The sequence below is a fragment of the Spermophilus citellus genome, assembly GCF_964194105.1.
Source record: "Spermophilus citellus genome assembly, chromosome: 7".
Classification (NCBI taxonomy): Eukaryota; Metazoa; Chordata; class Mammalia; order Rodentia; family Sciuridae; genus Spermophilus; species Spermophilus citellus.
The window spans coordinates 72,582,676-72,726,854 of record NC_138188.1 but is presented as its reverse complement, the minus strand read 5'-3'; positions in this window follow the sequence as shown (position 1 = coordinate 72,726,854).

The following is a 144,179-nucleotide window of genomic DNA, read 5'->3' as shown; positions in this document are numbered from 1 at the left end:
AGAAGAAATTAGACACAGAAAACTTTTGAAGCCAAACAAGCAAATAATTGTCATCCCAATTATTTCATTATGGCTGACAACAGAATGACACAAAAGACTAAGTGGCTCCCCGGATGGCACGACAATCATAAAAGACTCAAGACATAAAGAGTATTTCTAAGAGGCAGCAGAATTCATCCAATATGCAATGTACAGGGGAACCTTGTTATTCTGATCACAGGTCTTTTTCCCCCAAGTAGTATGTCATTCAAAACAATTCCCATTCCTCAACTGCCTACACTGTCTTATTGTTACTTTATTAAAATACAAGCTTATTTTAACCAGGCTAATTCAAAGTCAAATTTTGCCAGTCCCTTTACATGGTAACCAGCAAGATTTTACTTCAACTCTATTTCATCTCCTGGGCTCTCACTGCTCCCAAATTAGTTTCACAAATGCAAGTGTTCCGAGCAAAAGAGAATCACACACAGAATGTAATAACATATGTGGAAAAATATATGTTGATAATCTGCTCTTTTGCAATATTCTGAATCCTCTCTTTCCTTTTTTAAAATTTCCCTTATGTTTAGACACCAAACTACAATCGGAACCCATTCAACGTATATGATTTATAGAGAGGAAGAAGGGGAGGGGAGAAAGAGAAATTTTCAATTTTTCACTGCTAACCAAGTCCATCAACTTCTAAGAATAACATCTCATGTAATAATCCAACTTATTAGCACTACTACATACAAAAACTTTAAATATATTATAGAGTCCTCACAGTAATTATGAATTCGCTATTATCAATCTCATTGTAATTAATTGGTAGAGAAAGAAAGGCACAGAAATCTTAAGCAACTTGCCCCAGACCATGAAGTTATTAAGTATCCAGAAAATGGACTCCACCTAAACAAGAATTTAGGCCTCTGTTTAGGAGGCCAAAGATGAAACTGGCCAAGCCTAGACTCTGAACTCCGTCGTTGCTCCCGCCTCCATGTTATTCTCCCAGCACCATCGCAGTTCATGGAAAAACTGAACCTCTATATTGCCTCTCCCTCTTCCATTTCCCCTTCCCCGAAACATTAGAGAATTACCAAATCCCAAAACAATAAGTCTCCCTTTAGCAGCTAAGCAAATTCCATGAGGGTTTTTTAGACAACACCTCAAGAACAGGAGAGAAAGATGCAAGTCCCCCTGAGTCCTCAGGCCCTCACTGCCAGTGCCCAGGGAATTTGTATCCAATCAGGGACTGGCTGATTCCAGCTACTGAGTCTGCTCTGAAGCCTGCTTGCTTAGAACCACAACAGGTCCCCATCCCCCTTTTCCACAGCATGATTTTGATCAGACACAAACTCTCAACAACATGCCGCTGGGCTATTCCATGAACATAACGAATGATCTGGTATCTGCCCATGTTCAGGTTGATGTACCTAGCCCCAGCTTCTGGGCTGTTGGATGCAAAAGACACACAGCTATGCACAATTTAAGAGAATTGCCTTCTGCCCAGTTGGAGCTGCCTCACCTTGGAAGGTCAGTGGCTCATGAATGACTATCTCGGGCACAAGAGCTGGCCCTGTGTTTTAAGGGACAGCCATCTCTACGGTGCAACTGCCTGCCCAGTGTACCTCATAAGTCCAAGCTGAAGCTTAGCTCCTGCAGAAAGCACATCCTTCTTTGCTTGGTTCCCTGCCTGCTGTGTCCCTTTCCTCAAGGACACCTCCTTAAAACATCAGATCCTCTGGAATCCTTGTCTCAGGCTCTGCTTCCACAAACCAAGACAACGATCTTAGCTGCTCCCCAGACTCAGATCTCTTCACCTGCCCCTATCCTATCCTCCCCCTCCAGAATATCCTTTCTCAAACAATTTTCACTTTACTCCTCAATATCCTACCACATCTACCTCCTGTCGAGAAACTCAACTTTTATACAAGGTATATTTTAAGTCACTCTATAGTTTTTCCTATCAATAAAAATAGAAAACATTCATAACTTAGGATCATTTTCCTGAGCAAGTGATGCCAAAAATATCGGAGATTTTGCTCTGCCAATGTAACTTCGAGCTGGTGCACTAGGAAGAATGAATCTTCATTTGGGTTAGAAGCCTCCTGGATCACTTCATCTTCTTGATGCATTGAAGAGCAGACCTTCCCCCTGGTTTGCATCTAATAAGATTGCCTGGACCAGGTCAATTGCCCGGAAAGGATTAGTAAGATTACCTTCCAGGTTAGGCTGGGTAAAATTTTGTCAGGTCATAAGCCTCACCCACATTCTCAGCCCTGAGACCAGGGCAACCCTCTGATTGTAGGAACATGGATACTCCACACTTCTTTCAGAGGTTAACTGTAGCTGCACAAGCACATCTGTACATAGCCATATCTGCTCACACATACACGCTTTTCTGGCTGTTACATAAACAAGTAACTCAGCTTGAGAAGGGATAAATGTTAGCAAGGGTTAGATGGCTTGAACACCAGAGAATTTTATATATATACACACATACATACATACATACAATAGAGAGAGAGAGAGAGAGAGAGAGAGAGAGAGAGAGAGAGAGAGAAGTGGAAAGAAATGTGTTTGTTATCTAAGTAAAGTTTGGGTATCACACTGATTGGGATTTAGAAGTTTATCCAGGCATGGTGACACACACTGTGGAGGCTGAGGCAGGAGGAGTGCATGTCTGAGGGCAACCTGGGCAACTTAGTGAAACTCTCAAAACAAAGAAAGAGGAAAACAAAAAAGGCCTAGGGATGTATCTCAGTTGTAGAGCACCCCTGGGTTCAATCCCCAGTATTGAAAAAAAAAAAAGAAAAAAGAAAAAGTTTATGTGAAGTCCATTGATCAGCTTCTGACTCTTGCTGAATAAAAGCACCATAATATTGTCACTAAAAGACTCCTGAAAGGATATTGGCCCCCATATGAGAATGACCCTAAAATAGCAGATTTGGGATTCTCACTCTGCCTTCCTTGTTTTGCCGATCCCGTTTCAGGGTGCACACACTACCCACTTCCCTTTGGAAGGGAATAGCAAGGCACCGTCTTGCTATCTCCTTATTAAACCAAAAGAAGGCTGATGTGGAATCAGGAAATACAAAAGCTTGTATGTGGCCTGGCCCAAGTCATTCTGTCTCCCTTGGTTTCATTGATCCTCATGAGAAAGAAGACATTAAACTGGGTTGACCTAAGGTCCTCTTCTAATGCCCTCTCAGCAGAAGCACAAGCCCGTGGACTTGAGTATAGACTGTGGAGGTGAACTGATTCAAACTGCAGATGTCCAGCTTACTGTTTACATCTTTGGGTAAATTTCTTGTTAAGCCTCACTTTCACCATTTGTAAAATGAGGATTTAAGAACATAATGTATAGATTGTGCCTAGCATTGTGCCTGATCCACAGGGAATATTCTAAAAATGTTAGCTATTGTTTTCCATCCTCACTTACATACCACTTCCCCATAAGGATTTATCACATTGATTTCTCCCACTAGAGGACCTTGAACCTTGTTGACTCCAAACATAATTAACTCTTATTTGTTAAAAACCATGGGCTAAGCACTGTTGAAAAAAATTATATAAACTATCCCATTATAGATTATACAAATTATCTCATCCAAACCACCCGAGGCCAGATATTTTCCCTCCATTTCAGAGACAAGGAAACAGGAATAAAGACACTTAGCAAGTTGCTGAGAGCCACATAGAATACATGTTTGGGGTGGGGTGAGTTTGTGGCATATACCTTTATCTTTGGTGCTTGCTGTAAATACCTCCACTGGGATGATTCCAAGCTACCAGAGGAGCAGCACTGAACGCAGAGTTGGGAAGGGTTGAGCATGAGCAGCTCTCTGTGTTCGCTCCCCTGGAGTACAGTGAGAATATTGTCAAATTAGCAGCCATCTCCAGGGTAACTCAGTTCACAGCACATACCTGTCTTTCTCCTGCTTCTCAACACTACTCTAGAATGCCAAGCAAATGATAAACATACTCCTTAGAATAGCACCTAATCTAAAAATTAAAAAGTCAGATGTTGTGTTCCAGTGTGTACAAGTGTGAACTTTCTTTCTTCCTTTCTTTTTTTCTTTCTTTCTTTTTTTTTTTTTTTTTTTTTTTGTTGTTGTTGTTGTTGTTGGTACTGAGGATTGAATCCAAGGGTGGATTCAACCACTGAGCCACATAATCAACGCTTTTTTTTTTTTTAATTTTGGGACAGGGAATTGAGTTTGCTCAGGGCCTTGCTAAGTTGCTGAGGCTGGCTTTGAACTGGTGATCCTCTAGCCTCAGCCTCCCAAGCCACTGGTATTATAGGCATGTTCTACTGTGCCCAGCTCCACTTTCTTTTCATCAGAGGAAAAGAACAATTGTTTCACTTCAAAGAACTTAGAACTGATTTATTTCTGCTCTCTGCTTCTGTGTGTGCTACAGTTAATAGTATAATTTATTTGTAAGCTGTATGAGACATAATGCCTTAAAATATTCTGGATTTTTCTTTTTGTTTACAAATTTAATCTAACCTTCAACAGTGTATAAATTTCCTGGTTAGTTGGTAAGTTTAAAAGTGTTTAGAGAAAGGTAGCAGAATACAACAATTACTAATAGGGCATTATGTAAAATTGTGGATGTGTAACCGACGTGATTCTGCAATCTGCATTTGGGGTAAAATTGGGGGTTCATAACCCACTTCAATCTAATGTATGAAATATGATATGTCAAGAGCTTTGTAATGTTGTGAACAACCAATAAAAAAAGTGTTTAGATAGCAAAATTGGTATATGTGATGAAAAATAGATATTATGCATTCTTACTTATTGAGTATATTTTATGCAAAGTACGTTTCTCAATTGAAATTGTTGATTCATTTCTGCTAGCTTATTAATAACACATTACCAGATTTTCTAAATCTCCCCTTACAATTCCAGTTCTTGATTGAGCCTGACATACAGAATTTCACCCTGAGAGCCTTTTCTTTCTATTCTTAATTTAGAATATGCATTGACTTAGCATTTTTAAATTTACTGTAAGAATAAATAAGCAAGAAGACTCTCAATTTCTAATCCCTTCTGGTGGCTAAAAGACCATTTTGTGCACCATAAAGCAGCTATTTGAATTTATTCACAGATCACACGTTGGTAGCAAGCAAGCAGTAAAAGTGGACTGTGAGAGGCGTATTCTGCCTCTGGGGCCTGCTGAGCTTCAGAAGCTCCAGTGTGCTCTCAGCTGCATGGTGTTGGCTAAGGTCTGAGTCAGAGAGCACCCGCGTTCAGCAGTCTGTCAGCATGAAGCCAGGCCAAGTCCAGGCCCCAGGATGTCTCTGGTGCCCTCCTTGTCCCATTCTCAGCTCTGCAAGTCCAAGGCAAAATTGAAATAGTAGTAAAGATTGACTTGGGCGCTTTCTTCTTCTGTATTCCTTTGGCACCGAATACTTGCCTCAGATCCTTGGCTAAACTAATTCAGGCCTGAGTGCTAATATGTTAATCACTTGATGTTATCCCTGACTCCAGTGCCAAATGTCTTCATGTTGAATGAGAACTGCACAGAGAGGGCCATGAATGGTCCAAAGAAGAATTTGTCCAAGGGGCTTTAAGGACACTCACACCAGAATGGTTTTGATACAAAGACATTTCCCCTGGTCTTTGAAGGCACACCGCAGGTGCAGCCCGCTTAACATACCAACCCCAGCCAATTCCTCCCCTCTCCTCCTACCCTTGGTCTGCACCTCCACAAAATACCCAAATGGCAATTCTTTAGGCATCTATGGTCACCCAACTTTCTTCCTTCAGTGGGGAATAATGTCAGTGTGTTTTATAAACCATCATATTTTGAGAAGAAAGCTATTCCAAATATATTAATTAAAGGAAGGTTTTTTTCATTTTGTTTTGTTTCTGTTTAAATACCTCCTTTTTTTTTCCTACCACTAAAATTAAGTTATATTTAGTGGTAATCACTGTGGGTTGGACTAATTTTGACTTTACATACATCAAGTGATCTTGTACCCACTCTACCCTTATGAGTTAAGTACAGTCATCCCCTTTTTATATGAAAAGAAACTGAGGCACAGGTCGGGCAAGTCACTAACTGGTGCCCACAGTTGACTCATGGCCAGGCTCTAGCAGTCTGGCTTCCACCATGCCACCCTGCCCTTTGCCAGAGGCATATGATGTTAGTCCCTGAACCACTCCTCATTTTTAAACAGTGGGAATGGATTGGTCCCCCTAAGCCCCTTGCCTCTCTGATGCTGCATCCCTGATTTGAGTTTGTCACATGACCATCTTCATTATCAACAGCAGAAACTTTCGTTGTAACCATCAGCCTTCCTTGTGCCCACATGACATAAATGTAGATTTTTCCACCATTGGTGAAAACAGTTGAGTATTTTTCACAACGCCTTCTTGTTTTTCAAAACAAAAACAAATTGGAAGAAGGTGTTTGGGGCTTAGCTTCATTATGGATCTAGGTTGCATCCAGAGACCTGTACTTATTGCGCCTGAATGGTTCTTTCTCTGGGGTTGCAAAAGGGCCTCGCTCTTCCTGAGGCTGAGTTCTCTCCCAGTGGAAAATTCAGGCAGAAGCAACCAGCTTCAAGAAATTCTAAGGAGATGACGGACAGCTAGTTTTATTCATTTCATAGTCACTACTTGTCATTTTTTTCTTACTATTCATATAAATACAAAGGTAACATGTAAGAAAGATACAGCCGGACAACCTATTTAGAGAAGATAACATGAAGAAACATGGGCTGGGATTGTGGCTCAATCAATGGTAGAGTGCTTGCCTGGCATGTGTGAGGTTCTGGGTTTGATTCTCAGCACCATATATAAATAAATGACTAAAGGTCCGTCAACAACTAATAAAAATTTTAAAAAATAAAATAAAATAAAGGTCTATTGATAACTAAAAAATAAAATAAATTAAAAATGAAGAAACTATCTGATTTTTCAGATCATTCAACTTTTGAAACAATAATTTATAAATATAGATGACTATAGTAAGATTCATTTTTTTCATCAACAAGTACTTAAAAATGATTACTGAGCTACTTAATATACCAGTTTCCAATTCTGTTGTTTAACAAACATAATAAGAACAAAAGAATGAGTAGGTGCTGCATGTTCCAATTGTACATGTTGCAACATTTACTGAACTCTGATTTTGTGCTAGGCACAAGTGGTAAGCACTGTTACATAGATTATCTTATTTAATTTTCACAAGCAAACTTCTGAGATAAATCCAACTATCATTTCCATTTTACAGATGATAATTCACCTTGTGTTAGGTAATGCACCCAGTTAATAAAGCCAACATTTATTCCAGATTTTTTTTCAGTGTTTTGATTGAACTAGAAGTCACACAGATGCTAGTCAAGTGCTTTACTGCCGAGCTATATTCTCAATCCCAAATTCTTACTCATTGTGTCTTGCTATCCTCCAGAAAAGAAGTAAAGAAAGATAAATGAGAGGACATCCTACTCTCAAAGAGCCTACTGGTTAATAGAGAGATTTTAATACATATTCAGAAATGACTCAAATGCAAGACAAAGTGTAATCCATCAACCAAGAGGAGAAGATACTGGCCTTTAAGAGAGTTTGGAAGAGAGAAAGAATGCTTCCTGCTGGAGGGTTCACAGCCAGCTTCACAGAAGAAGTAGTATTCTAACTGAGTCTTACGGGATTTCAATCAAGAGACTTGAAGAAAAAGTATTGTAGCCAGAAGGATTGGTGAGTATCAAGGTTCAGAGGCACAGAAGCCCAGAGGGAGCGTCTCTAAGTTTGACTCAAGAACCTTAGAAAAACAGCACTAAACAAGACTCAGTAGTGCATACCACTGTCTGCAGTATTATAATAGGTGCTCAAAAATATGCAAAAATAATGCATTGATTTGAGAATGATTTTAGAAGCCCTTGAATGTTACAACAAGAGACTGGATATTTTTTTTCACAATGCAAAACTATCAAGATGGACCCAACTGAGCTTTACATTAATAGGAAGTTAATCCAAGGGCAGACCAGCTTTCAGGTCAGGGCCCAATAAATAGTACTGGCAAGAAAAGTGAAGGTCCAGACAAAGGCGGTGGCCTTTGAGATGGGAAGAAAGGATGGATTGCCAAGGGATGCCCCAGATGAAATACTTTCCCTTCCTTTATAACCCCAACTTTCCTACCTCACATGGAGACAATAGAAAAGTCCTATAGAGGTTCCAATCCCACTGGATGTAAATAGTGCCTCTACAGAAGATTAAAAAATTAATTAGTCATCCTAACACTTTTTTTATATGATTAACCAGTGTATAATCCCAAACATCTGCCTAGACGTTCCCAACATTCACCTGTTTGGCAATAAAAACCGAATATCCCAATAGTGGACCAGGCTTTTTGCTAAGAGCTTTGTGGTCTGATCAAGGCCAAGATCTCCATCTTCAAATTACTACCAAAGTAGCTTTTCATAGGTCAGTGGCCATCGATTCCAACTTTCTACCCTAACCATGTTCACCTACCCGGGAGTCTAAATTTAAGAGTGTTGGTCACAGTGTCTGTGGATTTCACAGGAGTGGAAAATGTCTTATAGGGCCTGACATTGTACCCCACAGTTTCATAGTTAGGAAGTTCTTCACTGTATGCAGTACCCCAATCCAAATTGAAAGAATGAAATCTCAGCAAAACATTGCATTATATAGATAGGTTAGTAGTAACAGCGATGTGACTAAGTACTGGGGTTAGTAAGAGAACCCCTTGTCCTGTTCTTCCTGGAAAGAATCCAGAAGATCATGAACCACGTGTCCCGTTCCTTCTCCTAGGCTCACCACTTCAATATCACCCCTCCAAAAAAAGTTCACCTTCTGGGGAGCAAAAGCTCTCTGTCAATGGATATGCCCTCAGACCTAACTTAGATAAGCACTTACTGATAGGAATTGTGTCCATACCACATCACTAAATCAAGACTATTTCAAAGCAGTACTGGGAGAGAGAAGTATATCCCACCCCAAAGGGTTGACAGTGCTTAACTCTCATAAACTGAAATTCTGAGTGTTTCTCATCTTCTTTTTTCTTTACCTGTACTTTCTAACATGTATAATTTAAAAGAGGAACAAAAAAAATGCTTTTTCAGCAACAAAAAAAAAAGCAATTTTAATTTTAAAAACCACAAAAATTACAATGAAAAACATGTTGACACAGCTGGACATCCTCAAGGCTTCAGGGCACAGTACTTTTATGACAAGGCCATAGTTTACCAAAAGGCAATGCCAAGCCACAGCTGGGTTTGTGACATGCTTCCACAGGTCCAAGGCCCCCAACTCCCAATGACAGCATTCTTCACCACTGTCATTGCCCACAAATATGATACATGGATCCTCAACAGACATCCCATTTTCCCTTAGCTGTAATAGCCAGAAAGAGGGAGAGATGGTCTCCATCCTCCCGTCTCCCCTTAAGTTTGTCTTCTTCCAGCCAGACTTTGTGGAGACCATTCACCATTCACCACATAACCCCATCAGAACCATGCCCAGCTGGTGACCACAGAGGCCACCTCCCCAGTACAGAGAGACCTAAAGTCTCTTCCCTGACTGAGTTGCAAGGTTCCTTGTAGGTGAACTTACCTAACCATGTACTGATCTTTCTCCCAATGATAAGTCTGAATTTCCCCCCCTCATATCATGTATTAGGGCTATAGACAAGATGAAGGCACTTAAACCTACAAGAAATGCCCACCCTTCAACTACCTGCCTTTTCTGCACCTCCTCTCCCCCACCCCATCTCAACTGTAAAGGACTGAATAAAAAAAAAAAAAAAACTGTGAGTTTCTTTCAAGGCCCTGTGTCCTTTGACACCAAGTCAAAGGGATGCATCTCAAATTTAATTTTCTGATGACATGCATTAGGATAAGATCAGAATGGGATTTTTCAAAATGTTAAATCATTTTGACCATTTTCCTACTAAAACCTCTTTTTAGGCTGTAGGTCCACTTAAAACTATTTCTTCAATAGCGAGGGTAATTACTGTAACTTAAATAAAAAGTAGAATATTGGCCGATAAGTCTTTTTCTCATAATAGTCCATTTCTAAAAGAGATCAAAGTGATTTGTATGTCAGGCAGAAAGAAAGTGTACATTTTAGTTTTGAAATAGAGCTGTAGAAACAAAACAGAAGCCCAGCATATCTATTCCACTGATCCTTCTCTTTGTCTTCTTTCTTTGTACTGGGAGGGGGTGAGTGTGGAGCAGCTAGGCATCATGTCTAGATAAGCCCCTGTTCAAGATGGGACGAGGAGAACTAAAGCCACAACAAGAAGTTCCAGGGTACCCTTGACATGACTGCAACAGACACCCATCCAGAATACTGTGTTCAGTTTCATCTTCTCTAAACCTGTAGCATTTATTTCTCTCTGTGGTTTTGACTTTCATCAACAGTTAGGAAGCTTCACCACCCTCGCAAACAGCCATCAGCCGTATGTTCTTTTTTTTTTCTTTTTGTACCAAGAATTGAACCCAGGAGTGCTTAACCACTGAGTTACATTCCAACCCTTTTTATTTTTTTATTTTGAGACAGGGTCTCACTACATTGCTGAGACTGGCTTTGAACTTGCATACCTCCTGTTTCAACCTTCTGAGCAGCTGGGATTATAGGCATGCACCAACTTGTCTGGCTTTCCCTTTATGTAATTATTTCTTAAAGAAAGAAAAACAATTAAAAAGTAGCACTTCCTGCCAAGCTTGACAAGAAGCACAATAGTGGATTCTCTCACTTTCAGTATGAACACATGAGGCATAAATATTATTTTATGAATGGCAATCACCATCATGGAAAGAACAACTGGCAGAGACAGAAGGCATAGACTGCTACCTACCTCAAATGCCTACAGGAAAATCAGCAGGTAACTAGTGAGGCAAACTGACAGTGGACCATAGGGAGGAACATCACAGAGTGACTAAGACTAGGAGCTACCTTCAAAAAAATACAATGGGTGATTGTCGCACAGTGTGAACGGTGCCGTGCTGTCAAATCTTCAGAATTCTCCTTAACTGGAAAGACTGTCATCTTTCTTATTTGCTTAATGATAAGGATCAGATTAACATGGAGGTTCCCAGATTTTGGAACAAGGATTCAATTGAAGAGTCCACGCCCAGAAACCAGAGTTGAATGCTTGGAAGTGCTGGAAGAGGCAGCTCCAAAGATAATACAATATCCCGAAATTTCTATTTCTGCATGTTATCACGAAGGGATGAGTTTCAGAAAATATTTCAGGGTAAGAGTATTTTGCTATTCCTGAGCTTGGTGGTAACTATCTACACTGCTGTTCTAGGACCCAACTTAAATATGGTTCACTTGTCTCCTCTTAGGCAATGTACCAGCTACAACAGCTTAAAAAGGATACCCCAAATATTCAGGGAAACAGGGATTTCCATGTTTAAAAAATTTTTCTTTTACACATCTCTTTGATTCTAGACAGGCTCCAACTGAAAAGGGCCTCAATATAGGCATTGTATAAACTCCTTGGTTTGCATTACTGACACTACGGTCAATTCCTGCCAGATCTCCACTCCCTCTTCTGTTAGGTACGTCCAGCTACCCTGCCACTAAACCATTAAAATGGTTGATAAGAAGGATGATCCAATCAGACCTTTCCTTCTGGGATGATGATGGGATTCTTGATACCCCAGACCAGAAGTCATATAAAGTATTATTTCAGAAACGTTGATCGAGTTCCTTCTATGTATCAGGAAGAGACACTGGACACTAGAAAAACAAGGACAGACAGGAAAAAGTCCTTGTTCCTTATGAAGACCAGTCTGAGCAGGTATCAGTCATGTAAACTAGCCAACTGACCACGGGAGAACAAGCATGTATATGAACAAAATGCAATGGTAATGCAGGCACAGGAATCCCTAATGCTATCTGGGAAGTAGAGAAAGGGACATTTGAGCTGTCACAGAGTGACATATAGGATGATAGTGAAATATAGGAAGGGTTGCTCCAATACATGATACTTTGTCTAGAATTTCATACATATAAAACCCAATATCTGGTTACTAAATGACTACCAAGTACATTTTTTTTTTCAGTTTGGTCTGATCTTGGGTTTTCTTTTTGTTTTGTTTAGACTACATTTTATGAAAAAAAAAATTACACATTCTCTTTTACTAAGTCCTATGTTGCCCTTGAGTTTATTTGGGGTAAATTATAAACGTTTCTCATCTCTTTCTCTAGCTACTAACTGTCTTTAAATAGGATCCCATAAAGTGACACAATGACATTTAATAACAAACTCCATGCATAAAACTGCTGAAGTGTTTGAAAAATATAAAAGCTTTATGATAATATGTATCAAATGATACATAGTATGAAAAATCCTGGAACATTAGTGGGATTGGCTAGAAATATAAACCATCATAAATTAAACTCAGATTTCTACAAGTGAAAAATGGCAAATATAAAGAATCAAATGTTCCCCAAACCAATACTTTAATGTGATTAGATTGATATGCAAACATCATGGATGATTCCTTGTCATTTGAGAACTAAACCAAGCCTATTCATTTTTGAGACCTTAATCACGGCACTTCCCCAAGAAATGAACTATGGGTAAAAATTCATGAGCTTTTTGTAACAAGCCAATCAGCCAAAAATAAATAAATAAATAAATAAATCGTAAAAAGCTGAGACAATAAAAATGAGAAAATGTATCATGTGTCTTTAGATTTATCATACCACATGCCTTTAAGATAATTATCATTCGTCATTTAGGTTTATACATGAAAAATCTGATAAAAGATAGGTAAAATTAAATCAAATGCTGTTAGCAGGCACTAAATGAATTCCCCCTACTAATGTTTACATTGCCAGGTTATCTATTTTGTAGATCATCTGTCATTTGTTTCCAAAGGGTTCTGTCTTCTGATATGATACTTAGAGTACATTATAAATCAACTAATTATACAATAACCTTTACCAGAAGCAAAACCAGAATTACATGGATTTTGGAATAGTTATTTCTAATCCTCATCTTAAATTACACGTATCTCTTATGTCAGGAGAAGAAGAGAGAGGCAGTCAGTAAATAAGCTACCTGCAGCCAAAACCAGTTGATAGGTTTTGTTTTGTTTGGGCAATAAGTTAATGAGAGCTGCAAATCAGGAGATTTATGTGTTCTTAAGCTGAATGCCACATACCCCACATCATTATCCTTCCTAGTTAAGGGTACAACTCGGCTCAGGCATATAGTCTTTACCCAGCAAGTCCCTAATGACATAGAGAATTCTAATGTGTTTCAGAATACTCTTAAGTGAAAGGGACAGACAGGTACATATGAATAAATATGTCCCTGCTTCAATTTTTTTGCCCTGTTCAACTGGGTAAGATTTTTTTTTAAAAAAATATTTCATTGAACAGTGGTCTTTGCAATTGGAGGTATTCTGCCTTGGCTTATTCTGTGAACTTTGGTAAAATATGTTAGATGATAAAATGTCCTCTCTCTGCTCCTTTCCTCTCCCCCTCTTCTCTAGCATGCTACCATTACAATGTTGAGCTCATTCATGATTCCCAGAACATCAGAGAAATGTAGGTCAGTTGATGGCGACAAAAAGGGGGAGGGCTGGGACAAACGGCTTCCTTCTTCCCATCACTCGTTAGCATATGGGGGAAAATGTACTTTCTAAGCTTTGGTGGACAGGCCATGTGGGTTGGCCCACATGTCGGTTTGTGAACTGATTGTTCCCATCAGATGAGTCAGTAGCGATGGGAATGTTAGTTAATTTCCTTAGGGGATATTTGTCAATGTGATTCTGAAAAGAAGGGTGCAGGGCTCTTTGCCAACAAGCTGGTTGAGAAGGAAAGCACTCACTGTGATCTTCCTGAGGGCTGCCTGGCTCCTCACTGTCACCCAACTGTATCACCCGACACAATGTGTACATGAGTGCTAACAATTCAGTGGACGCCAGTCAAATACATCCATATGCCCCATCTCCTTGGAAGAGGCGTTGAGGTGCAGAGATCTATTCTGGACTTGGTCCTTACTTTCTTCTCTGCGGTTCTGTCACATCTTTCACTCAGTCACCTTCTCAGCACAGAGCATGCAGTGATAACAAGCCACACCCACAGATGCCACAAGCCTCATTCAAGGAAAGAGAAACACCTTTTTTTTTTTAAGCCCCTTCTGATCCTTCTTTCAATCTGATTTATTTCCCTTGATTTAAGGAGAAAAAAAATGAAGTTTATTTTCTTTATATTTAGCAACCAGATTGCTAAACAGATTAGCTATCAGATCCCCTAATTGCCAACAAATTCTTAAGGGATGAACCAACTATTTGCAAAGTGGGAGGCAGGAACAAATCCCTGGGTCTTTGATCACTAGGTAAGCCATAGATGATACCCTCCAAGGAAGAGTCAACCCAGAGGAGAGAAGAACCAGCCTTTGGTTATGTCAAGAGCCTCAGGGAACACTTTGGTTCTCTAACTACCTCTACAGCTCATTTTCTTTCTCTTCAGAGCCAAGTTTCTGAAAGGCCATTTCCACCTTTGCTCTCTTCACCTTTCCATTCACACTAAGGCCTCTTTCTGAATTTCTTGTATCTTCATCTTCACGGTCTCCCTACAACCCTCTCCCCAAATCCAACAGGGGCTTTTGGGTCCCTGTTTAGAAGTTGCTCTTTCTGTGAGTTGTCTTTGCCAATCCCCCACCCCCGATGTGAGCGCGCTGACAAACCCTTGTCATAGCATTCATGACAGCCCTTTGCCATCACCTACCTCCAGACACAGCATTCGACACTAAGAATTTTGTGCAGACTAGAGTCTGGCTCTCAGCCCTAGACAGCTTGACAACAGATCAGGAGTGGACTCATCTTTTAATGGCAAGCTCACAGAGACCAAGCTCACAGAGACCAATGTATACATCAGAAAGTCAATTCATTAATTTTCAATTTAAAAAACCCCTACTTTTTGCACAGAGGATGGTGTATGCTACATATATGAGAACTCAGATCTCATTCAGAAAGCTGCCTGGAGGGTGGGGAGCCAGAGGGTGGGGGGTACGGGGGGGGGGTGGTTCTACAATTCAAATATTTCAGATTCCCATTAAACTGGCTTTTACCTCTACCAAAATCATGGACCAGAGTAAGACCCAAGGACCCCAAGTCTTCTGGATAATGTTTGCTCCCTGGATGGTGTTTAGACAGCCACTGCCAACATTTGTCTCTAGATTCTGCCTTGTATTTTCTATATTTTACCAATAGCCCTTCTAAGTAATAGCTCTTCTTTAGAAATTTCAGTATGGAGAGTTAGACCAGGCAAATTTTACTGAGCTGACCTTAGACCTATTCTCTTCTGCATACCTTTGATCCATTTTGTGTTGCTCTTAATCCATCTGTTCCCAAATTCTGGTCATTGTTCCCCATTACCTCCTATAATGATTGCATGCTCCCTGGTCCCTTCTGCTTAATTTAAGCCTCACATCGGAATGCACTCATGGTCTAGAGGAAATGAAAGAATTCTGGCTTGACATGTTTGAGACTCAGTATCTAGTCAACTTGCTGTTAATCCAGAGCTCTGTGCCCAATTCTAAAAGCAAAGCCCTAGACTCAGCTGCCCATGTCAGTATCTGGGGATCTGACTCATTCCTAAGTCCCTGCCTTGAGTACAGATCTTTTGGGACTGGAGTCTTGCTGGTTCTTTTTATAGGTTCCTGCTCCTTGCAGCACACCTGTCCTCTCCCACCTCAGCTTATGTGTTATCTGCCTCTCTCCTACCTATAAACCCATCTCAGGTACAAACTTGCTCTGACAAGTCATCTGATCTGCACATCTGAGCCTCCTTCTCCCTCCTCATCTTCCGCTCAGCCCAACTTTCCCTGATGCTCATACCTGACAGCTATGGAAACACAAGAGATGAATTAACTTTACATTTTTCAACCTCTCATGTTGACATTAGGTAGTCACATAATAAAGAAGGAAACATCAAGATCTCACTTAGAAATTCATCTCTTTTCCTTTGAAATACACTGAAATGACATAAACTCATCCTTGGAAATAATGCTTAAATGAAATGAACTCAATCTACATTCATAGGCATTCCCAGATTCTAACACGGGAAAGAATACAGGTTTAAGAGGCAGAAAATATGACCTACTTAATAAATGTCTGCCATCAACAGAACACGTGCCTTTACCCTCTAGATCCCCAACATAAAATGATAGGGTTCAGGCCTGGGAATTTTGCTCAGTGGTAGAGTGCTTGTGTAGTAAGCACACAAGGCCCTGGGTGAGAATGCACGTGCGTGCACAGGCACACACACACACACATACACACACACACACACATACACACACACACACACACACACAGGGCTTAACTTGGTGATTTCTAAAGTCTTCTCCAATTTTGAAAATTCTATGACCACAAAAAGGATTAATTTTCTAGGTGCTAGGATGTGCCTTTATTTGTATGTTTACAGCTCTCTATATTTTCTCTGGCAAAGGAAAGGGGATTCTACAACCATTTATGAATGATTAATGATGTGGCTTGTGAACTTGAACCAGAGACTGTTCACCAGAAGCATTTAGTTTGAGAAATTCCTATGATTATGGCCAAAACCAATGCTATGAAACAAAAGAAATTAGATAGTGCCTCTCCCTGCAGCCTGCTGACCTGCAGCCCCAGGCTGAGGTTAGGCCTGGACCCCCAGGAAAGGGCACAGCTGGGACCTGCTGGGATAGCACAAGCCACATCTCACCAGCTCATGTTGCAGCTGATTCAAGGCTGCCCAGCAGCAATTTGGCTGCCCCCCAACTAGATTATAAATTCCTCAAGGGCAGGGAACACATCCTTTATACTTTTCCTGTATCCATATGGTGCAGAGAGAGAGAGAGAGAAAAAAAAAGATTTTTGGGCTGCTAGCCCAGCCAGAAGCTGAAAAATGTTATCCACCCCCAGCCCCAGTCAGCCTCCTCCCTTATAATCACAAGAGGAAGACATTCGAGAATAGCTTTTGGGAAGTGCCTCCCTCCTTCAGGCTCAAGAAGATATTCAAGTCTTCCCTGCTCTCCCCCACTGGAAGGAGAGACAGCAGCCCATTGATATATTGAATGAGACATTCCTGAGTCACAAGGATAATAGGGCCGCCAAAGCATTCTGTTGTGTCCTCATCCCTATTCAGTGATCTGCTGAGCTGGTGGCCTCTCCCATGTAAGGCCAGACCAGACACAGACCTGTCCAAGCACAACTGTGTGGACAGAATCTGTGTGGTGAGCATCATCCCAGGCAGAATCAACAGGGCCTTTCCTGGACACATTTATGGCTGGGCTGCCACAAGGGTGGCAGGTGACAGCTCAGCCAATATCTCTGGGTGTGTTTCTGAGCAATCCACTCAGGGCTTCAGAAAGAAAAGGATTTACTGAGGGATGAAAATACTGTATATCATACTCAACTTGCCCTCATACTTAATTTAGTCCCCCCTCAGGCACATTACCCAGCTGGGAGAATTACTTGTCACTGAGCAATTGTTAAATCATTCTAGCTTCCTTTGATTAGCTAGAAACAAGGTTTCAACATACATGCTATTCTCTTCCTTTCCAATTTATTGCTGCCTTCATCATCATCATTGTTCTCACTACTAAAGTAACACCTGCTCGAAGTAAAAACAAATGCTAGCAGTATACAAGAAGAAAGTTTAAAGTCCCATTTTCTTATTCTCTTCTATCCTTTCCTAAGCCTGACCCTCGCTGACCTCCTAGAAGAAATTGCTTCTCATGTATCTATGATCACTTCTAAAAATGTTATATATATATATATATATATATATATATAATATATAAATATATATAATATATATATTATATATAAATATACATATTTATATATACATATTTACTTATAAATATATAATATCTAAATGTGTATAAATACACACATGTTCACACACGTACCCATGCACTTTTTCATCTTTTTTCACAAATGGATCACAGTAGACTGTCTAGAACGTAGTGTTTTCACTTCAGATATACCTGTCATTCATACAAAACAATCTAAATATTCTTTTCAATTGCTTCATAGTATTCTATTATGCAGCTGTGCCATAACCTATTCCGTGTTTCTCTCTGCACCATCTTTTCTCTGAAGTCCATGTTTATAATAGTTACTTCCAAATTTATTTAAGCTCAGTTTCCAATGTATCCACTGATAACTCTAGTTGTTCTGACACCACCGTTCACTGGTGATATTCTTACGTATTTCATCTGTATCTCTTGATCTCTGTGCTTTGTATATTGCTTCATACTGCTGGGTCGGTCCCCTCCCCAACCCCATACACACACCTGATGTCCTCCCAAGGCAATTCATGCCTCCTTTGATGGTCTCTTGAACTCTGTGCACTGCATCCACCTGTGCTGGGCTCTTTCTAGAGAAATGCACCATCTCCTGAGCCTTACTGACCTGTGGCATTCCCTTCCCATGACATTCTTGGTTTAGACTCTTCTGGCTACATTTTGTCTTTGGCCATCTGTCCCTAAGAGATGGGTCTCAGGTCTTAGACATTCTCTAGGGAACTATGCCCAGGCTGTACAGCTACAAAAACTTATGACCTTATAAGTTACAACCTTCTAGTCCAAATGAGCACATCTGCTGGGCCCCAAATGGCCTCATTCTATCATATTTCTCCCAACATCTCGGCTTCTCCGGAATCATCATGTTCCAAAAGAAAGTAATCATCTTGACCTAAGTTTCTGAGTACAAAATTTCTAGACAAAGAGTCACTAAGGAGAATCTCATTCTACCTGCAACCCTTTTACTCAGAAATAGAAGTCTCTTATAAAAAAAAAACATTATTGTTGTCTCATACTGTGGGCGTAAGAAAGAAAAGAAATTATTCTAATGCAAGAAACATAGCTTCTCCTCAAACTGCTGCAATCCTACCAGAAAAGCCCCCTCAGGGTTCTAAATTTAACTAGCACCTTCCTACCATAGCATAGTTGAATTACACCAGACCCAAACACAAGAGCATCTCTTTCTTTTCTTTTAACTCTTTTTTTTGTTCTTTTTAGTATTATACATGACAATAGAGTATATTTTGACACATTTATACAGACATGGAATATATCTTACTCTAATTAGGATCCCAGTCTTGCACAAGAGCATCTTTAAAGAGCAGGCAACAACAGAATAGTTTTTGTCTTCCACAGGCAACTGGGAAGTTTGGTAGAACTGAATACAAAGTGCCTCTTCCGCACCTCTGTTACAGCTGTGCGGCATATCATAATGACTTCACAAAGGAAAAAAAAAAAAAAGCATGCAAGGTCTCCAAGAAGATGTCAATCACAGGGTGAAAAAAATCAATCTGTAAAGCTCTTGACTAACCAAGAAATCCTTTCCTTGTTCCTTAAAGGCCCCAGATCCCTTTCTCCTGAGTGGGGCGCCCCTTGTTTAGACACAGCTTGATGGCTGCAAGGATCCAGCTGTTTAAGTGAAGCCAGCCAACATCTATCAGGATGTTAGCCGATTGCCAGGAAAACGCCTCGACACGAGCTCATTTTTCATCTAAGAATTCGATTGAAATGCTATCTCCATCACCCATGCAGTTTAATTTAATCGATAGAACATCACACTATGTCACATTTAGTATTAAAAATAAATGATACAGACCAGATATTTGAAAACTGGGCATTTGTTTTTGCAGGCATTTTTGACTTTCCAGTGGCAAACATCCCAGCTTGCAATGCTGGGAAAGCCAAACACAGAAAAGTGTCACTTCACATTAAGCAGTGATGGCTTTACATTTGCTGGGGTTTAGTCCCAGACTTGCCTCAGACTTGCAGTCCCTTCCAACCCAACCAAAGTTCTCATTAATGATAGACCTACAGAGAAACAAGAACGCTTGAGGGAGCAGCCTTTCTTCCCATTTAGGGATTGCCATTAGGAAGGAGTTGGACATGACAGATGTCTTGGGTAGAAAAGAAATATTTGCCACTGATTATATCACCAGTGTTCATTCAAGTAAATTGAAGCGGCACCACAGCTCATCATTTCAAACTGCAGTCGTTATTTCAACTTATTAGTGGACTTCTGAGTGATGATTTGTTGTCACAGGCAATAATCCCCAAGCATGAATCTAAATATAGGCTCAACTCATGGTTACATAATGGATAATCTTTCCCTCCTCTCACCCCAACAAACAAAGCCCTGTTTGTTTTCATTTAAAAGAGAAGCAGAGAATTTCTGGGTTAGAAGGAAATTTAGGACTATTTTAACCAAACTGTTAAATCCCTCCTCTTTTTTTTTTTTTTTTTTAATGAGGAAAGAATGTGAGACCATACAGTCCTTGTGCCTTGCTCAGGGTCATGTGCTATGTGGCAAAGCCATCACTCAAAATCAGTTCTGACTGGTTTGGATGGAAAGGTCATCTCTCGATGGTCTCTGAAACAGCATCTACTTTCCACCTGCTCAGGAACCCTGAGCCAACCTTGACTTTGAGTTCAAGTCTGGGCTTTCTCACAGACTTTCATTCTGTGTCCTTCATCTCTAGTCCTGCTTTTGATCTGCAAAAGCTTGGTGTGTCCTGTCTTCTCCCTGGTTCTCCAGTCCTGGCCCAGGCTGATGTCTGTACAGCTAGAGGCAGCATCCCTCCCTGGGCCTGAGATGCTGTGTCACCACGCTTGCTGCCACGACACAGGTTGTAGGCTTCCCAGAAATTGCCTCCCCTCTTCCACTCTTCTCCCTAAACCTGCCAACCCCAGCCCTACATAGCTACACTTTCAGAAAATTTTAAACTAACCCTCCGCTGACACACCCAAGTTCCAGTAATGCGAGGCCTTCATGGGAAACTTCAGGGATGCAGGGTTTTATCTTGATTTTTTTATGTGGTTTTTAGGCTTTTAAAATGATGATTTTTTGATACGTGTATAACACTTATTCATAGCACGCATTCAGAGAAATGGGAATTGTCATATGCCACTGGTGGGAATATAAATTATTACAACTTTGTAATTTAATCTGAATGTCTCCTTATGCCTGCGATTCGACAACCAGGAATCTATCCAAGGAAGTCATCAGGGATGCACACAAGGACATTCCTGTGGCAGTTTCTGTGGATGCAAAATAATGGGAACCATATAAATGTCCAAAAATAAGAGCGGTCACATAAATTATAATATATCCTACCATCCCTAAAAGCATGATAGCACAAGAATGTGTGATATGGAAAAATATTCACAATATGATAGCATTTTTAAAACAGATTAGAAGATAGTATGTGTCATCTTATACCATTTCTCTTCTCTCTCTCTTTAAATCTATGATCACACATCTGGAATAAAGCTCTCTACCACACATATCAAAATGTTTGAAACGGTTTCCCTAGTAGTTGAATGATAAGTGATTTTGCTCTCTTCCTTTCATCTAAAATTTCTATGATTAACTTATCGCATTGTAAACAAAATTGTAAATATCTTAAAGGGTTACCCTGGAACAATGTCATTAAAGCTGTAATCTATTCATTTATTTATACCAATAATGTGTTAAGTACTGCTAGACACTCCCGTACATTTATTATTTATACAAAGATAAATAAGAATGAAGTCTCTGATCCCAAGCAGTTCCCAATCCAATAGGAAAGATACACATGCAAAACAAATCATGAGCATTCAGCGTGGTGAGTGCATCAGGCAGGAGCCGAGAAGGGGGACAGGAGAGTTCTGGAGGGCAAGGGGGTGATGGGAAGACCTTATCAGAGAAAAGTGTGGTCAGAGAGGCTCCCAGGGTCAGCAGGGTGACAGCAGCCTGGCAAAACATGACCCTCAAACTTCTGAACCTTTTGAAACCTGTCTATCATCATGTCAAAGACCATCACTGAAGATGAGGGCTACAGATAACCTTTGTTTTTGTGATGACTAGAAATGTTCATAGTCACAGATCAAACCCCTCAACCTTGGTCATCTAAAGAACTGCAGAGAAAACCCCAACTCCTAAGACTGAAAGGCAGTCAGTGTTCAGCCAAGTAAGCCCACCTGTTCACAATCACCACCAATTCCCCGTCCCTTTCACCTCTGCCTTGGCAGGAATACAACACATTGTAGTGAGCATTTTGAATCTTCCAACTGCCTGCGATTATCCAGCTGTTTTCTTTGTTTCTAGAGTAGGGGAGGGGATGAAGGAGAGAAGGGGAAGTTTCTTTATTAGAACAATTAAAGCTTTCTTTGCCACCACATATTTGAGCAAATATCTATGCCCCATGGGGAGAAGAGGCAGAAACCTAAAAATGCTGCCTTCCTCTCAACTTCAAACTGAAATTTCCTCCTAAGCCAGTGCTCCTTGGAAGCATCCTCCTCCTTCCAGATGGTTCCCGATGAGCCCTGAGAATAATCGTGACCATGGTGCGAGGGCCTCCACGGCCCTGTCATGGGAAGTGTGGAGGCCCCTCAGGTGCGATGGGGCAAGGCCAAGCCACCACCAACCCAGGAGGCCGTCACGGATCCCTGACAAGAACCTCGCCAGGGCTCAGCAGAAGTGAAGAACTTGAAGATCTCTACAAAATGCAAAAAAAGCTTTGAAATGCCTGAGACATTTCCAGTAAAGCTATTAACAGGGTCCAAGCTAGAAAGTAGCAAATTCCGTTGCTCTATTATAAGTTCAAAGCTTTTTTTTTTTTTTTTTTTTTTACTATGGGAATTAGCTTCCTCAACCACTTTATGTAAAAGTTCTAGTCTCATTTAAGCTTTTTTCCTCTAAAATTTAAAAATAACCTCTTTCCAGTTATTATCATTCCTTGCCATCACTGGTAAATGTCAGCAAAGGGCTGGGGCAACTTGCTTGATTCGTACTCACAGTGAAACATGATGTTCTCAGGGTTGTTTATAATAGAAGGAAAACTTAGAATTAGGTAATGTTCGTGATTTATCAGTCCCCTGTGTTGCAAATACAGACAGACACTGAAGCTCACAATGTAACCTTTGAGTACACATGAAAAATACATGATAAAATTGGAAGTGCTGGCGCTGTATTTTCCATAGACATCATCAGCATTCAAATCTGATGATGCTTTTATGCCTTTTGAGCACAGAAAAATATAAGGAATGGTTTTGTTTAATCTTTTAAAAAAAGCATCTAATAAAGGGAAAGCTTGCTAATAATTAACGGGAGCCTCTGGACTTCTCTGGAGGTACTTTTAACTCTTTCAAAACTACCTAACAGCCGGGTGCAGTGGTACACACTTGTAATCTCAGTGGCTCGGGAGGCTGAGCCAGGAGGATGGTGAGTCCAAAGCCAGCCTCAGCAACTTAGCAAGACCCTAAGTGACTTAGTGAGACTCTGTCTCAAAATAAAATACAAAAAGGGCTGGGGAAGTGGCTCAGGGGTTAAGTGCCCCAGAGTTTAATCCCTGGTTAAAAAAAAAATCAAAACTACCTAACAGAATGGACATATGATGGTTTTATAGGGCACAAGGGATATATTTAGCATGATATAATTCAAAAAAAGAATAATGGAATAGCCCAGATAAGTATTCTTTCCAATACGTCAAAACTTTATAACAGAATTTATCTATAAATATGTTTCACAAGACTAGACAATTTTCATGTATTTTCCCCTGTTATTTGTTTATTTTAATTACTAGTGGGTTGATACAACCTGCTGGTATCATCAGGCACCACCAGAGTTCTAGAAGGTTAATGGATGAACTGGCAACTTAAGTTAATACAAAATGAATATTTCCTATGCTACCTATTGTTGAATTTACACAGCTATGTTTTCAAAATGGACCTTGAAAAAATCATGTTAATAGTCCATAAAATATTGAGACTTTACAATAGAGTGTCTTCTTTTTCCTTTCCATCCTTTGACTTCCAGAAAGTTAAAAACATGTCATTATCTTAGAGTTCATGAAAATTTTGCCTCCAAAAAAGCCCTTCAGTTTGAACTTGCAAATTCTTCAAAATAAATTCCCCTGACAATAAAAATAATTGCTTCATATGTGATTAATGTCATTTCATGATATAATCAAATTGGCATTTTTTAAAAAATGATTGAAATGATATAAACCAGCACATATTTACAGGTTATTGAAGCCTGTAAAAGAGGTGGCTAAAGTTTTCTTCAAAAACTCACATGGCTGGATCCAGTGGCACATGCCTATAATCCTAGTGACTGGAGATTGTAAATTCAAAGCCAGCCTCAGCAATTTAGTGAGGTCCTAAGCAAAATGGCAAGACCGTGTCTCAAAATAAAAGGGGTGCTTAGTGGTTAAGCACCCCTGGGTTCCAACCCTGTACAAGAAGAAAGACAACTCACGTGAGATTTTTAGATACTCCATCCCATTAATAGATCTGCATGCATTGTTATTGCTGGGGTTGGAGCTGGTACAATTAGCAGTGGATTCTTAGCTCCTCACCCACTCTTACGCTCAAAAGATAAAAAGTTAATGTGACTGCTACTTTAATGGGTACATATTAATATAAGATCACTTTAAAATAAGCAAAACTCTCTATGATAAAGTGTATCACCCTCAAGAATTTTGAAGGTTGTTACAGGTACCCATTTGCCTACATGAATAAGACTTTGTGCTATGCTTTAAAATAAGCCAAGATCATACCCAAAAAGACATTCTCATTTGGTTCTATGTTAATCAGATAGGACATTAAAATTTGAGGAAAACCTTTGACTTTTCCACACGTAATCTGCTGCTCTTCCTTTATGCCAAGCCTCAGTAAAATTAATCTTTATGGCTTCCCTTTTCCCCCAGCAGAGTGCATCTCATGTCAGTGCCAGGCCAACTCCACACTGAACAGGACTACCGAGTCTGGAGTGAGAAGGGCTCACATTTGGACAGGTTCTATCTACACGATACAGAGCCAATTAGTCATCACATCTAAATCTTGATTTCTCCTCCAGCAAAAGGGGGCTTCACCTGCTCTACATGCCTAAAAGAGGCTTGGAAAGGTCAAATAAGAAAAGTTTTGTCTGGTTGTTTTATAAGTGAATATTATCCTATGTCAGTCAGTTCAAGTTAAGTTCAGCTGATGTGATAGACACACAAAGTGATCGCAGCTTAAACAAGTTAAAACTTCATTCTTTCCCAAATGAAGGAAATATGAAGGGAAGCATTCCAGGATTAGTGAGATGGCTAAAGCTTGCAGGGACCTGACTTCTTTCTGCTTGAATGTGTTTTTCCCTTCCGATGTTTCGCAGCTCTTAGCGCCTCATTTCCTAGTCAGGATGCGGGTTTGCTGCTTGAGCCCAGGCATCGTGTCCTCATCCCAGACAGCAGGAAAGAGGAATGGAGGGGACATTCTCCCTCTCACTTCAGGAAGTTCACTCAACACTCCAGATGACATTAATCAGCAGAGCTCAGTTAAATGATCACCTCTGACTGCAAGGGAGATGCAGCAAACATGTACCCAGATGAAAACCAGGCATTCTGTCAAAAAGAAAGATAATGATTGGTACTGGAAATTGCTGTTGTTTGAACACTTGTGCCCCCTCAAAAATACATATTAAACTCAGTTGAGAATATGATAGTATTGAGAGATGGGACCCTTAGGAGGTGATTAAGTTTTGGAGGCAGATCCCTTGTGGACAGATTAGGGCTTTTTCAAGAGAATTTGAGGGAGTGGGTGCGTTTCTCTCCATCTTTTCTGCATTGGAAGGATACAGCATTCATTCCTGGAAGAGATGCCACCTGGGAAGGAGAGAGGGGCCTTCACTAGTACCCAAACCTTCCAACACCTTGATCTTGGATTTTTCAGCCTCCAGAACTATGAGAAATAGGTTTTTATTATTTATACATTATCTAGCCTCAGGTATTTTGCTACAGCACCACAAACTAAAACAGGGATCACCTAGTAATCTCTAACAGAGACCACTTTTCTAACTTCCCTAAGACTCTATACTCCCATCTCACTTTGAAACCCTGTTAAAATGTTCCATGCCCAATGGAATATTACTCAGCCATAAAAAAGAATGACTTTATGACTTTTGCTGGTAAATGGATGGATCTAGAGACTATCATGCTAAGTGAAATAAACCAATATGAAAAAAAAAACCCAAAGACTGACATTCTCTCTAATTGTGGATTCTGACACACAATAAGGAGAGGGAGGAAAGAATAGAAGTTCAATGGATTAAACAAAGGGGAATCAAAGGAAGGGAGAGGGATGAGAATAGGAAAGACAGTAGAATGAATTGTACATAACTTTCCTATGTTCATGTATGGATACACAGCCAATATAACTCCACACCATGTACAACCACAAGAATGGGATCCTAATTAGAATGTTATGCTCCATTATTTATAATATGTCAAAATATACTCTATTATCATGTGTATCTAAAAAGAACAAGTAAAATGTTACATATCCAAGGTTACATTTCTTTCTTTCTTTCTTTTTTAGAGAGAGAGAGAGAGAGAGAGAGAGAGAGAGAGAAGAATTTTATAATATTTATTTATTTATTTGTTTATTTATTTATTTATTTTAGTTTTCAGCAGACACAACATCTTTGTTTGTATGTGGTACTGAGGATTGAACCCAGGCCGCACGCATGCCAGGCGAGCGCGCTACCGCTTGAGCCACATCCCCAGCCCCTCCAAGGTTACATTTCTATTGAAATGTTTTTAGGTGGCACTGACCATAATTACATTAGGAATTTAAGAGCAGATAATGGTTTATTGTTACCAAAATCTCTCCAATGATCCACCTTTACAAATTGTTCCGTCATAATCTATACATCTTATTAACATCAGAATTTCAAATTTATCCCTATAAATCATAAATTTAATTATGGAATTCCCTTGCCAAAAATCTTCAGTAGCACCCTATGGTTAAGGGAGACCATATGTTCCAACTTGCCCAAGACAGTCTTGGTTGACACCCCTTATCCCACTGTCCAATCTTATTTAGCATTTGTCCTGGGTTTTTATGTTTTAAAAAGTAATATTTTTGATATTTTTATTAAAACAAACCATGATGTATTTAATGGAATTCCGCTTTAAGTTTCCAGTTCCTACATGGTCTCTTCTATGGCTGTGTGAGAAGCATGTTCAATGAATGGACTCCTTATTTTGACATTTGATTAAACCATCAGATGTGATGACTAATTTGCTTTCCACTGGAACTCAAATATCTTTTCTCAACTCCTTCAAGATTCAGCTTAAGTTACACTGCCCTTCCAAGGACAGCTGGGGCTCTTCGTTCATAATTCAGTCTTAAAGTGAAGTGTACTTGGATAAGGTGGGAGGGGTCAACTGACTCCTGTCCAGCAGCTCTGCCTGTAAGGTGCAGGAAGCCTGACAGTTAATGAGTTAGGTAGAAGCATGAAAATTATAAGTCAAATATAAGTAAAACCTGTGCAGGATATAGAGACTGACCAATCCTGTCAGTATGCATAGAGAACAGTCTGAATGTTCTTACTACAAAAATGTATCATTTGTGTGCAGTGTAAATCTATGTTTATATTTTTGTTCATTAATGCATTTTGGTTTGTAATAATCTTTTCATCAGCAATGAGCTAAAAAATTCAAGTTTAATAAAAAATTAAGACTAACTTTCCATTTCTCAAGGAACTTGATGATGAAAAGTTATTGCAAAGCAAGTATTTCTTGAGACTCACTATCTACCAATTGAGCCACAAATACTACTGGCCAGGTGAAAACCAGCAGACACTGATTTCCTGAAGGAACTCCTCTAAGGAGTTTTCAGAAACCCTTCTAAAAGTTTACAGAAAACTTTGCCCAAACATGGGGTGGGGGCGGGTCTAACACATGCAGCTATAGAAGGTAAGTCTCTATATCATGCACACGTGAAAAATGTGACTTTCATTAAATCAGATGGCTCTTCTAAACGAACATTGCTCATTTTCTTATTCCAAGTTTTCTTGAAGTACGGAACTACAGTGATGATTGTCAAGGTGCTGTCTCCATTAACAGAACTTTTCAGTTAAATGGGGCAAGATTTTACATCAGTCTTCAGCTTCAAAGAGAAAATCAGCTCATTATGAAAATTGCTAGACTATTTTCATCTGAAATAAGAAAATAGTTCATTCTGGCAGAGTTAAACCTCTGACATTTTGTTATTGTGAATTTAGCTCACAATGCTCAATATTGAAAGTCACTAGGTTCTTTTCGTATGTGTGATAAAGCAGAAAAGTTAATAGAGCCTTCTATCATGGTAGAGACAAAAACTTAATAAAATTAAGAAAAATAGGAACTATGGAACAGAAATGTACTTGGAATCGGTTGTGGTACACATGTGAAATTCCAGAGTTTGTCTAACAAGCTGTGATATTCTACTATTCAAAGTAAAAGCTGTAGTTCTCAAATTTTAAATATACACGTACACTGAGACACAGAATGATTTAACAACAAAGTGTGTATGGAAGACAAAAATTTATTCATTCTAGTTATACGTACATTCTCCTTTTGCTGCCTGTGATCAGTTGAATGTGAGTCTTTGAAGAATTTTTTTTTTAATTATCAACATAAGTATCCCACACTGGAATTTACTATTTTTGAATAAACAAATCCTCTAACACTTCATTGTATTTTGTTCAAAATTAGTTCCAAGTCTTCAATCAAAAATCAATGAAGAAATTGTTTTTTTAAAAAACTTTCTTTTGAAGTTTTTAATATATTTTGATTACAAAAACAGGTTTTACAACAACAAAGTCATGGAAACTTATCCCTCCGAAAACCAAGGAGGAACTGAACAAATTCAATTAAATGAAAGAACTTAAGGGCATGTAACTTTTAATGTCCACATTCTATAATTGTCTTTCAGTATATATAACTTAAGAGAAGCATTTGATAGTGCTACTATTTAAATTGAATGAATTTATATTATATTATGAAATGAAATGAAGAAATTCTATTATTTTATAATTCTTTTATTTGGCAAAAAAATCACAATAAAACAATTTATTTAATGAGTTTTATCTTATTAAAATATTTGTGGGAAGAAGGGACACCGAATAAACTGGAAAATGGCCTGAGATGTTTACACATTCCAAAATGAAAAAAAGAAAATTTTACCAAGAATATTCTCCATTTAGCAGAATTTGTTTTGTACCTTCTTCTGACCCTGCAGGGAGTGTATTTTTTCAATTAAGAAAAAAAAATAAGAATTAATTGCAGCTATCAAATATTATATTCTATGTATTATAAAATAGACCTTTGAATATTACCCAGTAATATTATTATAACAATATTGAAAATATACATTGTTCTTCAGAAAAACACTAATAGCATGATATTAGAGATAGTATACAACAAGCAAGTCAAAATGTGACTACATAACAAGAGTATCATTTTGCTCGGGCTATTTTTATTATTCACATAATAAAGAGGGCTTTTTAATTTTTTTCCAATGTATAAGATAATTTTGTTTGGTTTTCAGTCCTAGTGATCAAATTCAGGGTTGCTTTACCACTGAGCTACATCCCCAATCCTTTTGTTCTTTATTTTGAGCCAGGGTCTCACTGAATGGCTGAGGCTGGCCTCAAACAGTTCATCCTTCTGTCTCAGCCTCCCAAATTGCTGGGATTACAGGCCTCTGCTACTGTACCTGGCTCAAGATAAATGTTTTCATATTTTGAGAAAAAAAAATCACTTTCAAAATGTTTTTAACAGAATCAACTTGATGACCAATAAATATTCAAAAAATTAAATTCCAATTTTTTGGACATTTCCTTTTATCTTCAAAAGTGTCCCATTTAGGACAATAAATCTCACAGTCACCCTAACAATGGCCAATAGAATAATGCCAACTTCCTGATGGTGTGGCACTCTGTTCCTTTCCTGCCTCATCTTCCACGCCTCCACCTTATCCCTGCTGTCCAAAGCCTCAGGGCCTTCTCACTGCCTGGGAGCAGAGTCGTCCTTGCTGCCCAATCCCACTCTCCCCTCTGGCTACAGTGACCTGTGCCCTCATAAACCTGGTGACTTCTTTTTCTTGCTTTTTATCCTCCCATTGTAAAAAAAAAAAAAGGGGTTTTGGTCAATTCACATGGCATTCGATCAAGAATGTTAAAAAGAAGACAACAAAAGCACTATCCCCACTCAACTTGGCCAGTGAAGTCCCTGAGGTGGTGCTGGCTGGCCAGAGTGAGGTTAGGGACACACCACACTCTCATACCATTTGCGTGCAAGCTACAGCCAACAAAACAAGGCATCTTCCCTGTGGTCCCAAGCGGAGGCCTCAGACTGTTTCACTCAGGTGCCTTTCCTTTGCCTTCCTATATTTCAGAGGCTGGAGAACTAAAGACCAGAATTTATACACTTCCTTTCAGCTAAGCTTCCTGATCTAAAACAATTCCCACCATTGTGTGTAAACTGCATGAGACTGAAAGGTGGGCATGAGATGGCAAGTTGGGGAATGGCCAGCTTTCCACCATTAGGGCGGTTTTCTGCTGGTAAGCAAGGTTGTGCAGTTACAAGGCTTCTCCAAAGCAATGGTTATTCCCCAGTCTGTTCCTCAGCTTCCTGGATGTTGAGAGGAGATTGCTGCACAGTTGGAGGTTGGGCTTCACAGATCGTGCCCATTGACCAGTTAGTGGATTTGGGGAGCAGCTGTGGTGACGCCAGTAGCAATCACAAATTAGTTCCTGGAGTGACCTCAGGTTGGGGATTCTGCAGCATTATGGGAGTCAATCCCAAAGACCCAGTACTTCCAGTGGCTGTATAAATACCCAATTCCCTGTATTACATCCATTTTTGCTTAACATACCTAGAGTAGTTTTGGACTTCTACATTGATATGCTGCATACATACTAGTGCGGTACAAGAGATGATTTTAGGTAAACATGTCATAGTACTTAATTTAATACATATCATAAAAATCGTATATTCTTATATTTGGATGTATAATTAGACCAGAAAAATTTGTGATTTCACAGATGTTAAATCTTCAGTTGTCTAAGATATACTAACTAAATAATATTATTGGTCTTTGTGGATATGGCAAAAATCAGAGCACTCATTCACAAATCCTGAATATAGGATAACTCAGCTATAATGACGAAGGGCTCTTGCTTTACTAGTTGGAGGGATAGGGTATACAGTGCGTTTATGAGGACAGCCCCAAATATTTGGGGGAGCAAGGACTTCTGGCTGAAGTCAGAAATAACTCCAGGACAGAGTTGAAGAAGGAAAGAGAACTTGCTTTCTGTTATGTAGACATTGTACATGTTATCCCACTGAATCTCATACCTATCTCTGATATTGATATTTCTACCTTCATTTTTCAGATAAGTAAACTCAGGCCTTAGAGATGGCGTTTACCTTGCTAAAAGTCCCACAGCTACTAAGTGTCCAAGTCAGGTAAACCTGGTGACTTCAAACCCAGCCACTAAGTTCAATCCACACATATTACAGCTTTTCTAGCCTTCCCTCCCCCTCCCCCACACCCCACTTGAGTTACGTACATATGGATGTCCCCTAGGCTTTGCATGCAATGCTGATTGTATTATTGCTCCACTGTTTTATCTCCTGTGCTCATCTCTGATTTGAATCAGAGAGCTGAGAAATCACGGACTTTGACTTCTTCACCTTTGCACACCTAGGGCCTGACGCATTACCTGACACATAGTGGTCATTAGATAAATATTTGTCTAATGAAATGTGTTATATTGCAAAGGTGGCCTTTCAGAATCTCCTAGCACGTACTGCCCACACATCTCCCAAATCTAAGGATAGAGCCCTCCAGGTCTGAATCCACTAACTGTGGAGCCCAGCCCAGTGTTCTCTGGGGGGGAGTGATAGGTTACAATCATCTATTGGCATGCTTTTGCTGAGGCTCTAAGGTGAACAGATAATTAACCTCTGCTGCCCAGTGAATCATTTAGCTTCACAGAATCTGAGATGGTGATTGTGTGAGTGTGTGCGTTATGCGTGCTTGTATGTGTTTAAAACTAACACTGGCTTATTCAAAATAGACCACAAACAATTCCCAGTGCCTATATCCACAGCTTAGTAAAACTAACTTCCAGAAAGGTCATTGAGTAAATCTTACCTTATCCCAATTCCCCAAAGCTGGCCACAGACTCCTGTTTACAAAGCAACAGACCCTTAAGTAAGAAAATGCTCCAGCAAAGTGAGCCCATGGCATACAAAAAGGTGAGGGTCCCTGTTGCACTGCCTCATTCAAGTACAGCTATCTTTCATTATGGATATAAGTTAGAAGTTCCTATATACCTACACATATATTTATATTATAACCCTTTTGAACAGATAACAGATGCTATCTACCCAGATGTCCATTGTTATCCATAATGCTGAGAATTTTATAAGAGACCATAGAAAGACCTGGAAATTACATAGATCTGTCATAGAAGTTTGATTTCATTTTTCCTTGAATCTCAGTTTCCTTATCAAGAAAATATGGATACTGCCTCCCAGTCAGAGTTGATGAAAGGATTAAGGAGGAGGGCAGGACTAAATACTTAAGTAGTAATATTATTATATTTTTTATTACAGGGTCCATGAGTGTTGGATTACCATGGAACTTGCCAACATGGCACAAACCTCAATTCTTCTAAAGTCAGGTAGAGCCAGTCACCCTGTCCCCATGCTGCCAAATTCTATTTATAGAGGTGCTTTGAGAACAACCAGCCTCCCCACACCTGCTGGAAATTGCCAGGCCCAGGGGCTCCTCTACTACCTCTCAGGAGGCAGCTCCCTCAAGAAAGTAAGAGGTGAGCAGGTTTTAGTAGAGATGTGCCTTCAGCCTGGTGACATCTGTCGAGTTGCTGAACGAATTGAAAATATTGCTAAAAGTCACACAGCTAATTGCCAAGGAACTTCGCAATTCCCAGCAGGTGGATGCAGAAATGGCAGAATCATTTTCCTCGAATTCATGACAACAGGTATTTGTGACCACAAGGATAAAGGCATATTGGAAAGCATGATAGCCATATTTTCTTCATTCTTCAAAACCGACACCAAAACAGCATGTCATTTCATCACTTTCAAATGCATACAAATGCACAGAGGGAGAAAACTACAACAGATACTTCACAACCCTTTTTAGTGTGAATAGTAAATTAACTTGTATGAAACTAATAGAACTGATGAATGATTACATTACTCATTGATTCCTTCACTTTAGACCTAATTTAGATCTTTCAAAAGACATTTCCTTTTCCTTATCAACTCAGCTGATTGCTTTATCTCTGTGCTATTTGGGGGTGGGGGCAATTTTCTTATATTTATCTTCCAGTTTATTATATTTATTCCAGTTTGTTATATTTATCTTCCAGCTTTAGCCCTCTTTAACCAGATGATTAAACTATGCAATGGATTTCAATTTTAATGACTGTATTATGCAAGTCTCTAAGTTATTTTTGGATGTTTTTTAGTGTTCCATTTAAGTTTCTGTTTGGGCTACATCCATTTGTTTACTTTTCTCGTGGCTGTCTTAGGGATAACAGAAGATATGCCTTTTATAGTTTATATAAATGTAGTATTCTACCACTATAAGCAAAATATAGAGGTCCTAGAAACAGAGGTCCCATCACGTCCTCCTCTTTATGGTACAGCTGTCATAACTTATATCTACATACATTAAAATTCCACCAAAGGTGTAATTTTAACTCCAGACAATCATATATATTTGAAAGAACTTATATGGAGAAAGCTAGTTTCTATTTACGCAGATATTTACCATTTTTATTGTTCTTTCTTCATCCTTGAAGTGCCAATTTCCTTTCAGTATCATTTTCTTTCAGCCTAAATAATTCCCTTTAGCATTTCTTTTAGCAGGTCAGCTGACTATAAATCCTCTTAGTTTTTTCTCCCTCCTAAATGATGTTTTTACTGAACATATAATTCTGGGTTGACTGAATATTTTTTCTGTCAGCAAGTGAAACATGTAGTCCCACTGTCTTCTGACCTCCATGATTCCAGTACAGAAATTTTACATGACTTAAATTGTTCCCCTTCAGTAAGGCATTATTTTTTTTTCTGGCTCTTTTAAGATTTTTTTCTCTTTATTCTTAGTTTTTAGCAGTCTGATTATGACATGTCTGGGCTTAGTTTTGAGTTTATCCTGTTTTGGTTTTGCGAAGCTTCTTAAACCTATAAAATTGTCTCTAAGTTTGGTGAGTTTTCAGTTATTTCTTTAAATATGTCTTATTCTTTCTTATTTTGGAATTCAAATAACAAAATATTAGATAGGTTGCTATTGTCTCCAGATTCTGTGAGACTCTTTTTATTTTTAAACTTTTCCCCCCACTATTCAAATTGGATAATGAATATTAATCTGTCCTCATGTTCACTAACTCTCTCCTGATTCTTCTGCACTCTGCTACTGAGCCCATTCAGGATTTATTTATTTATTTATTTATTTATTTATTTATTTATTTATTTATTTATTGGGTTTTTCAGTTCTCAAATTTCTACTTGGTTCTTTTTTACATTTTTCATTTCTTTGTAAGGAATTCCTATATTTACATTCATTTCCAGTGTTTTTATCTTTCCATGGAGCATCATTATAACGGTTGATCTAAATTCTTTGATAATTTCAAAATTGGGTCATCTTAGGGTCACTATGTATTGTCTTTTCCTTTCAGAAGCATTCACATTTTCCTAGTGGCTTTGTTTTTCTGTTTGTTTTTGTTATGTTCTATAATTTTTAACTACATCTGGATCAGTTTGAGTCTTATGTTATGAGACCCTATGACCTATTAAAGTCTTCTGGGAAGTTTTAGATTTTGTTGCTGGTGGTGTCTGTAAGCAACACACCATAGTCGGATCTAGAATGCAAGTTCTGTCTCACTTCTAGGAGGCAGTGATTCCAGTATCATCAGTTGAGTTTTCAAGGACTTTGTTATACTGCTTTTGAGTCAGTCCCATGCTTGCATGTGTGCAGATGAGACAGAAATTGTTCTAGTGCAAACACTAGACCCCTTCGTTAGCTCTCCCCTCTTCTATTGTCCACCTGCTCCCTGGTGACACTTCCTCTGATCTAGTAGACAGAAAGACAAGGCTGATCTTTGAGCTTCAAATGTCTGCACAGTCACTACAGCTTCAGTCTGCAGCTGAGGCCTAACCTCAAGAAAAGCCAGGGAATTTAAAAGGGGAGGGGAGCAGTGTATAGAACTCACTTCTGTGTAGATCATTTCTTTAAAATTTTACTTTCTTACCCAGTATTCTTGCTTTTGCTAAATCTTACTTACTTTCTGTATCTTGTCCAGGATATTAGTTATAACCATGCAGAGAGATAGGCTACCCATCTTGATCAATGGCAGAATATTTGGTGGTACTTTCAAATCTTCCTATACATTTTTCATTTTCTCTTATTATTATTATATATTGCTTCAATTTATTCTTTTACCTTACTAATTATTCTAAGCAATTAGAAATGTGATTGTCTCTATTACAGTATCTTATGATCTCAAGTTCTTAATCATGGTAAATTTCCACTTCATGGGTTCTACAGTTTTGTATTGTGAACTCATCTTCTGTTGATATCTCCTAGAATCTTTTGTAACCTGGACTGTGAATGTAGATCCAAAGTGGCTTTGAATTTGCTTCTCTAGAGGTCAGTGGTAATTTACTTACCAGAAGTCTGTTTATACGTAAATGTATCAGTATTGTGATTCCTGAACCACACAAAGGGTATAATTTGGACTCAATATATGTGTGATATGTCAGGAGAGCACTTTAGGTTTTGTCCCTAGCAAGAATTAAATCAAAAACAAGCTTTCTTGTGGTCTCCCTGGAGTATGGACTAGTTTGTCTAATTTCCCTTTTACAAAGGATATTAATTAATAGAACAATGAAAGGTTAGAGAATGGATATGGAAGAAAGCAAATGAATGACCAATACTTTCTCTAACCCATAACAATTGCAACTAAATTATCTTTATTCTTTTAAGCAGGGTTCCGAAATTCATCTTTTCTTATTATCCTTCTGGATCTGCCACTACCAACCTATCACATGGGGTCTTGTCCCTCACACCAGCCATAGGGTAAATTTTCTCTTCCATCAATAAATAATTATCTACTCTACTTCACAAAGGCATTGTGAATGACACTGCTCAGAGTCTCAGTATAAGCATCAGAGTAGCCATCAGATCCCCAAGGCAATATTGAAAGCAGACAGACTTGAACTAAACGGAAATTGAATGTTTTAAGATGTTGTCTTTTCTACCCTAGTGATGGAGACCATCCTGAAGTACAGAGAGAAAAAAAAAATGTGTAAATCACCCTGTGGGACACATATGCATCTACCGTCCTTGAAGTACCCAGAGGTCATTGACCCTTGATCACTGACCAAACTATAATAGTTGTTTTGCAATTTCTTTGAATCCTCTGATATTGGGGTTATTGTTGATAGACAAATTTCCATGGGTCTCTTAATATTTCTGCCTATCTTGTAAGCAGATATACTGACCCTTGCTCTGAACTATCTTTTCAAGGATATTTATACAGCAAACAGCCTTGAAATATAGACATTGTATGTCTCTCAGAGCAAAGGGCAGGCATCTTATCTAGTATAAGAAAAAAATATGCCCCCCCCTCAACACACACTCTGAAGCAAAGGTTAAGAATGCTTACTGTATATTATACAGGATTCAGGTTCCCTAAGTTCAGGGTTTTTCTATTGATACAAACTTACTAAACCTGGTCCCTTTTTTGATATCTGGTACGAACTGGGGTTTGGGACTATACTATTCTTTTTTACCCAGAAGTCCCATGTCTCCTAACCTTGAAACTGTGGGAGGATAGTGTGTCAGCGTGCAAGGACCCTCAGAGATCTGGGCAGTTCCATAATGCCTTTCTATGCCTGCCCAACTCTCTCATAGTATTTCTTTCTCCTTTAACAGTGAGACAGATGCCATGTATTTGCATAGAATCTGGGCATGTGCCAGTTTACCAGATCCTCTCAGGATTCTACCCCAGAACTTTATTAATACACTCACACAGATGCCAAAAGTGATCACTAGCTTCTTTGTTTCTTCCTCTTTCTCTTTGTAAATTTTTCTCTTTGGTATGTACATACTGTATCATATATTTCAACAGCTGCAAGCATAAGCAAACACACATCAGATGATTATATTCTATGGCCACCATATGCCTCTTTGTTAAGCCTGTACAAATGTGTTTAAAAAACTTGAGATTAAGGATGTAAAAAGCCCTGTGTAAGACCATTTATAAATATAAAGTTTTATTATTATGGGTTCCTATAATACAGGAGCTATGGTTGACCACCCCTGAGCTACCTATTAGAATTTCCTCATTCCTAAATAGAGGAACATTAGCCAAGATTACATTAGCAAGCACTCAGCTAAGACATTTGTAAGAAGCTAGTAAAACAAAAATTTCCTTTGTCAAAATCTGAAAGAGACCAGGGGTCATGTACTGTCTATTAATATAAAGTATCATAATCCCTCTAAATTTTGCTTACATTTTATTGACAATCTAGCTACTAAATGATTAGATGCAGAATAAACTCCTGAGTAAATACTTGATCTTAGCCACACATATTAACGAACAAGAAATTAGTCACAAACATTTTCTGGCCATCTTATTCTTTGTATTATTTACTTGGTATCAAAATATGCTGTGGCCACTATGGACATATATCATATTACCCCAAAACTCAGTGGCATAAAATAGCACTGTGTCATGCTCACTGACTCTGATTTGCACAATGGGGCACAAGCTTGTCTCTGATCCATAGTATCTGGGGTCTCAAATGGAAGAGTTAAAGACTGAATATAGACTCATCTGAGACCTTCATTCATGTGTAATGTTTGATGACGGTTGGTCAGCTGAAGGCCTTGGGGCCTCTCCACATTGGCCTTCCACATCAGTTAGTTTGAACTTCCTCACAGCCTGGTAACTTACTTCAATGTGCACGTGTCCTAAGAGGGAACAGATGGAAGTTCTACCGTTTTTATGACCTAGCCTTAGAAGTCACAAGGCATAGTAGGGGATAGGAAAGGTAGCAGAATACAACAGTCACTAATATGGCAGTATGTAAAAATGTGGATGTGTAACCGACGTGATTCTGCAATCTGCATTTGGGGTAAAATTGGGAGTTCATAACCCACTTTAATCTAATGTATGAAATATGATATGTCAAGAGCTTTGTAATGTTGTGAACAACCAATAAAAAAATAAATAAAAAAAAAGAAGTCACAAGGCATGGCTTCTGCCACATGTGTGGGTCAGAGAAGTCACGAGTCTCTGCCCAGACCCAGAGAACATGTAAACTTCAAGTTATTAGTAGGATAAGGAGAGGGAAATTTACTGCCATTTGAGAAATGCATGTGGCCCTAGCATCTGTATGCTGGTGTAGCCGTCTTTGGAAAATACAGTCTGCCACAAAATGCTTTCATGTTGAATTCATCATCCTCATATTACAGGTATAAATTAGAATTCAAACATGTTAGGCAACCTGGCCAAGGAAATGCAGCCATTGGTGAACCCAATGGCCATGCTTCATGCACACCATGCCTAAATACTGAATTGGAAGAACAGCCATTGATAAACTCATCCAGATTTGAGCATTGTTTATACAGAGTCTCTCCCACAACCAAAGGGGATTTCATCTTCCACTCTAAGTCACTGTTTTCTGCATGTGATCTGGTTCTCATTGATGAAGTGTCACTGTCTACCATCTGCCACACAACTTAAGACTGACCCTTTTAAAATGTCTCATTTCCTTTGCTTCTGGGATTGAATGGGAAGCGGGAGCATAGGGGTGCTCAGATAATACAGCCGTGACATGCAGAAGCTCTCGAGGCAGGTAAATGTGGCTTGAAATCCTGGCTCTCACAGTTCTTGTTTTGATTCGTAAACATGTTTTTTTTTAAACTTTGCTAGTGAAATGAGGACAACAATTTGCTTCCAGAAACCTGGTACAAAAGGGGCATATTAACAGAAACAAAACATCACTGACTCCTGTCCCCAGATCCTTAGGCAACCCCCTAGGAACTTTCCTCTAATTGTAACTACAGGTTCTCAGGTGGTATCTCAGGCACCCTACAAATGAAACGCATGTGATGCTCCAAGTTGGCCTCTTCTTTTGATACAGACCCCTACAAAGGCAGAAGATCTCAGAACGTCACCCAAGTGTAGTGCCTTGGCTACAGATGTTCCCCCAGGAAAATCCTGTCTCCTGAAGAAACAACAGCAATCCTTCGTGATGCTGGAGAGATGTAACATTCATGGGAAGAATAACCCATGCACCATTTCATTTGGGTCATGTAGAAAAGCAGGGTTTTTTTTTTCTGCTTTTTCTAGCAATTTCTTTCTCTCGAAGACTTTTCCATTGGTCCTTGGAGCCAGGAGCTAACATACCCTCTGCACCCACTAAGGCTCCCATGACCATTCCTCCTCGCTCAAATTTGCCTTTATTTCTTTATCCAAAAGCAAAGCACAATGCAACTTCTGTGAGTCCCTTCTTTTCAAATCTGTCCATACAGATTGACAGACACTCCTAGACCTTTATCATCATACCATCCTGCATGTGCCCACTTTTCTGCACTTCCTCCTTACCCTCTCATCTTATGTCCCAGTCAGCCCCTCTCCTCTCCTGCCTTTCCCATTTTCCTTTGCTTTTATAAATCAGGATGCATCTGGGAGGGAATTAGCTTCACTCAACTGCTCTAAGAGGTACTGTTACCCAGTTTGCCCACTCTCAGCACCCCAACTTTATTTTTTAGCTCCTCCTAGTGAAAATAAATATATGTGACATCATCAGGAGGAGTCTTAACTGCTGACTTCATAAGAGAAAAATAAAGAATGCATTGAGAATAACTCAAACCCCATTGTGGAAAGAAAACCACATGCGATTTGCATGCCAACAACTGAAGCTGAATTAAATGCACAACAAACTGCAAACAGCATTCGGTGTTGAGCTGAGGACAATTTATCATCCCTCATTACTGAGAAGTTTAAAAAAAATTGGTGAGAGGTGGCTCAGGGGAGTATCTCTGCCCCAGTCCTAATTAGATGTCCTTCCTCCATCCTTCAGATCCAGCTCTACCCTTGCCTTCTGCTGAGTCCCCCTCTGTCTGGGTCTTACATCATCTGGATTGAAGGGGTCACTCTCTTGTGTCAAGACTTTTAATGCCAATTATTCCATGCCATTTCTTCATCTGTAATTACTCAGAGATCACTTTTAATTCAAATTCCTCATCAATTCCATTTGTCAGGAGGCTGCTTTCTCCAAATATGCTCTGCAAACTGTCTCTCTGGCTGCTTGCTGCCATAAATAGAACTCAGTCTCTATATCCTGTGCCATTGCAAAGAGACGTGTTGTATAGCCCCAGGCTTTTTGGTGGGAAGACAGCTACTTCCAGTGTGGCTACTATAAGAAAAGCTTCCCTTGTTGCCCAGATCTCTGATACTTCCTGTGTTTCCATGGCAAACTTCCCTCTTGGACACAGCTGCGTGGGGGCAGAGAGAGAACTGTTTAACCATTTCCCTACAATCGCATACACTTGGTAACTTATTTCTATTCCCCCCCCCCACCCCACACACAAGCTATGACCTTCTTTGCTACCTTTTAAGCACCCTCCCCCACCTCCATATTCAAACAACACACATCTTTTCAGTTATTTCTACATACCCCACCCCCCAGCATGAAAATACTAGGTTCATGTTTGTGCCACTAGAAAAACATTTTTTTTAATTATTCCATTTCTCGCCTCTCTTGGTCCCAGCACAATGAGTAGGTCCTTGAACCCCAAAGCCAGGAATGTTGGTTACCCCAGGAAGTTTTTCACCTGCTACTGTAAAAACAAATGCATATAATGAGACGGTGTTTCTGGTCTTTCAAATAAATATATTTTCATTTCCATCTTAAATCATGTTCCTTTGCAGCCTCGATATCCAAGCTTAGCCAAAAGGAGCAAGTGACCATCGAATGTCTTCAAGTCATAAATTTGACTTTTACAAGTCCACATCAAAACAATTTTCATGAAAGCCAAACTTTGGGTAGACAGAAAAAGACACTCCAAGCCTCCTTAGCCTCTATTTCCCACAGTAGGAGCCAAGCCTGGAAGGCAGATGGCGTCTTGGGGAGGAGGAAGCCAGGAGAAAGCAGAGAACAAGCTGCCTTTTCAGCCCCATTGCACTTCAGGAAGAAAAGGGGCAGCAGGTGAAACCAAGCCTCATGGCCTCCTCCCTGCCCTGCCCCAACCCAGAAAATTAGGCCATCTTTCTAGAACGAAGATTATGTAGGTTTAGAGGAAATGAAAATACATTTATTCAAAACACCAGAAATACCGTCTCATTAAATGCATTGGTTTTTACAGAAATAGGTGACTTCCTGGGGTAACAGAAAGAAAGAGGGACTTTTTCCTCATTTCCCATTTAAGACTCAGCAAAGGCTGGGGACTAGCCGAGTTAGAGGTCATGCAAGGTCACCCTGCAGAGGGAGGGCCTAAATTTAGCCCCTCCCCCTGCCCCCAGAGGCTCCCTTGGCCTTTAAGCTTCAAAAATATCTGAAAATTTCCATAAACCAGAAAGGAGACTGGCTATGTCTGGGGGTTCTAAGTCAAGAGCTTACCAGAGTCTCCTGGTAGGGGACCTGCAGGGCTAGAGGGTCAGATGGGAGGAACTGCCTATTCTCAGGAATGGACATGACATCCAATCAGCAGAGACAATAACCAAACCCAGGTTAGCGAGGACATTGCAGAGCACAAGTTCACCAGATGCCAACTTGAGCTACCAAGCCACAGGGCAAGCAGGAAGCTGCACACAGAGGCCATCATGGCAGGGAGCAGAGGAGGCAGGGAGCACAGGCAGGGTCTGAGGACTACCTTTCCCACTGTCACAAGGTCCAGCCACAGAGAAACCATCTGAGAAAAGGAGAAGGAAGTCTGGATTTTGTTTTTTTTTTTAATTTTGTAAGAAAAACTACATACATTTAATATGTACAATTCAGTGAGTTTGAGGATAAGTTGCACCCATGAAACCATCAGTACCCTCAAGGCCATAAATGTAGTCATTGCCTCCCAAAGTCTTCTCCCACTCACTTTGTTGTTACTTGTGTGATAAGAAGGCTTAATGTAGGCTCCACCCACTTAGCAAATGTTAAGTGTACAGTACAGCATCACTAGCTACGGGAACCATGCTGCATAATAGGTCTCCAGTACAATTTATCTTGCAAAACTGGAACTCCATGTCATTTAACCATCACTTTCCCATCCCCCTACCACCCTCCCACAGTCGGCACCTGAAGACCACCATTCTATTTTCTGCTTCTATGAGTTTGACTATTTTAGATTCCACATGTAATTTTGAGATCATAATGACTACCCAAAAAGATCCTCTCATCCATATTTGCCAAATTGGGTTAAATTTAGTCTTTTTCTTCCACCAGCTTCCAGAGATCTCTACTTCTGGTGTTTGTGCCCTTGTGTAATTGCTCCCCTCGAGGGTGGCTGGACACAGTGGCTTGCTTCTAACCGATAAAAGACAACAAATGTCCTGATGGGACTTGGGAGATTAGGTTTGAAGAAGACAGGATTCCAATTTACTTCCCTCTCTTCATCTCTCATTCACTTTCATAAAACAAGCTACCATGCTCTGAGCTGCCTGCAGACAGGTCCACGTGACAAGAAACTGAGGGAGGCTTCCAGCTAATAGTCACAGACAAATTGAAGCAAGTGATGAGCATCAGAACCTTGCTATGTGACACAAATGAGCTTGGAAGAGGATTGTCCTTCAGTCTGGAATTCAGATGATACACAGCCAAGAGAACTAATTCATGCCAGCTTGCCCCAGCCTTTCCCAGAGTTAGCTCGGAAAGCCCGACATCCTTTAAAACAACTCAGTCTTGAGCAATCTCTGACAGCTGGTCACCCTAGACCCAACCCAAATGGTAACTTGAATGTGGCCTTCTGGGAGACCCTGAGCCTGAGAGCCTACTGAAGCCACACCTAGATTTCTAATCTGCAGAAATCATGAGATAATAAATGTTAACCTGCTCAACGGTGGGGTAATTTGTTATCACCAATTGATACCTAATGTACTCTTCATTACCCAGTGGAGTGAAAATTCAAGGGAACAATCAGATCAGTTACAGAAAAGTAAAGAAGCTGCATTTTCTCTGTGCATCTGCATGTATTATGAGTTCAGTTAACAAACTGTGAATGCGCCACTCCTAAACAGCTGATTCCAGAAAACATCACTTTCAGTAAGAACGAAGAATTGGGTATGTCTCGTATCTTTGAAGAGTTTCAAATCATATCACGATACCCAGACACAATCACCTGACAGATCTAGGGACTCTTGACCAGGGTTCCAAAGTTGCTGTCAAACTTTATCTCTCATCTGGAGAATGTCTACACAGCCAGATTTTCCAACTTACATAGTGAATCCTGAAAGTATGACTATAACTAAGATTTCTCTTTACCTCAGGAAGCAAATATATCATCAAGCCATAACAGAAAATGTGAACAGGAACTCTTTATTATTTCTCCTGTTGCAGGAAATCTGGCTTACTTTAACCAGCTTACTACACAGAGGTCAGCTCCATACCATGCAGATGGGCTCTTAATAAATGCTAGTTCATATTATGAGGCCTAGAATAGAGCATATTAAAATCCCGAATATTTCCAGTGATAAGCTTCCCTCTGTCATAGGCAGTGGCTGAATTATTAGTTACAGGCATGGAAAAATATGCCATAAAGGTCAATACAAATGTTCCAGTCTCAACTAAGACAAAAATAGCCCCCATAAATACTTGTACGGTGTTTTATGGCTCAGGAACACTTGCACACACTTTATGTCAGAGATTTTTACACTTCAATCTGAAAGGTATTTAAGGCTGGAAAAATTCTTGTCATTCTCCTTTGATAAATGAAAACAAATTGGGGGCTGGGGCAATAGCTCAGGTAAAGCACTTGTCTTGCATGAGTGAGGTACTGGGTTCCATCCTTAGTACCACATAAAAATAAATAAAGATACTGTGTATTCATCTACAACTAAAAAAATTATTAAAATAAGTAAATAAATGAAAACAAATTGAAAACTTAAAGATTTAAATGATTTTTTCTGAGGTTTCAACACTGGGATCCCAACTCAGACATCCCCCAGCATCTAGTGCTACTTGATTTCCTCCCCATCAATGGAAAGTGAAAATCTTTATGAATATCCAGCTTTCTACTTTCACTAGGAATTATGTTGGAAGTCCTGTGGAAGACAGAGAAAATCTATAATGCATGTTTAAAGAAACAATAGGAAGGGGCTGGGGATGTGGCTCAAGCGGTAGCGCGCTCGCCTGGCATGCGTGCGGCCCGGGTTCGATCCTCAGCACCACATACCAACAAAGATGCTGTGTCCGCCGAGAACTAAAAAATAAATATTAAAAAAATTCTCTCTCTCTCTCCTCTCTCACTCTCTCTTAAAAAAAAAAGAAACAATAGGAATATTATATATTTTTTGTGGGAATTTCCTCCCCACATCCTGGAGTTCCTGAAACGTTGCTCTAGTAATGATTAAAATTTGTGTTCAGACTTAGAAATAACATTTAGTTAAAGTGTCATATTCAAGAAAATTCAGAATTACTAAGAACAAAGTACACTAGAGAGTTAAAAACACATGCAGAAGTACACCTTGTGGCAAGTACCCTGAAGAATGGTAACATTCAAATTCAAATCAGCATAAGATGATTGAGCCTGCCCCAGGCTAGGCACATAGCAATATTCTAGATCTGTGCATCAAACATGGTAGCCAATAGCCACATGTATCTATTTAAATATATTAAATATCCTGTTCCTGGTTACACTAGTCACATATTAAGGTACCCTATAGCCACCTGAGGCTAGTAGTTAGATATAAAATAATTTCACTATCATAGAGAGTTCTAATAAACAATATTGTACTACTAGACTATCGCGAATAAGTAACCAACTACCTCCAAAATGGCTCCCATTCTTCTGGAGAAAACACTGTACTTCACTTTAAAAATTCAGAAGCATAACTCTGACCATAATCTATAACAAGGTGTTATGAAAGGAAACATACAATAATTTTTAGAATCATTCTGATTAGACACAAGCAAATTTGAAGTTTTGCCTCATCTTTTGAATGCGTTATGACCTATATTATAATGCCATGTTGTCCATTTTCCTTGTCTTGCCAGTATTTCATTGTGACCACCATGCTGGAGTTGATACCAAGAACTGGAGTGTCCACACTGTAGAGATGTGCTTTCTGGCCACGCCCATCCCAGAGGATGCCCCAGTGGGCACAGAAACCAAAGGACAGGCTGCCTTTTATACCCTATGAAAGGCCTGACAGATACACAGAGCTTGACCGTGGACCTGGTCATGGCTGGACACACCTGAGACAGGAAGGGGAGCAGGAGGTGGAAGACAAGTGAGAACATGACTAGGGAGCTGGCTACCTGACTTGCTGCGAGTCACAGCAATGAGCTCTCAGGACCCACCCTTCCTAACTCAGCAACCTGGCGATGAGCAAGTCTGTTTGGCTCTCACAGAGAGAGGAGGAGCAACCTCTCAAGAAGCTCAAAGAGTTCTTTCTCCAGCCACTCTCCCTGTTCTACAGATCCCTGTCCTGATTATCATTGTCTTAGTGTCCAGTAGGAAGAAGAAAGGAAAAAAGAAAGAAGCATTGAGATCACCTATCCCTTACCTTGAACCTTATAAATAAGGAGATCTAAAGGACGGAGAAGGGGGAGTGAAAGGCACCAGGTCACAGGGCACACTGGTCACAGCACCTGTTTCCATGTCTGAAATGCTAGTCACTCTTCACTGAAAACACATCAACAGCCTACGTGAGGTCTAAATCCCCTCGAGACCAATTCAATTTGGGGAATAAGGACAAAACTCATCCCTCCAAATGTTATAACTCCAACAAACAATGCTGTCACCATAAATCTTGATTCATCCACACCATCCTGTCATTATCATTTCATTTTTCAGGGTCTTAAAACACTTTCTAAATTTTAGTTGGACATGTTTCAGATATAAATAGCTTAGGAATCTCTCTACGCCTTAAGAAGTGTTAGGGTATTGCCACTCAGTTAAGAAAGGGATACCAGGTAAACTGATGATTTAGAAGAAAAAAAAAATTCCTATGGGTGAAAAGAGCCCTTCAAGGGGAAATATAAAGGCCAAGGATCAAACTCAACCTGCATTGAAATTTTGTGTAGGGCAGTTCTCAGATCTAATGGTGAAAAGATGCAGTGTTTTCAATAGGTCACTGGCTCTTTAAATTGCAGTCCTGAAACCTCAACCACTGAATTAGGTTATGGATCTGTGGGTGCAGCACAGTGAAATGTTTAATCAGAAAACAGAAGACTTTCTGGAACAAATAAGCCAAATGAATGCCTAGAAGTGGAAATGTTAACTAGCAACATAAGATCAGAGTACAGCTGTGTCTAAATGTACCAGGCTTCTAGCCCAGTGAGCAAAGTCTGTGAAAGATTAAAGAGAGAGAGAGAGAGAGAGAGAGAGAGAGAGAGAGAGAGAGAGAGAGAGAACTATATTGCTTTTCCTAAATTCAAATAGTGAACTTTTGCCACATGAATTCAGATTTTCTGGGATGAGACATGAGAAATGAAGAAAGCAAACTGGGATGATTTTAAGGTAAATATTTCCCAGGTTATTGTGTTGAGAGGTGGCTGTTTCTCCTTCCTCTGGCAGAGAGACAAGCAGCCTGTAACATCTTTCCAGAGAAATACCTCGGATTTGTTTCAGTGACCTTACAGTCTGGGTATGATGGCACCGGCACACACAAGAGTTTATTGGTTAATAATGAATGAATCACATTTTATTTGTATGTTTTAGGACAATTTATAAGCTCTTGTGGTTGATTCAGGCTGTAAGACACCACCTAACAAAATATGGTTTCAGTGTCTGCATGGGCTGCTCTTCCTTCAAGGTGGAAGCAGGGTTCCAAAAAGCAGGCGAGGTATGACTGCCGGCCAAACTCATAACCCCAATTACCCAGCACTGCGACCAAGGCCTCCAAGGATCAGGCATCACTTCTGGTTGCTTTGGTATGCTTTGGGTAGAAGACAAATCAATTTCAACAGTCTGTGATTGACATTATTATTATTATTATTATTATTATTATTATTATTATTATTACTATTATTATGAACCATAACATCCTGAAACATTTATCAGGCATATAATGTTTCGAGTATTTTTCTCTTTATATTCTTTAACAAAGATACTATTATTTCACCCATTTTATATTTGAGGTTTAGGCCGTTTTTTTGTTTCATTTTGTTTTTTAATTTGCCCAGAATTAGACATCTGATATAACAGAGCTGGGGCCTTCAGTAGAGACTCTGGAACACCTTTGTTAAAAACGTGAAATACTCCATCTATATATGATGTATCAAAGTGCATTCTGCTGTCATGTATAACTAATTAGAACAAATTTAAAAAATCTGTGAAACTATACTTTAGTCTTTCTTAATTGAATTAAGCAGGAAAGATTTACCAAGCTAAATAATCAGCAAATGGTTCCAAACGGTATGCAATCAAATGCTGAATAGTGAAAAGCAGATTCTGAAGACCTAGAGAGGGTCAGCAGAAAGGAAATCCAGTGGGAAAGGCCCAGGGAAGGCTTGCAGGAGAAGACGCAGTGTGAGGCAGTCTTTGAAGTGACCTTCACTGTGCAGAGAGAGCAACGAAAGCAAAGACAGCAGGCTGGAAGAGATTTGGAGGTATGGGGGCCAATGAAGGGGCCAGCCTGAGCAGGAAAGAAATAGTTGTCCCCTTTCAGGTTTATTCCTCCAGGTTTCAAGTTCACAAAGAACTCAATGAGACATACAGATCAACCCAGGTACTATGCAATGGCACACCCGACAGGCAATGGGGCTGGAAGCTGCCCTTGAACTACCATGAAGAAAGCATGCTCTGTAATCCTGTAATCAACATAACACAGACTGAGCACCCACCACGTGTGCTACTAATGCTAAATGTCGGGAATAGAAGGGAGAAGCAGATGCAGTTCTGCTCCCCAGGGCACTTAGAACTGCATAAGCACATAAGTGTTCATGGGACCAGTGAGTCTGGGGACGAGTATGACAATAAGGACAAACTAAGTATAAAGGAACAAAGGAAGGGGTATTCCATCTCTCTCGAGGCAGAAAGTCTTTTCAATAGTAACACTTGATGTGGGCCTTCAAATCATGAAGCTGGAGAAAGGAATGGAGTTGCAGGCAGAAGAGATGGCAGGAGAAATTGCCTGTAAGGGAACCCCCATGTGCTTGTAAGGAAAGCAGCCCAACAGAGCTGGGTAGAGAAAACACCCAAGGTGCCTGAGGTGAGGTGGCAGAGCCAGTCAGGGGACACTTGGGGTAAGGAATAAGACAAGAAGGAATTTGAACACAGTGGGGAGCCACAGAAGAACTTGATCATAGCAATGAGATTATTTGGCCTCTGATATAAGATGAAAATCTGGCAATGGTAAAGGATGTATGCATAAGGGATGAACTAAAAGGCTCCTTCGATATTCAAAGATGAAGATGATGTCATCAAGGGAGCCTGAATTCAAGTGATGGTAATGGACAGGAAAAGAAGGATTCCCAAGGCATGAGAGAAGATCAGGCACACTTAGTATCTAAATGATAATGACGACTTCCGATTTTAGTGACTTTGGGATAATGGTGTCACGAAATAGGACGCGGACAAGACCAAAAGCAATCAGGAATAAGTGCTACTTAAACTAGAAAAATACTCCTAATGCTGAACACATGCTGGTACAGTCTCAAACAAAACTGGGTGATGCTATTTTCTTTAATGACTGTGTAGTCTGCCGTGGCAGGTGGCCCAGAGGAGTGATAACAGGGACAGAGGACCCCCCCGCCCCAGGTCACTGGTTCAAAGTCATAGTTCTCAAGTGTCTGAAACTTGTTCTCCTATCTGACAGCTGTTCAATGGCTCATGTGAGAGGAATTAGAGGTCTTAGTTGAGGTTCTAGCAAAACAGGTGCTCCTCTTTATAACTGACACCTTTGTTGATGGAGGAGCGATTTTTTTCAAGAAACTAAAGCAATTCTAGTCCTTAGGTTGCCTGCTGAGGCGTTTTTGGACTAACCAGAGTCATTTTTTTTTTCCCAAGAGCATTCAACCATGGCACAGCTGATTTGTTTGAAATGTTTAAGATTTTTAAAAATCAAGAGTAGGCGTTGACTGAGAGTGCTAAAGCAACCATTTAATAGAGCTTTTCTGCTTCCATCTGTCCTTTACTCTTTTGAGGTCACTTCCCTAAAGAGATTTGTCATATAACAGTTCTCTATTTCTTTCATTTCCTTATCAACATCTGGATCTAAGGAAAGCATTCAGCCTGAAATAGTGGATCTCCCTCCCTTTGGAAAATAACACTATATGTTTTTGACACTATAGGTTTTTCAAATATATATAATACATATATATATATATAAAACGTATATATGTATATACATATATTTAATACATACATATATATAATTTATATAAACATATATAATTTTTAAAAATATTTTATTCCCATCAAACTAGAATTCCAAGTGGGAGGATGTTTGTCCTGAGCATTAGGTAGGACACACAGGTCATTCCCAAAGACCTCCACAGCAGAGGAGTCCTTGTGCTCCACAACCATGTTTGCTTACCCTGCACCAGTGTGTGGACCGGCCTGTGGCAAACCACTGTAAAAGAACGAAGTCTCATAAGAATTGTGCTTGAGTCTGTACATTCCTTGGTGTCAACTAAAGCCACAGGAACTTTGGCAGTATTTTCAAGTTACACCCATTCCCCCATTGCAATGCAGGTCTGTGAACTAAAGTCTCAGCTCTGCCAAAAACCACAGTGATTATCAACAGTATAAGTAATCAAGTAAAAGCATTTTTTTCCACAGCCCACTGGCCAGATTGTCATGAAAGCAAAAAGTAGCAGCAAAAATTGATTGCCGTCTGCAAAGATAATTTCTATCTGAATTCTATTATTGTATTGCAACGGTGATACATAATGTGTGCCTGGCATCTTTGCCATAAACATTTTAGGTTTAATTTAGAAATCTCTGAGTCATTAGAAAAGTTCTTTCTCATGATAATGAAGAGGGCACTGTGAACTCAGCACTACCACAGTCTGAAAAGGGAAAGGAAATAACAGGCAAGATACCCACGTGAGAAGTAGAAAAAATGACCAGTGGGCCAAATAATAGGAAGAAATTCAAAATATACATAGCTGCTTACTATTGAATAATTAATACATGCCTCGCTGTTTTTCATTATAAAGCAGCTTGAGTATTTTCAATGTTCCAATAAAATGTGCTCTGGTTGTTGATTTGTTGTTGTCGTTTTGAATGCTTCATTTCTGGGAGGAAATTGAGACTCAGATTCGAGAAAATAAGACCTAATAGATCAACTCAACTAGACCTGCCTGCCCCTCACAAGACAATCCATGCTGCTTGGTCAATAATCACTAGCATTGGTATTCAATAGCTGGCAGGCAAGACGTTTTTAGGACAACTCTTCAACCCTATACCACTGGAAAATCTTATCTAAATTGAATTTTTCATTATTCAATGATTAATTTCAAAGCCAAAAAGATGGCTGGTGAAAAGCATCAGACCCTACTGGAAATTAATGGAGTGCAAATATAATAAACTTGAGCCTTAGGCCTCCTTCAAGATTAGTAGGTGTGAATCAGTGGTTTGAAACCTGGTTGCATATTAGAGTGACCCAAGGGGACTTTTTAAAGTACTAATGTTGAGCAAGCCCCTCCAGGGACCATTTAATAAAATATCAGGAGCAGGTAGGGCCAAGCATCAGTCTGGCTAAGCCTGTCTCTCCCCGCAGGTGATTTTGATATACACCCTGCTTTTGAGAATCATCCTTTCACATTCTGCCCTGCCTGTGAGGAGAGATAATTTTGTATTTGCCTACAAATACTCGCAACTGTTTCTGCTAAGAGCAAGTGATGCATAAACTTGGATGTGCACGGGAAACCACTGGAGTATTTTAAAACTGATACCTGGGTCTTACTCCTCTAGAATTCTGAGTTTTCAGTGACTGGACAATCACGTCCAGGTGGTTCCAAAGTGTGAACAAGTTTGAGAACCACTGCTCTATGAAATTGATGAGGACTTCACTTGCTCACTCACCTCAAAGCCTGAAAAGTCTGTGATGAGTATAATCAACCCTCTCTATCTGTGGGTTCCACATCCTCAGAATAAACCAACCTTGGATCACCTACATGCTAAACATGAGCTGGATTTTTGAAAATTATTATTCTCTTAAAAAATAAAGTATAACAACTATTTACAAAGCATTTACACTGTTGTATAGGTAATCTAGAGATGATTTAAAGCATATAGAAAGATGTGCTTGATTATTTGCAAATACCATGACATTTCATACAAGAAACTTGAACATCTCTATAGGGAGTTCTGGACCCAATCCCCCTCAGGCACCAAGGGACAACTGTATTTACAGGTTAGCACTCCATGTAACCAATAAATAGCCTGCTAAAATAAAAGAAATTCCTCCTCTTTTCAGAACTATCAGATGCTCAAGTCTAGACTGCACAAATAACCACATAAATGAGTGTTTATTTTGAGTAATAAGACAGAGTTGTATCCATAGAAACAACTGACTAATAATTATAACAGCTAATTAGGTAAGTGATTTCCAAAATCTATTTTAATGATAACTAATGCAATAAACTTCAAACTTCTTGTTCAGTGACATATTTTCCATAGTTCTCTTAGCAGTTTGTCAAGGCCTGGCAGTAGGTCAACAAAAGCCAAAATTTTCAGCCCCAGCCATGTTGATTTATCCCTCAAAACTACTCAGTGAGAATTAAAGTAGCATTCAACAATAAGCGTGGGTTTGGGAGTCAAATAGACCATAATCAGAATCTCCTTTTCTCCATTCAGAAGCAACCAGCCTCAGGAGCAGGTCTGAAGCTCCCTGCCCATTTTCTCACCAGCAAGATGAAGCAGTGTCGTCTATTCCACAGCGTTGTTGTGAAGACTGGAGATAAATAACTTCCCTATTAGAATGCTTTGCACATAGCTATTACTAGAAAAATTATTGTAACTACTATTTACTTATTGCCCCCAATTGGGGGCTATTCAGGATTAACATAGTACCAGAATTTAATCACTCTGGAGAAGATGCCAGGTATAAAGATCAAATCATTCTGCCTTTCTGCCATCTCATCTGTGTCTGGCAATAACTCAGCCTAACCACTCTATTCTGCCCTATTTTCCAGTTCATTTTGAGGTTTTTGTTTTGTTTTGGTTTTGGACAATGAACACAATATTTGGTGGTTTCTCTGGTGTTATTGCCCTTCTAGGTCATACTTGTTTCCTTCAATTATTCTTTGGGGCAAGGATGACTAGATAATCCTTGATATTCTCTCATTCCTCTCCCATTTCTGCTTCCATGTAATGACCAAATCCATCTCTCACAAGCAAGTTACTGAAGCTTCATAAAAACAGAGAACTTTGCCATCAATGGTATTTGCTCAGCTAAGCAAACAAGCCCGTTTGATAAGCCCAGAAACTTCTGTCCCTTTCCCTCCTTGCCAGAGTCCCAGTGTCCTAGAGTTTGGACCAGCCCAAAATTCATCGCTCAGATCCCCTGGTCTTCCATAGAACTTCATCACAGTAACTAACTTCAGAAGAACAATTCTGACAATGTACTTTTGCACACTCAAAATGGATTTCAACCCGCACTAGAAGAGAGGTACGGTTATACATGAGTAAACAGAGGGCCAAAGAATGGGTAACCTTCCTGCAAGTACACAGCTGGAGGAAAACTAAGTAAGGCCTGCCGACTCCCAGTTTGGTATTTAGTTTGTGAGACACATTTTGCTGCTTTCCAGGTTTTTCTGACATCTGTACATAGCACTAAAGTGAAAGTGTCCTCCAATTTCAGCACAGGGAAGAGTGATATTAATTTTTCCCTGAGAGACTTTCTACTGGATGAATGTTTTATGGCCAAATGCATGACTGACAGCATTCAGCAGTCTAGCCAGGTCCCACACTAGAAAGAAAAATCAAATGGTTTTAAGAGGTTCCCAGATCTCCAGAACACTGACACTGCAAATTATGTTACAGAGGAGTTCTGTGAACTGCTCCCGGAAAAGCCCACTCCACTTCTATTGTCTCTACAAGCCTGAGGCACCTGATCCATAAGCTGGGGAGCCCTCTGCAGTACTGGAGGAGGAGACCGTCTCCCAGTGAGCAACCATTTGCCTTAGGATAGCTACATCAAAAAGAAATATTTCAAGCCAGTCAGAATTTACCAAAGGCAAAAAGAGCACTAGTGAATAGCAACTGGTTAGTAGCTTGTTAGTTCTACCACTGTAAAGGAGATACTACAGGGGAAAAATAAAAAAGGAAAATACATGAACATTCTACAGAAGTTATGAACACAATAGTAAGAGCATCCACAATATCCCTTGTTCATGGAGACTATGGAGTCAGAGAAGAAGCTCAGCATTGGAACAATGCAGTATGAATAGATTATTGACATCTTGTCATCCTTAAAACACATTAGGGAAATTCCTTCCCCAATGCAGGAATTGCTATAACAATATTCCTACCAAGAGATAGCACAGTCAAAAAGACCCCTCTTGGCCCAGCCGGAAGAAGGCAGCCTAGTAGAGTTTCCTAAAATGCAATACACATCCTCTAGTGTAGTAAGTATTTTTGAAAGCTTAAGAACCGAATCTCTTTTTAAATTACTCAGGTTTAAAAAAAAATCACACATTAGAAAAAAAGCATAACTAGCACCATAAGCTCATGTCCATTATCACTTAGGATGAAGACAATGTATTTAAATGGGAAAAAAACAAGTTAGCTAAAGGAAAATTTTTAAACAAGTGGACCTGGCCTTGGATAAAACAGTGAAGTTGGTACCAAAACAACTGAACTTTGGGAAATATTAGCTACTGGTTAAAGATGTCACCCATGGACTTCGGATTTAGATTTCAGTTAGAATCCTGAATCTACTCCCCTGTCACTGCATGAGATTTAAGTCAGTTTTCTCACTTATAAGTGAGGAGGATTACAGTGTCAACCTCAAAGGATAATAGCAAAGATTCAGTTAAATGAGATACTGTAGGTAAAGAGGCTGGCATAAGTGATAAGTGGCCATTATTATAACTTCCTGGATTTAATAGATGAAATAAAACCAGACCTATTATGTAAACTTAGTTTATACCACTTAGAAACGCACAGGATCAGACACCAGTCTAGAGAGGTCAGTTCAGCCTGTAACGGGCTTGTTATCCTGCCACAGCCCCAGGACCATCACCAACTTCCCGAGGGTTGCAGCTGCTCACAGCTATCCTGAAGTTTGCCAGTTGGTGGGCACCATGACTGTCACATCGAGGTGCTAATGAGCTCCAGATGTGGGTGCCGAGACTCAGCAAACTTGTCTTCTTGAACAGCATAGGGACCTCTCTACATACTTGGATTCTGAGCACACAGCTGACAGCTCTGCTCCGTTAGTAGGCCAACAGGGACAGCCTGCATCCTGACCACAGTGGGGAACACAAGAAGTCTCAATGGGGGCTGTCATGGGCTGTCCTGTCTTACCTTTCACATACTGCAATCCTGGGAGGATTCCTTCAACAACCTGCACTGGCAGAGAACTAGGTAAATTGAAGCAGCCTTTATTCCCTGCAAGAAAGTTTCTTCGCAGGACCATGAAGCGCAGGGTTGCCTTCCACTCAGAAGGCTTAGCTTTAAGGCTGGTTATTTCTGAGAGATGAAACCAAGAACACCCAATCTCACCAAGACGATTCAGGGGACGTGCTTATTATCATTCTTCTTAGCACAAACATCACATGTACCCAATTTTAAAGATTTAAAAGATAGAAAAAAATGTATATTAAAAAATTCCAAAATATCACAACCCAACAAAAAATGTTAACATTTGACATTTCCTTCTGATATTTTCCTATGAAATCTTTTTTCATAGTGGTAATTATGCTATTTACACGTATGCCTATTATATTAGATTTTCCGCATATCATTGGGGTTTCAAAATATTTTTTATAATGATGAGATCATCACATCATATAGCTATACCATAATGTGCTTAATGAATGCCCTATTATGGGGTATTTAAATTTTCATGTTTTTATTATCATAAACAATTCTATATTAATATCTTTGTGAATGTATCTTTGCTCATACTTCAAATTATTAGCTCAGGGGAATTTCTTGATGTAGAATCATTGAGTTTAGCTGTATAAATATTTTTGGTTTCCAGATATATACTGTTTAATTGCTTCTCAGAAAGAATATATCACTTCACAGTCCTATGACAGGCCTATGAAATTGCCATCTCACCAAATTTTTGCCAGTGCATTTATTCTTTTTTAATTCTTTGTTAATTTAACAGAAATAAAATATTTCCTTTTGCTCGGCATTTCTTTATTGTTTTCAGTTTTATATGCCTGTAGCCATTTGTTGTTTTCCTCTTCTGTGAACATTCTGACCTTGACCTTGGTCCTTTTTATTTATTTCTTTGTTTTTTGCTAAAATCTGTAATTAAAAGTATTCTTATTTTATTTCCACTTGAGTTCATCCTAGCTAATTTTTCTCCTACTGTTAGACTAAAATATTACATTCCCTTTTGTGTCAGGGTAAAAAATGGCCCCTCTGTCATTTTATTCCTGTGTAATTAGGATATAAAAACTTTTCTTTATGGGTGCAACCTGACACTTCCACCTGTTTAGGAAAATATATAATGGGTTGTGCTTACTTTAAACTGCCTTATGTTTATTATGGTTTGGGAATGTTTTACTTCATGCATGTTAATTTGATAAACTAGATATAGTTTGGGGTTAAAGTACAAGATTATGCCATTTATGGGGATATTAAAACAAGAAAATATGCTCAGTTGATTTACTTTCAAAGATTACATCTCTGCATTAATTTTGGACATAAAGTATGCCTCAGATGACCCAGAGTAAGATATGTTCAACTTGACACAGGTCTAATTTTTTAAAAAATCACAATATATACAAAAGAAACATGTACATACTGGTGGTCCAGATAAATGTCTCCTCCAAAGAATCTTCTCAGAATTCTTCAGGCCTTCTCCTCATTATACCCACAATTTTTGTTTTCTGATGATGTTACCCGCTAACCTTTACCCCGAATTGGTGATATATGTATATGTCTCTCTTCCTGTGAAGGCCAATCATTGCTCAGGGGGCAGGAATAGTGTTTTGTTCATCTGTATATGTTTGTGACCCCAAAGAGTTGAATTAAACTGAATTTGGGGAATTTGAGAAGGGGACTATCTGAAATAGTGAAACCTATGACAGCTTCAGAATCAGGTTGAATCCATTTGGAATCCACCTCTGACATTTAGCAGCTAAGACCCCAAGCAATGTAACTTAGCCTCCTGAGGGATTTTTGTCATCTACTGTGGGAATAACAATGCCTACCATGGCAGATCCTCTAGGTTGGCTAACCCAACACTTGTTTCTAATCCACTTCACGCTTGCCTTCCCCAACTATGGAGACTGGAAAGCAAATCCTCAATTTCTCAGATTTATTCCACTTGGAAAATTTGTGGGTCACAGCTCCTGCCAATAAGACAAAAACAGAAACAGCTGAGTGCTTGATGCTCTGTATGTAAAGTGGCTCACACACTCTAGAAATGTGAACTCGTGAAATGTCAACATGATGTTTGGAGGTACAATATCCACTTTGCAGCCATTAGGTCAAAACAAACAATCACTGGGAGATAAAAGAATGAAATGGAAAGCTAGAATCGGGAATACTGAGTGGTATCATTGAGTGAATCTGACAATTGCCTCCCTCTGGGCTTCTTTTCATCTGGGAGAATTATCCATACCTCTTGAAGCCACTGTTAGTAGAATATCCTATTACCCCAAAACACATTCCTGCAATACCTCTATCTCATAGAATCACTGTCAATAATAAATGCAAGTCACTTGTGTTAAGTATTTAGTACAGAACTTAATGTGTCATAGACAACCAATGAGTGATAACTTTTAATAGCACTAGATAGGGAGGGGCACGCTGACAAAAGGCAAGGACTTTTGGAGCGCACTGTGAACATTTGGAATAAGACACTGGAGCAAGCAGCAGGGAACAAAAAGAAAGGATTCCCTAGGCCTCCGAAAGGACAGAAATATGTCCTAAGGGCAACAGACCCAGAGCCCATCAAGAGTGAGAATGAGACAGGATGGTGCATAATGGTCTCCTATTCCCTGGACACGTAAAAATGGAAACCCTTCCACCTTCCATTCCCTCTCCCTATCCTACCTGACATGGTTGGATGGGCTTGGGAATCTGTGCCTGATCCAGATACTTCATTAGAAAGTAGGATGTCTTCCGTAAACTGTTCCCAAGCTAGGTTCCTCTTACTAGTTAATCCGCTCTTGCCTTAGTGTAGCAATCTCTGATATCATTGTCTTGTGCCCCCCGGGGCACCTCCTAAAAACCACCTCCCCTGGGGCAGCATCCACAATGTAGCCCCTGCTGCTAAAGACTTTTCTCTACTTCTTCCAGATATCTGCTTTCAATGCTGTCACTGATAAACACTTCAGGGCCTTCCAGAGCTTTGGGGATCTTGGCTAATAAGAACATATGTCTGACCTATCTTCCTCTCCTCTCTCTACCTACTTTCTGAGTTTTCATGTCTTTAGCATTTCCCAGATGTGAAATCTGGGATGCTATTTCTCTGAGATAGTTATAAGTATCTCATAGAGCCAAATCATCTCATGGTCAAATAAGTCAGAAAAGCATTAGGTTAAACGGAGCTTAGCAGATTTCTTGCCTACATGACCTGTCAGTTTCTATACTATTTCTGCATACGTGTGAATATATATAGCACGGTGCTTCCCACACTTGTTTGCAAATCTCTCTTGGTCTAGGAATATCTCAAGGGCTAGTGTTCTGAGAGAGATGCTTTGAAAAACCCTGTCTTAGAAAAATAGTCTTCTGATTTCCCAGAAGTTGGCTACACCCTCTTCCTGTCCCTAAACATTCTTCACCCTACAGATCTTCCTCATATCCCAGTCAGAGATTGGGGGCTCTCATTCTCCTTTTCTTCTCACCACTCCCTCCCCACCCAGCCTCAAACCCAGTGTCCAGCTCCACTGTCCTCTGGCTCTCCCTAACCACACTGCCCTCCTCCCACCTCCAGGCCTTAGCTCAAGCTATGCTCCCTGCCCAGAGCCCTTCTGCCGCTCCTCCACTGGGGGAGGCTCTTATTGGCATTTCAAGCCCTAACTTGAATATCGTATCCACTATGAAATTTTCTCCAATTATTCAGAGCCAAGTTAATTACTCCAGCCTCTTCTCTGTGTTCCAAAGAACTTTGCAATCACGCTATTGCAGCATTTATCACATTGGTTACAGTTGCAGGCTCACCTTCCTTTCTCACTGAGCAGACTATTAATTCCTCTAGTAGGGTTGGTCCATAAATCTGCTGCATGTAATCTGCAGATCTTGAGTAAGTGTAGGTTTTATGAATGAACAAAAGGCTCTCTCAAAGTCCATAGGGACCCATCTCTCTATATCTTTATCAAAGGCATTATGGATTAAGGTCAGGTTATAACTGCAACCACCAAGACCCTACTCTTACCAAGGTACAAGCCCAGAGAACAAGATCAGGTTGCCAGGTAGCTTTCTATAGGCCCCAATTACATTTTTTTTTTTGCCTAAAGGGGGAAAATAAATAAATTTTATATTTAATGGGTAACTAAAATAGAAGCAGTTCTAGTTTTGATATAAAACTTTAACATCAACAGTCTCAATATTTTTAGTACAACATACGCAGTAGGGGTTATCCTGGCTGTGGTCATTCCCTATGGGCTGGCTTCCAGAAAGGGAGCAGGCCTCCTGCACACAATCATGGAAATGAGCCTCTGCCAAGTACATGAGGCAGTCAATTCCAGCCAACTGCAAGGTTGGACCCCAGCCTCATCCATACCAGTTATGCAGGGGAGGAGCAAAAGCCTTCCCAAACTTGAACACCATGATAGAGTGTTCAAGTCATCAGCTCACCATATCATACCAACCACAATCTCACAGCTTGGATCCCAGCCCCTTAATCCTGCCAAGGAAGTCATTAAGGCTTCTCAGTCAAAAACACTCTGCTGCCATGGTAGGGATGGAGGCCAAGTTATGCCAGGTCAGATCCTTTTGATGTCAAATCCCAACCTTTGATCATGCCAGAAGAGAGGCTGCTACTTCCTATTGATGTGACTTAAAAGCCCCCAGAGTCCCAGAATCTGGTTCCCCTCACAGAAATGGATTCCCAACTCTGATAGATGGAAGCATCTGCCCTGAAACTCCATGGGTAAGAGGTTCGAACACCTGCTCCAGCACCTGGCAACCATCTGGACATTTGACCTTGCATACCCAACAAAATGTTCTATTTATTGCGTGTCTACTAAGGAGAAAAATTGGGTTTAGCTGACTGGCTGGCCACCTTTTAGCTTTGGTGAGAGAAGCGCCTAGAATACTGAGGAACTGGAAGCCTCCCCTCCCCCAATGAATGAGCATAGTGGGTCCTTAGGAGTCAGGAACATCATGCAGGTCAAGGCCACCTTCTTCCCACTAGCTTCATCAATACCCACAACTACCAGGGTGAGTATAGCCCAGTGGGCAGAGCTGGCTGCCTTATACCGGAGAAACCAATGAACAAAGAAAACATCTGGAGACAAAAATAGGGAAGGACTCCAATCATTGTGGCAAACATACTGGACTTAGACTTTCTACTCCTCCTGTCACATAGAGGGATTTGAGATTTTACATTTTCAGTCACTCTGGTGACTATTTTTACCTTGAACTATGAGCTTGGACATTCTCAGTGTCAGGAATTTTGACTCCTAAATAATATGATAATGTTGAGAAAATGCATGTAGCAAAATAATATTAATTATTATTATTTATTCAATATCTACATTCTAGGTACTACTGTTCAACAACACTAAATGCTAAATGTTACTTATTTAATTCAAACTAGCACTTTCTCATTCTATGAATTTGGGAAACCAAAACTCAGGAAAATTTAGTGACTAATTCAAAGTTTAAACAATAGTCAGGCATGATGGAGGGTGCAAACCTGGAATCCTGGCCGCTCAGCAGTCTGAGGCAGGAGGCTCACAAGTTCAAAGCCAGCCTCAGGAATTAATCAAGGCTATAAGCAACTTAGTGAGACCCTATCTCAAATAAAAAAAATAAAATGGGCTGAGAAAGTGGCCCGGTGGTTTAGCACCCTGGGGTTCAATCCCCAGTACCAAAAATTAAAATAAATAAATAAAAATTTTAAAAAATTAAAAACAGCAGGGAATTAAAATTGATTAAAACACACCTATCTAAATCCAAAATCCTTGAGTCTCCCTAAAATTGTAGGTGCACAATTTTATTACAATTACAATTGTATTTAAAGAACCATGACCAACTCAACTTAAGGAATATGAGGTTGGGGAAATGGCCAAGCCCCAAAATAAAAACACCTAAAACACCAGAAGCAAAACACAAGCTTAATCGTTTTCCAGTTGACTTTCCATGTTAGAGACTATTGTATGTCATTTCTATTGTATCACATTCACATACATTTATGAACCAAATTGCTTACTTAAGTGTCTTTTTCAGGATGAAATTTTAATCAATGTTATCTTTATTTTGTTGTTTTTGTTTTTCCAGTTGAAATCCTACCCTTGCTTTGATGGAAATGGATGGTACACATTTAAGTATAAACAGCAGAAATGAAGACATGGAAAGATGAAGGGCAATAGCAAAGTCAACTGGGAGTCTAAACATGGGAAAAACTGTCTTCATGAAGATATGAGATATATAATTAGAAATAAATGAAAACTTCTCATTCAAGCTACATAGATAGATAGATAGATAGATAGATATCTGTTATATTAGATGAAGACACCAAAAACATGCATTGGAGAAAAGATAGCCTCTTCAACAAATGGTGCTGGAAAAACTGGGAATCTATATGCAACAAAATGAAATTAAACCCCTATCTCTCACCATGCACAAAACTCAACTCAAAGTGAATCAAGGACCTAGGAATTAAACCAGAGACACTGCATCTATTAGAAGAAAAAGTAGACCTAAATCTCCATCATGTCGGATTAGGCCCCAACTTCCTTAATAAGACTCCTATAGTACAAGAATTAAAATCAAGAATCAATAAATGATATGTATTCAAACCAAAAAGCTTCTTCTCAGCAAAAGATACAATCAGTGAGGTGAATAGAGAGCCTACATCTTTGGAGAAAATTTTAACCACTCCCACAGATAGAGAAATAATCTCTAGGGTAAATAAAGAACTCAAAAAGCTAAACACCAAAAAACCAAATAGCTCAATCAATAAATGAGCCAAGGAACTGAACAGACATCTTTCAGAAGATGATATAGAATCAATCAACAAATACATGAAAAAATGATCAACATATCTAGCAATTAAAGAAATGCAAATAAAAACTATCTAAGATTTCATCTCACTTCTGTCAGAATGGCAGCTATTAAGAATATAAACAACATAAGTGTTGGCGAGGATGTGGGGGGGAAAGGCACACTCATACATTGCTGGTGGGACTGCAAATTGGTGCAGCCAATATGGAAAGCAGTATGGAGACTCCTTGGAAAACTGGGAATGGAACCACCATTTGACCCAGCTATCCCACTCCTCAGTCTATACCCAAAGGACTTAAAAACAGCATACTACAGGGACACAGCCACATCAATGTTTATAGCAGGACAATTCACAATAGCTAAACCTGTGGAACCAACCAAATGCCCTTTAGTAGATTAATGGATAAAGAAAAATGTGGTACATATACACAATGGAATATTACTCAGCAATAAAAGAGAATAAAATCATAGCATTAGCAGGAAAATGAATGGAGTTGGAGAATATATTGCTAAGTGAAGATATCCAATCCAAAAAAAAAGAAAAAAAAACAATGCCAAATGTTTTCTCTAATATAAGGAGGCTGATTCATATTGGGGTTGGGAGGGGGGACATGGGAGGATTAGACGAACTCTAGGGCAAAGGGGTAGGAGGGGAAAGGAGGGGGCATGGGGGTGAAAAAAGATGGTGGAATGAGATGGACATCATTACCCTAAGTACATGTATGAAGACATGAATGGTGTGAATATACTTTTGATTACAACCAGAGATATGAAAAACTGTGCTCTATATGTGTAATGTGAATTGTAATGCATTCTTTGGTCATATATAACAAATTAAAATAAATTTAAAAAAAAATAGAAAACAAAATAAATAAGTAAATAAAAAATATATCTGTTAATAGCTCACTGTACTTGTCCATAAAATATCCTTTTTGCCTTCCTTTTCTCAACTAACTCTTCATATCCTTTAAGATGTATCATTTAATTGCCAGGTTTCTAGGTTGGGCTAATTCCACTTCCAGCTACAAAACAAAAACAGAAGGGTTGGCCACAAAAATGCATAAATTTAGGCCATTTATGTTAAGCCAACTATACCTCAAAATCCTGCCCAAGAGAAAGTTAATTCTGTATGTTCTCAAACAAAAATTTCCTTTCTGTACTTCATCAAGCAAAAATTCCTAGGTCCTAGAAGCCTCCCAAATGATTCCAGTGTCGTGGTATCATTAGACATCAGCAGAGCAACAGATGTGCAAACCCTTGCCTTAGTTTTGAGTGATTCTAAATATTTCTAACCTCACCATTTCCTAATGTCTCCCTTTCACCGAATTCTGTTGAAATGTTTTTTTAAGATTTGGGGCTTTCTTCTAGAGTGGTATGACCTCATGCAATCAATCGTTTAGCAACACTGACCCTCGGCTTTTTGTTTGAACTTTCATAAACTCTGCCTCTGTGGTTTCATGGAAGAACACACAGAACTCAAAGCCATGCCAAGACAGCAGCGGGAGAAGGGCTTGTGCTGGGGTGACCCAGGCAACAGCAATCCGGCGTTGGAATTTCCAAACATGACTCCTACAAATCAAAGAACATTTCATTTCTTGAATTATAAGTCCTCCCAAGATGGTTGGAAATATTGGACTTCAAATGCAAGTCAGTTGTAAAAAGAACAAACTTACTAGTAAGTAAAATTAGAGTGGTAAATAAGATTTAGATTCTGTTCTAGATGTTGTGTGAGTTGCACAGTGTACTGGCAACTATGGGTAACACAGGAAGCAGAGGGAATGAAGCACAGGGAAATCTGTCTCAGAGCTGGGGAGCAGGCGAGGCAATAGGCTAGGATCTTTTCTGAAGAATGTTTTGCTGCATCAGTATTAGTTGTTTTGGAGAATGTCCCAGAAGAGTTTCTTCCCATTAATTCCATTTATTTCTCCAAAGTTACAGAAGAACATCAAAACGCTGGCAATTATTACAAGGCCAAAAATTCTCAAATAACAGATCTTGTTGCCATATTTAGTCTCTTGAACCATGAATTTCATCATATGAGCCCGGCAAAAGGATTTACAGCACCTCTCTCCTGCTCTGAGATCAACCAGTCGGTTAGAGCTACTGAGCATCCTCTCTAGGGCAAAGTCTTTCTACTATTAACAGAGTCATTCATTTTGCAGTCATTTAAAAAATGTTTACTGAGCACTAACCCAAGAGGCAGAAATCATGTTGGGTGCTAGAGGGGAGGTACAGATGAAGGAGATCTGGCCTCTGCCCTGAGGAAACTCAAGTTTTCCTGGAGTTGGCAAGTAAGTGAGTAATAACTAGAAACACTATGATAAACCAACACCAAATATATGTTCACAGAATCCTATGAAGCTCAAGAGAAAATATCACAGAGGAGAAACACAGCAGGTGGGCTTTGAGGGATGAGTAGGCACTCCCCAGAGGAGAAGAGGGTTCTCCAGGCCAAGGGCACGGGATGTGCAGTGTTGACCTAAGTCAAACATAAAAATAATGAGGAAGGCAGACTATCACTATATAAAAATTGGTATTTTGATAGGTCAGTAAAGATTTAGATAAGTTTTAGGATAGTAGAGATGGAGAAGGCAGGACCTGGGATAGTCAAAGAAAGATCATCAGTCTTTGCCACTGCTCTCCCCATGTGGGAGGGAGAATAGATTCCAGACAGAGATTGGAGTCAGAAGCTCTACCAAAGAAACTAGGTCATAACTAAATAATGCAAGAAATTGCACAGACTTTCTCCAGCTCACCCATTAAAGCAAATAATAGCTGATCTTCCTTCCCTGTATGTCCAAGGAAAGTCTCTCTCTTCAAGATCTATTAATCTGGACTTTGGAATATAGAGTCAGGACAGAGATGGGGAAGGTAGGTGAGAGGCCCTTAAGCCTGAAATGGAATCCATCTGCAGAATGAGGCAGAAGTGGATGGGATCCCAAACATTGTGACATTTTAGACACCCAAACAATGAAAGTCAATTTTCTGAAATTTATTTCTGAAGTTATAGATGAATGTGTTTTGTTGTTATTTATTCTCTTTTGCTTTTTATCCAAAACAAGATCTGAGATCTGGACTACCTGCAGTGTAACGAAGGACTTTAATTCAACCTCGTCACCTTCCTTGTGTGCAAAATGTGAAAACGGACATCTGGGGGTGGAAATTAAATGATTAACAGAGGAATCCAGCAATCAAGGAGGGTACTTTCCTCACTGTTCCTATCCATGTCCTTTCATTCATTCAGTTGCTTGTTCATTCTGTTCATATGCTTTGATCACCTGCTATGCTACTGACACACACCCAGCTAAACACCTTTTTTGTCTATATTAATCTTGTCCCTCTTAAGCACTCATCAAGTTTATTGTCTGTGCAGCACCTCTTTTCTCTTCCTAAGGAAATGTCCCCAAGCCCTGGCTACAGGAGGGTGCTGTCACAAGCTGCTGGTCGTGGTATCTCTTGCTAACCCAGCAGCCACTCCATGTGGCAGGCCCTACATCCCAGCCAGGACCATCTGGGGGATTCATTTGGATTTCTCAAACTGGAGCTGGGAGAATGACTTTTTCCCTCTGGTCTTAGGCTTTAAAGATATAAGCACAAGCAGCTACCAACTCTCATTCCTGCTTAGAATATTCTGAGGGAATTAAGCCAACCCAGAGAGAGAAGAAAACTGAGGAGGCAAAAAGAATTTCTGCTTCAGTCAAGCCCTTCCTATGGCCTGCTTATATGAGTCAAGAAATGCAGCCCCGTTGACCAAGTTAATTTGAGGTGGTTTTCTCTTGGTGCAATCAAAAGGTTCTGGTCAACACAGCTTCTTCTAAGACCTTATTTGATCCCTTTTCTCCATATTCTACAGGTCATCAATACTTCCAGCGCCCACAGTACCGCTACCAGGGCTTCCCAACCCTCCCCTGACAATGTGTGCTTGCCATCATTGTGTGACTCTCTTTGTCCCCGACACTGATTCTCCATGCCAAAAACCTCACTAGTAAGCATGTAGTAAGAGCTCAATGCTTTGCTAATTTTGAAATAACTTGAATATTATCAAATTATTAGAGCTAGAAAAGGTCTTAGAGAACCAATGTGAATTTTCTGTCTTCAACTATATTCCCTGGGAAAGTGGGAAGATGGGCATATAAATATATACCGAAATTCTTCCCAAATAATCACAAAATGACATAAAATCAAAACTGTTCACGTATAAATCTGTATGCATGTAAATGCATCCAGCCGTATCTGATCATAAAGGAGTATTCGTGTGCATAATTCTCAAATCCAGTTGTAATTAATGGTCTCCAAAGATACCAACACATATTACATAATTCAAGTTTTATGTGAATTTAGTAATAAATACCAAACCCTTAACAACCATGCATACTTTTCAACTCAGAAATTCAACTTCCAGCAATTTACGTTAAGAACCCGGAAATGTTTACAGAGATTTTGACATGTGAGTTTTCGTCATAACATCGTGAAAAATTGCAAGAGATTGAAAAAACACCAAATGATCCATTCATGGGTAAATAATGAGAAAAAATGATGGCCTATTTGTACAATGGAATTCCAATTTTAAAAACCCATATTATACAGAAAGTTGTTCACACTATTGTTAAGTGAGGAAAAGTAGGTAGCAAAATGTGTCTATAGAGATTGATCCCGTTTGGGGTGTGTTTTTATAAATGTACATATATAAATGTAAATGTACATGTATTTATATAAAAAATAGAAGAAAATAGATCAAAATGTTAACCATGTGTATCCTGGGGCTGTAGCATTATATGTGAGTTTTACTTTCTCTTTTTTTGCTCATGCTTATCTTGGGAGTTCTCCAAGAAAAAAAAATATGTATATATATAATTTTTATGTACTTAGAAATAAGAATCTTCTTTTTAATTATAGGCAAAGTGTTCTTAGATCTAATACAAAATCTCCTCACGTTGCAGAGTAAGAAACTGAGGCCCACAGAAGTTATACATCTTGCCCGAGATCCCTATGGTAAATAAATGATACAATTAGAACACTGTGTCTTGGCAGCTTTCTTTCCACCAGACTATTCAACCACTACCCCCACCCCCACCCCATGGATATTGTGCTTAAAAATTATAGCTAACTTCACTCTTTATTTGGAAAGCACCATCCTAAAATGAGCACGGTCCTAAATGTGAGTGGCAGCAAACAGATTTAATAACACCCTTGGATTTCATTTCATGCATTGGTTTCAGTACTTAGAAAAAAGAAAAAAAAAAAAACAGTGTTGACATGACCTCCTGGAATTGTACCAAAGGATGGGGTTTATTATGGACTGGGACCAAATTCCTCAGTTTGGAACAATTAATAGGCATAACGTAGGTTTAAAATTAGTGAAGTCATATTTTTGCAGCTGTTGGATTTCTCAATTCTTTCCACAGCTTAAATGGCTACCTTTGTGATTTCAACAAATAGGACGATGTGTGCTCGTTTATAATAATTAGCTATATGCTTCCACTAACTTACAAAAATTTGATGATTTTCAGGAATCATAACAGACCATGACCTGTAAATTCAATTTCCAATGGTAAAAATCCCCTGACCAAAGTGGATGTTGATGACGAACTAATGTGTTCTGTAACAATCTGTTTTGAGCATTGAATTGACCTGTAAGTGTTCCAGATACTGCCTGACGAAAATGGGTTTTATTATTTTCCATTAGCAGCTGCTACAGGAAAATGAACGGCAAGTCCACAGGGGAAATAAAAGTGTTTCCCTCTTCTCGGGAGCCTCTGCTGCAGACGTACACCAAGCCACCTTCTTCCTTCACCTCCTCCCAACTGAAGCCACACTGAAATTCCCACTCAAGACCATGACTGGTAAATCCTGCCTGAGTCTATGGTGTCTAATTGCACATACGACATTTAATTAAGTGCTTATGAAGCACCTACTAGGTGCTCAGCATTTTGCTGAAGTTAGTACTGAAAGTAAACAAGAAGTAAATCACTGGAAAGTGTCTTTGCCCTTTAAAATATCATCAAGACCTCCAATTGGTTTCTTTTTAAAAATTAAGCCAGCACTGGCTTCTTTTACCCTTGTTGTGGTCTGCTCTATCCTATATCGTTTCTTACATTTATATTTCATGGTGTCTTTTCTTCCTTGAGTTAATCACTAGGACTTTTGCAATCTTTCCACTTTTGGCATCTGCATCCTGTGGAATTATCTTCTTTTTGGCAAATATACACAAGCATGTGAAGTAGACAACCATCTAAAAGAAATCAGTTCTCCAAGGACTTACTCAGTTCCTTTCCAGAGACACAAAAATCTCTCCAAGGAGTTATACAAAAACAAAACAAAACAAACCCACACAGCCTCCTCCCCTGGTTTTTTCCCTTCTTGCCTACTAAATGAAGGCTTGACCCCATGTTCTTTCCCCTGCCCTCTCTTCTCTCACTACTGTCTCCCTGGGTGATCTCATCTAATCCCACAGCTTCAACACTCACCTAACAATGCAATTCTTAAATCTTTCTCTCACACACACACCATGACCTCTCTTCCCAGCTCCTCACTCAACTGCATTCTCAGCTATCTGCCAACCAGCTCTACCCAGACACCCCCTGACTCCCCAAACTGAGACCTAACTACAAACCTTGACCTGGGTGTCCACCTCTGTTCCTGATCCCTGAGTGAGATGCCACCATCCTCCCAAACAGAATCAAAACAGACTGACATCTTTACCTCCTTCTTCCCTCAGGCCCTGGACTCAAACTGATCCTTCTCTGTCTGTCTCATTGCTATTCATGTCCTTCTTCCTGTCACTTCTACCACCACTGTCCCAGTTATATGCTTATTAAAGCTGTTTGGGCTTTTACACAGCTCCTGATCAAATTCCCTGCTTCCAGTTTCTCTCTCTACTCTACCACACACAATACGATGCTGACAGATCAGCGCAGTTCCTAAAGCGTAGTTCTGATCACACCTTCCCGGTCCTTGCAGAGAGGGTCAACAGCACCATGTGGTTTGGTGGTTCTTTCCCTGTTAGCCTCACAGCGTACTCCTCCTCTGAGCATTCCCATATTTCAACTAAACAAGACTGCTTGCAATTAACAACATGAGTTCTTTATTCTTCTATTAGTTGTTCTTTTTTCTTTTCTTTTCCCTGTGTTATTCCCTTACACTGAAGGTCCTCCTTCCTTAATAATGAAATTTTTAAATCCACCTTACCATTTGGACCAGCTATAATGTCATTTCATACTTACAATGCCATGTCCCTTACTTATGCTCTGATTGAACTTTCACATTGTAGCAATGAAGTCATCGATTCTGACTTCAAATGATGCTATTCCACAGCACATATGGTAAAAGGATCTGACAACAGGATACTTCCATTTTCTTCTTCCCAGCCTTTATGCTATTTTGTCAGATATTGGTTATAAACCCCACAATATATGGTGTTAGTTTCGCTGTAAGTGTTCGATTATCTTTTATCATATTGCCACTTCTGATGCATTTGATCTCGGACTAATTTTGCTCCACCACTGACTGAGGCAAATCCCTCTGAGTACTCTACTGGATGCCCCATAAATTAGGAGATTTTCCAATCTGGCAGTAGGAACAGGAAAAATGCCAGCCCTTTGTAAGCTTGGAGGAGTGTTTCTTTCCCTTCAGGGGGTTCTTTTCCCAGTCTGAAGGTATTTTTCACACATGCATGCATGTTCTGCTTCCTGCTCTCTGCAGCCTCCGGAGAGTCCTGGTAGGTCTTCAGCATCCTCTCTGTTCAGCTCCCTCCTTTCCAGGAAACTACCCTGCAAATTCTAGCTCCCCAGAACACCAGACTACTGGTTCCACCTCCTCAACTCAGCTAGGCTCTGCTGAGCTTCCATGTCCCTTCTAGATTCCCCTTTTTGAAAACTCTCTCAAGGCAGTAAGCTGGGCAATGTGGGGGTCCACTTGTCTCTTCTTTTCTGCATATATCAGGGGCCTGATGTACTAAGTCTTGAAAACTTTTTTTCATATATTTGTCCCATATTTTAATTTTTTTTCATGCAATAGGGTTTCCTTTGGGGAAAAAATTACAACTGATAACTGGAATCCTCAGATAGAACTAGACTTTATTTGACACTATCTGCAAAGTATGCCACTTGTACGCAGCCACAGAATCTTCTTTATAATACACCAATCAGGTCTAACTGGCTTTGGAACTTCCTCCAAGGAACATTTGAAAGGGCTCCTTAAATTTGGGATCCTGCCAAACTTCTGCTGCTGGTTGATGCATTAAATATGTAGATTCTTTCACTAATATGGTCATTTTTACAGTATGAATTCCACCAATCCATGAATGTGGGAGTTCTTTTGATCTTCTAGTATATTCTTCAATTTCTTTCTTCAGTGTTCTAGAATTTTTGGAGTAGAGATCTTTCACCTCCTTGATTATATTGATCCCTAGGATTTTTTGGTTTTGTTGGTTTGGTTTTTGAATGGGATTGTTTCATGATTTCATTGTCAGTGGGTTCATTGTTTGTGTATAGAAAAGCTATTGATTTTTGAACGCTGATTTTGTGACCTGCTATTTTGCTGAATTTGTTTACTTTGCTAGCAGTCTTCTGGTAGAGTCTCCCGGGTCTTTTAAGGAGAAGACCATGTCATTCTCAAAGAGCAATAATTTAACTTCTTCCTTTTCTATGTGTATCCCTTTTATTTCTTTTTCTTGACTAATTGCTTTTACTTTCCCTTCTTGTCCAGAGCCTGACTTGTTGTGTATCCCCTGCACCTCCCTGCCACCTGCCATCCCCACCCTCGCCCTGTGCTAGGGATTGAACCCAAGGCCGTGAGTATGCTAAGACAAGTTCTTTACCACTGAGTTCCAGCCCCAATCCCCAAATTCTTCATTCCTCACCCTTTTCTCTGAGCACATCTGAGGTTGTCATCTAGGAGACCAGCCTTCCAAACACCCTCTCAAGATGCCATTCTTTTTTTTTTCCTGTCTCTCTCTCTGCACTTATCCATCATTAGCTCAGCTTTGTCAGAAGAAGATACAGTCTTCAGTGAGTGAACCAAGGGATCAAAGAAAGGATGGCCTTGGGCTGCCCTTTTCTATTTCTTCTTAACTGGAAGAGGCAAATTCACCTGAACTGAGAGGGAGTGACTGTGGAAATCTTGGAATCTCTTCCAAACCTAGAACAAAGAGAAAATGTAGGCCACCTTTACATTAGAATGAGGGGTTGGAGAGAAATTTTGGACTGAGAAGAAGATATCAGATGTTTTGAGTGTTATAATAGACTTGAACTGTATCTGATAACTGCTGATAAACCCCCAATGGATGGGTTACTTAGTTTGGTTTCTGCCACAGTGTGGCCAAACCCAGACTGTGGCACAAGAGATGTGAACTGGGGCAATCTTCAAACAGCATTAAATAAGACTGAATGTCATGATGAGAATATTGTTCCTTTTTTATTCATTCTCTTTCATTCCTCTGATTACACCAAGATGAGCACCTTGGTTGTTATATCATAACCTCTCCAACACTTGTAGGTCTATTATTATTATTATTATTATTATTATTATTATTATTGGAAAAAAGTCTCAGGGCATTAGAAAGCAAGACTCAACTATAATTTTAATTTTTAAAAAATATCTTTTGGATTCATTTTCAATTATCTTCTTTTTTCAATCCTTTGTGATTGATGATATAATAGCTTTTTAATGCATGTATTGTGCTAATTTGAAGAAAACTCTATCCATAAAGTTTCTTTTCAGAAATGCCAATATATAGTGAAATTTCAATTACTATTACAAATTTCTTTCCCCAGAGGCAGACATGGGGACAGAGTTGAGGATACAAAAAATTCATTAAGGATCAAGACCCATGAAGAGAAGGAGGAGGGAGGGAGATGGTGGCAGTGTGGGTCGGAGAAGAGTTTGGCAGAATTTTTAGGGAACAGTGGAGCAAGTATTGTCCATCAATCTGTCCTACTGTGATCCATGTGGCCAGGCCTGTTTACTGGCACTTCACTCAGTCACCAGATGCTGGCTCCCGCAGAAGGGAAAGATGTTGGATAATCTGATGCAGACTGTGAGGAGCTAACAGCTGCAGACAACTGCTGCACGTACATACAATGAGCCAGAAGTCCTTCCTTGGGAGACAACACGTCCCCATGTCCCCCCCCCGCCCCCCGCCCCACAGTTAACCAGAAAGTCTTTTCAAATCTTCTCTGAGTCTCAGTTTCCTCATCTCTGAAGGGGTCTGGTCTGGATTTGCAGACTTCAATCTGTGTTTCAAAAAACTATGTTGTTGGGTTTTCTTTTTGTTTGTTTGTTTTATCTTCCACAAACATTGGACTATAGCTTCTTTTTAAAATATAACTTTTAACTTTTTAAACTAGAAACTAGGAGTGAGGGAAATATGTTTCTCCCAGAAAGCTATTAGTAACTACACTTTCAGACACACTGGATTAGGTCTGCTATTTTCTTTGCTGAGGATTTCAAGGCAAAGTCACATTATAGAGAGAAAGAAAGGAAGAGAAGAAGGGAGGAAGAGTAGATGGGAGGAAGAGAAAAGATATATTCCTATTCAAGGTTTCAGAGTAAAAGGGACAATCCCTAGGATCACAGCCAATTGTCTTGGGAGAAACTTTTCTTCCTGATCTATTTTTGGCAAGTCAGTTCAAATCCGTGCATCACTGTTTTACTTATGGTGTGTACAGTAGCCAGAGAGAACCCCATAATCTCTTTTCTATCTGGTGGGCATCTTATATTCCTATGCACAGTGACAAATGGCCTGATCACAACAATTTTTTTCTCTCTCTCCAGGCATCGTAGTGTTTTAAATATCTCTGAATCTGTGGAACACATTTAAAAGGAATAGGACTCTTACAACATACCAAACACAGTAACCATGGTACAAATTAGCACAGACCATCAAACAGTTGGGTTGCATCATTTTTAGAAGCTGTCAATGAATACAAAGCCCCGGAGGGTGAGGAATGTAAAAGAACAAAGGCTCTCCAGCCTAGAGAAGCATCCATTTTGAGGAATGATTTTTTTTTCCTCTTAAAGTAAGTATACTACTCAAATATTTAAGCAAGGGCAAAAAAAAAAAAAAATAGATTTCATCGTGGGAAAAAATAATTACAAATGGCTTAAGTCAGCTTAAGATCTTCACCACTTTATTCTTCATTTTCATTTTAACCTTCTGGAAAAGGCAATGCTTTGTGGTAGTAGCTTTTGCATCACACTAATTCACCGCTTCAGTTGTTTTTATCCTTTAGTGGAGATGTTTTTCAAAAACGTGAACTCTTCACAGGAAAATATCTGTGACATTAGAAACTGACTCACGTTTCCTAGTTTTTCATGAAACAATGACATTTTCTCCCTTTGATGCTCTCATCTAACTCCACAGGAAATTTTACTACCGAGCCACTTTCATCTCTTTCCTGGTTTGAAGATAAATGATTCTTGGTCTCCTTTAGACCTGCATAAATCACAAAGCAATCTACTAAGGGATGCCTGTGACAGGCAGCTTCAACTAGAATCAAAAGGACAGTCAGAAATATCCATACTGCTTACAACAAGGAGTAACAGAGGCACAGTAATCCAAACACTGCATTCCCTTTTCTTATTAATACAAAGCGTGCCCCATAGGGGTTGTTGAGAAACTTGAGTTAGCCTCATCTCAGGCTCTACTACCAGCATCTGTTATAGGTAACAAGTTCTCTGCCCTTCCTTAGAAGAACTTGGCCTGCTGAAAAACAAATTCTTACAAGGTACCTTAATAGAGAGATCCTTTTTCCTTGGGGTTTGTATAATTACTGTTTATTTTCCTTCTTATTACAGACAGCATTAATGGAATACCAAGTAGAACAGAAAAAAAATAATGTTATCACCCGTCATCCTGCCATTCCATGTACGTTTCCATCTGAGCTTGTATCATTTCTCCAAAAGACCTAACAGAGCAGAGATTACAATTTTTCCCTCACTCTCTTTATTCAGTTGACAAGAGCATTTTCTTTGTTGCTCCCAGTAATCTTCATATATGTCATTTTTAGGGGATAAAATGGCAGCAGGTGATCCTTCCAATATCTATTTAACTTGTTTCCTGCAGGACCATGAGTCTTTAAGAGACAGCATAAAGAAGCAGTTAATAACCCAGGATCTGCAATGTAACTGGGTCTGAATCTGGGTTCTACCACTACGAGTTCAGACTGGACTGCCAACAGGTTAGTCTCTATTGCTAAGTCTCCAATTTTATCTTTATTTGAAAATGGGAACCATGTTAGCATCTCCTGCCAAGGGTTATTAGGAGAACTAAATGGAAACATGCAAGAAAACACCCAGCTCATAACAACCACTCAATACGTGTTGCCTGTTCTTATTTTTAATAAAGAAATTCACTTTTTAGTGACACCATTAATCAAGAAGATTTTTTAAATTCCTTCAATTTACTTAGAGAGGGAAAACTGACCTGTGATTTTCCCACTGCTATGAATCATCCACATAGCCAAAGGTCTACCATAGCAGGTAATGCTGCCAGGGCCTGAACCTAGATTTTGCAAAAACAGAAATGATATTACTATTGACCTAATCACCCAAAACCAAAGCCTTGAGAGGGAAAAACGCAGACATGAGCTAAGTCCAAAGGCCATGTGGCATCAAAAGGAAACCAAATCTCTGAGAAACTATGAGATTTGCCAAATTTGCAGTTAACAGATCTCAATTTCTGTCCCCCATCCAATTTGCCTTTGTTCATTGCTTCTGCTGCAAGTCTGACCCTGTTCACAGAATATTGTGCAGCTCTACAGGAATTCATCCCATGAATTTAGCTTCCCAACCCTAAAGCCTTTCTCAGTCTCCTTGTTTCTGGGTGAGGTCACCTTTTCTGGAAATCCCTATGATTTCTTTCTGTAAGCCCTCAGCTGTGCATGCCGCAATGAGCTCAGAGCCCAAACTAATGACAACGTGTTAAGTAAAAGTAAGCAAAATCTTTGAGCTTATACACAATACATTCAATTCTAGAATGTCATTCTTCAAAAATACAAAGGCGATCATCAGGTTCTCAGTTTACTCTTTTCCTTTTTTTTTCTTTTTTTTTTTTCTTAGTTGCCTTGTATATCTATGTGTGTTTATTCATTCCTTTCCTCTGGCACTAGAGGAAGCCCAGTATTTCTAATACAGTAGTTCAAGGTAGTTATGATTTGATTTAAAACAGGAAGCATTTTCAGTAAAAAAAAAAAATCTGTTCTCAAGAAGACAATCAAAGTATGAATAAGCATATAAATTACAGTTTATCTACAAACCTATCACTACTGTTAATCAGAAGAGAAAACCCCACATTTCTGATAAAGTTTATCACCTAACTTCAACTTTACAAAAACTTGAAAAATGGACTGGCCCATTTTTTTTTTCCAATAATGCCCAGTTGATTGAATTTACCCTAAAGAAATCTATAGCTTTGTTTTTACCCATCAGCTCGGTAAAATCACAAGCTTTAGACTAGCTCTGTCCGTTTTTGACATGGATTCCCCAAACTATGTGAACCTAATTTTCTTGTAAGGTTTTTAAAAAAATAAAATAAAAATCTGGCTCTAGAAGTTTCCAATATCCTGCATCCACTAACTCAAATTAGCTTAGTTGAGTGTTGTCAAATAGAGAGAAATGAATAAAAAATGATGTGCAATTAACCCAGCTCCACTATGGAAATAGGCACTTCGAGAATGGTAGGAAATCCTTGATGCTCCCAAAGAGGCTAAAATATTAGCAGAATGTACTATGGTTCAACCCCCATCAGATTTCCACATGTTTCAAATTAGTGTTAATTGAATTAATAAGATGTTTACTGGGTTTGCTTTTGTTCTTTTTATAACAGCATTAGGTTGGTAGGAAAGTCTTATTTCTCATGCTCACTCTCAGGAAGACTCATTCTTCTCCCCTCCCCCTACCTCTGCTTTCCATATGCCCCATCCTCTCTGCCATACAGACTTACCCATCTATTAACATTCCCAATTCACAACCAGGGGAAGAAGTTCTGCCCTGCCCAGCCCTGTGTACTATACATAAAATCAATACACACTTACCATGCAACCCCTGCATGCCCAATATAATACAAGTTGCTATGAAAAATCAGAAGACCTGTCCCTGTCTCATAGGACTTACCATCTGCATGGTATTTCCTTAGGACCCTGCCAAGTGTGGCCCAAGCAATGAGTAAGGGAGGGGAACAACCTGAGAACAATGATGGGCTATTTGCCAGGCTCTTCTACCTATGGAGGATAGAGCAGGCTGGGACAAGTCCTCACTTTAAAGAGCCAATTTCCAAAGCTTTTATATGAATACCTCCAAATAGTAAATATCCTATTGGTCAAGCTTAGCACATTCAATTCTTGCAAGAACCTTCTGAAATACTATGATCCCCATTTTACAGCTGTGAAAACTACAGCACAAACAGGTAAAAATTGTTCAAGGTTAAATAGCTTTAAACAGTGGCAAAGCAGGAATCTGAACTCGGCCTGACTTCAATGCCAATCCTCTCCATCAGATTCTAGTTACCTGCTTCACCAGAACCTCACTCCCACCTCCACCCTTGGGGGTTCCCCCCAAATCTTTCCATCTAGGAAGATCAGGCTCATTATAAAGAAATAGAAATAAAAAGCTTTAAGCCACAATGTAAACCTTAGTTATAACCATCAACAACCTCTCTTTCACTATTATTATTGCATGAAGCTATATAACATGAAATACTGTTGCTCAGAGTTGTACTAAAGATATATTGACTAAATATAAAACTAGCCCATTAACTTTTAAGAATTTTCTTCTTCAAATTCCGTATGGAATGTGCAAATTAATTAAGCTCCAGTGCTATAAACTGGAGATAATCAGTCTTAACCAACCAAAGAGCTACTATGTTATCCAGTAGTCAAAAAGCCACCAAATAATTAAGCACATTTCTGATATAAAAGGCACATAAATGTTTTATTATAAAATAACAGTACATTCATCCAAATGGCTAAATAAAGGTTGCTGCTGCCTGATTCTCAATATTTTGTAGCTCAGTATGAGGTCTAGAATTAATATTGGGTTTCCAGGCCCATCAATTCCTCTGCTAGCAACTAAGCTGGTGATCTAATGTCAGAGAAAACATTTACTCAATCAGTTTTAAAATTGATTGTTCATGCTAGGCTGAGCAATATAGCAAACCCCATTTAAAAAATAAAGTTGATTATTTCTAAAGTATAATAATAATGACTATAATGCTGTCTTTCATTTGTTTTAGCATTAAGAAAATATTTCATTTTCCAACAAACCTGGGTTTACATGTCAGCTCTCCAATGTAAAAGCACTTTATTTAAACTCTCCAAGTATCATCTGTAAAATGGGGATAGCAGTACTCTTCCTAGGGTCATTACAAAAATCACTTGAGTTCCTGTTCTTGGCAGTGTCTAGCACAGAGTGGGGCTATTCAGTGAAGGTAGGTGTTTATGGAAAAAGAGAAAAGAAGACAGGGAGAGTTTTAAAGGGTTTGGATTTCTGGGAACGAGGAAGATTGACTTGGTGTTTTTGTCTTTATTTTTGTCGGAGGAACGTATATAGCATCTCCTCTATCATAGCCCCATACCCAAGTCGTAGGCCATTAACACATATGGTTCCAGCTCTGCTATGTGAGTAGGGATGGATTGCTCAATAGGAATTGCTGTGTTTTATATTTTAAGTGCTATTTTTCCCTGAGGCTTTCAGCATGTCACTGTATTTCAAAAACAAGTGGTTCACGTGTCTCGAAAACCACGTGCTGAGGATCACTGTCAGAGATTCTGTTTATTCACAAAAAGGTCATCAACATGAAGAGAACCTTATTTTTACCCCAGGCAGCTGCACATAACTACAAAGACTTGGGGTGCTTAATGGCGCTTGCTGCCGAGCGGTCCTGAGGTCACCCATCCTTTCGCGGTTAGTTCCTGGGATTGGGGGGCATTATTGTGATATGTGGCATAGGAAAATCCTCACAGTTCCCTAAATAAATTATACTCATTTGGTGCCACAGGGCGTGCACACTAAAATACCGAGGGAGAGATTTTTGTTATTGCTTCAGGATTTTACTTTTTGGTTTCTTGCTTACAATTAATTGCTCTCTGGTCCAGAGTCAGCCTAGGCTACTTCTTCCACAGAGAAGCTTGTTAGCCTGGCACAAGGAGACCCTGCCTCTTTATGCCTGGACTTTGCCACTGCCTTGCATAAACCAGCCAAGCTCTCTCAGCCTCTGTCCCCTCCCCATAGAAACACTACGGTAATAACACATCTGCTATATTTAAGATGTCATATTCCAGCTCTAAAGGTCTGTAATTCTATCACCATCTTTCCTTTTCAAATGTGTATCTCTTTGTCATGTACTTTGGTTCTCTAATAATTAATAGAGTAGAATAGAATTAACAATAGCTACCTAGAAAATGTAATTAAATTTATATATTATTTTCTACAACTAATGTGCCGTGGATTTTAATTTTATTCATGATTACTAACTCTGGGCTTAAAAAATCTGTGTATTAAGTGGGACCATTGCACCACTTTTATAGCCTCTTCTTCTCATGTTAATAAAATAATAAAACACCACCCACACAGACGATAAGCCTCACTCCATCACCAGGAAGCATAATTAGCAAATTAAAGATTTGGACTCATATTTACACTAATATTACTGAGGTTTTGTTTTCATTTAAGGAAAGCCTGTGGCCTAAATCACAGTGATTATAATATGGTTCTAAGTAAATAAAAGCATGTCTGCTTTTCACAGTTATGTTTTAATTTCCCATTTTGCATTTTCCAACGTGACAACTAGGTTTTGTTTACATTTTGATTTGATTTGCTAAAGATTTTTCTTCAATACAGTTCAGTATCTTCCGAAAACAGAAGCGCAAACATAAAGATAATATATGGATTTTGCCCCTAATAAACATTAGCTTATATCCGATCTTTGCTGGAGGCATGTACAGAAATAATGCTGCTTCTGATTTAGGTAATTTTTACCTTTCTTTGTATCTTCAGGAAACATTCTTGGAAAGAAAGGTTACCTTGAGTCTGGAAGAACAGGATATAAAAATCTGTTCCAGCAGCCATTCGTCAGAAAACATAGGCACTTCTGCAATGAGGGAGATACAATCTTCTGAAGAAGAGCTCCTCCCAAGTTCAGGGGCATCTGGCCATTTCCATAAAACTTAAACCTACTGTGGTTGTATAAGTGGTGGAACAAGCAGATTGCTATTCAAACCCCAACACTGCCACTTATTAGATAGTTGTGTGACCTTGTGCGAATAATTTAATCTCTGCAAGTCTCCATATCTTCATTTTCAAAATGGGCAAAATATTGCCTATTTCATAGGGTTCATATGAAAATTAAATGAGATAAGGCACATAATATAGCATGTAATCACCAAGAAATGGTAGTGGTTTTTGTTATTTTTATCATTGCAATTTCTGTCATTATTAAAACAGAAAAAAAAAAGTGACTTTAGGGGTGTGTGCACACCAGGTTTTGGCCATGACCTTCAGTCAGCAGTATGAGTTTCCCTCAGATGGCTCTGTCTTGCCCAGGGTAAGGAAACTGGAGCTGGGAGACACACAAAAAAAGACAGCATTGATGATCTCTAAAGATGCTCAAAACCCTCTTTCCATCCCTGCCTGAGGCTATGAATAGCCCACCACCCCTGGTCTCTGCCCTCAGGCACTTACTCCATTTCTCCAGTTCCATCCAGCCTTCCTTACATGTTTTGTGTCCCTCCTGCTTTAGTAATCTTAACCTACCAGTTCAATGACAGAAAAGTTGGGTAACTCCTATCAGATCCCACTCTTAAAATTGGGAGAAGAGAAGGATTAAGAAATGGGACTCAAGCAGAGAGGATGAGGGATTGATCTCAGAAAGTCCCATACACCGTTAGTTAATTGTAAAATGAATTTAATGGACTAGTGGCCTGTAGTATTTTTTTCATGAAAGAGACTAGAAAATATCAGGCCAGTGTAGTGGTACACGCCTGTAATCCCAGTAGCTCAGGAGGCTGAGGCAGGAAGATGGCAAATTCAAGACCAGCCCCAGCACCTAAATGAGGCCTTGTCTCAAAAGAAAAAATAAAATGGGCTGGGGATATGGCTTGGTGGTTAAGTATCCCTGGGCTCCACTTCTAGTACCAAAAATAAAAAATAAAAAGAATAGAAAATATCAGTACAAACCCCATGCAGTAAGCAATGTATTCAAAGTACTATTGTTATGCTCGAATTCGGGACCCCCAAAAGACCACCAGAGACCAAGATCAATGTAAACAGCAAAGAGGTGTTTATTGAGAGCACACAGCAACTGGTGACGCTGAGAGGCCCCAAGCCCAGGGTTTGCAACAGTTTTATACACTCTTTGGAGAAGGCAGGGACCCCCACATACATCATAGCATCTCTTAGCAAATCATCACACACCACGGGAAAATCAAATAACAACTCTAAAACATGCTTAGCACATTCACTGGCGGGAACAAGTTGGATAGGGGTGATTGGTTACTACAAGAGGGGGATTCGTTTGAACTGATTGGTTTAAGCCAAAAGGGGTCTTCGTGCTGAACTACATGGTTTCCCAACACGTTATCAACCACCATAAACTACTGGGAGGGTCATCTGGCATCCCAGGTATTTCCCTGTCTCATGCTGATTGGTGGCTGCTAGGGGGCTGCTATGGATCCCCACCTATCCTGACTGAGTCAGGGACACCTGGTGCAGCAGATCTCTCCTGTTATTTGTAGATAAACAACTTAGCAGGGTGGGAATGTGCCTAGGAGTGCTCTGTGGGTCTTTCCAAGGACAAAGGTGATGTCCCTTCCTTGGACAGGCTTTGCTCTGAGGTAGAGGCTGGTTTTTCACTATTTCCTTATACTTTCATGTCAGTTTTGTGTCTCTTTTCATATCTGTCTCTATGTCTATGTGTATAAACTGAGCTGCAATGTAAGAACGGTTTTCTTTTTGTGGACGATTGAACTAGAAGACTTTTAAGGTCCCTTTTAACTACAAAGCCTAGGGTGATGGTTTGGTAATTTCCAGAATCAGTAGAACTGGGAACCACACTGGCAGTAGTTACCAAAGCTTTGGTTTTTATTGAGTTGGTCCATATTTTCTTTCTGATAAGAAAATAAGGAAAGATTTCTCCTTATCAGCAAGTAAGTATGTTAAAGAGCATAACTTGAGGACTAGGATTGTGGCTCAGTGGTAGAGCAGTTGCCTAGCTCATGTGAGGCACTGGGTTTGATCCTTAGCACCACATAAAAATAAATAAATAAAAAAGATATTGTGTCCATCCACAACTAAAAAAAAAAATTATAAAAGAAAAGAACATAACCAGGGTCTCCAATCAATTGCTTAGGAAGATGAGAGGTCTGCTGGAAATTATAGAGTAAAATGAGCATGGCACTTGGTGCTTGGAGCATGCTGTGCACTCCATGACCCATTCACTCAGGGCAGCAGCCCCTTGTGTTTACAGTGTTCCATCCATAGGAACTGGTCTGACTCAGGAAGATCTGAGGCAGTGGGGGGAGTCACTGAGGAGTAAAAAATGTGGGATTGTCTCCCAGCATGCACACACACATGAGCTCATACACGCTTATCAACGCACACCAAGAAGCTGGAAGACGTAAGATGTGTCTGAGCTTCTGTCCATCTTCTGTGGCCAATGGAAATGTGTCTGACCGAGTAGTCTTGGGATCCCGAGCGTCTGAAGTCTGCGTTTCACTCTGCTTCTCTTTGGCACAAAAAGGTCACTTCATTCTCCCTTTACCTAGTCAGTTAATTACTTTACCTCGAAAACTCTATCAGCCAAGGTGATCAGACACTCCAAACATTGGTCAGTGAAGATTGCCCCATTCGAAAATTTAAATAGGAAGCTTTTATTACCAGAATGTGCTTGATGAACACAAAATCAGAGCAAGAACTATTTAGAGACTCTTACCTTATTGGTTCTCCAAGCAGGAATAGCCCAATGCTGTCCCTAATGCTCGTTCATGCTGAGGTCCAGGCCTTCTCTCCCTCTACCTGCCCCCTCTGCATCCCACACTCCCATTAACACACTTGGGTCTTCAGAAGGCTAAATGCACTCAAGTTGGTTTAAGCTACCAGATTCCACTGGCTACACTGAGGCTAAACTCAAACCACTTTGACTGTCCTCACAGATCATGACCCACACTCTCTCTGTATGTATAGATATAGATCCATCCCAGTCTTTTCCATTACTACTAAAGATGATCAGTCTCCATCAACCTCCAAAGAAGTACCATAAAACAAAGCTCTGAGTAACCTTACCTTTATCATCACAGATGAAGACAAGGCCAAGAAAAAGATCCCAAGATCAGCATTTTCTCTTTATTCTAGTTGGTCTTGTGCAGTGGTTTGATATTAAGGCAACTATTTTGCTTCAATATTATTTCAAAAAATATTATTTCAATTGTTTTTCTATATTAGTTTCCATATAAATAGTGTGTTAATAATTTGAGCATGTGCCCTGGGAAAGTTTTGCAAGTGAAACAATTTTAAATCAAAGAAATACATGCTATACACAAAGCATAGATTTTCAAGGAAATTGTCGAGGCTCTCTGGAATTATCATTCAATCAAACTCAAGTCACCAAGGCTTTCTGATCATCGTCTCAGGAATAAAAAATTGCATCTTCCTTCATCTGACTTCTATATTGACAAAGTCTTCTGCCTCAGGAATTCTGATTTAACACTAGTTAACAATAATTTCCAAATAAAAATTCCAGATACTGGGGAGGGAAAGGGAGGGAGAAGGGGAATAGTATGGATGGTGAAAGGAGACCCTCATCATTATACAAAATACATGGATGAAGATATGAATTTGGTGTCAACATACCTTATATATAATCAGAGATACGATAAATTATTGTATAATGGTGTATTAAGAATTGTAATGCAAAGAAAAAATTCCAGATACTATTTTGAGATTAAATATAGTCTGATTTTGTGATTTTTTTATAAAATGTTTTATGCAATCAAATTTTAGCCATCCCTTCAAATTTATTTTGATATTAAAATAAAATTTTTTAAAAAGAAATTAATTCTGGGCTTCTGAGACAATTTCAAATTCATTTCAGAAAACCTGAGTACATTCAATAGTACTTGGAAAGATTCATGGTCTCTTACTCCTACTGAAGTCTATCACCTCTGCATTGCTCCATATTTACAATTAAAACAGCAGCACTCACACACACAGCTGCATCAAATGTGGGCTGGCATATCCATGTATCCTTGTTAACCCCAAAATCCTTCAGGCTGGAATTCATTTGGGGGACATATATTTGTATTATTATACCACCGACCTGATTCAGTTACTATTTATCCAATAGTGCAACTTCTCAGATATTTCCCTTATTTGTGGAGATAATGGGTCATGCTATTAGAAGCTGAGGCTGTCTCCGAAAAGGAGACATATGGTCCAAGGAAGAAGCAGGCATTCCTCTGCTGGAGAGAAGGCATGACAGAAGGCATGCCCAGGGCACTGAGTCTTGAGTATCAGGGAAGGGGTGGGACAGCTGTCAATTAAAGGAGGTGATTCCAATAATCATCACCATTGTAGCTCCGTTTGTTGAGGACTTACTATGTGCAAGTATCATGTGGAATGCTTTCTGTGAATGATCTCATTCAGCACTAAAAGCCCCTTGGCACAGAAGTCTTCATTATCCCTGTTTTATACATGAGAAAATAAGCTTAGGGAGATCAGTCCAGATCTGAATCCAAATTTATCTGACCCCAAAGACAATGCTTAGGGATTTGAGCCTTCTCCTAGACAAAACATAATCCCCATGAGGACCTGGAATGCTCCCTACCTTCCTCTTGGCCTCTAAAGTACCTACATCACTCTTTATGAGGTTCCTACCCATTTCAGGCAAGGGGTGGCCTCTTTCTAAAACCAGGCAAATGCCTGCAATGGGAAGGGCAGCCCAGAGGCATCTCTTCATTTATTTCTCTAAATAATTATCCTAACTAATGCAATTTGCCATCCCTGGCTCCTCACACTTCCCCCCTCAACATGTCCCTTTTTTGATTATTTATTATCATAATTAACATTTATTGGACACATCACTGTGCAAAATATGGAGGAAGACAGACACCCCCACCCTTTTGGCTTCTGATCCAAATATTTAGATTATAAACACAATGTTTTTGGCAGGTTAATTCTGTATTAAGAAATAGAGCATTTGCAGGAAATGTCAGATGCTTATTTTATGATCAGTGTAAGGAGTAATTTATCCCACACAAAGATTTGGACTTGGCAAGAAAGCCCCTGGCCACTTACCCATATGTGAGGAAGGCAGAGACAGTGTTTCTTCCTTATCACAATTGTTAAACAACGGACATTTTTAACCCTCAGCAAAATGCAGTGGCAGGAAGAGGTAGGGCTGGTGGTCATTGGTGGCCATCAGGGCAGCTAGGCCAGAAATGTTAATAGAATTCTGTTTACCACTCTTTACAGTAATGAATAAATCCAGACTGATTCCCTTGTGCTAAACGATTTTTAAGAGGTGCAAGAAGAGCAACATAATTAGTCTACTTATTCTTCTTTCACAATCTTCAGAACAAGACTGACAGCTCAGAAAGGAGATCAACAACTCACTTGCTTCCAAACTCTGCCCATGCGGCACTTCTCCTTGAAGGCATCATCTGGAGCCCAGACATGCCATGTTTCTCATTTAAGAAATGACCAATGTCATGTGACATGATCACCAAGACTATAAGATGAAAGAAAACAATAAATATCTGACAACATATGTTTAGTTAATAATACTTGACCACCAAAAAATATGACTCACATGAGGGTATAAGCAAGTCCCATCTCTGGGGTAACACTGCATAACTCACAAATGTTTACTAAAAGGGTTCCTTGCACTTTTACAATTCAGAACACAGGAAGGTTTTATTAAAGATCCATGGACAGTCCTGAGTGTTAAGTCTGAATGAACCACGGAGCAGAAGAGCATTGTAGTCTGATGTTTTCATACAATAATCAAATGGAAGATCGTGTGTATTTCCATGCTTGTGCTGTTGGTAAGTAGCTGAGTTAGGACAGGGATACAGATTTCTCGGTCATTTAATCCACTTGCTAATGTGCCATGCTTTTTAAATCCATAACACAAAACTGTGGACAGATGAATGCACAACTTTGGAGCCACCCCAAGATTCAGAATCACTTTAGTGTTCTCACAAAGTTGGTGGACCCAGTGATAAAAACCACAAACCATTGATTGTGGAGAGTCCCTCACAAATTCCAACCTGTCTGAAAAGAACACACTTCCAACAGGGCTCATATTCAACCTTCAGAGTAGGATCCCAGATAGGATCCAATTTGATCCATTAGAAGATGTAACTAGCTTACTAGCTGTTAAATATTTTGAATATCCCTCTACTTTTTCAGGGACCCTGAAGTCAGCAGAGCATCACTGAAGTTATATGCAAAATCCACTTTGATTATACTGGCAGGAGACAACATTTGCAGCTTGTTAAGGGCAAATGGTTTAGGAAATATGGAGAAAATGTTAAAAATCTCTGAAGAAAACAAAAGAATCCCTCCCTCATAGATGCCTTAATTTTGTTTTGCCATAGCTGTAAATTCTGGCCATGTAAGCACAGGAACACTTGACCAAGTTAGTTTATTTTAATGTTTGCTTTATACTCACAAGTAACCAGCTAAACCACTATTGGAAGCCATTTAAAGGGCACGATCTTTCCATCCTGTTCATTGCATAATTCTGGCACCTTGTTTACTGCACTAACTGGGGAGATAAAAAGAAAGATCGTTGGGATGCTCCACACCTGATAGAGAATTCCATTATTGTAAACCAGTTATTCAATTGAAAAAGAAATCATCCAATCTCTCAGCCTATTGATGAAATAATGAACTCCCACTGCTCTGTAATAAATATTGTATGTGTCCATTGGATTATAAGAGAGCTTGGAATTTTTCCCCTTGGCATCTAACCTCATACTTAAATTTCCCCACCTAATTTGCTATAGCAAAGCTGTAAGTGTTGTAATCTTAGGGCCAAAAGTTTTTAATTAGCCTGTAAGGACACACCCATAATATTGGCAAGTGCCTCTAATAGCAGGGGCTTTTAGAGATGATGTCATATTTTGCTTGGGGAAAGATTAGCTTATGCTGTGACATTTAGATGACTGTTTTTTTAAAACGGCTAATTACACAAATTTAGCAACCTGCAACTTTTAACATGTCGGTTTGCTTTAAACATGAAGTTCTCTTTTACTTTATAGCCTTGGGATTTCATTTGTATTTTTTAATGACATGTCATTAGTGATTATTTTTGCTGATTGATAAATGTAATATATGGCATACTGTGTAAGTGAGCTGAGAATGATCTGTTCCTTCCAAATCAGCCACCATGCGGCCTTGGGAGAGGATGGACAACCTTACTCAAGGCTGAAATATACCACTTCCCTAAAAGGTAGCCTCACCTTTTATACCATTGCATTCTCTGATGCAAAGTTGATGAATGTTCTTACTCACTTCAGTTACTTCTGCTTGCAAACATACTCCATTTGTGAGTTGACTTGTTCAAAGATGTGATGGCGCTTCCAGTTTTTAATCCACCTTCTATTTCAAATCAGTAGCACTTTATCTTTTTCCCCATTAACTGTCAAGACAATCCTTGAGAGAATGACTCAAGAAAAGACTATCTAAAATTCATTTCAGAAAGTCTAGATGCTAGGTCTCAGCTCCCAAATGACCTGGAGTCTAGTCCCTGATTGACCCTTGGCCATATTACCCCATGTTTTAGACTTTCTTGGGTGGTGAAAAGATGTGTGTCTGCGATATGAAAAATTGTGCTCTATATGCATAATAAGAATTGTAATGCATTCCACGGTCGTGTATTTTAAAAAATAAAATCAATTTAAAAAAAAGATGTGTGTTTGCCCTGGTGGAGAGAGATACGAAGATAAGATGTCAACCACAGAGAGAGATCCTTGGGCTGGTTCTAAAACAGGTCCTTCCTGAGAAGACTCTCTGACAAGAACACAGCATAATTTCCTTTGGCTATTTTCTTGCTGAACAGTTACCTGACTTCCCCAATCATTTGGGGTTTACAGACCCAATTCAGATCACAGAGCAACTTAAACAGATTCCCTAAGTAAGAGGAAAGAAGGGAAAGAAAGTCTGGCTAGTTTAATATTCTTCAAGGAAATGTTAACATTCTCTAGTAAAAGAGGATTTATAATGTGTTAAAGAAAATAAAAGAAGTGAATGATGTCAATGTGAAGTAATGGGGTGCCGTATATTTTGCAGGGGGGCTCTATGACAAGCCCCTCTGCTAACTAGCTCTGGGATATTGAGTAAATTACTTCCCCTTCTAAGGGTCAATTTTTTCATCTGTGAAATGATGAAGCTGGCCTCATTCCCTGAGGCCCCATTCAGCTCCACAGTGTTGAGGCTATGAGTCTATAAAAGACCTGAGATGACTAAACTAAGAGGAGGCAGATGTGAACTGGGCTCAAGCACTCTGGCCAGAAGTGCTGACTACTTCGGAAGAGTAGTAGGTCAAGAAGTAGGAAAAGAAAAGCCACTTTGTTTAGGCAGATACAATTTTGTTAAAAACAATAAAAATTTGAGAAGACTAGGAAAGGTAACTAAAGAAGGCAATGGGTAATGGCAGCCCATTTCCAAAGTACAGAAAGTAGAAAAATGAAAGAAAATTCCAAGGAAACTTCTGGTCATCACACATTCATACTGCCACATTCTTTAAAAAAAAAAAAAAAAATCTATGCCTCATGGTAAATGCATATTTAGAAATGTAAACTTATATCATCCTTTATTTGTCTACTTGTCTGTGATTTGAGCCAGACTGAGAAGCTGGGTTTTTATGATATATAATAGGGAGTCACTACCATATAACAAAGAGACAAACAAGCCCTGTCTAGAAAGATGATCTGAGCAGAAGGGAAAGGAATTAGAAGACGCCAAAGAGCTTTGGGCCAGAGGACAGCTGGATTCTCAGTTATCCAGGCATGAGGTGATACAGGCTGAAATTTAGAGATAATTCTAGAAACACACAAAAAAAGCATACTTTATGATTAGAGAAAGAGTTGCTGACCTCAGTAATGAGTAGAGAAGACCACGCCAGGGCTTGAATCTGAAGTCCCATAAATTGTGACACAAAAGTCCCGAGTAAACTGGTTAGGCTGACATGTGAAGAAGACACTGTTTCTGACACAGGTTTCTAGGTTCGCTTTCTTCTGTCTGATCTTAATAGAATCTGAGCCGGACTCAGTTGTTAAATGGGGGGAAAGCATTTGGTTCCTTCATTAAAAGTATGTAAGAATCAATGAATTAATACTTTAAAGCATTTTAAGAACATGGTATAGCACTAATAATTTTTAAGAAGCGAAACTACTTTATGTAATTTTATTATAACAGATACATGTCATTACATATTTTGCCAAATCTGTAGAATGAACATACTAAGAATGAATCCTAATGTAAACTATGGACTTGGTTGATAATGGTCTGTTGATGTTGGTTCAATTGCAATGTTAATTTGTTTGTTTTTTTTTTAATTTTAGTCATAGGATATGGTTCAAGTTGTAGATTTTACTACTCCATTTATATAATACTTTAACAAACTTACAGAAAGCTGCAAAAAAGATATGCGAAAGCAAGAGATGTTGTCTTTAAAGATATTAAAGATATATTTGTGTAAAAAAGTTGAGAGTAAAACTAATATTAAGATCAGAATAAGTTTGCAATTTTGAATGGCTTATTGTTGAGATCTGCTCAGAAGATTTTATTCTATGACTTCTAGAGGCCCAGGAATCCAGGGAAGTGTGAAAAAAAAAAAAGTGTTTCTTTCAGTGGTCATTTGGTCACTCAATAAACCAATAGTGTGCTTCAGCCTTGCAGAGCCATGGCAAGACAATCACAAAGCTATTCTCATGGAACTTCAATTTGTTAGGAAGAAGGACATTCTTATAGCTTGCACTCATTAGCTTTAAATAAAGGCCATTATATCTATTATTACATGCATATGCCTAAAATAGCTTTAAGTGCACAGTTCTCAAAAATTATTTTAGTAATCCCAATGGAGTAGAGAATTATCTTTTTATGTAAATTCAAGATTAGACAACCAATTCTATCTAGACTACGCTACAGAATTCTTGTATGTACCAGGCTCTATATGAATCCTTAAGTTTATTTTCTTATTTAGTCCTTACAACAACTCTACAGCTATATAATTACCTCACCATACATGTACGAAAGTGAGATACAGAAAAGTAAAATGAATTGCCTGATGTTGCAAAACATGCAATAGACAGAGCCTCAATTGAGAAATGACCCACATGATGCTGCAGACTCTTTGTGGCTTCTTTGACACAAATAAGTCTTTAATAATAATTTAGGTAAGTGCGAGCTGAGCACGATGGTGCACACCTGTAATCACAGCTACTAGGGTGGCTGGAGGCGGAAGATCCCAATTTGGAAGCCAGCCTGGGCATGACTGTGTCTGAAAATAAAAAATAGAAAAGACTAGGGATGTAGCTCAGTGATAGAGTGTCACTGGGTTCAACTCCTAGTACAAAAAAAAAAAAAAAAAAAAAGATAAGTGCTACAAAGTGAAATCAAGTAGTCCAATGGATGAGGAAGGGAAGGCCTCCCTGAGGAAGGCACTAGAAGATGAGCCAGAGTAAACCTGGCCCAAAAAAGAAGCCTGAGGTGGACAGCCGCTCAAGGTCATTAGCAAATAATTACACTTTGATTCACAAAAGTCATCATTCTATACACATGCCTAAAATAGCTTTAAGTAAAGGCCATTGTATCTATTAGTACATGCATATGCTTAAAATAGCGGTAAGTGCACGGTTTCCAAAAATTATTTTAGTAATCCCAATAGAGAACAGAATTATCTTTTATGTAAATTCAAGATTAGACGATCAATTCTATCTAGGCTACGCTACAGAAATATTCTCAGAATCATTCCTGGATGGCAGTCCCAGAAACCTGACGATTCTGGTAATCAAACCTTCAGTTCCAAATGACATGTGTCTTCTTTGTGGTTGGTTGTTCAGTATAGAGACAGTCTAAATTCTCCTACAAGTGAAGAACCAGAAGCCACTGTCCTCTGACCTAAACTGGCATTCACTGAGCAGAGGCAGGTAGAATTCTCAGTCTTGGGTCAAGGAGGAGCTCTATGGGTCAGGATGGAGCTGTTCTTGATCACAGTAGAGCAGAGCCAGCAGAGGAAGTGCTTGACTTTGGCCAGGGTTCATGGGTGAGCATCTCAAAGTGGCTGCCACTGGTGGGAAGCATGGGTGTGCATGGAAGCACGTGGCTGTGATCAGCCTGAGCCTGGGCTGTCTGGGGGCATTGTGTGTGAAGAGTGGGAAGAAAGATGACACTCTGTTTGTCTCTATATGGGACGCTAGAGCTAGACCAGCTCTAAAATATATTTTACAAGTCTGGGTCCAGGGCAGTTTTTAAACAGTATGCTGTTTCTTCCAGAAACTATTCTGATTCTCAAAGGTCATGCCCATAACTCTAGACTTGGGTTTCTTTCTTAAAAGGATAAGATAGCCATCTGAGCCCACACATTCCTAGAAAACTTTTACAAGTTATTTTTAAATCATGACTTCCATTTCCAAGGATGAATCTAGCAGGGACCAATTTAGCTACATGTAGCAACATGTCACATATAAAAACTCTACACATACTTTCCACTGGCCTTCACTGGAGAAACAATTTGAGGTTGAAATACCTCTGGGGGGAGGAAGGAAAAGGAACTTAGATCTACTGAAGCCTGCTTCGTGACTGGCACTTTCACATATGCTACCAAACCCTCATACCCTCTGCATGGATCACAGCCCCCATTTTACACAGAAGGACACCAAGGCTCAGCAGTCCTCTATCTTGGCCTGACTCCCTCTTTCAGAAAACACTAAGGCATTTCATCAGTTCTTCCATGTGTAGACACATCTACCTAGGTTAACCTGGTACATCTACAAAGCCTACCTTCTCTGGGGCAGTGCGAGCTGGTGATTATACTGTGTAATGTTTGAGCACACAAAGACCTTGGGGGGACCCACAAATCTGCCTGTTAAGGTAGTGGTGCTCAGGTCTCCTCGGTATTACCCACTCACCACTTGACAGTGGAAAATCCTAGAAGGAGAGAGGTAGAGGTGGCCCAGACAAGACAGAGTAGCCAAGTACGTTAGTAATGGGCACCAAGGGCACATGGCAGAGGGTGAGGAGGATGGCTTCACATGTGACCAAGGTCACCCATTCCCATCTGCAATGAGGCATGTTTGGGGAGAAGGTCAATGAAATTACAATACAAAATCATGCATGAAGTTAGGGCTCCCTATCACTCAAAGAAAACAGATTTGAACTGTCCTGTTACTCAGTAAAGAGAAAATATTTATTTATTTCACTTCCCAAATATAAATAAGTAAAGAACTGACCCATCAGACCCCATGAAGCTAAATTTAGCCTCATAGTCCCCATTGGCCTCTAGATCTAGTCTTTTCACTAACTTTAATATTTCAGTTATTAAAATATAACCCCAATAAAACCTAGCTCATGAACACTAAAAGTTTAAGCCAGCAATGAATGTTAGTTTAGATTAGTTTTTTAAGTGCATTCATATGCAACATTTGTCTTACTTTACCATTTTATTTCCAGTGAAGAAATACAGCTTTTTTTTTTCCTTTTAAGAAGAAATTCATACTCACATTGAACGGCTGCCTATTTCTTATCTTCCTGGGCATGGGTGGCCAGGCAAACAATGGAAATCAGCATTAGGAACATGTGACTCTCCTCTTCTATGCATCATAAATACATTACAAGTGAAGCTGGAATAATGGCTTTCTTTGGACATCTATTTCAATAAGGGTGAAAGTGTTGATAAAAAATAATAACCACCTGGCAAGCCAACTTCTCTTTGAAAGTTGAATTAAAACCAAATGAGAAATAATTAGGACAGCTGGAAATAATAAAAACAATAGATACCAGACACATCTTTGACAAAATACTACAAGCCAAAGAGACATTACAATGTAAAATTTTAATTGTGTCATAGCTCACTAAATCTCTCTCCTTTTTCCCTCTGGGTTCCTGATCACAATGAAACACAGGGTATTCCATTATGTAAAGCCTAAAAGCAGTAATAACACTGTTACAGCCTGAATGGGCATGACAATAAACAGAGGCAGTTGTTGGAATATTGTATCTATTTAAGTACAATACTGAAATTTGAATGAAGTATTGTCTCTTTTCATTGTCCTTTGTTTGGAGCATGATTTTTGTTGTGGACTAATAATTACACTTTGATGTATGTATCAAGTCTGAAATTTGTGTTTTGTTTTTTGGTGTGTTTTTTTCCCCAAATACGGGGCTTTTTTGGATTCTGTTGTCCAGATTTAGACTCGCTCCTAAGATGAATTATGCCACTCCTCTAGAATGAGGATGCTCCTGCTATTCTAGAGAGCATTTTCTTTTACTTTGCAGGGAGATGAAAAGGCTACATGCCCAAATACAAAGAGTAGGTTTCTTTAGAAACAGGATTATTGGAGATTTGGGGGGGGGGTTATGTTATTTTCTGCACTGACTCAATTTTTCATAATTTAAAGCCAAACATAATGTCAAGTAAATTCTTCAATCCCATTAATACATCCAAGGAGGAAAATGGCCCAGAAACACATTAACAACATTGATACTGGCAGGCAGCAGGAATGGGACACTTGGGAATGAGGTTCCCTGACTTTCGAAACTCCATCGAAGTACAAATCACTTGCCCTGTAACTTAATGGTAATGTGGGGAAGGGTCCCAGAGTAAATTACTGACTGCGGAGAACGGAGCATAGAGCTCCAAAAATCAGGCTATCTAGATATTCAGTGAATGACATCCTACATAGTACTGTGAAAGCCACTTAATCTCGTCACCTTACCATCGGAATATCTTTTTTTCCACAGGCAAAGCTTCTGCTTAAAGCTAATGGAAACTGAGAGAATTGGGACATCCTTGCCTTTACTTTTTCTCTGTCAAACAAAGATAAAGGTTTTATTCAAACTTCTTTATCTGAAGAGGAGCAGCACCTGAATGAAATGTGGTCATGATCAGAAATCTTAAGAACTAGAAATTTTCCAGACACTCATTCAAAGGATACAATTCCTGGAAGAATGAGGGGAAGTTATTCTGAACAAAAACATAGCTAAATAAGCATTCTTCCTTGGAATAAAAAGAACTTGTACATTTTTCTGCTATTTATATGCATTTATATAAATCGTGTCTACCAAGGAGAAAAAATCAATTAAATTTATATTAAAGATTTCATTTAACCAGAATGCTTCTAGTTTTTAGATTTTAGTGCACCACCAAATGCAGTTTTTTAAAATTTAAATAGCAAATGGATAATTCAACCTTTCTTCTCTTTTCTTACCCCCACACCTGCCTGTCACCACAAGGCTTAATTGGAGATGACCCCTATTGGAAAAAAGGCTTGCTTCAGGATGTTTAATAATTGTATTTAATCTTCCAAAATCTGTCCAATTTGAAAGTTATAAATGGAAAGATTATTGATTTTTTATCCAATTTTGCATTTAGCTAATAAAAATTAATCAACAATCTTGGGTGAGTTATGTCTTATTTATGAACCACATAGTGGTGCGGAGCAAATGTTTGGTCAAGAAGTGACTGAATGAATGGTAAGATGAGGTGCTCATTTTTCTCATCTTGCAATTGGACAACTTGTTCTGCCCTTCTATGATCTATGAGCTATCCTTTTATATTGCATCCATGTGTCCCAAGCATGAATCAGCCAATGAGCACCAACCTATCAACTAGTGTCTGCTATGTGAAGTGAGAGAAAATAAATAAGTACAATAGTTGATTTCTCAAAGGCTAAGCTTACTCAATTTAGAGAACTATTCTATAGTCTGAGAGTATGTGCTTTATATTTCTTTGGAAATATCTTTTCTTTTATGAAATGATTTTTTAAAAATAGTAATTGCTAGAGTTCTTGGGATTTTTTACTCTGCAAAATATGAAGTCCATAACCAATGTCGGCTCCCAATTTTTTTTTTCTAATTTTACTACTCTTTAAGTGTTCAAAGTGTGTACTGACTGAGAGAATGTGCATTACTTCCGGTAGAAGAAAATCCTCATCCCTAGATTTGTGTCTCTTAGAAGAATCTTCAATTAACTTCTCTACATTAACCTTCTGAAGCTCTTCTGTCCTCTACCATTGTCTTCCCAAATACAGAGGTGGCCAGATAACTTTCCACACATTCTCTCTCATTTATTATCAGATGAAATCGTGTACTAGATGCAATTTCGTCAACTGTCTCCCTTGTAGTCCCTTCTAGAAAACTGCCACGCTGCCAGGTCTAGGGTAGACATCTAATGTCAGGCCAGCCAGTTCATATTTCTATCAATGGCCAATAGGATCTCTCTCTCCAAATCTGAGCTATCATGCCAAGTCTGTAATAAGTACTGAACCTCAGAGGCCTTAATGCAAAGTTGAGGCTAACAGAATCATGTTGAGACAGGAAAGACAAACAATCAGAAAAAGTTGGTCAAGAAAATATCAGAATGCTGGGGTTGTTTTCAGTGGTAGAGTACTTGACTAGCATGCATGAGGCACTGGGTTCGATCCCCGGGCACCACATAAAAAAATAAACAAATAAAATAAAGGCATTGTGTCCATCTACAACTACAAAAAAAAAATTTTTTTAAAAGAAAATATCAGAAAGGATTTAAAGAGAAAAAAAAAAAACTCCTCAAGACAGTACAAGCAACCTCATCTTTGATTTCCAATTTCCAGCTCCAACTGGATTCTATGAGTTCTTTATTTAACCCTATCCTCTGCCATCTTCCTTTCTGCTTTTGAACTAATAGATATATCTGCTCCTTGTCATGAAAAAAACATTGTCTGGGAGGGAACACATGAACTAAAGTTCATGCATTCTCAGAAAAGAGATTTGTAACACTTTTTGGTCTAAGTTATTTTATTTATCTAGACATTTTCTCTTCCTTATTTTTGCAGCACCAAAAATATACAAACCATCAATCATCTTCCTTCTTATGTTCCCTTTAAGCACTGTGAAAAAATGTTTTCCAGGAACAAGAAAAAGCACAGGTCTCAACCTCTCTGCCCTTCATCTACCCATCCTCATCATTTCCATAATCCAAGTCTGATCATGCACACAAAGCCAGCGGGGGCCCCTGCTTAGATTGCATAATAAGACAGGTAAGGAATAACTTGGAACTGGTGTGCCTGGGTTCCAAGGAGACAACATCCGTGACCCCAATGGGTAAAAACCCCCCTCATTTTATGACAATTTAATGTCACACTGGTAAAGAGCAAGGAGAATAGCATTTTATTTAATCTTTTCAACCATCCTAAAAAGTAAAATATCACCCTCATTTCTATGCAAAGACACTGAGCCTTGCCAGGCTTGCTTATGACTTACCAAAGATCATACCACCAGTAAGAGCTGGAACTAGCCTTGACAAAACATTAAAACTTCATTGTTCATTCTGTACTCATTTAAGAAAACATCTCTGCCTCCAAATTTTAGTGGTCTAGCTACCTTTAAACCCAGTTCTCATGACTTCTGAACCCTACACAAGTACTTGCTTGTATAATTTTGAAGTTCTCCAGAGGCAATTCCAGAGGGAAAAAAAAGTGTAGAAATATGGCACTGGGTCAAGGATAGGCAGAAATGACAGCTGAGAGCCCTCTCATGGCTCAGCCTTCTCCTCCTTCTTCTCTGACCTTCATCAAACAAGGACGCGATTCATCAGCAAGCTCCAGGTTATTGTCCTGAGTCACCACGACTAGCCCTGGGGTAAGTGGCCTCGAAGAAGGGTTTTGATGATCCCCACCTGCTCACATTCACATCCAGGTGTGGTGCTCCTTCAGTATCCCTGGGTTGCTCTGAATAATCATCTGTATATGACAAAAGTAATTACACATCACTTCTGAGAGTAGATCATTAAAAGAGCGCACCTTCTGGGCTGGGGTTGTGGCTCAGCTGTAGAGCACTCGCCTGGCATAGGCCAGGCCCTGGGTTTAATCATCAGCACCACATAAAAACAAATAAATAAAACAAAGGTATTGTGTCCAACTACACTGAAAAAAAAAAAAAAAGGTGCACCTTCTATCATACACAGTCTGCCTTTCTCCCTGTCTCTGTCATGAGCCATGTCATGAGGACACTTAGGCCACTTACAGAGAAACTCAATCAGCAAAAATCTGAAACATCCAGCCAACAGCCATCAAGGAACTAAAACCTGTCAACAGCCTCTTGAGTAAACTTAGAAAAGAATCATTCCCCAGTTGAGTGTTCAAATGAGACTTCGACCCTGACAAATAGTTTCAGTAGAACGTGAGAAACCTTAAGCCAGAACCACTTACCTAAACCGCTCCCAGATTCCTGATCCACCAAAAAAAAAATAACATATTTGTTGTCTTAAACTACTAAATTGTAGTGTAATTTGTTATGCAGTGATAGATAACAAATTCAAGCCTAAAAACTTTTCTCCAAGTCAAAAATATTTTCTTTACCCCATTCAGATTGTTCTATTGAGAGAACAATTTTTCTCCTTTACTCTCCTAAGTGTATCATTGGTGTCAGGCACTGATTCCTCCTCCATGGGTAAGAAATAAAATTTGTAGCTATTTCACAAATATTTTCACTTGAAATTTGAATGTCATTCTAGATGGTGAAATCTTCAGAAAGCCACTACTTTTCTGCATTCTTGGCTCCATATTTTTATATTCCCTTTGGTTTTCTCAATCTTTTCCTCACAATAAGTTATTCAATAGACACCAGAGAATTTTAAGGAAGGGTTCGACTCCTCTCCTGGGTAGAATATTTAAGTCATACATTATTGTTTGTTTTCAGGAAAACCAGTACAATTATGCAACATAAATTCTTTTAAAGCATCTGGGACTTCAGTTCAATTTAAAATCCTGTGGGTTTTATTACCAGAATGAACAATTATAAAATATATGCATGCAAATGAAGAGATAAAAAAATTAAAGGGCATATGAAATTTAATGCATGCTACTTGTAATTCCATGCCAAATTGTTGCAAAACACAGTAGCTATGCAGTACCATATAAAAATGTGACTTATAATATTTATAACTTGAGAATGTGGTTTTAATATTCCACTGTCATAGGTATATATTATAAAACAGAGAATTCATTTCTGGTGTTAATATTAGGGGGAGGGGAAGATGAGTTTACCTGAGGCTGTCATCAGTTTTACTGCCAAAATAAAGGGACCTGTTTTGACTAAAGTGATTCACTCTAATAATACACCACAGTGAAAAACCTTATGAAAATGGAGATTCTCTATTTTTGAGTGTTTTTATTCTAAGAGCTCATTTGGGACAAATCTAATTCAGTCAATATTTATTAAGTGTCAAAAACGTGAAAACTAATATACTAAAGGCTCTGGGGGCTAGAGGTGGAAGGAAATAAAATTGAAGCTTACAGTCCTGCTCTCGAGGAGACAAAACCTGGAGAAAGACAATCAGGCATGTTCATAAAGAGTCTCAGCCAGGAGGGTGGAAACTGTTACAGCAGCCAAATAACAGGTTCCAGATGATTCTCCTCTGCTCTGTCCTCCACACGGCTGCCTGAGTTTTCCCCAAAATAAAAATCCAGTTGTTAGTGGGGGTTGTGACTCAGTGGTAGAGTGCTTGCCTTCCCATGGGTAAGGCACTGGGTTTGATGCTCAGCACCACATAAAAAAAAATAATAATAATTAATTAAATAAAGATATTGTGAGGGCTGGGGTTGTAGCTCAGCAGTAAATCACTCGCCTAGCATGTGTGAGGCCCTGGTTTTGATCCTCAGCAACACATAAAAATAAATAAATAAAATAAAGGTTCGTGTCCAATTTCAACTGAAAAAATAAAGATATTGTGTCTCTCTAAGACTAAAAATATTTTTAAAAATAAAAATTATAAAAATTGAATTGTAATACTTTTCTCCATAAAACTCTCCAGTGCTTACAAAAAATTTTTACTCTCAGGCCTGTCCACATTTGGTCTGGATCCCAATCTACATTTTCAAATTCAAATAACACTCTAAAGAAGAAGTGATAAGGAAAAAAATTGATCCCCTTTGGAAAGACTAAGGAAGGACTCTAATATGGTTTCCCAAATAAGTTATGTACATTCAGTGTTTCTGTACAATTTACTTCTTTCTAACTTTTGCCTCCAATCAGAATGAACTTCTAAGGAATGAGTGGGTCATGTCAACCAAGAAGTAACTGGGCATTTCCTTGCAGGGATTGGTACAGGAGAAGGAAACAAAAGTGTTTTGTTATTTTAAAAAAAAAATTAATAAACATAAGGCTTGGTCCCCAGTAAAATAATATTCAAAGGTGGGGCTCCTGGGAATTGATTGGATCATAGGGCTCTGACATCTTCAATGGATGAAACTAAGAGTAGATTAATAATCTGAAGGCATCCATTATTGACATAGAAACTATAGGCAGGGAACTAGTGGGAGGAAGTAGGTCACTGGGGGTGTGATGTTGAGGGACACATCTTGTCCCTGGCCCTTTCCTCCCTTTCTCTCTCTGCTTGCAGCTGCCATGAGGTGAACAGCTTCCTCCGCCACACCCCTCTGCAGTGAAGTTTTGCCATGGAGCTAGCAGACCATGAATTAAAATCTCCAAAACCATAAGCAAAAACAAATCCTTCCCCCTCTGAGTTGATTTTCTCAGGCATTTGTCACAGCAAAAAAAAAAAAAAAAAAAAAAAAAAAAAAACTGACTAATACAATTAGCAACTCCTTTTCCTAACATATTGCTCCCCATTCCCAGTTCCCCAAAGAGGCGAGCATTGTTCTTCTCAGTGTCTCAGGTGTGGGTATATTTCACCCAAGAAAAACTTTGGGATCATCTGTGAATACAGGGGGATGGTGAAGATCTAAAGACAAAGAAAAATGCTTGAAACTCATTAGGCTGAATCAACAAGACCTAGCATGGTGGAGATGAGTTGAGAAGGCTTGGGATGGGAAGGCTTTGGGGTTATTTATTTATTTTTATTTTTTGAATTTTTTAGCCAATAGGGAATTCACTAATGGTGCAGACAGGCCCCTCTTTCAAATGTCACTCCAGGTACCACAAAATGATCATTGATGGGAATGCTGGGAACACAATTGATGGTAGGGTCCACAGCAGCCAATTGGGAGGAAAATGCCTGTCTGAACTCCTTATATGGCCAGGGGATCTACCTCAATGCCGGCACTAAGTAGAACAAGTGATAATAATGGCAACAGGTGACTCTGTGGCCTAGAAATGGACATTTCCTCCATTGTGCCCCATCAATACCTAATAAACCCAGTGGAATCCCAAAGAGTTGTCAGAGATTAAACCTTCAACCAGTCAAATGGGTGGGGGCTCAGAGCATTTATATTTGATTGACATGTACAGTGGAATGTACCCCACATTATATTCTAAAATCTTTAGACACTAAACATAGTTCAGGAGCTGTTTTCAGATAAAAATGGTCAAACCAATGTGTCTCCAGATTCCTAAGACTCTTTCCATGCTGAACACCATGTTTATGGGTCTGTAGACAATGCTCTATTACACTTTATGGAAAAAAATTTTTTTCATTCCATCTTCTTGATTTCTCTCTGTTTTAAAGGCACCATTAAAGGGATTCGTACACTGTAGACCACAGGCTAAATCCAGTCTGCTGCCTCTTTTTATTTGGCCTTTGAGCTGTTTAAAACGGTTGGAAAATCAAAAGAATTATATTTTGTGACACATTAAAATTGCATGAAATTAAAATTTCCAGTCATAAGCAAAGTTTTATTGGAATGCCTGAGACCATTTGCTTATGTATTACCTGTGGTTGCTTTGCCACAGTGACAGAGCTGGGTAGTGGCAACACAGACCATATGCTCTTCAACATCTAAAGCATTTGTTATTTGACCCTGTACAGAGTTTGCTGACCCCTTTCTTTATACATATGGAGAAATGGGTGTGTGTTGCATCCTTTATCAGTAAACTCAGCACCCATCTGAGGACAGGAAGCAGACGGAAGTCCCCTCCCTCCAGTGCAAAGTGGGGAGAAGACAACAGCCCCCATCCCCAAATTGTCCTGCCTGGAGAGCTTCTATCCCCATGTAAGGAAATGACAAATGACACCTTGACTGAAAAGCTGGGAGGATGATAATGGGCACGCAGCCTGTTCTGCTGGTTTCACAGTGTGCTTTCCAGAGCCCAAATGAGACCACTGAGAAGAGTGCTAGCCAAACACACCTGTGTCCTAAGCTTATTGATGTTCTTCAGTAATTATATTCTCCAGAGAGAGCAACTAGTTTAAATATTTAGGGGAAAGGAAAAAAGAAAATGATTTGGCAATTAAAATTAAAAAAATAAAACAGGAACTGTTTCAAAACATTTTTTAAAGTTTCTCCTTTTAACCGAAAATTTTAGAAACTGATAATGCGTTCACACTAATGCCATATTGCCATACTCCTCTCTCCACAGAGTTTTGTTTTAAATTGAGTTAGGCAAGCTGCTGATTCAGAACAATACTTAATTGCTTTTTTGTGTTTCTTTCATTCTACAAACATTTATTAAGCACCTATTATTTGCAAGGCATCGTGCCAAGTATTATAAACGGGTAAAATAAAATGAATACTCCCAGCCCCAGAGAGATCTGCAGTTCAGTAGGAGAAAGATAAAAATATGATTAAAAATAACAAATGTTGAATAATGGGTAGAAACTATACGGGTATGACATGCATCATTAAGTGTAAAGCTGCTGAGCTATTCGGGTTGTGCAAAGTGAAAAGCTGAGCCTGGGTGACAAACAAAAATGAATTCAGACCTCCGTGTGTTCTGTGGAAGGAGGCTTCAGATCCAGTCGCTTATGTCAGGGATTTTCAAAGCCTCGCTGGAGAAGCACCTCCATCAGAATATCTGGGGAAGTTGGCTGAAAGGCACAGGAGCTTGTCCTCAGTAGTGCCAAAGCAGGATCTCAGAGACAGACTCGGGATTGTAGGTCCACACGTGGTTCCTTTGAGTCAAGGCTGGATGAGTGGCACATCAACTTTGCTGTTGATTGGAATCACCTGGATGCCAATCAACCTGGGGGTGGGATTCAGGCCTCAGTATCTGTATACTGTTGATACCAGTGTGCTTCTAAACCAGAGAACCCCTGTTCTGACGCCCCTGCCCTGGTAAATTTACACAAAGAGTAACAGGCTCTACTCCAAGAAAAATAAATGTACTTTCTCCTCTTCATTTATCTAAGTAAACATCTTCATTAACTTTTTCTTTTTTTGCAGTGCTAGGGATCAAACCCAGAGTATGGTACATGCTAGGCAAGCGCTCTACTGCTGAGCCACAACCCCAGCCCATCCCCAGCCCTTTTTATTGTTTTTTATTTTGAGATAGAATCTCAAAAGTTGCCCAGGCTGGCCTCAAATTTGGAATCCTCCTGCCTCAGTTTCTGAGTTGCTGGAATCACAGGTGTGCACTACTACGTACTGGCCTTCATTTAACTTTTGAGTAGCCCATGTTTTACTTTTGCCCAATACATCCTCCAAGGCCTTTGACTTTAAAATAATCCAAATTTGATCCATTCACATAGCCACTGCATGGGTGCATGTGGACGTGTGTGGGAGCCCATGCATACATGTGCCAGGTACCACGTGAAGAGCTAGAGGAGATGAAAACTTCAGTCCAATAAGGTCCATAGACAAGCAGCAATGTGTCCAAGGGGGTTGGGGGACAGAGAACAGCCTAACCAGCTAGAACTTGGGGTGTCATGGTGGGCTGGGAGGGAAGCCCATTGCAAAGTCTTCTCAGAGAAGAAGATACTTAGGCTGAGGATTAAAGGATAAATAGAGATTAGCATCATGGAGAAGGGACAGGCAGCTAAGTTGACACCCACTGTAAAGGCACCCTCACACCTGAGTCCTCTGCAGTGTGGCATGGTTGTGAAGTGCCCCTGACCTGGAGCATCATACAGGCCATGGCACCCATCCCTTCAGGGCCAAGAAAAACCACTATGCTGGCCTAGAGATTCTCAGTCCCTTACAATCCCTCGGGATAATCTGAATAATAGTAAAGTCCATACCTCACCCTCCAAGATCCTGATTTAATGACACTCAGACATTTCCATCTTCTAACAAGCTCCCTTGTGATTCCAGGAGGCAGGATGAGAGCCACATGGGGAGCCTCAGTAAATGGCACAGCTGGCCTTGGGCACTGGCTGCAGGATGCTCCTGGTTGGCTGAACTCTGTCAGTAACCCGCCTATTCCCTTCCTGCCCAGGCGTGCAGTCATGGTATGCCTTCAGAGGGAAGAAGCCTAGACAGCAATATTGCCATGCCAAATACTCACCTGGCATTAAGAGAGTTGGGTGATCTCTGGTCACTCCCAGCCGCTCAATGTACCACTTCAGCATACACACCCTCATTCTTTGGCGGGGAGGGTGGGTTGTGGAGAGAAGCCATGAAGTGCAGACCCTAGATGTATCTCCAAGGGATACACTGGGTACATGTCAAAGCCAACTTCATGAATTCTACCATAGCACATATTAGAATTTCTCCCATTAAATGCAGTGAAACAAACTAAAGCATTATAATCAGATGCTTAATGAAAATAATGGAAATGTAAAGAGAAAGAGAAATATAGAGAACTTACACAGCAGGGAGGTTGGGCAGCTAGCTAAGTGCACACACCAGCTAAGTGATGTCCAGGCCCTACATCCAGACTCCGTGTAATTCAGATCTGTACCTGAGCAGACGAACAAATTGCTACACGTCATAAATCTTCTAGGTCATCTGCAAACAGTTGAAACCAGGAATGTTAAATCCGCGAATGCCAAGGCTGTGTTCATATATCAAAACGAACATTTATACAGATGACATGAGTCCAGGCAAGAGAAATGTGCAGTTGCATTTATGGGTAAACGGGCTTGATAAGAATCTATTCATTGAATCTTTGAAACAATATCTCTCCAAACGCCCCCGCCCCCACCCCCGCCGCCACCTGTATTTCAAAGTCAGTTGTAGGAGGAATAAACAGATTTTTCTGACTCGAAATCAGAACATGTAATGAGAGAAAGTATTTTTTCCCTGACTTGTAAATGTATTTATAAAGAAGAGTTGCCTTGTGCTCCTAAGAGGACAGGGAAGCATTGCTATTGGAGACCCTCACATGTGGGGAGGTAGGAGGCTTGGTTCACAGGGCATATGGGCCTAAGAAGACTTCGTTTGAGCAGGTTTTCTGCCCCCCAAGCCCTGGAAAGCCCAGCACTGCCCTATAGCCAGTGCAGATGGCCATTGGGGGGTAAGTCTAGAGTGCAAGGGAAAGGTCAAAAGGAAGAGGTCCTCTAAGGACAAGCAGGCAGTTGCACACACATCTAAGAGATTAGAATACACCCCAGGGTGGAGCTGGGGGAGGAAGCAGAAGATCTTGTGGGGAGGGATTTTTATGTGAATGTTACTGAATAAACCTGAACTTGCTGAGAAAATTCAGAAGATGATTGCCTTTACCTGGAAATGACTAAATTCAAAACTTTCTGCTGAGTAAGAAGTTACATTTACTGTAAGAAGATAAAGATTACAAGTTTTGCACCTCTGTGATCCAAACAGTCAAACAATCCCTAGGCTTTTGTTTATTCTCTCCTCCCCAAGCGGGGTGGGGGGTCCCTCCTTTCAAGGAGGCCAGGGTGGGAACAGAGGCTGCTCCCTGAGATGCTGTCCCAGAGCCATGGCAGTGGGATGCAGCGGAGCGCAGGTCGCCAGCAGACAGGTGTTTCTAATCCTTCAGCCATTCACTTCTTCAGCCGCTATTTGCTTTGGGCTCCACTCCCTCGAGATTAGGAATTCTGTATCAGGGAGCCAAGTAAAATTTGGAAGCCAAAAAGAGCCACACCAGCTTTTCCTCTATGTAAGGAAAAAAAAAATAAATCCCTTTTAAATACTTTCCTTAACAGTAAGACGTTTTTAGAATTAGAATACTCAGGATGAGCATTTGTTCAGGAAACCAGCACACATATCTCCCACCCAACATTGGGAGTAGAATGTATACTTGATCTGCTTTTCTGGAAGGTGGTTGTATGTGTTTCCAAAAGTCTTCAAATGTGCATATCTTCTACTATGGTTTGGATATGGTTTGTCCCCCCAAGATTCATGTGCAGGAAGCTCGGTCCCCAGTATAATGGTATTAAAAGAGGTGGGGCCTGATGGGAGGTGATTGGGCCTTGACCTCTCTAGTAAAGTGATTAATGCTGGTCTTTCTGAGTGGGTTAGGGTTTTTTGTTTTGTTTTGTTTTGTGTTTTTATACTGAGGATTGAACTCAGGGCTCTCCTCAACCACTGAACCACATTCCCCAGGGCTATTTTATATTCTATTCAGAGACAGGGTCTCACTGAGTTGCTTAGCTCCTTGAGATTGCTGAGGCTGGCTTTGAACTTGAGATCCTCCTGCCTCAGCGTCCCAAACCTCTGGGATTACAGGCATGTGCCAACAAAACCAGCTGGGTTAGATCTTATAGGAGTAGATTAGTGCCCACCCCCAAGTGAGCTGTTATAAAAGAGCCAACCCCATCCCTATCTTGCCATGTGGTTCCTCTCACATTCTCCCTTCGTGTGACGTCATCCATCACATTATGATACCACCAAAAGGCAGTTAACAGAGACCAACCAGATGGGGCAGGCTGCTCTTGAACTTTCAACCTACAAAACTGTGAATGAAATAAGCCTCTACTTTATAAAGGACCCAGACACAGGTATTTCGTTATAGTAACACAAAACAGACTAAGATGTCTTTTTTTCAGAGATTCCAGTTTTAAGGATTTGCTTAAGGCAGTAATTTAAAAAATCAACATAGCCTAGTGGTTAAGAGCCAGTCCTTAACAACAAAAGAATCTGGTTACATGTCTGGATTCCACCCATTAGTTGAATAAAACTGCACAAGTTACTGAAAATGAATGTTAATGTTTTTGTGTGTGAGTGGGTATAACAGTACTGCCCACCTCACAAGACTGTCATGAGGATAAAAGGAGATTGAGCATGTGAATATGCAGCAGTAAGCCCAGCAACATGTGAAAAATGTGATAAATATCATTGCTGTTCTTGATCCCTATCATTTTGTATACATAAGATGATGGCCCAAGTTTGGTCATAACACTACTATAAAGACAAAAGGCCAAAATAAAACCAAAATAAGTGATTCACCAAACAAATCATGACACCACCATGAAATGGCTACTGGGCCTTAATAACAATGTTATGGAAATAGATCTTTGCATAGAAAGCTGCTCATAATACATTGCTAAGGGAACAGAGAGGTTTACAAACTAGCATGCACATCACGATCTGCTTTTTGTTTATATGTGTATATAAATGCACAGAAACATATGTGCAAAGATAGATTCTAAGATATGAAGATGCCTATCAAGATTATAGATGTTTTTAAACCTCTATTAATTTTGGCCTTTTGTTATTGGATACGTATTGCATTTTTAATCAACAAAAAAAAGTTCATGGAAGAGTCCTTTTTAAAGTACAAATGCTCCTTGGGAAGGCAATAAAATTTTTTGTCAAGCAATTATTATCAAAAATCAGGACTGTCCCTGGCAGAAGAATTCCAATTAATAATGTAGGGACTTTGGGCTGGGGTTGTAGCTCAGTGATAGAGCACTTGCCTAGCACTTATGAGGCACTGGGTTCAATCCTCAGCACCACATCAAAATAAATAAGTAAAAAGATAGTGTCCATCTAGTTTTTAATTTTTTAAAAATAATGTAGAGACTTAGTGGTAGGGCACATACTTAGTAAGCACCAAGCCCTGGGTTCAATTCCCATCAGCAGACAAGAAAATAAACAATGCAGAAGGAGTGAGGAAAATAGAAAATGACCATCAGAATACCTCAGGAGTAATCAGTACATTGGCAAGATTTACCTATGGATGCTCAAAGGAGCATGAATGCCAGAGATTTACCTATAAATGCTCAGAAGAGAGAGAAAATACTTTCACATCAAAGTATCTCTCCCGTATTTATAGCCAAGGGAAACACAGTAACTTTACAGTGGACAAGCTTGATGGGCAGCATCTTAATGAAGTTATCAAGGAGAAGTTCACCAGCAATGAGCCACATCAACATCATGGGTCCCTGACTGAATGCCTGGCATAAGAAGCACATGTCACTTCTAGGACATTCTTGTCCAACAGGCAGGACTTTAGTCAAAGTATGGGAAGACATCACACAAACCCAAACTGAGACATAGTCTCTAAAATACCTAACCAGTACTGAATACCTAACCAGTACTCTTCAAGAGTGTCAAGGTCACAAAAGATGAGGAAAAGTCAGGGAACATTCACACGTGGACAGAGACTGAAGTGACATAACAACCAAGGGTAATGTTGGAACTGGCTCCTGGAACAACTAAAGGACACTTGTGGAGAAACCGGGGAAATCCAAATAAAAATCAACAGTTTAGCATAATAGCATTTTTCTAATATTAATTCCTTAGTTTTTATAATTGTTTTATGGTTATTGAGATATTAATACTAGAAAAAATCGGTGAAAAAATATAGGAACTGTTATCACCATTTTATCATTTTTCTGTAAGTGTAAAATTATTTCAAAACAAGAAGTTTAAATATAATGCAAGACTGGATAAACGTAGGTCTTTGGTACTAGGGACAGGCCTAGACATAAACATTGTTGGGGAAATTCCCAAAGGGCCCAGGCAGAAAACATCACAACCCTAGGCCTTCTCATATTTGAATAGAAAATGTTATTTTACACTTTGTTAGGTTAAAATTCAATTAAAACAAACCTAAGGGAAGGTATTGTCTTAGTTTTCAACACAAACCACAGAGAATATACACAGATACTATCAAAACTCAACATTTCTCTTTTGAATTGTCATTCTTTATAATTTCCCAACTTCAGTTCATTCAATTCTGTTCTTTAATCTCAAGGAATTCTTTCTCTCATGTTATACCTGTGATTCAAGAACAAATTAAAGATCAAGGACTTCTGAGTTTTAACTACTCCAAAAAGGATCTTTATTATTGCCTATTTCTGCATTTGCCCTTTTAAAACCAGATATGGAATGTTTGTTTCCTCAATGCCTACCAAGTTGGAATCTGAGGCAGAAAGAAAATCACAACCTAGATAGGCCATAGACACAATAGACCTTATGTCTCCTAAGGGAACAGATGTTCAATGTCCTCATTTCAAGAATCTCAGTAATTAAAATAGGTTGCAACTACAAACACAAATAAATTTATTAGTGTTTACTATGTGTTTACATCTCCTATTATGTCACGAGTGTTTGTGTGTTTGTCAGCTTTTTGTCACTGTGATTAAAATACTTGACAAGAACGACTTAAAGGAAAGAAAGATCATTTAGGGTTTACAATTTTAGAGATATCAGTCGAGGTTCAACTTATTTTATTGTCTGGGGCCTGAGGTGAGACAGAACACAGTGGAAGGATATGGTGCAGGAGAGCTATTTAGCTCCTGGTAGTCAGGAAACAGAGATCAAGAGAGACAATGGACATAAAATACAAACCCCAAAGACATGCCTCCAGTGATCTACTTTACCTAGTCATACTCCTTCTGCCTATAATCACCACCCAGTTTGTCCACTTAAACTCTTAGTCCAGGAAATATTTTAATCCACTAGTTAGGTTACAGCTCTCATAATCTAATCACTTTACCTCCTGCATTAAAGCAGCTTTGGGGAAACAGTTTACATCTAAGCCACAATATTCTTTCCCTGGCCCCCAGAAGCTCATGCCCATCTTACAATGCATTCAGTCCATCTCTAATACCCCATAGTCAACAGTTCTAGCATTGCTCCCAAAGTCCAAGTCCAAAGTCTCCTCTGAGCCTCAAGGTAAATTCTTGATTATGAATCCATGTAAATATTAAAAGCAAGTTATAAACCTTTGAATATCTAGTAGCACAAAGCAAACATTTCCATTCCAAAAGGGGGAAATGGGAACATAGAAAGAAGGGATGGGGCTAAAGTCAGACCAAAATCCAGCTGAGCAAATGTTAGGTCTGTAGCTCCACAATTAGCATCTGAGGCACATGGCAGTGAGATGTGATCTCTAAAGGGTTTAGACCCACACGGCCTCTCTTTTAGGTTCTGTCCACAGCCAGCAGCTTTCTTTGGCAGATGTCTCAAGTTACTGGCATCTCTTAATCCTGGGGACTTCACTTTAGCCTTGGCTTTTGTTTTGTTTTTATCTTTACGCATCACCTTTTCATGTGCTGTTTATGGGAAATTGAACCCTGCTACACTTTTCCTGGCCTTCTAGGCCTTTGAAATCTCAGTGGAAACCTCCACGATCCCCTCACTCTAGCATCCTGCTTTTTTGTAGTACCAGCACCACATGGATGATGTCAAAGTCTGCCACCAGCTTAAGAAGTAGCCAGACCTCCTTGAACTTATGGCTGCAGCAGCCTCTGAATGCCTAGCAGCTGAGTGTGATAAAATGAATTCTGGGGAAACAACTCTGTAGCCTCTCTAGTAAAACAGGATGCCCCAAGTTCTCTTAAATGAGTTTTTACTTTTATACCCTTAACCCTGCAATGTGTGTGGTCTTACAAATTTCTGAGATGCCCTCAAGCCATCTTCTCTATTGTCCTTTGTGCAAAGTACTTGGCTTCTCTTCGGTGGCAGAAATCTCTTTAGTAACTACAACTTTCTTGGCCCCAATTTTACATGTGCTTCTTCTCTAGCCAAACTGCAAGTTGTTAAAAAGGTTTCTCTCTGGTTTTTGCTCCTGATTTTTTTCACAATAAATCTGACTAAGATGTGTCAGCAATACCCATGCTACTGCCTGAATGCCTTGAAATTTTCTCCACCAGATTAATTAGTATATCGCTTTTAAGTCTGGCCTCATACAAAGTTTCAGGATGTGGGCAAAACGTAGACAAGTTCTTTGGCATAATATAATATGAATGGCCTCTAGTCCAATTCCCAAGAGAGCCCCAGTATTCCTTTAAAGCCTCATGAGTACAATCTTTACTATCTGCATTCTATCAGCATTTTGGTCTTCTAAGTTCCCCCCCAAATAATCTATTCAGCTCTGCTTACAATATTTTAAAGTTTTTCTAGAATGTATCTCCTACTTTTCTACGTTTCTCCCACAAACCAGTTCCAAAGACTTATAAACCACATGCTCAGGTTAGTCACAGCAACAACCTCATTCATGATACCAATTTTTATGTAAGCTTTTCTTCACTGTGAATAAAGTACCTGACCAAAAATAATAATAATAATAATAATTTAGAGGAGGAAAAAAATTGTTTGGGGCTCCCAGGTGGAGAGGTCTCAGTCCAGGTTGGCCTACTCCATTGCTCTGAGCCTAAGGTGAGGCAGAACAACATGGTTGAAGGATGTGGTAGAGAAAAGATGTTTAATTCATAGTAACTGAGAAGCAGAGAGAAAGAGTGAGGATGAAATAAAAATTCCAAAAACATGCCTCCAGTGACCTACTTCTGCCAGCCATGCTCCACTTGCCTACAGTTACCTCCCAGTTAGTCCATTCAAATCACTAATTTCATGCATCTGACTGATTAAGCTCCCTGAAGTCACTTCACTCTTTAGCTGAAAAATCTGATATGGCTCCACATGCCTTTGAAGTATTGTCTCAATTTCTCAACAGTCTGACTTCAATCTTTCTTGCCAATAAAATTTTACCTTCACTTGGGGTAATTTCTGTAAGAAGTAACCAAAACTTCGACTTAAACTGGGCTGAACAGAATGGAACTTATTTTCTTATATAACTGGAAGGACAAAAATAGAACAGGCTTTGAGTGACTCAAATCTACTAGTTCTGGTTCCATGTATTTAAATGTCAGGTGTCTTCTTCCTTCTTCCTTTTCCCTGATTTTTTCCTTTTCCTCCTCTTCCTTCTTCCTTCTCCCTTTGTCAAGCATTCTATACTTCAGCAAAATAAAAACATGAATTCTTGCTTTTCACATTTTGTCCATGCAATGCCATTCACACCTTTTCTATCCATTCTTCAAGGGCCATATCTTCCATGATCCATGCCAATTTTCCCCAACAAAGAGCCTTTAACTCATTCTCTATAATCCCATGGACTTTACACCTGTGTCACTGGTCTTTGCTATGACCTGTCATGTAAGATAGCCATTTACATCTATGCCTCAACTGCTGTACTAAACAATAAGCTCCCTGGAGATTAAACCCAAGTCCAACTCTTTTCATATCCTCATTTACTGACTAGTACTTTAAGTATAGGCACTCAATAAATGAGCCAGCCAGTCAACAAAAAAAACCACCTTGTGAGAAAATCTGCATGATTTAAGCCACCATTTTCTCCCCCCTTAATGGTCTTCAGGGTCTAACACAAATGACAAGTTTTTGCTTTTAAATTAAATGTACTGTTCTCATCTAACAATGAAGAGAATTTCCCTTTTAAAAGCATCGCATTTCATAAAAACTCCTAAAACTTGAATTGAAAACAATTAGTGGACACTGGGTACGAAGGAAAACAATCAGCAGGCACTCAGGTATGAAGAAGTTTTCCATAAAAAAAATAGAATTCTGAGCAAAAGAATGGTTCCAAATCTAAGCATCCTGAGACCCAGGACAAGCTTGCCTGGCATTAGGATATTTCCTGTGTTCTCTGCTTACCTACATGTTACACTTATCAAAGGGAGACACCAAATAAAAGAACCATCAGCTCTTAGCATCATTCACTGTCTAAACTCAATCAGAGACCGGAAGCTAACTTGCTCCAAGGTTGACCTATCTAAGGTGGAGTTCAAGAGAAATCCTCAAGGAATACGGTCTATGGGAAATTACATGGTATGTAAGCTTTTTGTCCTGTATTAGTGTGTTAGTCAGCTTCTTGTCACTGTGACCAGATTAGAAGAGGAAAAGTTAATTTGGGGGTCAAGATTTCAGGGTTTTCTGTCCATGGCTGGTGGACTCCATTGCTCTGGGCTTGAAGTGAAGCAGAACTTCATGGCAGAAGGGCCTGGTGGAGGATAGCTGCTCAGATCATGGCAGTCAGGAAGCAGAGAGATAAGAGGAGGATGCCTTTCAGGGCATGCCCCCAATGAGTAACCTCATCCAGCCACATCGGCCTGCCTCCTCCCAATTAGTCTAATCAAATATGAGTTGATTAGGTTACAGCTCTCATACTCTGATAATTTCACCTCCTGTACTAACAGGAGTTTTGGGGGTCACCTCGTATACAAAACCATCACATCCTGTCCCTGAACCCCAAAAGCTCATGTCAATTTCACACTGAAAAAACACATTTAGTCCACCTCCAAGAGTCCCCATTGTCTTTAACAATTCCATCATTTCCTAAAAATCTAAATCTAATGTCTCCTCTGAGACGCAAGGCAAACCCTTGGCTGTGAACCCTTATAAAGATTAAAAGAAAATTAAATATATCCAATATACAATGACATTGAGTAAATATTCTTATTCCAAAAGGGAGGAATATGGACATAGAAAGAAAGTGTAGGACCAAAGCAAGACTGAAAGCTAGTTGGCCAAACATTTCCTACACCTTCTCCTCTGACATCTGGGGCATATGGTGGCAAGATATGATCTCCAAATGGCTTGTAAAGCCCTGCCCTTATGACCTTGCTGGTTTCAGCTGTTGTGACCACTCTTTTAAGCTTGCATTTTTCACAATCAGCAGCTTTCCTCAGCAGAAGTTAAATGTTACTGGTATCTCTTAATACAGGAGTAGTTCTCCATTCCAGCTTTTATATATATATTTTAGTTGTAGATGGACAAAATACCTTTGTTTATTTATATGTGGTACTGAGGATCGAATCTAGGACCTCACATATGAGAGGCAAGTGCTCTACCACTGAGCCACAATGCCAGTCCTCCATTCCAGCTTTGACTTGGACTTCACAACTTCATGTATCATCCTCTCAGGAGCAACCCACAAGAACTACAACCCTGCCATACTTTGTCTGGCCTCCCAGATCTTCCTTTGAAATCTTGGTAGAAGCCTTCATGACACCTGAACTCCAGCATCCTGAATCTCTGCAGAGTCAGCACCATGCAGATGGAACCCAATGTCTACTGCCAGCTCAAACAATAATGGTGTCCCCTTGGAAAACATTTATGGTGGATTCTGAGCTCCTGGGAAGCTGAGCATGGTAAAATGAATCCTAGTAAAACAGTTTTCTAAGTACCCCTATGAGAACAGGGTACCCCCAACGTCTCTTAAATGAATTTTCTCTTCTTTACCCTTGAGCAAGAAATGGATATGGTCTTGCTAGTTTCTGAGATGCTCTTGACCCCTCTTTAGTGGTTGTAATATCCTCAATAACCATACCTTCCTTGGTCCCAATTATACATGCACTTTTCTGGCCAAATTTCAAGTTTTAAAATCCTTATGCTCTCCTATCCCCTCCTGATTCTTATAGTAAACTTGAACCAAAAAAAAAAAAAATCAACCTTGTAAGAAAATCTGCAATATCCATGCCATCTACTGAATGCTGTGCAGTCTTGAAATGTCTTCACCAGTTTAATCAGTCCATCACCTTTAAATTCAGTCTCATAGAAAGCCTCAGACAAGTTCTTTGTCATAATATAACACAAATGGTCTCTAATCCAATTCCCAAGAAAGCCTTATAGTTTTCCTCTGAAACCTCATATGCACAAACTGTACTGTCTACATTCCTATCAGCATATTGATCTGAGATCCCACCAAAATCACCCATTAAGATCTCCTACAATGTTCTAAGACTTCTCCAGCCTACATTTCCAAATTTTTCAAACTCCTTCAGCAAACCTGTTCCAAAGACATGTGAACCATGTGATTGGATTAGTCATGACAATGACCCCATTTCTTGATATCAGTTTCTGTATTAGTCAACTTTTGTTGTTGTAACAAAAATACAAGACCAACTTAGAGGAGATAAAGTTTATTTGGGGTTCATAGTTTCAGTCGTCTCAGTCCATGGTCAACCAACTCCATTGTTATGGACCAGAGATGAGGCAGAACATCAGAGCAAAAATTCAGGGTAGAGGAAGCTGCTCAGCTTATGGTGCCTGAGAAGCAGAGAGAAGGGAAGGAGCCTTAGGGAAAATGAGCCTTTTCAGGACACATACCTAGTGACCATCCTCCTCCACCCATGCCCACCTGCCTAAGTTACCACCCAGTTAGTCCAGTCAAATTAGAGTGGACTAATTAGGTTATACCTCTTGTAGGGTAATCATTTCACCTCCTGCATTAACACAAGAGATTTGAGGGGACACCTTATATGCAAACGGGAACACCTGATAAAGTCAGGTCCCTGCCCAACTACCTCTCTACCCTTCAATATCATTAACCATATGACTCCACATTGTAAACTCTACTATCTCAGAACAAACAGGAAACCGACAACAACAGCAAAGAGGTCAGAAAAGGGTCAAACAACATGAAGCCTGAGTGTATGTGGAAGGAGAGTAAAATTTTACTTCGGGTAAGATGAGGGAAGTTGTCTGGCATTGGGAATGCATCCAAGCACTCCCTCATCCTAAAATATTTAATAAGTTTCTGTCAGGCACTAGGGGCTACATTAGTAATGAGCTTCAAACTTCTTTGGGGCAAACTAGAAAAGCCAACTCTTCCGTTCCCCAAAGTCACCCGCCTCCCTGATGGCCCGGCAGCACAAGGTCTTCCCAAAATGTAGAGTTCAGATTGAGGAGTTTCTGCCCAAAGTCACACTGCAGATGTGGCTGAGCCTCGCCAAAGCCTGTGGCTATGACAAGCCAGCAGGCCATTCACTATGAATTACTGATGAGAAGGGGAAATTAACTCTATCGTACCTTGTGGAAAAGGCTATACAATCACATCACTGGATTTCCAGTCTGATGGGGAGCTGTCATCCATCCAAACAAGTAAAGAGCTGTACAAATCGTTGAAAAATCAACAACTTTTCTTAGATATGCCAGAGAAGTGAGGTCAGAGGGCAAACCACTGCCCCAAAATTGGAGAGACAGGCAGGTGAAGGAGGAGAATTAACTTACCAGAGCAGAAGACCAAGGGCAGAACCCTCGGCAGGAAGCAGTACTAGTATAAGGAAACCTGAACTGTAATCCACAGATTGCCGGAGGCCCAGTGTGGACAAGTTTGAGAGACAGAAACTTCAGGGCACCCAATCTTAGGGAGCCCCCACACTTTAGTGAGTTTTACCTCCAGGAGCTAGTCAACCTGGTTCTCTCAATGAATACCACATAAAAATCCCCTAGTGTCTCCAGAAGAGAGACAGGAGAAGGGACCATTTTTTTTTTTAAGTACACCAGAGCATTCTCTTCTTCTCTAAAACTCTGCTTTTAGAAGAAACTGTTTAATGAGATCCTAACCTGCTGGAGTTTCATTAAATTCTAACTTACTTGGGGGGAGGTAAATACTTGACTCCAGCTCCCTCTAGCCATCCTGTTTCACCTAAAAGGAAAGGAAATCATCAATACAACTGGGAAACACTTATGAAATTCACAGTCCATAGGCTCCAGCTCACTAATAGATGGTCACCTAAGCAAGGATTGTAGAACTCTTTTCCTCTGCCCACACCTTATCACCACATTACCAAAGGCCAATTTATAGCAGTTCCGGTACATCATATCAAGAAAAAATTATGAAGTATATAAAAAGGCAAAACACGTAGTTGGAAGAGACATAACCAAACTCAGATATGACAGAATATTGAATTATCAGACCAGAAATTTAAAACAGCTTAACTAATCCCTTATTAATACAGTGAGGGGTCTAATAGAGTGGGCATCATACAAGAACAGACACTATCAGAAGAGAGATGGAAATCCTAAGAAAGAAACAAAAAGAAATGCTAGAGAATCTTCATTTCTGTAGCAGAAATGAAGAATAGTTTTAATGGACTCATGAGGAGCCTGGACATGGCCAAGAAAAAAAAATCTCTGAGCTTGAACATATCTCAATCCCTCTGACACTAAACAGAAGAGAAAAATACAAAACTGAATAAAAACCCAAGAACTGTGGGAAAACTGCAAAGGTATTACCTATGTATAATGCAAACTGTAGAAGGACAAGAAAAAGAGAAAGGAACAGAAAAAATATTTTGAAACAATAATTCCTGAGAGTTTCTTCAAATTAAGCCACAGATCCAGGAAGCTCAAAGAGTATATGATCACACACACACACACACACACACACACACACACCTAGGTATATTATATTCAAACTACATAAAATATAGATTTTTTTAAATCCTGAAAGAAATCAGAGCTCAGGATACATATTACCTGTAGAAAAGCAAAGAGAAGATTTATATTCATCTTCTCCTCAGAAACCAGGCAAGCAAGAAGAGAGTACAGCAAAATATTTAAAGGGGGAAAAATGGAAAATTCTCTAATATAGACCATATCGTAGGCCATAAAACATACCTTCACAAATTTAAGGGAAAAACTCTATTCCGTTTTCTCAAATTTGCTGCTCTAAAAAATTAAAGTCTGTTAAGAATGTGAAAAACAAACAAACATATCCCATATGAACTGAAAGTAAAGCCTCACTACATAAACAGTAGGTCAGAGCATTCATTTGACTATGCTGATCCAGGGAAACCACCCTAACAACAAATTCTCGTGGTCCCCAGCCTGAGAAACAAGCAGCTTAGAAAAGCAACTCAAGCTGCTGACAAAGGGATACCAGCTCTTCATCATTCATTCATTCATTCATGTATGTGCCTCCAACAAATACTCATTAAGGACCTTCCGTTTTTCCAGGTCCTCTTTCCCAGAAGAGCTACAGTCAGGAAGAGAGACACATACACAAATAATTATCACCCACTAAGATCAGTGTTGTGATAGAAATAAACACAGAGTTGGGGGAGGTGGAAGAGTCAGAGCACAGTCAGAGAAGTATCCTTGGAAGAATGCAGGATGAAAACCTTAGAGATGACCCAACCCACAAGCTATTCCCCGGAGGCAGAGTAAATGCAAGAATGAGCAGAGATGTAAGTGATTCCACTTCAAAAATAGGAAGAGTTGGAAGGGGACAGGTCAGGACTTTTCAGCTAAATATGGGAACAAACTCACGGCATGAAAACAACCCAAGCTGCTAATCATTGTTTTATTGACAACTGCAACTTCTTTTCTGGCACCCTTCTCTGTCTCTCCGGTTCCCTGTTGTTTGTGGGTAAATATCCACCTGCTATTTTACAGTATTCCTGCTTAATTGGCAACCAGCTGCCTCTAAGAAATAAGAGTATGTTCAAGTGTAACTATTTTTTCCACCCCCATCTTATCACAGAAAAAGACTGAGTGGAGGAAATATGTTCTTAAAATAGCTTGCTACTTTAAAAAACAAAACCAGCAATGTGACATAAAGTTAGTGCTGAGAATTCTCTCTCAGGTATCAGCTCAAGGTAGGAAAGATCACAATCTGATGGATTTCATTGCTTTTCCCAAAGCAGCAAGGCCGGTTCCTCATCAAACCTTAGGACCATACAGTTCTTCTCTAGAAGTCTGTGTTTAGAGAGTAAAGAATTAGCTGCTCCTTGAATAGTTCCTCACAAAAAAAAAAAAAAATGTTTTTATTTAAAAATTTTATGGCTCTTGGAAATTTGAGACTTTTCAATAGAAAATTCCAATCGTCTGAGAGCTGGGGTTCAGGACCAGCTGGATGCTACTACCTCTCTGCTCAATATCGCACTGGTCACACATGCCAGAGAGTAAGAGAATTCCAGAAGAGGCCATGCATCTGTGCTTGGATGCAACCTTGAGTAAGACCACCATGACTACGAAAGGAAGCAAAACAAAAACATTCAGGCACCTCTCCTTAAAGGGCCATGGGAAGAGGGAATTCCCTGAAGCAACCGAATGAATAATGGAATCCCAGGTACCTGGTCCATGAAGTAGAAGAGATTGTTCACAGGGGTGGATAGAGGACCATTGCCTATGGCCTGCTAAGTGAACCCTACTTCATGAAGTCCTTGTCACTCACAGTCATGTTAACCAATAAAACAAATAGTTAATTCTTTCATCCAGAAAACATCAAGACTGTGATACAGGTGTAACAACAATGTCTTACAGATGTAGCCAATTAAGGTCCAGAAAAATTCACTAACCTTATGGTCCCTAAGAACTTGATAATATAACAAATGGCACAGTAAACATTCCCAGAATTAAGGTGGAAAGTTCCCTAAAGGTAGCTCTGACCCTGGCCAGTTTTCTGAACTGCAAATAGGGCAACAAGAAGTGCTTTGTGAGAAAGCACACAAGTTCCCTTTAGATCATGCAAAAAAAAAAAAAAATCATAACATTTTGGGATTTAAAAAAAAATCTACCGAAGTTCAACTTTCTACAGATAAAGAAGACAAGGCCTGAGGGAATTTGTGTGACCTCCCCCACTCTGTGCTCAAAGTCTATGAAAGTCTATGAAAAAGCCCACAAAGAAGCTCCATTTCTCTGAGCCTAACTTCAAGCTATCTCCAACTCCAACAAAGCAAAATGATAATGGGCAACAACAAGAAAAATAAAATCGCTACCTATTTTTTTAAAGATAGGAAACATTCTGACAAACATCTGGTATTTCATAGAAATATTAACCTTGGATTCGTCTCTTGAATTTCTCTGCATTCCCAGGCTATCACTGTCCTTGGTGAGGACCCTTTATCTGCTCCCTGTTATGTAAAGTTAATGCTTTCGATGAATCTAATGGAGGCCTGAAGCTGCAGCTTTCCAGGAATCGTTCCATATTCAATGCATCCATATCTTTCTTGGCTTTATAAATTCACTAGATAACACGAGAAAATATATTTCTCCTCAAAAAAAAAAAAAAATCTGTCTGAGGTTGTAGCTTAGTGCATTTAAAGCACTATGAAGAAAGAGCAGGAAGAAAGCCAGCTGGAGGACAGGCAGGCCTCTGGCAGAATTCTTGGAGCCACGTGCACACAGGGCCCACCTCCTAGTGCAGTTCAATATTTGCTCTGGGTTGGACCTGTTTTCACTTCATGACACCTGCTTCAGTCCTCTGTCTCCTTAAGAGCCCATCCCTGGTTAAACACACCAGAGGCTATCGCCCATCTTTCATCTGTTCTCCCTGCCCTGGGTCCCATTTCCTCTCAGCCAGCTTCCCGATGGCTCACCCTCTGCCACAGACTTCAGCTACTTCTACTCCTGTGTTGAGGTTCTCAACATTTGTAGTATTACTTGGAGCAGTTCATTCTTCTTTAAATTCAATCACTGCCCTTTTATTGGGCCCAACAAATACATGTTTTAAAAATGACCACCATCTATCATGACTTTGTTTAATAAATAATATTTTTGTAGATGCTGGTGTTTCTTAAATAAATGGTATTTTAACTCAGAAAGAGTAAGACGCTGTCAAGTTATTTAAAATTGGCTTGATGAAAAACTTAATATTTGTCCTTTGTTTTTTTAAGTCTGCTCAGTTGGATGAAAATTTTTCCCCAGAATTGTATTTGAGAACAACTGTCCAAGGTCTAGAGTTCAGATGCCTTCAAGGGCCAGGTCAGCACAAATTACTGAATCTGCACTCAGGGCAAAGACTCAAGTACAGCGAGACATTGACCTCAGACGCAAAACCTAAGTGCTGCCAACGAATTTAATAATTGAGATAAATAATATTTTAGGAAAAGAAAACGGATGCAAACATTCATCCGTTTTGAACAAAATATCCAATTTTTAAATAAAGACAGGATCAACATTGTTTTAGTCAGCTTTTTTGCTGCTGTGACTAAAAGACCCAACCAGAACAACTGTAAAAGAGGAAAGGTTTATTTAAGGGCTCACGGTTTCAGAGGTCTTAGTCTACATACAGCCAGCTCCATCATGGCAAAAGAGTATGGCATAGGGAAGCAGCTCACATGATGATCGGGAAGCACAGAGAGAGTCACCATTCTCCAGATACAAAGTATATACCCCATAGCCACACCCCCAATGAACCACTTCCTCCAGCCACATCCCACCTGCTTCCAGTTACCACTCAGTTGACACCATCAGGTGATTAACTCACTAATTGGGTTAAGTCTGTTGTGACCCAACCATTTCTTCTCGGGACCTTCTTGCATTATCTCACATGTGAGCTCTTGGGGACCACCTCATATCCAAACCATAACAAATATTATACTGATTTCCCTGAATTCACTGCGTGAATGCAACCTATGGTTGGAACAATAGAAATTGAGAGAGCCTATCCTGAAAGCACTTGTATTCATTAGGAAGTGCACGGGGGCCAAATGTGCAATGTCCAGCCCAGCGTGGTCTACCAGGTTGTGAACAACAAGGCTTCCATAGAAGACTTCCTCCCAAGGCCTCACTAAGGAATGTAGGCAACTCAAGGTAGACTAGCCAGAGTTCTCAGTGCAAAAGGAGTTGATGCACATTGTGTTGAATGAAAGGTATGAGGACTCAGGTCTGAAAATTCTCAGCAAGGAGGGACAGAGACCCAGTCTTTCAACACCTGCCATGAATGCCAAATGGAGACAGTGTCCATTCTAAAGGGATCAAAGGCCAAGGCCATTAGCTCCATCCAGGGACTCTTGTTTGGATGTCAACAAGAAGAGTCAATGCCTTTTGTTGGCACTTTGATTGTCTTCCTACCCTGAGAGAAAAAGAGAAAAGGACAGTAAAAAGGAGCCATGTCTAAGTCTTCCAGTAGGGCACTGAGACTGTAATGACACTCTGTGGTCTAATAATAATGGTTCCTATTATTTGAGCTCTCCCAGTGTTCAGCACTCCATACCCATTATCTCATTTCAGTTACAACATCTCTTCAACTTATGTATTATCCTCTTTCCATGATAAAGAAACTAAGGGTCATAGTAATAGAGTCGGAACTCGAATGGAGATAGTCTGCTTCCAAAGTCTGCACACTTAGCCACTTGCTACATTGTCTCTTGGGAGTTAAGACAAGCAGGAAGCACTTACCCAAAATAATATTGATGGAAAGGTGTCTAGAGAATATTCAGTCTGTCAATTTCCCCAGACATTTCAAATTTAAGCTGTGGATCCAGCGAGAGCACTAGCGAGCTGTCTAGTCACCAGCTTGATGCTGAAGGACATTATAATCTAATGCTAAAGGACAAAAGAAATCTAGCACAGAGATGCTGTTGAAGGCCCCATCCACTTTGCTGACACAGTGTCCCTCCCTCCCAGGACCTATGAGGAAACATTTCTTGTTGCTCTCAGTATTATAAAAGCTGTATTGTCTAAAAATTACTTTATAGACGTGAACATAGTGAATTTTAAACCCATTATACATCCAAATGCTAGGAAGGTATAAGCCAAATGTATATCCCCCCTCTAGAAACTCTACAGGACCCTGGGCCTGTGATATGCCTTTTGATATACTATGCTCGTCTCTCGCTCATTAGTTTCCTACCCATATTCTGATTTGATCCTGATATCCACAGCCATTTGTTTTATTCTTTCCTTCATTTATTACACTATCTCCGTGTCTAGGATGAGGTGCCCATTGAGGGACTGAGTAGTACCCAAACAATAAATTGTCCTTCTTATGGATTGGAAGAGACTCACAACACTCAGTCAAGTCCTTGAACCCCAAAAGGCCACACTTGATCGATAAGACAGGGCTGTCGGGAACCCTATGATCAATAAAGGTGGTAGCAACACAACAACTAGCAAAGTTATGCTATGACAGAAAGACAGAATGAGGACCTCATGCTCACAAAGAGAAGAACTGTCATGGTCACTTCAGAGAGCACTTAAACCGTCGTGGGACTTGCCAAAGAGAGAGAACCTTGGAGGGCTGCTGAAGCCTGTTGGGGTTTGAACCTTGGACCTCTTGACAGCAGGACCCAAACATTCACACGTCCATCCTTCTGTCCTGTGAGTCACAATCACATGGGGCTGTTTTTGCATTGGTGTTCCTCACTGGCTTCCAATGTGTAGCTATGAATCATCATTGAACTTTTAGTTACCAAGTATATCCCATGTCTACAAGTTAAGTGACTTCACGTCTCAGGGCCTCCAAAATGCTCCCAAAGCTACCATTGTTTAGTTGTTGACTCAGTAATAGAGACTTAGCAAAGCATGTTGATGGAATCACATGGACCTGAAAAGCCCCTGTTCCAAGGAAAGAAACACCAAAGAAGAAAATAGTCATATGAGAAGAGCTCCAATACACTGAGGAAACAAATCCACTCTAAATTCTGTGTCCTGTTGGATCCTAACTGACACACAATAGGCATTTTATCCCCTGCCTAGTTAGATATCTGAAGCTTCTAACACTTTTCCTCCATGATCACATGTGCCATTAAAAAAAAAAAAGTCCTATGCTAAATTAGAAATATCTAAAGAAGACCTTCATGTTTCTGAATCAATCATCCCACTAACTAGTGTCGAGTAGTCATGTGATCATTACTGTGGTAAGCTTACGAGTGAAGCCACAAAACATCACTGCTGCCCTCAGAGAACTTACTCTTGGGTTGTAAAGACAAGCAACTTATTAAAAATTAAAGCATCTTTATGGCCAAAGCATTTGGCCTTAGCCAAAAGCTCAAAGAAGGAAGGAAACACTGGGAGTGGGGTTTTGTTAAAGCAGAAAGATAATTTGAGCTGCACTTAAAGAAGAGGTGAAATTTAGTAAAGAACAGAAAATGAGAAACTTATTCCAGACTGGAGAGAAAAGCCAAGTTGTAGCCACAACTAGGCACAGTCGTTTTGAGCTGAGCCTGAAGTTCTCATCTCTCTCTAGTTGGTTTAGGAGAGAGTGATACTCCAGGGGAGGAGGAGCAGTTCCGGCCAGAATACACAATTTACACAGTGTTGCAGAAACAACTCTAGGTTTCCTTTCTTTGTTTACCAACTGGATTTCATTTGATTCTTTCCCACTCCAAGTGGATCTTGCTATCCCGGTTATACTCTGTGCTGTAATTTGAAAGCACATCTGTTGGGTTTTGTAAGGAATATTCTAAACACAGTTACTACCTATTTTTCAGTGTATGGCCCTTCCAGATAGTTGTGCTGCAAGAACTGCTGTTTATCACCCTCTGCCTTGGGCTGAGGGTACACTCTCTTATTATAAAGTAATGTGATACAACTCCATTTTCTCCATTGTGTTTCTAGGTAGTTAGGAAATCCTCATTTTTCTTGGATGTGAGGAGGGGATTATGGAAGGAATGGGGGAATACAGCTAATCCTTGGGGTTGGGGACAGGGAGATAATTGATTCATAGCCAGTAGACATTTAGTCTCAAAGCAGCCAGCGATGCTATGGAAATGACTAGAGCTAACAGGAGCCTCTGTGGTCCTGTCAAGCTAAGGGCTTTACAAACACCAGGGAGAGGGAAACAGCACATTTTGTTTCTTCATAATAAATCTCCTATCTTATTGTCTGAGACATTTTGCTCTCCTGAGGATTCAGGCCTTGCTTCTTAGCCTTTTCCAATTGAGCTCTTCCTTGCCCACCGCCCATTTCCATTAAAATGGCTTGCTGGGATCCAAAAGAGGCAACCTGCCACATCAAGCTTTCTATTTTTCTCTGAACCCTCTTCCCCCTCCCCTCCAATCTCATTTAGACCTTTTTTGTCTTCCCCTTCCCCACCTCCCCAAGCTGGTCTTCCTCAGTCATCCATCATTACCCACGGGATCTCTTCTATAGGTCTTCAGAGAGAAACAATTCCTGGATTGGATTTGAAGCAAAGCATTATGAGACTCTAACTCAATCTCAATTACTATCTGGCACTACATTTTATGAGTGAGAAATGCAATAAAATACCGATTTCTAAATTTAACTAGCATTATATAATGCAGTTATTTATTACAGAAGGCTGTTGTTTATGTATCGCCTGAGCTATTGATTAGTAGGGGGAAAAAAATCAGTGTACAGGAAGCCATATAAATCGATCAATATTTAAAGTGATTAATCAAATATCTAATTTGTTTCCCTGAATTTTCTTCTAATAACCATGGTTGTATGGCCCAGTGTACCAGCGGATTATAATTCAAATCCACACATCAAAAGCAAAACAGAACCTAGCAAGAGAGACAAAGAAATGTCTTTCTCATTCTGATGTTTGAAATGCTAAAAAAAAAAAAAAAAAAAAAAAAACATTAAAGCAGAGTAAACTATATTTTTCTTCCACATACCCATCCTCACTATGCACCCTCCTCTAATAACCATAAGCTGAAACCACTTAAGGATTACAATTATCCCTCATCGTTATTGCCCATGTTATGACAAGGCTGCTACCCATTGCAGATGCTCTTCAGAGAGATTTTCTGTTTGTTTGTTTTTTTGCTTTATAGGCTCCTTCAGGCAGAATTGGGGGTGGGGGCTAAGATGGAAATTCAGTCAGGAAAACAATTAACTAGCACAGCTTCACTGCACAGTAACATCAAATCATACAGCAATTAGAGCTCTACAAAACTCCCGGTTTGCTTTCATGCACATTTAAGGATGAAAACTGATATGTACAATGAGTTGATGCTGGACTGCTAATGAAAAAAATCAAAGAGGTAAACATTGTAATATGTCATTCTCTGCCTAATCACATCTCAAGAATGGCAATTTGGGCCAAGAGTATTTTTAGTCTGTACAAAAGAAAATTCACCTCTCTCCTCAAGATTTAGTAGTTTGCTAGAGAATTATCTACCATTTTTTTTCTTTCACATTGAGTATGTTTTTTAAAAAAAGAACTTTTTGATGAAAAATACATTACATTTGTTGGTGAACACAGGGATTAATTAACCCATCGTCCTCAAAGATGACCAAAGCCTTAATTGTTAAATCCAGGAAAGAAATAACTGAAGCTTCAAAAATCACAAAGCAACCATGCTTTTAAAAGTGGGAAAGAGCTAGGCACAAGGGCTCTCACCCGAAATTCCAGCAACTCAAGAGGCTCGAGGCAGGAGGATTGCAAGTTGGAGGCCAGCCTGGACAACTTAGCGAGACCCTGCCTCAAAATAAAAAAAATAATAATAAAAAGGGCTGGAGATGTAGCTCAGTGGTAGAGCACTTGCCTACTTGGGTTCTGTCCCCAGCACCACAAGAAATAAAATTTAAAAAGAAAAAAAATCTACCAATCTTTGCATTGATAAGCTTTATCATGCAAAATGGCAGTATAGGTTATATAACCAGCAGCATGTTCAATTTTTCTTTCCTAATTGTGTGCTTTTCCTTTGGTTAGTTTTTGGTATGCTAGGACTTCATTTCTAAGGCAGCAGGAGTTTCTCAATACAAAGCCATTCACCAAGGCTCATTTTCCCTGTCTACTTCTGAAGGTTTTTCCATCATTAGCTACGGGTTCAACAAAGAAATAAAGGATAAGATATCTGCTCCCTTATTTTTGTAAATAAACTGTCTTGGAATAATTGTAGATTTATAGAAATGTTGCAAAGGGAGTACAGAGAGTTCTCAAATACCCCTCATCTAACCTGCCCTTTTTAAACATCTAATATGACCATGGCACAATTGCCAAAACTAAGAAAGTGGCATGGATAGGTAGCTATTAACCAGACTCCAACTTTATTTTGAATTCCACAGGCTTTTGCATTATAGCCCTCTTTCCGTTCCAGGATCCACACTATGATACAATGTTGCACTGTACTGCATGTCACCCAATCCCCTGGTCTGTGGCAGTTTCTGTCTTTCCTTGTTCTTCATGACCTTGACCGTCATGGGTACTGGTCGGGTATGCTGTAGAACCTCCTCCAATCTGTGTCTGCCTGTCACTTTTCTCACGATGAGCCTGGGGTGATGGGGTTTCAGAATGAGTAACGGACAAAAGTACCCTTCTTATCACTTCCTATCAGAGGACTCTTGATACCTCTGTGACGTCACCAGTGACATTAAGCTCCATCTTTAATTAAGGTAGTGTTTGCTGAGTTATTTTCCCATTTCCTTTGTTTATTCTTTGGACAAGAGTCACTGAGTCCAGCCCACACTCAAAAGGAGGGAGGGTCTAGATCTTCCAGGAAGGAAGACTCTACCCATGTCCTTGGGAAGGGGGAGTCTCCTGGAATCATACTATAAGAAACCTTTTTAATAAACTAAGTTCAATATCCAAGAAAACATGCCAAGAGGAAAGTGTACACCCAAGGTCAGACACCCACTCACCAGCCCCTACATGACTTGGTGTGTGTTATACAAACTAAGTTTATTCATCCCAAACGGTTTATGAACAGAGTAGCCATTAAAAAGTAGCTGAAGCATTTTGGTTTTTTAGCAAATGTATCAGTCAGTCCCCACTTTTACTCAGCCAAATGATTACCAAAAACTAAGGAAGTGGTTATTCAAACCCTGTTTGAAGGCTCTATTTGGTCATCCTGTGGCACTCTGAAGACTGTAGATGGGCCATTTTCCACTGTAGGGAACTCCATGGTAACTGCTCCCTCTTTAACCATTCAGTAATCGTCAATATTTATTAAGCACCTGCTACATGCCAAATGCTTACCCTATCATGGAGCACCAAATGAAGAGAAAGATTTCAATAACCAACAAGGACCTTAGAGAATAGTGGGTTCTGTGTGAAGCCCACTGATGGGGTGCACAGGCAGTTCAGGGAGACAGGAAAGATTGAATGGCTGTTTAAAGACACAGGTCAACCAGAGGCTCAAAAGCTGTTCCCCAAACACAAAGCTTGGACAGAGAAAGGTAGAGAACATGAACAAAGGATAAACCAGGATAAGGGGGAGCCTAGAGCAAAGACACTAAGAGGTGATGTCACAAAGTCACACACCTTCTGTGACCAGATGATTAGGAATCACCTGTTTCTTATTTGATAAGACCCTTGGAAAAGTCATGTCCCCTGGAAAAGTCCCCAGTTTGCTTGCTTCTCCCCATAGTTTGTAGGACAGAATAATTTACCAAATAAAACATGGAAAATACTTTAAAACTGTTTAGTACTCTATGAACATGCCAAAAGATCATAGCTGAAATCTCACCAAATGTAGAGGAGAAGGAAACAGAATCAAACACACATTAAACCAGTAAATATCAAGCTTCTGTCATCTCCAAACACTGTGCAAAGTACCCTGCAAGCATTCTTGCATTCGCTTGTGTGTGTTTTTTTAGAGAATATTTATTATTACTTTCAACAAGTTATGGATGAAGAGACTCAGTCTTAAAGGTTACAAAGCAGATTAAGAAGATAGGATTTGAATCTAATACTTTCTTATTCCAAGACTCTTCCCACTGTAGCAATCCACCTTCCTATGGATGATGAATTTAAAACAGAATGGAATATGCTGTGTTGTGTGTGTGTGTGTGTATGTGTGTGTGTGATACTGAAGATTGAACCCAGGGGTGCTCTACCAGCTAGAACCCCAGCCCTTTTTTATTCTCTATTTTGAAACAGGGTCTCACTCAGTTGCTGAGGTTGGCCTTGAACTTGCAATCCTCCTGCCTCAGCCTTCCAAGTCACTGGATTATAGGTGTGCGCCACCATGCCCAGTTGTATACCTGTGTTCATTGATAGGCACAATTGCTGAGAGACACATGGTATTGACAAGGCCGTGGCAACACTGCTTCTACCTGTCCTCTTTATTTCCTGCAAGGTCATGGTGCAACAGCTGCTGTCACCCAGCACACAGAAAGCACCAGATGACAGTATTGGGCGGGGGGTGGCAGAGGGGTAGTCAGTGTGAAGTTAGCAGGATCTTAGGAATCAGATCTGGAATTCCAAGCCTAAGTCTGGAGAGTCACTACAGATTAGCTCCAGTGTGAATCAAACTCCGAAGGTCTCAGAGGTCTCCATGCAGGAAAGAATAGGCAGGAACAGGATTTTCAAAGAACAGAGTTTATGAGACTAAGAAACAGTGGCATGTCAAAAGAGGCTAGGTGCTAAGCAGTTCAAGAGTCAAGATTAAAAAATCTGATAACAAGTCAAGGTAAGTGAAAGCTAGGTTCCTGTGAGCCTCTGACCCAAACAACATTCAATGCATGACTTTGTCAACCAGTCAATACAGAACTTTGTTTTATGTGTGTTTCTGTTTAAAGACACCTTATTTAACACGTTGATTCATTTACACTGAACTCATGACCAACTGCACTGTCACTCATGCCTTAACAAAGCTTTTCTAATACACATTTTCTCCCCATAAGGCACATCACAGCTTTTGTGCTCAGGAACACTGGGCAGACTTTCCACATTACACAAGGTACAAAAAGCACCAAAATGAGAAAAGTGTGGCAATGAGTAGATGTGGGAAGGACACCCACTCATAGTATGAGAGATGAAACAAGAAGGTAGCATGTCTCTCCATTCCACCTTGGCTAGGGATGTGCATGTCAAATTACCCAGATTTTTCACACCTCTGCACACAGCCACAACTGACCAAGAAAAAAAAAAAAGCAAAGCAACTAAATATTGATTTGGAGTTACAAATAAATTTAGTGAGTGGGCAGATTTGCAAATACAGAATGATGAATAATGAGAATCGACTGCATGTGTGCGTACACACATATTTCAAAGACAAATGACAAAATGAGAATAATTCCTTCATATAAGTCAGATGAAAAATGTATTAATTACTATGTAAAGAGATTTTGTAAATTAAAAGGCAAATAGCCCAACAGAAAAACAAAAGTGAAAGGGCTTATTTAGACAAGTCATGCTTGGAGAAACACTTTTTTAAAAAAGCTCATGTCATTGGGCATGGTGATACACGCCTGTAATCCCAGTGCTTGGGAGGCTGAGGCAGGAGGATCACAAGTTCAAAGCTAGCCTCAGCAACTTACAGAGGCCCTAAGTAACTCAGCAAGACCCTGTCTCTAAATAAAAAATAAAAATGGCTGGGGACCTGTCTCAAAGGTTAAGTGCTCCTGAGTGTGCAACCTCCAATACCATAAAAAAACAAAGAAAAGAAAAATCTCATGTCTACCTCAGTGGTAGAGTGCTTGCCTAGAATACACCCACCTAGGTTCCATCCAAATTATTGGCCAAATTATATTATTATCTTGTGTGCATATATGGTTACACAATAACAAATCACACCATTATGTACAACTATAATGCATCACTTTAAAAATGTGGAAAAATAAAAATAATTAAAAACTAAATATTATCATATATAATTTGGCAAAATATAAGTGAAAATTTTTTAAACAATATTTACAACATGAGGGGCTGGCGTTGTGGTTCAGCGGTAGGGCGCTCGCCTAGCATGTGTGAGGTGTTGGGTTCAATCCTCAATACCACATAAAAATAAATAAATGTATTGTGTCCAACTACAACTAAAAAATATATTTTAAAAATTTACAACATGAGCCCATTTTTATGGATCCATAAATACATTCATCAACAAGTTAAAAGTAATTCTTTTTTCTTGTTATTGGGGATTGAACCCAGGGGTGCTCCACCACCAAGCTAATCCCCAGCCTTTTTATTTTTTATTTTGACACAGGGTGTTGCTAAATTGCTGAGGCAGCCTCAAACTTGGCAATACTCCTGCCTCAGCCTCCCGAATCTCTGGAATTACAGGCATGCTTGGCTAAATATCAGCAGCTCTTAAAAACCTCTTATCTCTATTTTTATTCCTATAATTACCAAATACAGCTTTGAAATAAAAATAGCATTTTAATGTGAATGTCACATAGCGGCAATGATCTCAGAATTCTTGATTTAAGAAGGAAAGCTCATCCTTTCCTCAGCACTTCTAAGACACTTAAGCATTTTTACTGTCTCAAAGAATTGGTTGAGCTAAATAGATTAATTGCTTTGAGAAGGAAAATGACCTTTTATGGCTGATTTATGAGAAATTGTGGCTCTCCTTATATTTCCTTTTCCTGCCTTCAGGCATGCCCAGCTGTCTTCCAGTTCTGCTGTGAAATCTCAGGCTGTAGGCTGAGCTTCACACACAAGGACAACACGTGTGTATGATGACATGATAAGGGGGATCTTCCTGCTCTGTGTGCAGAGAATAATATCATCCAGCAGTTCCGTGTGTTGTGGGGCTTTCATCATGTTGCAGTGAGCTGTTGGCACCTCTTTACTGCAAGGTTATCAGTTTAGCTATTGGTGAAGGTGTGGTAATAAAAGATGAAGTCTTCTGCTCTCGCCATGTGGAGCTCTTCTGCAGAGTGTATGCCCTGCCATTACACTCACTGTTGATGTAGCCATGCTGCCTTACCCTCCATAACGTTAGAGTCCCTATGAAGGATAACTAGATGTTTATGCAGGTATTCTGATTCCAAAACTACTCTTCTCCTTCCAATTTATTGGACAGAATCCATACCTTAATATTCTAATCTAGAGGATGTGTGTTTTTATGACAATGTATCTTCTTGAGATAGGGCTCCTGGTGATTTGTGTGACAATAGATAGGGCTTCAATAGGAAACACTGAGCAGCTCCTGTGATCACTGTGCTATGAGCCAGGTACTGCGAGAGAGCCTTGTCATCTCCACCATGAAGAACACCTGATTCAGAGGGAGCTCGTGATCTCCCTGGGTTACTATCTCCCCCCAGGGAACTCTCTCTCTCATGGGCATCCCATCATCTGTGTGGCTCTTCCAGGCTGCATTTCTCTTTCTATTGAGAGGCAGAGAACTTACCTCCAATTTTTCAGGATTTGTCTTATTGGAATGAAGATGCTTGGATCTGCTTATCATAAATGCCAGACCCAGGGGCATTTTCCTGGACTGTCTTGAGCCAAAACTCTCAAGACCTAAAGACATTTCAGAGCCTAGGTGTGCTCTTCTTAGGATGCCTAAAAGCTTGGTTGGTGCTGAGTGTATTGATTATTAACCCATGGAAAGATGCTGAGAGATTTTCTGTCCAATTGAATACTAACAAGTGGCAAACCCAAGTCTGGGAAGTTAGTGTTTTTGTAATTAACATGGTAACTGGAAGGTTGCTATGTTGGGGGGGGGGGGCAGTGTCGGGGTGGGTAAAGAAGTAACTAGATAATGACCATGGAAGATGTAGGTTATCTTTGGGGTTGGACTTTCTTATATATGAGATATATGAGATTCAGGATTCAGCGTAACTTAGTGGAATAAACACTTCAGACAGACTACATTTCATTCCCTGCTCCACCGCTAACTAGCTCAATGATATTCAGCTTCCTACATAATATCTCTGAGCACAGTTTTATAAATGAAGAGGCCAATGGAATAATACCAACCTAGTAGGGTCGCAGTGAAATTAAATTAAATTATGTATAAAGTATGCAGTAGCAGGTACTCACTTAATCATGCCTCTTAAAATTTTAAATGACTTTGAAGAAGAAGAACTTTCTGCTTTTCCTAGCATTGCATTGTATAGAGTAAATCATGAAGCTTTATTGAACTGCTACTAAGAGCCAGGCTCCCAGAACCAGCTGAGGAGTTTTGTGGGCCGAGGGTGGGAGAGGACCCAGACCCTGGGGCATGGAGTTCAGTGTCATTCTAGCAGGAGGAAACCAGCAGCATATTATCAAATAAACATGGTCAGTTACACAAGTCTATAATAGATGTATGAGTGACAATTTTACAGTAGGAGTTGATTAATGCCTGATTGATGTGTTAGGGTTGGACTTCCAGGAGGCCGTGAGGTATGAGCTGCTGCTCAGAGTGAATAAGAGAATTCCCAGATTGGCAGAAACAGAAAGCTCCTCAAAATCATTTGATCATGAACAAGTAATGGGAGTCCCCACTTTGGCCAAATGCTATTCACATGGAAAGTCATGAGTAAGTATTTAATGAGCTTACCACATAAGCAAGGTGAAGAAACGAAACAGAACACACAACTCATGTGCAAACACTTAAACCTTTTTTCTCTCCCAAACTCATCTTTGTTAAGCCCATTCCTCTTGAGGCAGGAAGTTTGATCTACTTGTTGTTTTAGTTCACCATTTACAGTGAATTCAGGAATATTTTCTCCAGTCCTTTTATAAAAAAAAAATGACTTTTCACATTCAGGATCATACTTCTTCCCCATCCCTTTCCAGGGATCCTCTTCTTGCTCTATACAACAGAACTCAATATGCCTACACTGGTATAAATTTTAGAGGCAATGTTTGCAAGTCTCAAAATACTCGACACAGAGGTGCCCTCTGTTACAACAGACTTCAGTTCCTTTACCATTGCCTGGGTCAAGAATACTCTTGGCATCCTCTTATCGACTAAAAAGAATGTTCCCTTTTATACAAGGAAAATAAGTTGTAACAGGTTATAGAATAGCATGGAGAAATACAAGTTTCCTCCTTCCTACCCCTGATAACTGGATGTCCAAATCTCACACTTCCGCTGCCAACAATTGTACAATTTCTTCAGCCACACAGAGTCCATTCACTGCCCAGCCTGGAAAAGGGCACAGACCTCAGCCAGCTCAGGTGAAGCTCTCTCTCTTCAAGTACAGCACAATGAGACACAAATGTGCTTGAAATTTCTCTGGATAATTATGGATTGGATATCCATAAAATTTTAACTATGGAAATTTTTTGTGTTCTTTTTGTTTTATTTTGTTTTTATTTATTCTAATTAGTGATATATGACAGCAGCATGCAATTCAATTCATATTACACAGAGCACAATTTTTCATGTCTCTGGTTGAACAAAAAGTAGAGTCACACCATTCGTGTTTTAATTCATGTACTTAGGGTAATGATGTCCATCTCATTCCACTGTGTTTCCTACCTCTTTGCCCCCACTTCCCCTCCTTCCCCTTTGCCTATCTAAAGTTCATCTATTCCTCCCATGCTTGCCCCACATCCCCATTATGAATAAGCATCCTTATATTAGAGAAGACATTTGGCATTTGGTTTTTTTGGGATTGGCTTTTAACCATGGAAACTTTATCTGATCAATTGTACTTGATCCATTTAATAGTGTTAAGGAATACACCATTAATCAAGAAGGCTTTGGGGAGTCCCTAATAAGTTACTCAAACCTTTAGGATTCAAAAGGGTTGAACATACCAGCATGAGGTCACTGGCTATAATTTTGGCCACAGTTTGAAGATAATGGTATCAGATCAACCTTAAAATTTAGTAAAACAGCCGAGCCGGGCACAGTGGTGCACACCTGTAATCCCAGCAGCTCAGGAGGCTGAGGCAGGAGAATTGTGAGTTCAAGGCCAGCCTCCGAAAGGGCGAGGCACTTAGCAACTCAGTAAGACCCTATCTATCTCTAAATAAAATACAAAATAGGGCTGGGGATGTGGCTCAGTGGTCGAGTGCCCCTGAGTTCAATCCCCAGTGCACCCTCAAAAAAATTCTTTTTTAGTAAAACAGTAGCAACTCTCGGTTATTTAACAAGTATCTAAGTAAACCATTTGCTAACATGAAAGGTGAGGTTAAGGAGGTTAGACTGGTGTAAGTAATTTGCATAGCCTTCACAGTCATTCTTCAGATGACCCCATTCTATTCAGTGTGTAACTAGGTGGTAGAAGATCTAAACAGCTCTGGTTAAGTAACAATGATGAATGAGAAGATTGGGAAACAGAAAATGAGCCACAGCTGACAAACCCAGGGAACACTTCCACGTTCACTTTCTGTTTGATCATATCATAGTAGAGGGAGGAATGGGGAGTGACTGAAAAAAAATCTCAGAACTTTAGGATTTTCTCCAGGATCCACAGAAATAGGAACATCCAGGAGCCAGGCGTGAGAAATCTCAGGTTACATAAGTCCTGTGGTTTCATAAAGGGTATGTTGAAACCAGACTAGGCAGAAGGATGAGATCTTCCTTGATTTGCATGATCTGTCATGCCTCATTCTTCCGTGCCCAGATTCTTCCTTCCTTCCTTCCTTCCTTTCTTCCTTTCTTTCGATTAAAAACTAAACATGAGGGAAACAGGTTCAGAGCCTAACTGGGGAGCTGAGCCTGTTAAAGATCCGCCTGTCCTTCCACCCTTTCACCCCAACACCCTAACAAGAGGATCCTTTCACATGGGCCACCGTTCTTCCAAACCTTCCCTCCTTCTCTATCTGTTCGAGGGACAACAAACATAAGTCCTAGCCTAGAAAAAAACAAACTCTCTCATGCCTAGTAACTGAGTCCTTAGAAAAACTTATCTTTCATAAATGCCCATGTCTTGTTCAAGGATGTGCAGAAGGAAACAATTAGTTCTTCCTTTTTTCTTTTTCTCTCAGATTTATGGAGAAAAATTTTAAATAACAGGTAAAGATAAACAGCAAAGTCCAAGCTAGGACCCATTTATAACTTCTTACCATGAGAGGTAAAGGAGCTACCTTCATTTACTCTTGTCTGTTAAATTTGTTACCAGAAATTCTGGAGAGTTACATTGTTATATTGTGTGCATGTACTAATATGTAACAACGAATCCCATCCTACTACAACTATAATACAAAAAAGAAATAGAAAAAATTCATTGTCAGGTTACCCAATAAATTATTTCTGGCTTTAAATAACAATTTTGGATGTGGAGTTTAGGTTAGAATTGTGTCACCCACAAACACATACACACAGTTCTGTGGCAACAACTTGTGAAAACATAAAATGGCTAAAACCTCTCCTTAAATAAGAATTGTGACAAGACTACAATTACTTGCAAGCACTAAATGCCCGGATGTTCCTGTATTTAAAACATAACTCTAGGAAAGTCATCGTTACCAAGCATACCCATTATTCTCCACTCCCAAATAAAACTCTTTATTAAATATCGACTTATTTATAGTGTTACCTTCTAAATCTTCATCACTCTCTTATTGATTTAGGGGCCTCATTTGTTATAAAACAGAAACAATGGAACTTAAAAAGAAGTGCTGATTGAAGTCAAACTAAAGCCAATTCTTGGATGTCATATTTCAAAACTGTCTCAGAATCTAATCTCCAAATATTTTTTTGACCTAGACAAATAGCAAAGAATAACAAGATTTTTTTTTCAGAAAAATGCTGTACAGGCTTGTCATAAATATGTATATCTTTTAAATATCAAGAATGTGAATTTTGACTATAAGATATTCAAATTCAAGCTACCATTTTTATGACAGAAAGACAAAATACTTTAGACATTTCTACATTATGCTACAAAAATTGTTTGTTAAGTTAGATGCATTGGAAATTAAAATAAATTTTCTCATTGAAATAAGATGTTTCAATGCCAGTTCCCTCAGACTGGTCTTCAAGAGTCAATTGCTGAACTATTTGATTTTAGAAAAGTATTAGCTCATGCCATTACATTTATCTTTGCAACAGTATGGTTCCTGCAATATTACCCAATCTCATGATATGATGGGCATAGAAAGTTTCACTGCAAGTAGAAGAGGACAAAATACAAATAATACCTAGAATCATTTTAATTTCCAGGAGCCATACGTAAGTGATACTACATTTTGAGTTCTTGCATTTCTATTTCTCTCCCAATGACAACTTGGCTAGGTATTAAAATTTTGGCTAAAGGTATGCCCTCAAATCCCACAGGTATTGTTCTATTGTGTTTCATTTTTACCATTTGTATACTGGAAAGACAATGAAGCTTGCTTTTTAATCTATTATAGATAAAATATTGTTATTGTTGTAGTTATTTAAAAGGGCAGGATGAGAGCAAGGTGGGTAGGGGTTAGGATGCCTGTAGGAAAATGTTAAGAGTATACTCAGATGCTACTTTTACAATTTTCAAATCCACAAACATGGTTTTTCTTCAGTTGAGGAATGCATTAATAGTATTATATCTTTTATTATATTATATTTATTTATTTAGTTACTTAAGCAGAAAATTAGCATAGATAAAATTTATTTCATGAACATTTTTGTGGCTGTGCAGGGAATCAATTTCATTAGAAGTCTCCTGCAAAACATCAAGATGCAGAGGGCACTACAACAAAGCAATGTGGAAAAGGAAGAAATAAATACAGAAGAAGTAAAATCTGAAACTATGTAACAGTGATTTATTGGATATGAGAGAACAGGAAAAATTTAGAATGAATGTTCACATAATGTATGGGTGACAGCATCACTGGGACCATCATGAATTATGACTAGGCATTAGGGGAAAGAGTCAGTTGACTGGTGTCTGTGTGTCCTAGCTACCAAGTACAATGTAACAAACCTCCCCAAAGCTCAAGGGTTTAAAATGACATCATATTTATATCAGCAATCTGCACTCAGGGCAGAGCTTAGTGGGGAACTCTCTGCCCTGCCCCATGTGGTGTCAGCTAGGACTGGAAACTGAAGGCTCCGCTTCCAAGATGGTTCACCCATGTAATTGCCAAGTGGGTGCTGGCTGCCTGCTGGGACCTCTGCTGGGACTGTCAGCTCAGACACCCACATGTGGGCTCTTCATGCAGCTGCCTGGTTTTTTTGCAGCAGGGAATCTGGAGTTCAAAAGCCAACATTCTAATACCTAAGAAGTGGAAGCTGCCAGTTACTTGGGACCTTTTTGTTTCCCTGTTTTCTTGTGAACAAGCAATCATAAAGCACAGATTCAAAAAAAAAAAAAAAAAAAAGTCATATGCATCTATATCACTCCATACCCAGGTTTATAGTAGCACAATTCACAAGCAAAAGATGAATGTCCATCAAAAGATGAATGGATAAAGAAAATGTGGTCTATATACACAATGGAGTTTTATTCAGTTATAAAGAAAAATGAAATTATGTCATTTGCAGGAAAATGGATGGAATTAGAGACTATTATGTTAAACAAAATAAGCCAAATTCAGAAGGTCAAGGTTCATATGTTTTCTTTCATATTTAGAAGCCTGAGAGGAGTAAAGTAAAGAAAGGTGGGGTGGCCCCCTCAATTCCAAGGTGAAGCACTGCACCTAACTTTATGTTCTGTTCCTAAAAGAAAACCAAAAATCACATAAATTTCAGACCCCACAAAATTTGATCTACCCTTTGGTGAAGTTTAAATCATAAGAGTAAATGAGACTGTGGAAAGAAAACTTACAAATGTCAATATTCACACCCTTGGAGAGAAAGAGAAAGGAGATCAAGAATGAGACGTTTTGAATACAAAGAGGTCAACTAAGCAGTAGAAAGTTTCAGGAGGGAGAGGCTGATAAACATTCTCAAAGCAGGAGCATCCAAAAAAAAAAAAAAAACCCAAAAAATAATCCTTTTGAGCTGACATCATGGAGATCCATTAGCAATCTTGTCAAAGCATCTTTGAAGAAAGCAGAAGTGAGCTTCCAGAGGATTGAGAATAAATGTTAATTGGGAAAAAAAATGGAGACAGCAAGAAATATGAGTGAAAAGCATTAGAAATTAATACAGAAATAAGAGAGATTGGGAGCTAGGAAAAATGCAACTTTCTGAGATTATTTTTGTCAAAAAAAAATATAAAGCCTAAATCATGTTATAATTATTAAAGAAACTGAAGTAATATTTTAAAACATTCCAACAATGAAAACACCCAGACTCAGATGGCTTTACACAAAAATTCTCCTAGTCTTTCAAGAAAAAAAAAAAATCTGTCTCATATAATTTCTTTCAGGAAAGAAAACAAAGAGAAAATAGGCCCCTTGAGTCATTATACACAACCAGCATAACCCTGACACCAAATCAATGCAGACACTAGAAGGATAACTTTCAGGCCTTTTTCATTTATAAAGAAAGATGCAAAAATCTTAACTGAAACACTAGCAAAGTCCAATAGAACTGTTCAGATAAAAAATAAAACACCATGATCAAATTGCTTTTATCCCAGGAATACAGAGATGGTTTACTATTAGAAAAATCTATAATGAATTTCAACACATTAATGGATTAACCTATAATCCGAGAGGCTGAGGCAGAAGGATCACAAGTTCAAGACCAGCTTCAGCAATTTAGTGAGACTCTATCTCAAAATAAAAATAAAAAAGGGCTGGGAATATAGCTCAGTGGTAAAAGACCCCTGGGTTCAATCCTTGGAAGAAAGAAAGGAGGGAGGCAAAGAGGAAGATAATCATGTGACCATTTTAATAAATGCAGAAAAGGAATCTGACAAAATTTAACATAATAAAAATTCATAGTACAGGAAGCCTAGAAGGGACCTTCCCTAGCATGAGATCATTAGGAATCGCTAATCATTAGGAAGCCTCCTCTTCAAGGTCAGAAAAAGGACACCATCATTATTTGTCCTCATACAGCATTGAAAGCTCCACAGACACCAAATGCCTAATGACTTTCTCAGTTCTGGTGCTCATCCTGCCTCTCAGGCAGCTTTGCTAACTGGGTCTCAACCTGATTGCCACAGAGCACCTTGTTCCTCTGGGTCTTCTCTGGGCTGCACAATGGATTCATTGGGTCTTTAAGTGGACAGATGCCTGAGTTCCACCCAGAGAAACTCCTGTTGGATTGGCCTGGGATTTAGCATGTGCATCTGGGTCTTCAAAATCTCCCTGGACAATTTTAATATGTAACTCCGTTTGAGGACCACTAGATTCAAGTAAAATGAGGGAAGAAGGAGAGAAGGGAAGGCAGGGAAAGGTAGAGCAGTGATTCTCAAACTTGACTATGCATTAAAATCACCTAAGAAGCTTTCTAAAATCCTGATACCCAAATTGCATCCCTAGCTAATTGATAATAATTGATTAATTTTTAAATCAGACTCCATGGAGGTTGGATCTGGACATGGTATGTTTTAAAAGATTCCCCCAAAGCCTTCTTATATGCAGCCACAATTGAGAACCACTGCCACTGTCTCCTTGGAAGATGTCATCAGAGCCCTGGATTCAATTACGAAACAAATGTCAATGACTTCAAAAAGCTATATGTGTTGCCTATCTTACCTTCTAATCACAAACACTAAATCCAGCGGTCAAATCTGCATCCTCTCTTGGAAGTCCCATGTCACTCCATGCCCATAGCTCCCTTCCATCACTGTGTATCCACATACTCACCTCTACCCCTTGGGCAGCAGGCTCCCAGGGTAGGAGCTATGACTATCCTATGCATTGCATGTGGAGTTTCTGTTTCCACATTGTTGGCATATCCTGTGAGGATAAATTAAAAGTCACAGCTAGTAAGAAGAGGAGAGGTGCAGGAGCAAGGGGCCAGCAGTGTTGATATTACTGATTTTAAAAACTTTACAGAGCAATGGCACAAGATGGGCAAAGGTCAGACTGCAATGAAATATGCAGTCTCAGCAACCTCGGAACCATGCTCTCCCCGTGTTTCCTTCCCCCCCTTTTCCATCAGTATTAAAGAGGTTAAAGTGAACTGCCCTAACACTTACTGCCACAAAAGTGAGAAATCTTCCCACATCCTGCAACCCACAGAGTAAGAAGGGACTTTCCTGCCTAAATGACAAGATGGGAATCCCCTGTCACAGAGGCATCTAGAAGGTAAGGCATGTCCTTCCATAAATAGAGAATGCACCTCTCAGCCAAGGAAACCTATCTTCCCTAAGACCAGCTCCATCTGATTTTCATAAGCTGCCTCATTGATCTGCATTGTTATTCCTATAGCACAGATGAGGAAACTGAAGTTGTCCCGGTCACACAATCAGAAAGCAGCAGGCCCCAGTGATCAGCCAACACAGGTCAGAATAATTCCAAAACCATCGTTTTTTCCCTTGTGAAATGCACTCACCTGTCCTTGTCAACAACTTATTTTAGTCATCTTTACCATTCTTCTCTTTCCTATAGCTGGTGCAAGTTAAAGAAGGTAATTTTACAGGGAACACTCAAACAAGATGGTAAAGGATGAAAATTGGTTCTTAAAATATTTCTGAAATATCCCTTACTCTTTTAAGAGAGAAGACAATTCATCTTTGATATCATGTCAAAACAACATAGAATAACACTACGCATGTTTTCCATCTACCACCACCAAGATCAGGGGACCTGGGATTCACCTTTTTAAATAATCTATTACCACCTAATTCCATTCAGATCAGCAGAGTAAAGTCCTGCATCGCTGCCCTGGGCGACAGTTAACCCAGGCCATGTTCCCCAGGATTCTAGAGTTGCTGAAACCCAACTTTCATCGGGCAAAAGGTAAAGGTGTGTGGGAGGTGTGAGCCCCTCTGGGAAACTGCCAGATGAAGCTGCCTTCTCCATAAGACTCCACTGAGGCTCAAGTGCAAACAGGGCGTCACTGGAAACCAAAGGAAAGGCTCTGCGTGTCCTGGCACGGCCGTGCCAGCTCTGCAGTTGCTTCCATTGGAATCACTCCTGACTCATTGCTATGCCAATTTATTTTGTTGCTTATATTCATTAGATTAAAATGATTTAATTAGGCTGTGAAGTGTGGGCTTGCTTGGTGAGCAGTCCCACTTCTGCCTTTTTTTTTTTTCATTTTGGTCGTGTCCATGTATTCAAACCTCAGGGGAAAGGAGAATCTTCTTATTCCCACGGCATCTTTCTAGGACAAATTAAATATTGTTTTCTCTTGCTGCCTACCTCATGATCTCACTGCTCTCTGGCTGCATAATGGGAAAGAAACCATTTCAGTAATTGCCATATTATGAAGAGCTATAGGGAGTGTTACAGCTAGTTTATCATAGTACTCAATTTAAGTTTATAAGAAAAAAAAATGGTAATGGAAGAGAGTTCACAAATTCATTGTTCTTTGAGGGTAGCTCAGTCTTTGGCAATCTGCACCCCACTGTATAAAGAAAAATAGCCAAATATCCAGAGATATAGTCCAACTCCACATTTCTCATCCATGCACATCCAGAAGAAGGGGAAGTAGGAACATAAAACAAAATGGAAAATGCACAGAATGTTCCAGACCCCTACATACCACTCAAATGTATACTTGGGGCTCAAAATATGCTTGTTAATTTGATTTTTAATATGATATGCAACCCGATCTTTTCAAATCTCCTCATCATTAAAGACTCCTGCTTTTCTGTACCTTTCAAGCCACCCTTCCTTCCCTTCAATTCTTTCCCAACCTTCTCAGGCCAATCCTGTAGCTACAGGACAATCTCTCTGACTAAGATCTCATATGTCATTATTTAGCAGCTCTTGAATCCTCTTCCTTCTGTGACATGCCTTTAATCTGTATGCGCACCATCATGCAATCCCTGTGATTCCTATGATTCATAACACCACACAAAATAAATGTATTTCTTCACCAATAGTTAAGAAAGACTTTATTTTATATTCATTTCTTGTACAGTTAGGTTTTTTTTTTTTTTCCATTACTGCATAGCAAGAAAGAGGAATCTGCCTGCTATGTTGGAAACCATCTCATAGCCAGTTTCACTCTCTGTCTACAATGGTACTGGGTGGCATTTTAAGAGTCTAGGGAGAAAACATCACACTGAAAACTTGCTATTTCAGTGACTGTCAGCAAGAACAGTGTGTTCTGCCTGCCTGCCTGTCCTTGTTGGAGTTGTAAGTCTAGGTTACAGTCATCTGGGCCCATAAGAAAATACCAGATAATGACTGAAGAAAACCTTTTAAAACTGTAATTCACACATCATACTCATCGTATCAAGGGCACCATTAAAGGGCTCCTTGCACAGGGTAGCAAGGTTCTAGGGCTTTTACTTGGTTGTTGTCATTGCTGAATTGTGTTGTTTATAAAACCCTCTTAATTCTTTCCTAAATGAGTCAGCTTCTTTTGCTTTCCTAATGAAGTTTGCAGTTCATTGAAGTCTAGCCCTGGGAACTATAAGAACAGTCTGGTACACATGTCTTTTACATGCACAGGACAGCATCTGTCTGGAACAGCCTGCCATCTATCAATCAATTCATTCATTCAAAAATTTTTAAATTAATGGCCTACCATGCATTATACTGGGTATTGCAATAACTACCCTAAACCAAACAGACTTAAACTTCACACTACCCTGTAGACGATAAGCCCCTTACCTGACCTATAGATGAAGAATTTTGATGGTAATAAAAGGCTTAACAAGGACCCCTTCTGCTCCACGGTTAGCTCTCTGTTCCCTCCTGCTGTGTGGAAGAACCAGGTAGGGTAATTGTCACTGTTTGTACACACTGCCCACTTCTACTCTTTATTTTATAAACCCATGACCATTTCCCATATGCTACTAGAATGTGCTAAGCCATTGTGACCACAATGCAGTCAAAGCCAAGAGACATGTCCCTAAATCAAGTGGTTAATATTTTAATAGTATAAATTGTGGGTTTTCTGGATTTAAAAAAAATGTATTAGAAGAAGACATGATGCTTTCCAGTTGAAAGGCTGTTAACGTCACAGGCAAAGACATAGAATTTAATATTGAAGATATTAAGATTTATGTATTTTTTAGAGTCAAAGTAATGAAAAATTCAGTCTAGCACAGTTGTTACCCAAGTCTTTCCTTAGATTGGTACAAATCAATGCTACAGGTTACATATTCAAACCAGTCAATAGTAGACACCTCTGATGACAAAGCCAGAAAAAATATTAGTTGAGTCTAGTGAACATTGGGTCACTCAAATGGAGGCCATTTACCCAGCAACTAGGAATACAGGTTCTGCCAGTCCACTGGGTGAGGGTTTGCTCTTACCCAAGCTCCATATTAAGAAAATTACTCTGAGGACATAAGCCCATTTTGGAGGTGGGTCCTTTGGGAGGTAATTGTCACACCACTGGAGCCTCCATGAATTCTTTCCTTTACAAGAAGAAACACATGGAGATGACCTTTCTCTCCTCCTGGTGAGGATGCAATGGAAGACCTCTCTTTGTGCACCAGGACAGGGGCCTTCACCTAGAATCTGACTATGCCTGGGGCACCCCAGGCTTCCATTTTCCGCCTCCAGAACTGTGAGACATGAATTTCTCTCATTTAAGCTGCCTCAGCTACAGTGATTTGTTACAACAGCCAGGACTAACATGGAAAGCAAACCCAAAATGTATCCGAATAATGCATTTCTCCCATAATGGATAAGTATTTTTTTAATTCCTAGAATTTTTTTAAAATTTAAGTTCATAAATGTTTAATAACATCAAAACTGTAATGTTTATAAATATTATCCTAAGGAATATACTTGGCATTTTAAGTATTCATATGAGAATTTGGCCTTTTCGTGTGATGATTCAGACTTGCAATTCCAATTTAACATATATATAATTGAGTTATTGATTTAGAGTTCTGATTTTTTAATATATAATGTCAGAAGACTTAAGAGATTTTAGTATTCCCATATCTGTGAATTTAATTTATTAGATTTATAATAGTTATTTAAGTACTTAGGAAGGGTTTTATTCATTAAAATGAAGAATCGTAGTCTATAAAAAAGAAAATCAGGCATATTTAAATCATAAATGAAAGCCAAAATGTTTTAGGCTTTTTTCTCAAGTTTGTAAAAAAAAAAAAAAAAAAAAAAAAGCCAGGTATTAGTAAATGTCTCCTTGAAAATTTTAAAGTTTTCTGGATTTATAAGTAGCAAAATAAGATTTATACATTGAACTTAAAAAAGAACTATATATTTTTATTCATAACATAAATCTCTGAGTAATCTTTTCTGCACAAAAAAAAACTTTCTTAAAGAATAATTATTAAAGCCATATTTAACAACATCCTTGGGAACTTAGGGAGTGAATGAAAAAAGAGAATTATGCTCACCAAGAAGAGGCAGGGGAAAAATAGGTGTTTTATGTGACCCAGAGTTAACCTAAGATAGTATGTTTTCACTTACCCTCTTCTATCTCTCAGTAAATACAGGAGAAATGCTACAAGATAATGTCGATGAAGCAAAGATCAGAATTAATTAACAATTATTTATTATTGATTGCCTACTTCATGTTTTACATTATGTGGAAACACAAAAGCATGTGAGGTTTATAATCTAGTGAGGCAAGAAAGATGCACAAATCCGAAACAATTAGAGAGCAGAATGATTCAGTTCAATAAACATTTACTGAGAACCAACCTTGCAAGAGATCCAGTGATTGGCTCCAGGGATGGGGAGAGGGTGGGCTCAAAAACAAACAATAAGCTTTATAATTAAGTGCTAAATTGTGTGTTGCAGAAATCAAGTGAGAAGCATTCAAAGAGAGACAACAAAGTATATTGGAATAGCTGAGATTTATGGATGAGGCAAGAATTGATCTGCACTTTGAAGGATGGAAAGGACGTCAATATACAAAGTGGGGCAAGGCAGACGTGGGGGTGGGGACTATGAAACCCTGTGTACAAAGGGAAAAACACAGAAACCAGCAACGTAAAGATGCTCCTCAGTGAGAGTGGAATTAGACTATGGTAAGATTTCTACATTACACAAGATTAAGATAACATTAGTTACTAGTCTAAGTTACTAAATCTACAATTACAAACAAGAATAATTACCATCTAACATTAAGAGAAAGTTGCATAAAATAAATCATCATTTGTGATAGAAAGGAGCCAATAGTTACTATTTAAATTTGATTAATTATTTTAAAATGTATAAGAATTTATTACTAGACTTTTTAAAGTAAATATCAGGGGAAAGATAAAGTAAAAATAGCATGTCTCTGTACATTAACTAAGGATGTAAAGGATGGGGGGGGGAGTCACAGAATGTTGCTTTTTGTCCAAAGTTTTTCTGCTTTTTGAGTTGATAACACTTTGATCCACATCTGAAAACTCCAAACCAATAAACTCAGTTATTAGGACCTATATGTTTGACCCAGAGGCAAATTTACTATAGAGTTATTAAAACTTAAGTTTACTAGTCCCTTACTTGCACTGTTCTTCTCTAGGTATATATGGTAGTCCCTCTTTATTTTAGATTTTGATATCCATAATTTCAGTTACCTACATTTTCAGTTACCCATAGACAACTGAAGTCTAAAATTTTAAATGGGAAATTTCAGAAACAGATAATTTATAAGTTTTAAATTGAAAACCATTATGAATAATGTGATAAAGTCTTAAACCATCTTTTTTTTAAGAGAGAGAGATTTTTTTTTAATATTTATTTTTTAGTTCTCGGCGGACACAACATCTTTGTTGGTATGTGGTGCTGAGGATCGAACCCGGGCCGCACGCATGCCAGGCGAGCGCGCTACCGCTTGAGCCACATCCCCAGCCCCTTAAACCATCTTGTTTTATCCTGTCCAGGATGTGAATCATCCCTTGGCCAGTGTACCCACACTGTATATCCGACCTCCCTGTTACTTACTTAGTAATTATCAGATCAACTGCCACAATATCACAATATCACTGTGCTTGTATTCAAGTAACTCTTATTTTACTTAATAATGGCCCAACGGAAGATGTTAAAGCAAAAGAGAAAATAAGGCATAAAACATGGAAGGATAACCAAACTCTGGTACTATGTAACAATGCTGCAGGGCATATAGGAAATAAAGATGGTATATAATAATAAGGTTCAGTACTATTCACAGTTTCAGGCATCTACTGGGAATCTTAGAAAATATCTCCTGTAAGAAAGGAAGACTACTGTTTCTAATTTTGTATCTATAAACCTTCTACTCTTTTTCTCTAAAAAGGGACCCCAAGTGGTTTAGTCAGCTTTTTCTCCTCTGTGACTTAAAGGCCTGACCAAAACAACTGTAGAGGAGGAAAAGTTTATTTAAGGGCTCACAGTTTCAGAGGTCTCAGTCCATAGACAGCCAGCTCCATTCCCCAGGGACTGAACATCATGGTGGAAGAGTGTTTCAAAGGGAAGCAGCTCACATGTTGATGAGAGAGAAAGTCCTCTGAAGGAAAGAAGATTAAGAATGGTGCCCCAGGGAGTGGGTGTGCATGCACCTTTCATAGATTTCAGGTTTCCTTTCTTCTCATGCCCCCCTCCTCCCATCCTGTCAATGTGGCCAAAAGGCAGGAAGGGAGCTACCCAGGGGGTACTCATTAACAAGTCCTTACTGAAAAGAAAAATACTCTGGAGGCAGGTAACCTTGGCAAAGGCTGGAAGAGGGAGAAGAGCTCTGGAGGTAGGTATTAGCACTGTATTTCTTTTTGAATGAGCTCCCACCTTCCTGACCCAATCATTCATTATAAAAACTAACTATCTTTTTGTCCTGATCTCAAGGCCACTATTTTTAATTATTTTTAATCAATTTAATTTCCTTGGCCAGGCATGGTGGTGGCACAACCTCTAGTCCCAGTGGCTTGGGAGGCTAAAGCAGAAGTGTCACAAGTTCAAAG